Below are 142,792 nucleotides of genomic sequence, written 5' to 3' on the forward strand. Positions count from 1 at the left end.
TACAAACATAAAGATGCCAGGGGGTTTAAGTTGAATAAATAGTTTAAAAAATGGAAAAAATAAACCCAAACAAAACCTTAAGGCATTTCTAAGGCACATTTTTAAGAATCACAGGACTCATACATGGAAACTGAAACATGGAGACTGAACAAGAAAGTTAACAAACACGAATTTTGACAGATACAAGTTAGTTGGCTTTACGCATGCGCAGTAATGCACACCAGCCTTACTCCCGGTTGTGCGTCATCGCCAGGCGACAACAGAGTGCAGCTTCGCGCCAAACAGTTTATGGCTTTCACCTGTTTTCGGACAACTAAACTGACACTAAACTGCGAGAAAGCCTCTTTATAATGGTACGTTACAAATGTAAACTGTTTATTCGCTCGGTCTTCAAGCTGTTTATGAAAACAAAGTGGTGAAATAAAGCTAAAATAGTCCTGTTACCGTGTTGGAGCTGCTCGCTGAGGTTCAAACGCCAGCCAAGTGCGCACTGCTAGCTTAATTAACATGAGAGCTAAAGATGAACAAGCACTCCACAAATAAACTGAGCAATAATTTAGCGAGTAACACTCAAACGAGGAGCACATTAAGATCTTTTTTTTGCTCTTTGTCGTGTAACAGTTGACATGTGCCTGCTGTTTTGTTAAGTTAACGTCACGCAAAGTTAAATGATGCACATTTTCTTGCAAAAAATGACTCTTGAAAGTGAAATCTTCCATTTCTAAAGCATCGATTTTCATCTGTATGGTTAAAGCACAGTGCAGCGCTGTAATCTGCGTGCACAGGCTAAAATATTTGAATTAGGTCAACATATAACATGTTTGTGTGCACACAGGGCATCAGGCGGGTCTTTGCACCGACATCAGGCAGTCCAGTGTTTGTTTACCTCTTTCTCATTGTTGCACACCACTGTTTTTTTATTTTTGTTTGTTTGTCGTCATCATATAAAACAAGATCATCAGAAGGTATCTCTATTGTTGTTAAAAAATTTTATATTGAGCAAGCTGGCGGACGACACCGCTTTATTCAAAGACCTGCGACTGAAGCAACGGATGTATTTGCAAAAGCTTCAGGTCTCTGAATAAAACAAAAAAGAAAAAGCGACTTATTTGTCTTGAAAAGCTGTTAAGTGACCTTCATGAATGATTTTCCTGTCCAAAGTGAAGTTAGCTATTTAAGCACCCTTGTAACCAAAGAACAACAAGACAGATGTACTCTTTATTTTACTTTAATGATTGAAAAAAAGAAGCAGAAAATACATTTAATTGTTGGTTGTAAAGAAATCTTTCCTTAAAGGGGCGTGACTATTTATCCATAGCCAAAGGCATGTCAAGGCTTGTTTATGGTGCATCTTTATTTTTCTATTAAGAATATTGTAATAACTGTAATAGATAAATAAAATGGACCAACTGTTGTTTCATTTCTTTCAGGAAAATCATGTGCACTGCATTAGAAAATGTATATATCATATATAAAAAATGGCTGTCTTGACTTATTCACTTTAAACAACATGTTTAGGAGTGATTGGTTAAAGCATCTCTTGAAAAATGACGGCTTTGTTTTTACCTAAATTGGAGGACTTTCTTTCTATTGGCATGCAATTATTAAAGCTAAAGACGAAAAACCAGTCAACCCATAAATTGAGTAATAATTCAGCAAGGAACACTTCAGCAAGAAACACATTATGATAATTTTTTCGCTCCACATATGCCTGCTGTTTTTTTAAAAGTTAACGTGACATTAAACGATGCACTTTTTCCTGCAAAATTAACATCAGAAAGTGACATCTTCAACCTGTAATCTGAGTGCACATGCAAAACTGTTGTGATTAGATTTAACACATCACATGTTTGTGTGCTCACAGGACATCAGGCGGTTCTTTGCACCGACATCAGGCAAGCCTGCAGTGCAGAAACCAGCTTCAAATGGAACCACTAAAACAGAGGAGAAGAAGAAGAAGAAGAATCCTCTCTCTCCAGACGAGGAAGTGAAAAAGAAAAAGAAAGAGGCCACCAAGGCAAGTCATTTATTTTACCGTCTGCACTCCTTCTTGCAGCGATTGATCTATTTCTTGATCTTATTCATAACGTTTTATTGTGGTTTATATGCTTCAGGTGAAAAGCTACAAACCAGAGGAGAAACGCAGTGACAGTGAGAAAAAACGAAAAAAGCGTGCAGTCATAGAATCAGGTGTGTGTGGTTTTGTGCTCTTTGTTCATTCGCTATTTGAGTCTCTGAGCAAATTGAGGAGTGAGTGGGATTCAGAGTTCCTCTTTTGTCTGTCTGTATTAACCCTTTGGAACCTGGATCGACATCGCTTTTCTTATGCTGAGTTCAGATGCCTTTGACAAGTATTTTCCTGTGAACCCTGAGCAAATTTGTTTGATTTTGTTCCAAAACATGGGGAAAAGGCATTAATCAACTTGGCAAGCAAATATCCTGCAATTTGCAAATAATAAAGAAATAATAAATATTGAATCATAATCTAACGAAATTGCACATATTTATATTTATTAACATATACTTATCCACCAAAAAAAGGCATACGAAATTTAGGAGTGATTGGTTAAAGCATCTCTTGAAAAATGACGGCTTTGTTTTTACCTAAATTGGAGGACTTTCTTTCTATTGGCATGCAATTATTAAAGCTAAAGACGAAAAACCAGTCAACCCATAAATTGAGTAATAATTCAGCAAGGAACACTTCAGCAAGAAACACATTATGATAATTTTTTCGCTCCACATATGCCTGCTGTTTTTTTAAAAGTTAACGTGACATTAAACGATGCACGTTTTCCTGCAAAATTAACATCAGAAAGTGACATCTTCAACCTGTGTAATCTGAGTGCACATGCAAAACTGTTGTGATTAGATTTAACACGTCACATGTTTGTGTGCTCACAGGACATCAGGCGGTTCTTTGCACCGACATCAGGCAAGCCTGCAGTGCAGAAACCAGCTTCAAATGGAACCACTAAAACAGAGGAGAAGAAGAAGAAGAAGAATCCTCTCTCTCCAGACGAGGAAGTGAAAAAGAAAAAGAAAGAGGCCACCAAGGCAAGTCATTTATTTTACCGTCTGCACTCCTTCTTGCAGCGATTGATCTATTTCTTGATCTTATTCATAATGTTTTATTGTGGTTTATATGCTTCAGGTGAAAAGCTACAAACCAGAGGAGAAACGCAGTGACAGTGAGAAAAAACGAAAAAAGCGTGCAGTCATAGAATCAGGTGTGTGTGGTTTTGTGCTCTTTGTTCATTCGCTATTTGAGTCTCTGAGCAAATTGAGGAGTGAGTGGGATTCAGAGTTCCTCTTTTGTCTGTCTGTATTAACCCTTTGGAACCTGGATCGACATCGCTTTTCTTATGCTGAGTTCAGATGCCTTTGACAAGTATTTTCCTGTGAACCCTGAGCAAATTTGTTTGATTTTGTTCCAAAACATGGGGAAAAGGCATTAATCAACTTGGCAAGCAAATATCCTGCAATTTGCAAATAATAAAGAAATAATAAATATAAAATAATAAAAATAAAGAAAATAAAAATATATTCAGTTATTAGCATATATTTATCATCCAAAAAAAGGAAATGACCCCAAACATAATGTGAATATTTTGTATGAACAATTTAAAGAATTGAAATAAGCAATAACTAGAGATTATTTGTGATCATTTCAATTATTATTATTGGATATGTTAACTTTTTACTGCACAGTGGCCAGAAAATGTATCCAAATAGTTTATGTGGATTCTGTAAATACTTTTTTAAAACTCTGAAGTATTGTTACACAAGATTTCCAAGAAGTTATTTTTCAGACATAAAGATGCTTTGCTGTGTGAGAAGAATAAATGCAGGAGTTTTTAATCAGCTTCAATTCCACACGCTCTCCATCCTCCCTGTTTCTCTTCTTCAACTTGTCTTTCTGTCTGTCCAGACTCTGAGGATGAGGAGCCAGTGAGCAAATCAAAGAAATCCCCCAAAGAGAAACAGAAGACGGGCAAAACAGAGCCACCTCCCAAAAAAGATCCTGTGCAGTATGTCTCTGAAACAGGTAATGGCTCTATAGTTTGTCAGCATATTGAGAACGAAACATGGTTGGACGGTGCATTGTGACCTGATATCCATGTAGAGATTGATTTAAACATAATGAAGATAAAAGAAAATAAGTGTCTGTAAACATACCTTTACTCAGGGTTTTCCTGTTCTAGCTATGGCTACTGAATCAGGTCTTTGTAAGTTGAGTCACTTACAACGGAGCATTAGGGCCATGTTAAAGAAAAAATAACAATTTGATTTTGAGAATAAAGTCATAATATAACAGAATTAAGTTGTAATTTAGACAACAAAGTTGTAATACTATGAAAAATAAAGTTGTAATATTTTGAGAATAAAGCTGTAATTTTACAATAAAAAGTCATAATTTTATGAGAAAAAGTCGCAATTTTATGTAACCAAGTTGTTATTTTATAAGAAAAAAAGTTGTAATTTTATGAGAATCAAGTCGTATTTTTTACAAGAAAGGGGATATTTAGTTATTGAAATAAACATATTGTCAGCAAACTTTAAAACAGGTGAGACTACAGGCAGCCTCCGTCCCTACTATCGTGCCATACCACAGACTCATCCTCGTAATATTACTACTATATTCTAATAAAATTACAGCTTTTTTCTTGTAAAACTATGAATTTTTTCTTATTATATTAAGAGTTTATTCTCATAATATTGCTGCTATATCATAATAATTTTCCAGCTATTATATTGTGTAATAATATTACTATTATTAATATTACTACATAATATACTGCTACGACTTTTTAAAATAATATTTCAAATTTATTTAAAGTTTTTTAAAAAAAAAACTCATATGTAGTCAGGTAATCAGTTATCAGTTATGTTGACCACTCACATTTAAAATATATTTTAGGAGTTAAAATGAAAATAAATAGGTTAGAAAGTGCAGTAGGCCATAGTGCATTAATGAGATGTGTCCAGCTTTAAAATGAGGAATGATGTTTTGTTAATATTTTGGAAATGTATTATGATGGAATTTTTCCGGTTGTAGACTCAGACAGCGACAACTTTCAGTCCTTGAAAAAGGCCTCCAACCCCAAGCAGAATGGCTCGGACAGACAGAAGCCAGGAGCCACAGAGGGCCATAAGTCTCCTTTCAGGCCCTCCACCACACAGGGGAAAACTGCTGTGAAGTCTCCTCCTGCGCCCGTCACCCCTAAATCAGCCCCGCCTCCTCAGCCCAAAAAAACTCCCACCTCAGTATTCGATTACTTCGGCAGTGCGTCTGTTCAGCGTTCAGACAAGAAGCTGGTAGCCAGCACCAAACGAAAGGCGGTGAGTATTCATTATGTCCTGTCTCCTCTTCAAACTCTCTTCATGTACTGCTTTTTCATCCAAACCATAAAGATCATGGCTTTCTGAGTTTAACCCACGGAACCCTGCTGCAGCCAGGCTCTTAGGCTGGGACAAAAACAGGACACACACGGGATTACGAAATTATTTATTTATTTTCATCAAAATATTCAAAACAAATAACTGGGTGGAATGTGTAAAGTCAGCAGCGTATGGATTGAATGAGTGCTGGATGGATGTCGTGCTGCAAAAACAACACATAAACAAAAGCCAACTGCAGAGGTGTGTGGGGAGAGCACATCTGCTCGGTTCACACTGTGACATTCTGGGCTGTCCTAGATGACCAGCGTGAAAGAAACATGGCGGCCTCTTTGGTCGTGGCTCTGAAACAGTGGTCCTACATTGCACAGTGAGAGAGGTTCAAGGACGGTTGTTGTCACTGTTGTGCAGTCAGAGACAGCCTGGGATAAATTTCTGACGGTGTCAAAAATTTGGGATGAGAATCTCCCTGTGTGACTGCTGTTACGACCTGCGTTTACTTACCAACCAACAGAAATGCAGCACAAATTCATGCACTGATCAGAACCGCACTGCTAAATGCTAGTAGATGCTAATACTTACTTCAAGCATTCGTTGAAAAATTGGCGTGCCAGGTTGGCCTCTTTTGCCCAGGTACGGCCACGTCCACATTCTCCTCCATGTCCTCGTTTTCAGACTTTTTTCAACACATAGATGGATGACGCACACCGACAGTGTTTTGTTCATGCGTCTGCAGGAGGCTTTAGTTTGTGTCTCATAGTGCTTATTAACCTCCAGCAGGTCTGCAGAAAAAGAATTTAGCCTTTCGTTAACACACTGACTTTGTAGAAACTCTTCTTCTCCTCAGCCGACTCAGGACAGAGATGATCAGATGAGTGATGAGGAAATTGCCAAGCAGCTACAGATGGATGAGGACATGGAGGTAGGCTGATCAGCGTAACAGCCGCTCGTACACTGCTCGAGCAATTACAGCCGACAATGAGTTGGTTAGTCAGCTGACAGAAAATTAACAATTTATCTTATATGATTGTCAACTTAATATCTTTGGAAGATAGGCTGTTGGTTGGATGAACAAGATGTTTGATTATGTCATGTTATGCTTTGGAAAATAAAAATATTTTTTGAATACAATTTTTAACAGTTTATAGACAGAACGATTAATCTGACAAGATAATCTGCAGTTTAATTGATATAAAAGATACGCATTAGTTTTGTCTTTCTTAGTGCGCCTGCTCTAAGAGTATCAGGGCTGGTGCAGTCAAGGAAAACATGTAAAAGTTAAGGCTGAAAAAGGTATGCTTTGCAGGAATTGTTCAGGTCTCTCACATAGTCAAGATTTGTGGCGTCAATTAAAAATTAAATAAAAAATTTAGAAATTAAAAAATGCGGACAAGTATTTATTTTCTATTTTTGGAGCTGGACTGTCATTAGGAGGGCTGTGACGAAATACAGGCAGATGGTAGTTTACAGATAAACTCACCACCACACACTTAGCAGGTCATAAATGATGGTTGACAGGGATTATTGTTTTTATATGTTTGTGTGTTTTGCTTGAGGACACTCATGCTTGTTTACCTTTTAAAAGTTTGTCTCCCAGTCCTGGAAATGCTTTTGAAAATTTAAAGGTTCATTTATTGTCATTCTGTAGATGTTGACACATGAAAAGAACAACATTTGTCACTCAGGCCTGGCAGCGTACAATAAAGTGGCAGTGTTACTAAATAACTTAATAAATAAATAAATAGAACCAGAATAAATAAATAAAACACATTATTATTAATCTTGGAGAATTTCTGACATTGAAATTAATAAAATAAGGTTTGATTAAATCTAAAATGTCCCAGAAGTAACAGAAAATATCACAAAATGTGCTTGTACGTTACAACCAGTGTTTTGTTTTTTTTCTTTTTCTCATAATTCTGTTTTCTTGCTCTGATGTCAATCAGCTGGAGAAGCAGATCCATGAGGACGAGGAGTTTGCCAGAACTCTGGCCCTGCTGGACGAGGAGCCTCAAGCCAAGAAGGTGATTTAAAAAATGAAAAAGAACATAACGGCACATTGTCTTTTGATATCAGTGGTTGTTAAATTTCACTTTGTGTATGTGTCCTCATCCAGGCTCGTAAAAGCTCAGATGAAAACCCAGCCGCTACCACAATCCCCAAAAAGAGCACTGCAGTCTCTGCAGCTGGCAGCAAGAGCAGCCCGTCAAAGACCAACCCAAGGAAAAGCATATCGGAGGACGTGATTAGTCCCTCTCCTAAAAAGTTCCCCACCCCCGTCAAAGCCAGCTCCAAACTGGCCATAATGAAGAAAAAAGAGGAGGAGAGAGACGAGGGGCCAAAGGGCAAAACACCAATTTCACCTGCAAAAATAAAAATCTCTCCCAAAAAGGAGCCGATCGCTTCAGCAAGCATTGATAAGAACCTCACTCCCAAAACAGGCACCACACCAATCACAGTTAAAACTTCTCCCAAGAAACCAGAAATGAGCAAGGTAGTCAGTTAAAATGCATAAAATGCAATGATCAACATTATCTATCAATCAAAACAAAAATAGATGTGAAAATATGGAACGAACAAGTTAAAACCATCTAAACAAATCAAATGTCCTTTTGTCTCCGTCTTATCAGAGCACAAGTACGAGTCCTGACGATGCAGAGAAGAAGAAGATCAACTCTTCGGCGTACAGGAACTACCTCAACAGAGATGGACCGCGAGCCCTGGGCTCCAAGGAAATCCCGCAGGTCACACACACATCAGCCCTCTGAGTGACCGCCATTTTCCCTGAAACTGCCTTCGTCTCGTTCTTCATCGCTGACTGTATGTTGTGTGTGTGTTTTCCAGGGTGAGGAGAACTGTTTGGAGGGCTGTGTGTTTGTGCTGACGGGCGTCTTGGAGTCCATCGAAAGGGATGATGCCAAATCCCTCATCGAGCGCTACGGTGGCAAAGTGACGGGCAACATCAGCAAGAAGACCACGTACCTGGTGCAAGGCAGAGACAGCGGAGTCTCGAAGCTCGAGAAGGTAACCAACCTGATCCAGATTAACAAAGTTGAGACCAATAGAGAACTCCAATTATGAGTCCTAAAAGCTGGAAATGACTCAGCATTTTAGCATGTCTGGTCCTCTTGTCTCTAAGTTGATGGGTTTTTATTTTTTATATTATTATTATTTTATTTTATGGATTTTTGGTTAGGAGCCTTAACACTTAACATGCGCTGCCGTGAAAGTTTGATCAGTAATAAAAAGGGTTACTGTCTTGGTTCAGCTTCAGGGCCAGAGACTGCATGTTTACATCCAGCTTTCTGTTGTATTTTACTGCAAACTAGGTTAGCTGTTAGCCGCCTGTCGTAGCTAATGCAGGCAAAACCCCAGCTGTTGAGGGCGAATTTTTGTGAGTTGCAAAATGCTCCAGAAATACTCCAGCGGCCATAAACGCACAAGTAACGCGCTGTGAATTTTTTTGTGTTTAGTGTGAACATGGCACAAGACTTATTTGAAGTTGTGATGTCACAACTACACTATCCAAAGGTAGAAAGTGCTGCTACAGTGCCGTCACAGTCTTTCCCCGGCTGCAGTGACAGTGCAGAGATGCCGAGAGCATAGATGATGAAAGACCAGTCAGAGATGACGGGGCTTTTTTGGGTGGCGGGCTTAAAGATACAGTTGCTAAAGGGAGTTTTTCAGACAGAGGGCTAACACATAAATTCACACACACAGTATGGGAAAGATAATGTGTTTTGTGAACATCAAAGCATGTAAACATGTTTTATTTGAAAAACCCAAAACACAAGTATGAACTTGAAAATTAGCATAAAATGGGACCTTTGAAACTTAATACAAAGTATAATAGTTATTAAGGAAAAAGTCACAGCACCTATCTTTAAATTATTTGACCCTTTAAAACTGTAAGAGGAGATGCATACCAAGTGTGACTATTCAGCTCATTAAACAGGCAAAATAAGTTCAGTGTCGAGTCAGATCCAACATATTGAAATATGAAAGGTCTATGTGGAAACCAAAGAATAATTTAAGTATTCAAGCAACAGGAGTCTCACTAATTTCAAACTGCTTCTTTCTTGCTTCTCCTCGTATCTGTACGTCAAATAATATAACAGGTTTGTACGATTGTCTATATACTCAGGCGGAGAGTCTTGGTACCAAGATCCTGGATGAGGATGGTCTGTTGGAGCTGATCAGAACCAAACCAGGAAAGAAATCCAAGTATGAGATTGCTGCAGAGGCTGAGGTCAGCACTCACATTTTAACTTAAATAACACTGCTCACAAAAGGAATGCATTTGAATTCAACCCAGAAGTAAAGTCTTTTTTTCAAGTCCAAATCAAAATGAATTTTTCCAGTTTTTTTTTTCATCAGAAATATTTCTGTAGCTGCTTAACAGAGCATATCTGAAACATAGCAGAAGAAACAAACAGTTTAATTTCAGTTGGTCTTTTACTGCCATAATACCATGCAAATTCAGATACATTTTATTTTGAATTAGTCTTAACTATTCTGAGATTAGAACTAATAACTATTAGAACTATTCTTTTTTTAGAACAAATCCTCAAAGACCAGGACTCCCCCCAGCAAGCCATCAAAGAGCACCCCCCAGTCCCAGAAGATCTCTCCCTCCAAGGGTAATTCCAGGTCCCCTCACACACCGAGTCCGTCAAAGACCGGACTGGCACAAGGCCACGCAGCCAGAAACGGAGACGGCGGCACACCTCCTGGGAGAGGGTCAGGTCACACAGCCCGGAGGGGGCTGGGCCTTTCCTCCTCCACTTCTTCATCTTCACCCCCCGGACCATCATCCCCATCAGGAGGGGATGCAAGTCTGCTGTGGGTTGATAAGTACCGCCCCAACTCTCTGAAGACTGTTATTGGCCAGCAGGGAGATCAGAGCTGTGCCAATAAGCTGCTGCGCTGGCTGCAGAACTGGCACAAACACCACAGCGGAGGCACATCCAAACCACCAGGTATCAGACGGCGTATTTCTCTTTGAGCTGTGAGGTATAATGATAAAAGCTAGACAGCAGATCTCAGTTTTTTTCAGTGAATTTTATTTCTGAAAACTGTATCTGTGTCTGAAGAGTGTATGTTTTGTGCTGTTTGTTGCCAGCAGTTGCAAGGTTTGGTAAGTTTGGAGGAGGGAAAGATGATGGATCAGGGTACAAAGCTGCTCTGCTCTCAGGACCTCCAGGTGTGGGGAAGACCACCACAGCTGCCCTGGTCTGTGAGGTCAGTGTGAAAACACACAGTAGGGCTGGGCGATCTGTCTTTAAAATGATATTGCAATATCTTTAGGCTATTATTGCAAGACATGATAAATATCTCTATACTTTTAAGTGTCCTCTAAACCAACGTTCACTTCTAATATACAAAATTACTTAATGAACTGCAGTTACATTAAAGTTAGAGTAGCTGCTGTCATAGAATAAGTTGAATACACTACTGTTATATCAACATTTCATAAAATACGATTGTAATAAAGTGAAATTAAGTACTTTTATCATGAAAATTTGAAAAAGTATTATCAAAATTCACTAAATCGAAGTGGGACCCATGGTGCTTTTATTTTGAAGGACCTGGTTCGCCTCGTAAGTGTTGATGTTTTTGTTGTGGACTTGAAGCTTCGGGTCAAAAGCTGACATTAGTGTTTTCAGACAGTTAAACAGATACTGCGGCGCCTTTAACCGTGAGGATTCATTCACTGTGAGTGAATAACAAACAAACAGCTCTCCAGTTCATTTTTTACTAATATTTGCAGGTCACACTCGTGCTCTGTGGTTGCAAAATGGGACAAAATAGTCACAACTGGAGCTCTGCAAATGGAAAAACACAAAGCCTCACCTGCTCACACTACCACCGCTACCTTCTTGAGTCAGACTGTTACCGCAGCACGGTTAAACTTGATGATTAATTCACTGTAAGCAGGAATCAAACTAACAGCTCTCCACTTAATATATTAATAGTATTTGCAAATCGCAGTCAAGCTCCATGGTGGCAAAATGTGACTAAATAGTCACAGTCTAGAGCTCTGCAACAGCACTTTATTGCGTGTGTGCGCGTGTGTTTGAGAGTGAGAAAGAGAGAAGAGAAAGAGAGAGTGAGGCAGAGAGCGGTAAAAGAGTGAGAGAACCAAAACACCGGTGGCTTATAGAAGCAACATGACAATTTATTTTTGATGTTTACAATATAGTCATTTTGTATATCGCACATGGAACAAGCCGTGATATATTGAGAATATTCGATCCGTCGTCCACGCCTGTACTGTCAGTGCATTACTTTAAAGTATTTCTGCACCTGTGACTCCCAGTTGGTACAAATTATGTCTTAAACTTGAACATTTTGCTTTGATCTGTTTTCGACTCAACCTCTCCACTGTTGTGTGTCGGCCTGCAGGAGTTGGGCTTCAGCTACGTGGAGATGAACGCCAGCTGTACTCGCAGCAAAAACAGTCTGAAAGAAGTCGTCGCAGAGTCACTCAACAACACCAGCATCGAGAACTTCTACAAAGGTGATCCCTCTATTTATTTTGTTTCCCAAGAAAAAGAACTGGAAGGTTTTAGTTTTGAAGCTGCAATAGGAAGTCTGTTGAGTTTGATTTATTTGCATTGAGAAGTAAAAATTGTAAACCTATAGTTTTCTGGGGCTTTTTTTTTTTTTTTTTTTTTAAAAAGGCCACTTTTGATTTATACCCAATGGTATTATACCCGATAGTAATTTATACACAATTAAATTGTGTGTGGTCACATACAGTGCATAAAAAACAAAATAAGAATTTTTAGGAAATGAAATTGATACAAAAGCTAAATGCCGCAATCATTTGGAGGCTGTGATTTCTACAAGAAAAAATATTACTAATAGGGATGTAAATCACTGGTTTCATCACAGTATGATATCGATACTTTAGACAACAATACGATATTTACCAAAATCACACAGTCAGCCACGATATGATTTCAATGATATGATTTAGGAGCCGGCGATCAATATGAAACGATATTATCTGCTCATTTAACACAGAGAGAAGCTGCCACCCCCGTCTTTGCTTTTGGCCAGAAAAGATAAAAAAAATCATCTAAATAATTGGAAATCATTAAAACAGCTTCATTCCCTTTAAAAACACAATATGGAAAAAATGTTTTCATTTTAACTAAAACCATGACCCTTTTCATAAAACTTCAGGGCTGTCTGACTTGAAGACAACTTCTCTCAACATCCTCAAAATGTGGATTAACAGCAAGATCTATAAAAATCAGCTCAATTATAAGTCAAGGACCATAGACAAAACAACTGTGTTTTGTACGTCATGTTTTCCCCCCACATATATCACATGCTAACATTAATAGCATAAGTCTATGGCATTTTACACTGCATAAATTAGCTTAGCAGTAAGGGGACTTTTACACTACTATACTTTCTCTGACTCACCGCTAGTTTAAGTCACCTCATCTCCGACAGAACAGCACGGATGAGTTTCAGCTTACATGCACTATTATTTTAGCCGAACATTTTTGAAACTGAGTAGCTAACGTATCTGCATAAAGTTAGCAAAGTGAGATGCCTGGCAGGGACGTTATGTTTCCTCAGTACGGCTTTTGTTCCACATGACGTGTGCTCCGTCTGTCGAGTAAACAGCATTCTCCTCATCGTCTGTCTGCTGGCTGCTCGCCATCATCTGCCTCACGCTGTGTGACAGTGACATAGAATTTCAAAATAAAGGTGCATCTGAAAGAGGATGACATGGATCAATATTTCCACTTTGCATCAGTGATACAGGATTGTTGCTCTTTTAATCGATATATATCGATGCAAACTGATGAATTGTTGTACCCTTAGTGACTAAATACTGACTGACTTGAATCACAGCACACGTTACATTTACTGTTTTTTAATATGTTGATCAAGCATAGATATAAATAAAAATTTGGGTGAAAACTATGCGATGTGTGTTTTGTAGGCACATCTCAGAAAGTGAGCAGTAAACACGTCCTGATCATGGATGAGATTGATGGCATGGCTGGCAACGAGGACCGTGGAGGAATCCAGGTAAAAACGAACGAACCACATTCAGTCATGTATCCGTGCCTTGACTCTTTTTGCAAGTTGGCATCAGCAGCTGGTCTTTGGCATGAACACACACACACACACATCTGACCTCGGTGCTAAACTTAAGCCCCCTAGAGCAAAAACTGTAGGTGCCAAAAGGTGGGAAAATTTTGATCAGTTAACCTTTGACCGTTTGCCTCCTGCAGGAGATGATCGGCCTGATCAAAAATTCAAAGATTCCCATCATCTGCATGTGCAACGATCGCAACCACCAGAAGATCAGGTCACTGGCCAACTACTGCTTCGATCTGCGCTTCCAGAGGCCACGAGTGGAACAGATCAAGGTACACACACACACACACACACACACACACACACACACACACACACACACACACACACACACACAATGTTTCAGGATACAAGATGCACAGAGATGCTGAATGAATCCAGCTAGTACATGTAAGTGTAGACTTTTTTGGATACTCATAAATGGAGACAGTTGAGACTTTGATACATGCAAACAATAATGCCACACAGCAGCAATAAACGGGAACTTGCCTGTCTGTTTCCTGCTTTTAAACTTAAATGTTAATTAACTTTTCTCGCTCCTTTAAATTTTGTACATTTTTCAGGGAGCCATGATGTCCATCGCTTTCAAGGAGGGAATCAAGATCCCGCCCCCAGCCCTCAACGAAATTATCCTCGCCTCCAACCAGGATGTCCGACAGGTAAAGAGGACAAAGTCTCACGCTGATGTTATGTCTTCACTCGTCACCCTTGGTTATCCGTCTTACCGTGCCGGCTTTTTGTTCTCCAGGTGATCCACAACCTGAGCATGTGGTCGGCCAAAGACAAGGTGATGACGTACGACCAGTGCAAGTCTGACGCAGCCAGCGCCCGCAAGGACATGAAACTGGGGCCGTTTGATGTTTGTAGAAAGGTGTTTGCCTCCGGGGAGGAGACCGCCCACATGAGCCTCATCGATAAGTCCGACCTCTTCTTCCATGACTATTCGCTGGCGCCGCTCTTTGTCCAAGAGAACTACCTGCACGTTCGGCCAAAGGCTGCCGGGTGAGAGAGGCTGTCTGTTTCTACTTGTTTTCAGGCCCTGTGCTAAGCTAAGCTAACTGCCTCTTGGCTAATGTACAAACATGAGTATTGCATAAAGTGTTCTGCTGTTCCTTTAATATTTCTCTATTTTTGTGTCTTTCTTCTCACAGCGGGGACCTCAAGTCCCACCTGATGTTACTCAGCAAGACAGCTGACTCCATCTGTGAAGGAGACCTGGTGGACAGACGGATCCGCTCTGGGCAGAACTGGTCCCTGCTGCCCACTCAGGTAAGACACTCGCACACTGTTACACTCAGAAGCACGCCACACGCTCGCCAAACAAACTTGAGAAGTGAAGGTGGAATCATCAACATGTACAGCAGTCATTTCCTTATCGAACTGCTTTATTAGAGGGACTGCAGGGTCTTAAAAAATATTCAAAGTTTATAAATAAATCAACCACACATAAAGGCCTTTTAAAAAACTTTTTTATTTATTTGTCCATATTGTATGATAACATCACCTGTGCATAAAAGCCCCTCTACGCCCGGCTGTTAAAGAAAGCAGCTAATGAGGAAATGTTTGGATGAGGAGGAGTTTGAATCATGGCTGAGGCTCTTTGAAAATAACTGAGGTGTAACGTTACTGTTCTGTGTGTTAGAAGTAGGGATGCACGATAACATTGGCATGCCGTTTGTATTGGCAGATATAAAATGAAATTTTGGAATTGTCCAACATGCTGATTTCTGCTGATAATTTTTCATTTATTTTGCACAATTTTTCACAATGTGAACATGTACAAAACATTGTAGTATTTTCTTATTTTGTACAATGAATGCACACACACACACACGCACACACACACGCATTGAGAAGCATCATGTTTTGTGTCTCCATCTGCTGTTGGGCCATCACAATCAGAGTATGCGTAATATGATGGTCATTCCACTACAGAAGAGACTTGAAGATCACTAAAACTTGGAGGGGAAAAAAGCTGATATGTCAATATCGGTTACAGGCCAAAATTGGAAAAATCCAATATCGTGCATCCCTGGTTTGAAGGCGATGAGTTCAGTCTCTCGGGATCAACACTACCCAGTCCCACGCATGAATAAGCCACAAAGCTGGCATGGGATGCAGACATCAGGAATCAGATGGATAAAAGTCTGCATACACACAGTTTTAGCCATGAAATCTTTGAAGTCAGAAATATGTAGACACATTCCGTTAATGAGATTAATAAAGATGCACGTCCTGGTTTTCATTAACGTATCTCAATCGTTGTGGAGCTGGATACACTTTTTAATCACACACTAAAATTTGTGACATTTCATATGATACTCTGTGACATACTATATTTTGACTATTTTAAAGATTTATTTTGATATACCAAGATTCAAGCTTGACTTTTTTAATAACTCTTTTTGTCATATTATACCATGACTTTTCAATGTCATACAATGACTTATTTTATGTCATACTGTACAATGATTTATGAGTGACTCTTTTCATCATAGTATACTGACGTTTTAGGTGACTTTCTAATATCATACTATTTTATGACTTTTTAAAAGACTTTTGTCATGCAAGCCTGCGCTTAACTTATTCTTGAAATAACCTAATCCGTGTGCATGTGTGTGCTTGTGTGTGCATGTGTGTGCGTGTGTGTGCTCCTAGGCCATCTATGCCAGTGTGTTACCAGGTGAGCTGATGAGAGGCTACATGAGTCAGTTCCCCACCTTCCCCAGCTGGCTCGGCAAGAACTCCTCCACCAGTAAACATGCCCGCATCGTCCAGGAGCTGGCCTCACACATGGGCTTAAAGTGAGTCGTCCCTGTCTTTGAACTATTACAAGTTCAGTGTTGATATGTGAAGAGGAAAAGGATTGAGAGAAATGACTCACAGGTTCTGTTACTGAAGTAGTTGGAGATTTGAGGGAATAAATGTTTCTTAAAAACGTTAAAAAAAAAAAACAATCACCCAAAATGACATAATATAGTATATAAAAGTATTGTATGTCATTAAAATCAGGCAATTAAAGTAATTGTATAGAATGTCATGAAAATGAGGAAAAAATCATATAATATGTCATGAAAACGTCATAGAAATGTCATAAAAATACAAAATAATCATTGTGTTGTATATCATACATACATCTTTTTAAAAAAAAAGTCATAGTATAGTATGTCAAATGTCATAGTGCAGTTTGTCAAAAATGAAGTAAGTTGTAGTATGTGATTAAAATGCAAAAAAGTAATACTGTACCATATGAACAAAAAGGTCAGTATATTCTGTCATTAAAATGCAGAAAAAAAGTCAAAACATAGTATGTGATTAAAATGCAGAAAAGGGTCAGTATGGAAGTATAGAATGTCATAAAAATCAAAAAACGTCAGGGTATAGCATCCTAAAATGGTAATAAGGATAAAAGGATTGTATGTCATAAAAATCAGAAAAAAAATAGTATATTATGTCTTAAGAATACAAGTATGGTATAGTATTCCATAAAAACAAAAACCCGTCATATTATATTATATCCAAAAGATGAAAAAAAAGTCAGGTTGTACCATGTCTTCAAAATTCAAAATACAACATCATAGTATAGTTTGTCATACAATTGCAAAATAAATCATAGGTTAGTAGGTCCTCCAGATTAGGATAAAAAGTCATTGTACAGTATTTCGTCAGAAACAGCACAAAAATGTCATAGTTTGGCATGTTGTAAAAATATCAAATAAAAGTCACAGTATATTATCTCTTTAAAAGTAGTATTAAATTTCAAAGAACAGAGCGTGTATGGAAAAACACAAGCATGTCCAAAACACAGTATGTCCAAAAAATGTCATAGTATAGCATATCAACAGAAAGCATAAAAAGTGATAGTATAGGATGTTATCAAAAATTGCCAAAAAAGTCATAATATAGAATGTCATCCAATATAGCAAAAGTCATAGTATACAATGAAGTCCAAAATCGTATTAAACAGTCATAGTATAGTATGTTGTGGAAAATAGCATAAAAAAGTTACTCTACAGCATATCATCAAAATTTGCATGAAAGAGTATAGCATGTCATCCAAAATACCATGAAAAATTAATAGTATGACATTTCATCAAAATTTGCATGAAAAGGCAATAGTATAGTACGTTGTCCAAAATGGCATAAAAAAGTTATCAGAAATAGTATAGAAAATTCTTAGTATAATATTACATCCAGCACAAAAAAGTCATAGTATAGTATGTCATCTAAAATAGCATAAAAATGTCATAGTATAGTATGTTGTTCAGAATACCATGAAAAATTCATAGTATAGCATGACATCAAAATTTGCTTGAAATATGTCACCCAAAACTGGATGAAATAAAAAGTCAAAGTATAGTAGGTCTTCTGAAATTGCATTAAAATGTCATAGTATGGGGTGTCGAGTGGATCAAGCTAGCAATCTCCTGTCCCATCTAATAAAGGCAAAAATGCCAAAAAAATAATCTAAAAAAAAATGTCATAGTATGGGATGTTGTCCCAAATACCATGAAAAAGTCATAGTATGGCATGTCTTTCAAAGTAGCATTAAAAAAAGGTATAGAATAGGGTCTAAAATAGACTTAAAAATATTGTATAAAGTATAATGTCTTAAATATGCTAAATAAAACGTCAAAGTACAGTATGTCATCAAGTTACCCTCCCAAAAAAAACAAAAAACATCACACTATGTCAGAACAAAAGTCAAAGTACAGTACAGTATTTAATTTATAAAGTACAAAGTACGATTTGGGGTACAAAATAGTATGAAGAAGCTTTAGTCCAGTATGTCATTGAAAAATGCATTAAACAGTTATTGTCTAGTGTGTTGTCCAAAGTAGCAAAAAAGTCATAGTTTAGTGTGTCATAATAATCAGGAAAAAAATCATAGTAAATGTCGTCTCCTGCAGAACGATGAGCAGCAGACAGGCGGTGAACCTTGACTACCTGCACTACCTGCGGCAGGCGCTGCTCAACCCACTTCAGAGGCACGGAGCGGAGGGCGCCAACGAGGCCGTGCAGCTGCTGGACGACTACCAGCTCATCAAGGAGGACGTGGACAGCATCATGGAGATCAGTGTCTGGGGCGGACAACCGGACCCCTACTCCAAACTGGACTCTAAGGTCAGCAGGAGGTGGGAGGGGGGTGTTTTGTAAACAGTGGTTGATAGTATTAGGAATTATACCAAAGTTAGTTCAGGTCATGAAAATTGGCTGATAGCGTTTCAGAGTATCTCTCACTTTATTTACCTACTAATACCCATAACTGCTCAACGCAGTGCTCAGTACACACAGTAACCAGTACCAGCTGCTCTCTACTGGGAAGTCTAAAGATTCTGACTCCAAGTGATGCTATCAGAAAGACAGCATTGTTCGTCAGCATGACAATATTTGATCAACCTGCCGGTTGTCTTCAAACAGCTGCTTATTAACACTTATTAACCCACTTTAGTTGCTTAATGCTCCAATAAACTTTTCAAAATTAACCTTTTTTTTTTTTTTTTGACTGGTAAGCGAAGCAAATCTAACAGCCGCTTGCCAGCATTCGTCTGGTGATATTTTCAGTCGTGATTATGTCCACCAGCTAGTTGCTAACTGTGTTTGTCTGATGTTTGGTGTTGATCAGAAATTGTAAAATAACTTTTTAGAGTTTTTTCGCTGCACCGTAATGTGCAAATTTAAATAGAGAATACAAAATACACATAAACATGTCAATTTTGAAAAAACTAATTTATCGCAAAAAGTTTTTACGCTCGCATAAGTTAGTATTTAAGGTGATTTGAAAAAGGCATATCTTGCAAAACTGCAAAGTAAACACTTCGCTTTTATGGCTCGCACGATGTGTAACACTGGTTCACAACTAAGTCAGTGACATTCTACAAAACATAACTCGGTATGTGTGGACGGAGGAAGAGACTGAGATCTTAATAACTCTTATACGAGGCAAAGAAATTACGGCGATATTAGATCGGCTTTATTGAGTGGCTGCAATAAAAATAAACATGCCAATGTTTTGGACATCCATCGCCATGGTTACTGGAATGATATCTCAAGAGTCATCTTGCAATTGTGTTTTATTGAAATTTCAAAAATATCGCTTACGTTTTGTGCAAATCTGTAATGGAAACCAGCTAGACACCTTCAGATGCAGCGACTTTATCCTGTTTATGGCTGATCCTTTAATGTCCATCACAGTGAATTCTGACGCCTGTGCTGTGTCTCCGCTCAGGTGAAGGCAGCGTTCACACGGGCCTACAACAAAGAAGTTCACCTGACGCCATATTCCCTGCAAGCGGTGAAGAAGGGCCGACGTGGTGGCGGCGCGGGGGAGTCTGAGCCGGGAGGAGAGGACATTGACAACGAAGAGCAGGAGTCTGAGGACGAGGGCCTCAAAACTGACGCCATGATCAAAGTAAGAGCATTCACACTGAGAAGCGCAAACCCATTAGATTACATGAATACTCCAAAGGCTCTCTTCATATCTCTCTCTGTTCGAACCCTAAGCCTTAGATTTTTGCAATCCTATAAGTTTAGTGCAGCAGCATGGATCTTAACAAATTTAAATACGACATCAAGCTTGACGTGTGCAGACTATACGATGATATCGCCTACTGAATCGCAGGCTACGACCTACGTCCATCAACGTTAACACGCATCAACAAAAATCATCAGTGCGTTATTTATCTGTAGTGGTAGAGAAAAAATGTAAACGAACAAATCGAGCCTTTATGTGTGTTGGGAAAAAACTAGAGAAGAGAATGTGGACGCCATCACGGCTGGAAAAAAAAGCCAACTTGGCACTCCAAATTTGCGAAAAGAGCTGTGTTCGAAACCGTCCCCTTGTTCACACACTCACTATTCACGATGTAGTGTGTATTAAATAGTGCTCTTTATAGGGAATAACCAACGAGATTTCGGACACTACGTTGACATTTTTTTTTCCTTAAATGTGTTGTGCATTGTGGGTATTTTATAGTGCACTATATAGTGGATGACATAAACCGCTGAGAATTCAAATACTACTACAAACTATACAGACACAAACCGGCCCCTATACAGTGCATAGGGGCCGGTTTCAAACACAGTATTAGCATCTATTAGCATTTAGCAGTGTTGTGCTGATCAGTGCGTCATTTCATGCTGCATTTCTGTTGGCTGGTTAGTGGACGCAGGTCGTAACAGCAGTCACACAGTGTGATTCTCACCCCAAATTTATTTCAGATATTTATCCTATGCTGTCTTTGATTGCACAACCGTGACAACGGCCATCCCTGCACCTCTCTCACTGCGTGACGTAGGATCACCGTTTTAGAACCACAACCGGAGATTTCACCACCTTTCTGCCACAATGGTTGTCTTTTGCCTGCGACAGCCCAAATTCACAGTGTATAACAGGCCTAACTGTGTATATGTCACCTGCGTCCTTTTCCTGCAGCAGAAGAAGGCTAAAGTAACCAAGGAGACGAAGAAGGAGAAGAAGGAGGACTCTGGGAAGGACAAAGGCAAGGGGAAAGGCAAAGGCAAGGCCAAGAAATGACCGATGACCAGAGGACAGAAACTCTCCTGGTCTGCCTCCCGCTGCTCTCACAGACTGTAATATTCTGTCTCTGCACTAGCAACGCTCCTTTAACTAGCATCAGAAAGCAATGGACTGGTCTTAACCTCTGCAGGTAACCCACCTCTCCCTCAAACTTTCATTCAACCACGCTAAGAAATGTTTTTCAGATTTTTTTTAACTTCCTGTCATGTTTCCATCAGTGTCTCCATACTGAACAAATGATGGACATTATCTAGTCTACCATTCATTATTATCATGTCTGTCCACCACTGTAGTAACACGTCTCATCAGGAGCGTAGTGAATTTCTTCCATCAGTAGATTGTGGTCCATGTGTTGAGGCTGTAAATAACGTGACTGATGTAAAGGACTGTTACTTTTTGCAACAACACAGAGAAGCTTTAGCTCCACGGTTAGCGCTGATGCTTCTGTAAAATTGCAATTTTGTAAAAACGTTCATGAGGATAAATACAGAAATGTGTCACTCATGAGTGCAGGTGATTGATTGCTTTCTTTTTTTAACACTCTTTTTTAAAAAATGGTTCCTGGGAGATATTTCATATAAGATTTAAAATCAGATATTCATATTCTTAGATAATGTGATGGTCATGGAAATGTTAGATAAGAGGACCTTAAGAATTCTCAATAAAACATGCATTCAACATCTATATTTCTAGGACTTTTGAGGACAATTTTATGAAATGGCAAAAAGCTCCCGAGCAGCTACCAAAAGGATGTTGTGCTGGTGAGATGTTTTGTCTCTGGATCTGGGGCCAAGTTGTGCTGTTTACTTTTGGTTGTGTAGTGTAGAGCATTTTAGTTTTTGACAAAAGGCACAAGAATGATCGTGACACCTCTGAATCACCTTCAGCCACTCTATATTACAATAATGTTCTTTAAAAACAGCATGAACAGAAAATATTTCACCTAAGAATATACACATTGTTCTTTCATTGTCTTTTGATTGATGGCTATTAGGCAACTTTGAAATTCAGTTATTTCTATTAATTTCTCATCATACAAAACTAAAAGCTTAAGATCTATCTAAAATATATATTTGGCATTTTTAACAAATAGAAAATAACTTTTACATTTATAAACATATGATTAGTTGTCATTTCTTCACTGATCCGGGTCATCAGTCTGCAGATATTCCGAACAGTCAGATATCTTCTTTACTTGTTGGACACTCAGAGCTTCAGAGCACATTGGACACACGGCCTCTGTGTCCAACAACCTGGACACACAAACAGTTAAATGTAGATTTGTGAATGTCAAACAAATAACAGAAGTGAATCAATGGTTTGTTTAGTGGGGTAGTTGGAGATTTTGGGCAACGCACTTTCCTCCTTAAATAGAAGAAAAAAAAACATTTTACCAAATAGGACATGAAATTCATAGTTAAGTCTGTCATAATAATCTGGAAAAAATAGTGTGGTATGTCATCCAAGATAGCATTAAAAAATCATCATTGTATATTATGTTGTACAAACCTATAAAAGCTTAGTGAATCGTTAAAAATATCAGGAAAATAATGACATTTTTTCACGAATTTTGGGGACATTCCATGATATGTATTTTTGGATGACGTTTTGGACAACGTACTGTACTATGAGGTTTTTAATGTTTCTTGGGGGACAGACTTTACCATGACGTTTTGGATGATTTTTGGGCGATATATTATATTATGTGGTTTCTGATGATTTTTGGACGACATACTATACTAGCACGTTTCTGATGATTGTTGGACGAAATATTATAATATTTCGATTTGGATTATTTATCCGCGACATACAAAACTACGATGTTTTCGATGACTTTGGCCGACATGCTATACTATGTCACTTTTGATCATTTTTGGAACAACATACTATACTATGACGTTTTTAATGATTTTTGGAACAGGTACTATACTATATTGCTTTGGATCATTTTTGGACGCCATACCATACTATGATGCTTAGGATGATTTTTTCACAACATACTATACTATGATGTCTTTGATCATTTTTGGACGACATACTATACTATGACGTTTTGGATGATTTTTCAGTGACATACTACACTGTGGTTTTTGATCAGTTTTGGACGACAGACTATGCTGTGATGTGTTTGATGATTTTTGGATGACATACTGTATTTTGATGTTTTGGATCATTTTTGGAAAGACATACTATACTAAGACGTTTTTGATGATTTTTGGAAAACATACTATATGATGATGTTTTGATGATTTTTCAGCGACATACTATACTATGACGTTTTTGATTGTTTTTGGACGACACACTACACTGACATTTTTGATGATTTTTGGGCGATATACTATACTATGATGTTTTTGATGATTTTTGGAACAGGTACTATACTATATTGCTTTGGGTCATTTTTGGACGCCATACCGTACTATGATGCTTAGGATGATTTTTTGACAACATACTAGACTATGACATCTGTGATCATTTTTGGACGACATAATATACTATGACGTTTTTGATTGTTTTTGGAAGACATACTATACTATGACGTTTTGTATGATTTTTCAGTGACATACTACACTGTGAGGTTTTTGATCAGTTTTGGACGACAGACTATACTGTGACACCTTTGATGATTTTTGGATGACATATTATACTATATCGCTTTGGATGATTTTTTGGTGACATATTAGTATGACGTTTTTGATCATTTTTGGACCACATACTATACTATGTTGGTTTGGAAGATTTCTGGATGACACTACACTGTAGTTTTGGATGATTTTTCGGCCACATACTATACTATGACGTTTTGGATGATTATTGGGCGACATACTGTACTATGTCACTTTAGATTATTTTTGGACGACATACTATACTATGACGTTTTGGATGATTTTTCAGTGACATACTACACTATGAGGTTTTTTGATCAGTTTTGGACGACAGACTATACTGTGACGCATTTGATGATTTTTGGATGACATACTGTATTTTGATGTTTTGGATCATTTTTGGAAAGACATACTACACTATGACATTTTTGATGATTTTTGGGCGATATACCGTACTATGATGCTTAAGATGATTTTTTGACAACATACTATACTATGACGTCTGTGATCATTTTTGGACGATATACTATACTATGACGTGTTTGATTGTTTTTCTGTGACATACTGTACTATGACGTTTTTTAACATTTTTGGACGACAGACTATACTGTAATATATGACGTTTTTGATTATTTTTGGGCCACATACTATACTATGACGTTTTTGATCATTTTTGGAAAACATACTATACGATGATGTTTTGATAATTTTTGGGCGACATACTATACTATGACGTTTTTTGATGATTTTTGGAACAGGTACTATACTATACTACTTTTGATCGTTTTTGGACGACATTCTATACTATGTCGTCCAAAAATGTTAAAAAATGTCATAGTATAGTATGTCACAGAAAAACGTCAGACTATATTGTAATGTACGACGTTTTTGATGATTTTTGGAAGACATACTATACTATGTTGGTTTGGAAGATTTCTGGATGACATACTACACTGTAGTTTTGGATGATTTTTCAGCCACATACTATACTATGACGTTTCTGATGATTTTTGGCTGACATACTACAAATCGAGCCTTCGCTGTAGCGGTATTTATGTGTGTTGGGAAAAAACTAGAGAAGAGAATGTGGACGCCGTCATGGCTGGAAAAAAAAAGCCAACTTGGCACTCCAAATTTGCGAAAAGAGCTGTGTTCAAAACCATCCTCTTGTGAACACACTCACTATTCACGATGTAGTGTGTATTAAATAGTGCTCTTTATAGGGAATAACCAACGAATTTCGGACACTACGTTCAAATTTTTCCCGCTGCTCTCACAGACTGTAATATTCTGTCTCTGCACTAGCAACGCTCCTTTAACTAGCATCAGAAAGCAATGGACTGGTCTTAACCTCTGCAGGTAACCCACCTCTCCCTCAAACATTTCATTCAACCACGCTAAGAAATGTTTTTCAGATTTTTTTAACTTCCTGTCATGTTTCCATCAGTGTCTCCATACTGAACAAATGATGGACATTATCTAGTCTACCATTCATTATCATGTCTGTCCACCACTGTAGTAACACGTCTCATCAGGAGCGTAGTGAATTTCTTCCATCAGTAGATTGTGGTCCATGTGTTGAGGCTGTAAATAACGTGACTGATGTAAAGGACTGTAAAGGACAACACAGAGAAGCTTTAGCTCCACGGTTAGCGCTGATGCTTCTGTAAAATTGCAATTTTGTAAAAACGTTCATGAGGATAAATACAGAAATGTGTCACTCATGAGTGCAGGTGATTGATTGCTTTCTTTTTTTAACACACTTTTTTTAAAAAATGGTTCCTGGGAGATATTTCATATAAGATTTAAAATCAGATATTCATATTCTTAGATAATGTGATGGTCATGGAAATGTTAGATAAGAGGACCTTAAGAATTCTCAATAAAACATGCATTCAACATCTATATTTCTAGGACTTTTGAGGACAATTTTATGAAATGGCAAAAAGCTCCCGAGCAGCTACCAAAAGGATGTTGTGCTGGTGAGATGTTTTGTCTCTGGATCTGGGGCCAAGTTGTGCTGTTTACTTTTGGTTGTGTAGTGTAGAGCATTTTAGTTTTTGACAAAAGGCACAAGAATGATCGTGACACCTCTGAATCACCTTCAGCCACTCTATATTACAATAATGTTCTTTAAAAACAGCATGAACAGAAAATATTTCACCTAAGAATATACACATTGTTCTTTCATTGTCTTTTGATTGATGGCTATTAGGCAACTTTGAAATTCAGTTATTTCTATTAATTTCTCATCATACAAAACTAAAAGCTTAAGATCTATCTAAAATATATATTTGGCATTTTTAACAAATAGAAAATAACTTTTACATTTATAAACATATGATTGGTTGTCATTTCTTCACTGATCCGGGTCATCAGTCTGCAGATATTCCGAACAGTCAGATATCTTCTTTACTTGTTGGACACTCAGAGCTTCAGAGCACATTGGACACACGGCCTCTGTGTCCAACAACCTGGACACACAAACAGTTAAATGTAGATTTGTGAATGTCAAACAAATAACAGAAGTGAATCAATGGTTTGTTTAGTGGAGTAGTTGGAGATTTTGGGCAACGCACTTTCCTCCTTAAATAGAAGAAAAAAAAACATTTTACCAAATAGGACATGAAATTCATAGTTAAGTCTGTCATAATAATCTGGAAAAAATAGTGTGGTATGTCATCCAAGATAGCATTAAAAAATCATTGTATATTATGTTGTACAAACCTATAAAAGCTTAGTGAATCGTAAAAATATCAGGAAAATAATGACATTTTTTCACGAATTTTGGGGACATTCCATGATATGTATTTTTGGATGACGTTTTGGACAACGTACTGTACTATGAGGTTTTTAATGTTTCTTGGGGGACAGACTTTACCATGACGTTTTGGATGATTTTTGGGCGATATATTATGTGGTTTCTGATGATTTTTGACGACATACTGTACTATGACGTTTTTTTAACATTTTTGGACGACAGACTATACTGTAATATATGACGTTTTTGATGATTTTTCGGCCACATACTATACTATGACGTTTTGGATGATTTTTCAGTGACATACTACACTGAGGTTTTTGATCAGTTTTGGACGACAGACTATACTGTGACACCTTTGATGATTTTTGGATGACATATCCCTTTGGATGATTTTTTGGTGACATATATAGTATGACGTTTTTGATCATTTTTGGACGACATACTATACTATGACATTTTGGATGATTTTTGGACGACGCTATATTAATTGGTTTTTGATGATTTTTGGACGACATACTATACTATGACGTTTTGGATGATTTTTCAGTGACATACCACACTATGAGGATTTTGATCAGTTTTGGAAGACATACTATACTATGTTGGTTTGGAAGATTTCTGGATGACATACTACACTGTAGTTTTGGATGATTTTTTCGGCCACATACTATGACGTTTTGGATGATTATTGGGCGACATACTGTACTATGTCGCTTTGGATGATTTTTGGATGACAGAGTAGACTACGACATTTTTGATCATTTTTGGACGACATACTATACTATGACGTTTTGGATGATTTTTCAGTGACATACCACACTATGAGGATTTTGATCAGTTTTGGACGACAGACTATACTGTGATGCGTTTGATGATTTTTGGATGACATACTGTATTTTGATGTTTTGGATCATTTTTGGAAAGACATACTACACTAAGACATTTTTGATGATTTTTGGAAAAACATACTATACGATGATGTTTTGATAATTTTTCAGCAACATACTATACTATGATGTTTTTGATGATTTTTGGAACAGGTACTATACTATATTGCTTTGGATCATTTTTGGACGCCATACCGTACTATGATGCTTAGGATGATTTTTTTTTGACAACATACTATACTATAACGTCTGTGATCATTTTTGGACGATATACTATACTATGACGTTTTTGATTGTTTTTTGGACGACATAGTATACTATGACGTTTTTGATTGTTTTTCTGTGACATACTATACTATGACGTTTTTTAACATTTTTGGACGACAGACTATACTGTAATATATGACGTTTTTGATGATTTTTCGGCCACATACTATACTATGATGTTTTGGATGATTATTGGGCGACATACTGTACTATGTCGCTTTGGATGATTTTTGGATGACAGACTAGACTATGACGTTTTTGATCATTTTTGGACGACATACTATACTATGACGTTTTGTATGATTTTTCAGTGACATACTACACTGTGAGGTTTTTGATCAGTTTTGGACGACAGACTATACTGTGACACCTTTGATGATTTTTGGATGACATACTATACTATGGCGTTTTTGATCGTTTTTGATCATTTTTGGACAACATACTATACTATGACGTTTTGGATGATTTTTGGACGACATGCTATGCTATGTCACTTTGGATCATTTTTGGAACGACATACTGTACTATGACGTTTTTAATGATTTTTGGAAAACATACTATACAATGATGTTTTGGTGATTTTTCAACAACATACATACTATGACGTTTTGGATCATTTTTGGAACGACATACTATACTATGACGTTTTTGATGATTTTCAGCAACATACTATACTATGACGTTTTGGATGATTTTTGAATGACATACTATACTATGATGTTTTTGATGATTTTTGGATGACATACTGTACTATGTGGATTTTGATTATTTTTGGACGACAGACTATACTATGTCTCTTTGGATGATTTTTGGAAGACATACTATACTATGTTGGTATGGATCATTTTTTGGACGACACACTATACTATGATGTTTTTGTTAATTTTTGGTTGACAGACTATACTGTGAAGTTTTTTATGATTTTTGGATGACATACTATACTATGTCGCCATGGATGATTTTTCAGCTACATACTATACTATGACGTTTTGGATGATTTTTCAGCGACATACCATACTATGTCACTTTGGATCATTTTTGGACAACATACTATACTATGACCTTTTTGATCATTTTTGGATGACACACTATACGGCGAGGTTTTTGATCATTTTTGGACGACATGCTATACTATGTCACTTTGGATGATTTTTGGACGACTTACTATACCATGACATTTTTGATTGTTTTTCTGTGACATACTGTACTATGATGTACTGTACATACTATACTATGACATTTTGGATGATTTTTCGGCGACATACCATACTATGTCACTTTGGATCATTTTTGGACAACATACTATACCATGACCTTTTTGATCATTTTTGGACGACATACTACACTATGACGTTTTGGACGGTTTTTGAATGACATACTATACTACACACTGGTTTTTGATGATTTTTGGACAACACACTATACTATGATATTTTTGATGATTTTTCGGCGATACTATACTATGACGTTTTTGATAATTTTTGGAAGACATACTATACTATGTTGGTTTGGATGATTTTTAAAAAAATCCCAATAGTATTTTTTTTCTGACTTGACGGCACGGTGGCGTCGTGGTTAGCACTGTTGCCTCACAGCAAGAGGGTCCCTGGTTCAAAACCTGGTTGGAACGGGGTTCGGTCCGGGCGGGGACCCTTCTGTGCAGAGTTTGCATGTTCTCTCCATGTCTGCGTGGGTTCTCTCCAGGGTCTCCGGCTTCCTCCCACATGCAGGTTGATTGGTGACTCTAAATTGCCCTTAGGTGTGACTGTGACTGTGAGTGTGACTGGTTGTCTGTCTATATGTGTCAGCCCTGCGACAGACCTGTCCAGGGTGTACCCCACCTTCCGCCTGATGACAGCTGGGATTGGCTCTAGCCCCCCCGCCACCCTTACGAGGACAAGCGGTTACAGAAAATGACTGACTGACTGATGGTGAGTCAGTCAGTCAGCCCACCCCTAGTTTTTTTTACAGTTAAAAAAAGAGGATGAAAATTGATGTATCACTTACAAAATGAACTGCGAGTATAGTGCGGGAAATTCACAATGAGGACACACAGACCAGTCTTCTCTGAGCATGTGACGACCCTGAGAAAATGAAAAAGGTACAGAGATCAAATGTTAAAAATACTAACATAGGTGAAACTATTTAGATCAGTAAGTGTATGAATGATTCAGTGATCCTGTGTTTGTACCGTGGCGATGCAGTAGGGCAGGTTGTTCTTGCAGGAGAGCACAGTAGTTCGTTCTGTGCCAGCTGAAAGCCACAGAAGGGACAAGGAGTAGTTTCCTCCTCCAGTTCCGATGTATCAGGACGTCTGCAATGTATCAAGGCCAAGGATTCAAATGCAATGTAGGGTGGAGTAGGCAAAATTCGGAAAGATGTGGTGAAGTGCGTATGTGTGAAGGAGGAAGTTTGACAGAATAAATGAGAGGAGAGGACATTGTTGTTACTCACCGAACCATAGCCTCAATCTTCTTCCTGTACTTTGGATCAATCTCATTCCGGTACTCTGGTCTCATCAGCATAGCAGCAAAGCTGAAGGCCGAGTTCTTCAGTCCGGCTCGGTGACATTCGATGACTGCCGAAGTCAGAATAGGACGACATCTGCAAACACAAACAAACACTGATGAGACTTCTGTTGGCTTTTTTTTAAAAAACGCTTCATTTCAATTTTGTTTTCCAGTGAATTGGACAGTGGAAAATTCTGTGTGGACTCACGCTCAGGGAACTTGCTGATGTTGTTGCTGACACGAATGAGCATGCGTGCCCCTTTCAGATGATCTCCCCTCTTTACATGAATCTACATAAAAACAGAATTTACAATTCAGGAACACTACACATTTATAAAATGTTAAGGTGGAAAGCCTTTATCATGTAGGACCATGTTCAATAATAGATGGAGCCACCGTGACGTTACCCACTTATTTTTTTTCTGACTCCTGTTTTGAAGCCTTGAATCTGGCATTTTGACCATCACCATCTTGGACATTTGGAGCTAGAGGAGACCATCTTTTAGTGAGAGGGTGGAGATTACCCGAACACTTGCTGCTAGTATGGTTAGCACAATGCATTAACAGCTATGGTTAATTGTGATGATGCTGATGCTAATTTTTGGCTGCTGCCAGCTTGCACTGGTGACGTCATTGGGAGGCAGCATCTGCGCTGTAGTGATCTCTGCGGTGGGAACATTCCTGTCAAAACACCTGTTTGAACAATTGCGAGCAGCCATATTGAACACTGGCATATGGATTGGCTGTCACAGCTGTCAATAATGGCAGTAATCCCCTTTTTGTAGAATTGAATAACTTATTAAAACTGAACTTACCATAAAAACGATCACTTGAACAATCATCAGGGTGATGAGAACTACCTTCAGTTCAGGAAAAATTTACTTTTTGTGTACTTTGAATTTTTAGTTTGGCCTAAGTCACTAACATAGAGGGGCGGGCTTTATGACCTATACACCAGGGGACAATCTAGATTGAAAAGTTACACTTTGGGGAAACTGTCATTTTGTCCATCTTTATATCCGGTCTATGAACAAGCACATTGCAGGTGTGCACTGACCTTGACCAGCAGGTAAGAGTGGAGGATCATGAGATTTGTGGCCATCTCAGCAGGGATTTTTATCTTCTGGGCCTGCAGCTCTGTGTACATGCTGAACAGTACGTCATGGGCGTTGCGATAGTTCCCTGTGAGAGAAAAATGCAAAATAAATGTTCAAAATTTCAGAAACACGATTAACCTACGTGTATGATTACGGTTGGTTAACGCATCATGGCTGACGTTATTGGTACATAGTGTTGAATACGTTTGTACCAGCATTCTGCTCTTCTCTGGCGATGATGATGGCAGTGCGAGCAGCCTCCCTGTACTGCTGCAGCGCCATATACAGACGGAACAGGTACTTTGCATCCTGGAAAGAAGAGGAAAGAAAGGTCAAAAAAGCATCAGAAGTTTGGTCAGCACTCACTGTCACAAGGTCAGATTTACATACATGAAATCGCTGGGTGAAAGTGCTGAAACTGTCATTGAGTTTGCATTCTGTGTGTAATATGCATCTGATTAAACGTAAGATCAGGGACATGGGTAATACACTATTCTTTAAAAAAACCTTTTAAAAAAATGTCTACGATTGTAATTTAACTTCTCATCTCCACCTGATACAATTAAATAAGAAAACTATTATTAAAATAAAATCTAATCAAAGAAATGTTTGCAAAACTAATGCTGAGAGACAAACACATTTTCAAGGAAATAAAAGAGGAAGAGTTGCTGCAGGTTAAGGTAAGGAGGACTTTTTAAGACATTTTTGGAACTGTGTTTAAAACCAATTTAATCTAATAACCAAAATTGAAGGACATTTGTTTTTGCCAAAATATTTATTGTAGCATTAAGCAAAGAAAAACTTAAGTGATCTATGTTAAATGTCGAAAAAAAATCCTTTTTAGAGTGGAACACAAGGAAGACAATGAACCTATTGTATCATCATGAAAGTATCTATTTAGTTTACAGAAAGAAGTGTGGAATATCTGGCATTTCTGGATGATCTTCTGGTCAATTTTGTATTTCTCAGTTCTCAGTTGTATTTCTCATTTCGCTATTTTTATTCGGGACCGGCCCTGTGATAGTCTGGCAACCTGTCCAGGGTGCACCCCGCCTCCTGAGAAAAGTAATTTATTCATCATTCTTTCAGATTTTACAATGATTTTACAATGTCAGATATAAAATGATTCATAAAATCTTTTTAAAGACTTTTGAAAGATTAAGTTACGTCCATTAAATGCCAATGATGGCCTTATTTTTAAATGAATAAAATTCAATGCTTTTTAAGACTTTTTAAGGATTTGCGGAAACCCTAAAGAGATCATGCAAATTTGCACCTTCAGGGAATTTTCCACTAGAACTGACACAAATTGCATGAACCATAAATAGTACTGCAGATTCACAATCAGCCATATTTATTATATCAGATCTGATTTTTTTTTTCTTGTACTATCATATCATAAAGCCCCCGAAAACTGGATTTCAGCAGCGTTTTTCACCACAACAGGAAGTATGACTTAATAAGCAACACTTTGAGTTAAAGGTTAAGAAAATACTGCCATCAGAATCCAAATGTCACTAGATCCTGATTGGTGGATGGAAATACGTGACATCACAGTTTTCCAACGGACCCAAAAAGAGACTAGTGTTTTCCTGTAGGATCCCATTACTCACAGTATGAAGCTGACTGATAAAACAGTTAGGAACATATTTTAGAGAAAAGAACTGCGATGATTAATAACAGGCAAACTGTGCTGGGGGCCTGCAGATCTCTGGGGACAAAGTGCATCTCACAGATTTCAAACACCTCAAAGCGAATGAATCTTACTGGATTAATGTTATTCATGACATTTTTGTGATAAAGAAACTTACATTTATTTAAAGACTTGGACAGGATTAGTTTAAAGCTGTCAGGCATCTTGACATAACTTCTCATTTTGATTGACTCAAGTCAATATATTTATAACATCACTTCTGCCTAAGTTTAGGGTTGAGCTTCTCAAGTTTTAGACAGACGACACACACAAACACCAGACAAGGAGAAGGAGAAACAGCGAGAGGGAGAATGAGTGATGAGTAAAACTGAAGAAACAAAAATGTATAAAAGCATGATGCACTTTTGGATTTATCACAACAAAATCACGTTGCTAGAAAAGTCACATCCACCAAGAGTCAAGAGAGATGGCTGCGGTGTATTGATTACCTTGGGCATACCGTCACTCTCTCCCATCAGGTAATCTATCAGCTGATTGGTCAGAGAACTGTCCTTGGCCTGACCCACCTGAGACACGCACACACGCGCGCGCACGCACACACACACACACACACACACACACACACACACACACACACACACACACACACACACACACACGAACATAAAAAAAAGCACTTTATCATTTGTATATGCACTGGGATGTTCAGTTTGGCCATAGACTGTTTATAGAGATGGATGACATGACGGTTCCCCAAAAGTGAAGCCTCAACATCTTGATCACCCCTGGTGGGGCCTCAGACATGAGCCAAACTAAAAACTCAAAGTACATATAAATAATATAAATAAAATATATTTATAAATATAAATATTTTTTTTTCCCAAAGATGTTTTTTGTCATTTTAGGTAGTTTTTATCACACTGGTGTTTGTTCGAGAGATAGTTTTCCTGATAATATTGGTTTTAATTTGTTTTTTTGTACGCTTTAAAAAGGAGTATTTGACATCATAATTGACAGCTGTGCATGCCAACTGATGTGATCGCGATCAATGGCGCTCCTGGCAATTGCTTGGGATGGTGTCTGGCTGGGAACTCCACTACCAGCTCGCTACTACACTGACTCTGGCCACAAATGACATCACCAGCACAAGACGCCAGTATCAGCACCACTTTTGCATAGCAGAGGTAAGTGTAGATTTTAAATGGTGATTTTTAAGTTATTTTTTAAAAAATCATTTAGTAACTGATTGTACCTTTTAAATGTTATTTCTTTACTCTTTTATGTAAATCTGTATCCTTTATGTTTTTACCTTACTGCCCTGTTAAGCACTTGTGTGCTACACAGATAAAGCTGCCTCGCCTACACTTGCGTCCATCTTTATATACAGTCCATGAGTTTGACACACTCAGCTCTCACCGTCTCTATAGCCATCTCTACAGCCAGGTTGTCTTCAGTGTTGGGACACTTCAGGAAGTGCCTCAGAGCCTGACAGACAAGAAGAAAAAAGAAACTGATTGACTGGATGAACTGGTGGATTAGAGTGAGTCAACATCAGAACATGATGCCTGGAATACAATGCATGCATGAGCAGCGGGTGATGGCAACCTCGCAGAACTGCAGTGTGTTGCAAGCTCGCGGTGTTCACACCGGCAGTGTTGTTGCTGCGATGCTTCTGGAGGGCTGCCTTTTGCTATGAGTACTGTATTTCCACATTTATAAGCACATTTATGAAGTCGTGCAAGCACCTGCATTGTCAACAACATGGTCCTGCAAATCTTTCACAATAATAATGCCTTGTGTCAACAACTGATGGGATACGGTCGAAAGAGACATTGTCAGAGGATTTCTATTTTGAAACAGAAGCGAGTTTGAGTAAAACAGATACAGTTGTATTTCTTCATATTTGTGACACGTAATTAAAACTGTAAAAAAAGATGGTCAATATTATAAAAACACCATTTTCACTGTCATTTCTGCTGACAACTGTACATGGCAGGTGAAAAAAGCCACCATTTGTCAAGCTGTGCCGTGGCTGAGAAGCCACTGAGATGCACCTGACCAGCGCCTCTTACACAGGCAGTGTGGCTGCTCTGACTTGTTACCACAGGCGCCAAAAAAAAAAATCCCAACAGGTTCTGCAACAATACTTTTTATTTTATATGTTTATTTTGTAAAAACAAAACAGCAGAACAACAAGAAAATAGAAACACACTGTGCAGGTGAGATACAAAAAACCCTTGAGCTCTATAAGAGAATCTCACCTCATAATGGATTACAAAAAACCAAATACAGAATCCTAAAAAATCGTCAGTAGCTATTAGAACATGTACATAATGCCTGGAACATGCATGAGAAGAAAAAAAAAAAAAGAAGGGAGTGCTCTTACTCTGCTGTACTGCCCACACTTCTGAAAGAACTTGCCAGCTTGCAGGTGTTTCTTCTCACCCTCAAAGTAGAGAGCAATGCTCTGATAGTCCTCCTGCGTCGCCTCAGGACCTGATGAACACACCGCAACAGTCATCAGTTCAGTGCTTGAAAACACCCCAGCAAATACTACAATCAGATCCATTTAAACTATAAAATCTGTCTTGATGGTGCATGTAAACATTGACACTCAGACTGACCGATGATGTCTGCATAGACCTCCATTTGTCCGTGCTGCTGTGCCAGTTGGAAAGCTTCGTCATTGCATTGGGACAGCACCAGGAAGTGGATGGCCGAGCTGTAGTCGTTCAGCCCCAAAAAGAACCTTAATTTACAAAAATAATATATGTTAAATGTTTATTACACAGCTGGGAAAGAGCAGCAGATGGAGAGAACTGGAGATGTAACAAATGGCCTGAAAATTAATTAGCAATGACGCTTGACTGAGTAATCATTTTAGTCAATTATCAATCAGGGATGCCAACATCTGCTCCTTCCAGCTTCCCAAGCTATGTTGTCTTAAATATCCAGGGTTCCCACAGATTTCCTTGAACACAATTTATAAACTTCTCCATGGACCCATAATAAATTATCTGTGACCATCCACGACATATAACACAAACAGAACTGTATAGTACACTTTACGCCAAATTACATTAGTTAGCCCACTGGTTAGTTAGTTTGAAAAAAGAGTGCGCCAAGCCTTCCAACTACTTAACTTTACTTTTAGAGCAGTTGAAACAAAACAAGAGTGCAACAACTATTTCAGTAAATCTCACAAATGTGAAACAATTTAAGTATTAGTGTGAGCTGGAAAGTTATGGATATGTTATAATCAAGACACATATTATTACTCTATATTATTCACGATTATTCCTCAAACTCTGTACCAAATTTTGTCCTATTTTAACCTGTGTTTTTCTGTGTCTTTCCTGCTCACATGATCGGATGATTTTGGGGATGGTGTAAAATCAGGAAGCGTGAACTTAGTATTTGTTGTGATTGGTGTGTAACAGGTCTCAGCCCCTATTGAAAAATTATAATGGTATATGTGAGGAACAATTTTTGAGCTAATCTCTTTGCAAACTGACTCAGATCTTTGTTAATCTTTGTTAATGTTCAGAAGATCATGCCTCTAAGATGTTTTTATTTTGAGTTAAAAAGTACACCACAAGTGTAACATACGTACTGAAACTCTGCGATTAATGACCCTACATTCTAAACCTAATTGTCACATTATTTTCCTTGTCCAACCTGCCCGGCATTATTCAAATATGGAGGGACAATAGGACCGCGGGGGAAAAAAAGAAGAAACAAAATTGATGGGAAGCAAAATGTCACATATTAGAGCTAAGTTACAAAAAATACCTTTGCCATTATATTACACAATATGTAACGTAATCCACAGAAGATTACTGTGGGAGGTTATTTATTACACATAACAAAATTCCAAGACTTTTCCAAAATTTTCAAGGATTTTACCAATTTTATTACTTTTCTTGGCCTGGAAACAAGATTAAGGCAATCCATGACTTTTCAGGTGTTCCATGACCATGTGAATTACCACTGCAAAATTCAATATGTTTGGGCTGTTGGGTTTTGGACTTTTGGTTGAACACAACATCCACTTGGGAAATTGTGATCTGCATTTTCAAAATGTTTTGACATTTTTACCCTTAATATTCACTTGAAAACTAATCTCGATATGAATCTATAGTTGAAATAATTGTTATTCTCAACACTAGAAACTGGTAAATAAATAAATAGAATTATATTGATAATGTGTCAATGTGATGTGCCCATGAAAAAGTAGACAGTGTAAACAGAAATGTTTATGTTTGGACATGTTTGTTCATTGTTCAGTCAACTGTCACTTATATACTGTCACAGATCAGATTAGATGCACGGGGTGCATGTGTAAAAACATCTAACAAAGCCTCCCCTTTTATTTGGTCACATTCAGTGCGAGTGTAATCACCTTATCGGGAGATCAAGAGACAAAAAGTTGAATAAAATAAATTTTTTTTTTTGGTGACAATAAATGACATGACAATAAATTATGGGTCACATTTAGTCAGTCAAAAAGCACAAAAAAGAAAAGCACCAAACTGTATTAGGTTGTAGTTAATTGTATCCACCTGTGCTTGTGTTTGTCTTACCTTGCAACCATCTTTGCTCCGTCGATGCTCTGTGTCTCCCTGACGATGTGAACAGCCTCCTCAGGGTTGTTCAGGTGGTCCAGCAGCACGCGAATCACGTTGTCCCAGTCTTTAGCGCTCTCATAGGCCCGTGCAGCGTCCTTATACCTGGTGCACACAGAACACATTACATCTGCTTCTTCTTACTGATATCACTATCTACAATGTCACAGACATTCACACTATGAACCTACTTGCCGTCCGCCTCCTTGGCCTTGGCGTACTGCAGGTGGATCTTAGGAGAGGAGACATGTGGGAGAAGCTCTCCAACCTTCGCCCTGAGTATGGAGTAAAGAGGAATTATATAAAGGAGGAGGGAAACCGGCAGGTCTCAGTGTGTTGTTGAGTGTTAGTGCTTGTCTCACCAGTTCTTGCAACGAATGTAGACCGACGCAGCCTTGTCATAATACTGTCCTTTTTCATAGAGCTGAGCAGCTTCAGAGAATTGCTGAAAAGGGAGAGAACATTCAAAAACATTATCTGATGCTCAGATACTCGCGACATGGCGCTGTCTTGCAACATGGCTCTTTAAAAACACACAATATAAAACACATATTCGCATCAGATCCCTATAATCTACCACTAACCTGGGGAATTTACCAAAATACACAGTTCCGATATTGTTTATATATAGTATAAAACATAGTTTAAAAAAAGAAAGAGAGGCTGACTACCTTCATGCTCTCCAGTATGGCTCCACATTCCTTCTTGAGGACTCTGCTTGGGTGCTGAATCGCCTGAGCAGCTCCTCTCCTGATGTCACCCATCCTGATGGACATCCTGGCTACACCAGCTTTACACGCCTCGTCATGCTCCTGGAACTGCACAGCGAGTGGGAAACGAGCAAAGATCAGGGCAGTGGAAAGATAACACATTAAAGGGATACTTTGCTGATTTTCAACCAACTTTGTGTCAAAACAATGTGGGTAGTATGTGCAGACGAGCTGTGGTATACATCTGTCCATCAGAGCAGTGTCTAGATATCCCTCCAACCCGGCAAAAAAAAAAAAGTTTGCTGTCTTTCGGGGCTGCTGCTTGAACTACAGGTTGTACTTCAGCATTTTTGTATTGCTAGCCAACCCTGCCGCCACCCTGTTTCATGAGATACGACACTAAAACCCAACCCCTTCACTTCTGTTTCTGGGGTAGTCCAATGAAAAGAGGGCCTTTCTGTTCACTAAAGAAGGGAAATTTAATTTGCTTTAATTTGTTCTTTTGGAAGGCAAAAAGCCACCATCTTTGAAACAATGGACTCAGGAGTTGATGTCAATGTTAAAACTACAGAAGGTGGGGCGTCAGATGGCTCAGTGGATGAAGCAGGCGCCCCATAAATGAAGGCGATGACCTTGTCGCAGCGGCCGGGGGTTCAATTCCAGCTCATGGCCCATTGCTGCATGTCATCCCTTCTCTCTCCCACTTTCACGCTATCAATTTTCTGTCCTGTTTAATAAAAGGCAAAAATGCCAAAAAAATAATCTTTAAAATAAAAAAAAATTTAAAAAAAAAAAAAAAAACTAGAGGAGGTCAGATACAGTGTACATGAATCACACCAAAGGTTTAATGAAACCTGGTCGCCTTTCTTTAGCTATTTTGAAACCCTGTCGTCAATAATTTGACGCTGTCATATATGAATTGCTTCACTTACTGTATGTACTGAACATGCAAAAGTCAAGAATGGTTACCTCTAAGTGTCTGTTTTTTTCTTTTGTTTTGGCAGATCAGTTTGTGTTGTAAGCGCACAGCTAGTGAGGCCACAGTGTAAACTTATTAGATTTTTCCTTTTCTTTTGGTTGCTAAAAAGTAAACATCTGAGGTGTCTTCTCAGTGTGGTTTCATTTTTTTAAAGTAAAGGGGCAGGGAAAAAAAAATATTGTCATGCTCACAGTTTTAAATTTCTTATACTGTTATCACTGCTGAAAGAATGATTAAATAAGTAAATTGCACTTACTTTATTATTATGGGTCGTGCCTTTTTCGTAGTGTGCAAGAGCATTTACGTAGTCTCCACTACAGACAGAAAGAGAAGTTTAGATACAGTGTAGACAGATCAGGTCTGCTAGATTGTATTTGTGTGTGTATACTTACATAAACTCCAGATGGACAGCATATTCTTTGGATATAAAGGGAATTTGGTCTTCAGCTAAGCTCTTTGCTAACATAAGAGCACTGTCCCAGTGCAACAGGTCTCTCCTCATCTAAAACACACATACACACACACACACACACACAGCCGAAGAAATGAAGTTGAATTTAAGCCTACATTAACGATCTTTGCTTAGACATGAACAGAAAGAATAACGCCAAACCAAACCCATCCTGCAAAAGTCTTAGATGAAATGTAACTAAACCCAAACAATTATTTTCTTTCTTAGGTAAAAACAAAAATAGAAGAACAAACTTAAAACTTTCAGAATAGATCCTAACTTTAAATCTCAAAAGACCTATGTCAGGACACAGGGAAGAGGAGGAGGGGTGGGGTTAGGAGATGGGGCTAAGAGGTTTAAAAATAAAATGTAAGATCAAAATTGAGATGGAGGTTAGAACATTTTGTATGTGTATATGTAGGTATGTGTGTACATGTGATATATGTATATGTATATATGTCGATATGTGTATATTCTTTCTCATTTATTTTCTCTCTAATTCAGTTAATTGAGATTAGGTCATAAAAGGCTCAAGCAATCGGCCTTGCTCTCTTACACACATACACAAACATGCAGACTATTTGCTTTTTAATTGTGCATATGTTTTTACCTCCAGGGCAGCGATTGGGCAGCCAGAGGACAGATACAGGTCCTGGGCCAGGTTGTATTCACCTAGAAACATGGCCAAATGTCCCGCCCGTAAATTCATGTCCTCTATACCCTGGAAAGAGGGAGACAGAGAGAAAAAGAAGACACCAAGGGCAGATGGGTATGTGTGTCAGTATCGTCAGACAGAGACAGCGTCTGTTATCAAGAGGCTGTGACATATGAGCCATGGTAAGTCGTACCTGGATACCCTGCAGAGACAGGACCATGCCAACATTGCCACTCATACGATAGACCTGGATGGCCAGCTCCACCTCCATGTGGACCAGACAGGTTTTTCCTAACTCTTCCCAGTCAGAGTTACTACCCTCAGACTTACACAGCCCCCAGGCATCATGGAACCTGGACAGAATATACACACACACACACACACACACACACACACACACACACACAGAAGAAACCAACATATTACTTATGTTTCCATATTTTTCATACACTGTCTAACAGAGTGCATTTAGTAATTTTACACCTATCACTATTGTTCTATGATATACTACCGTTACCATTATTGCTGTTGCATATCTCCCTCTCTCTTCCTCTTTCTTCCTCTTTCTCTCTCTCTCTCTCTTTCTCTTTCCTTTTTGTCATTATTGCAATTCAATTGTTTTTTTATGACATCTATAGCACGTCCTGGAAGAGGGATTGCTCCTCAGTCACTCTTCCTGAGGTTTCTACCATTTTTTCCTCGTTACAGGTTTTTTTTTGGGGGGGGTCCTTAGACGATATGGGGGTTTAAGGGCAGAGGGATGTCGTATGCTATAGGATCTGCTGAGGGCTCTGTGCTTTGTGATAATGGGCTTTATAAACAAAATTGACTTGACTTGAACTGTAAAACTGGCCTATTAAGTTTGTATGATTGTTTTTAAAATCTAAAATTACACGATATGGATAGAATAATATAAAAAGTTCCTAAAAATAATCAGACCTCTGACCTCTTTAGCATCAGCGCCTGGGCGAGCTGCTGGCTGAGCTCCACCGGTGCATCTGTCGGTGCGCCAGCCGAACTCTTGAGGAAGGAGTGTGTGCTTAGAGCCACCTCACTGGTCTTGCCGCTTGCCGTCTGACATGTCAGCTCCCCGTTGTACAAGAGCAAAGGCTTCTGGGAAAAGAGGAGTGGGGTGCTTCCCACCAACACCACTCGGGGGCCTGAGCAGTCACAGAGAGGAGAGAGGAGGGAGAGAGAGAGAGAGAGAGAGAGAGAGAGAGAGAGAGAGAGAGAGAGAGAGAGAGAGAGAGAGAGAGAGAGTTTTGAATAACTCTACTGTTATTATCTCTCTTTACATTACAGTAAAAGCAGTCCTAGAACCCAATCAAACACACATCAGCATTTGTTCATTCATCCAAATATTGTTTCCGCTATCCTTTTTTATTGACTTATTTCCTTTTCTTTCTCAGAAAATGTCTGTGTGTCTATATATATTTATGGACAGTATACAGTAACAAACAACAATTGGGCCACCTATGCATTATACCTACAGGAGCTTTTATGACATCCCATTCTAAATCCATATGCATTAATATGGAGTTGGTTCCCCCTTTGCAGCTACAACAGCTTCCACTCTTCTGGGAACACTTTCTTCAAAATTTTGCAGTATAGCTGTGGGCATTTTTGCCCATTCATCCACATTGCCGACTGTATGAAACATCTAATTTCAATGATTAAGAGGTGTGGCCCAATACTTTTCTCCATATAAGATAAGATAAGACAAGATAGAACTTTATTAATCCCGAAGGAAATTCTTGTGCCAGATTGCTCCAAAAATACAGTAGCAAAAAGAACACAAAAATAGAGCATCAAATAAGTGAAAATAAAATACAAAGTGTCTAATAATAATGTTTGAAAGTAAATAGTAATATTGCATTTAAATTAATTTAAAAAGTATATATATCATTACTCGCTGCCATTTTGTTAAATTACAGTTTTACTACTACCGCAAATGTTAATAATGACTCAAATACTTTTTGGCCCTAATTAACTCCACAAAGAGGTTTCCCTACAATTATAATTCAGATTTTGTCCATGCACAACTACAGTTAATCTCCCTACTTTCTTTATGTAATTGACCTGTGCCCAGTCCTACCCCCCTGTCTGCATGCCATCCCCATGTCTTGCAAATAATAATAATAATATAAAAAGAGTTCTAGAACCTTGACTTGTGCGTTATACACTGTTAGATAATTTGATTTACTCAGTAAAATGTATGCTATTGCATTCATTGCAAGTCTCTTTAGACTAAGTTAAGTCAAGTCAAGTCAATTTTATTTATAAAGTCCAATACATGGTTTGCCTCAGAAGGCTTTACAGCGTACAACAGTCAGAGAAATTAAAATCAGTGACTATTTCTCTCTGTTTAACATGCTACTGTTTATGTTAGAAAGCATGTGTGTGTGCGTGTGTGTGAGTGAGTGTAATGGTGTGGCGTAACCCTACCGTGTATGGTGGTTTTGTGCAGGGCGTAGGTATAGACCTTGTCATCATCATAAGCTACAAACACTCCTCTGTCAGCATGCCAGTTGTCCCACAGCACTCCTGTGATGGTGGGAGAGAAGTTTGGGAGCTCGAAGCAGGAGTCTGTGGCCTGCAACACGAACACATTTACATTGTTGTTAACACAAACCTTCTACTTTTCTCCTTGTAAAGCACTAAATGTTGCCATCGTCATAAATACATAATGTATGTACTCTAACTCACTGAACAGAACAGGGCCACAAATGTGCTAAAAATGCTCATGATTTTTTATCGCGCTGTGTGAGGGATGATTTAGATATTGTGCGAGTCAAAAAAGGGACCCAGAAAAAAAAAAAAGCTATAGCTTGACGCTTACAGATTTTATATTTCACATTTTTCAGACTTTATTTTAACTATGAAATACATCTTTTCTAACATTGATATTTTATCACGGGATACCTAATAATCTGTTTTTTATCACAGTTCAAAGACCCTCAGGGCTGCACGATTATGGCAAAAATGCTTATAGCGATTATTATATACAATATTGAGATCATGATTATTTCTCAAGATTATTCATCATTTTTAGGGACAAAATAACACATTTAAATAAACAGAGCACTGCTTTCACTTCCATGATATGCTACATTCCTACTAATAAACAAATATTGGCATCAAAATCAAGACTTAAATTAAGGTTCTTCTTCACCTCAATTCAGTGCATCTCTTATGGATACTTATTGGCTGCTGTGTTTTTTTGTTGTGACTGTTGTTTTGTATTATTTTTTATAGCAGTCATGGATGTTGGGTGTCTTAATGCGAGACAAGGACAGGTATTCACTGACGTTACATTAGTGAAGTTATCATAGAGACAGAATGACACTCAGACGTTATTTTTCTTGGCCTTAATGCATTCGTCATACTGCAGATTGTGATGTTTTTACAGGTGGTTTAACAAGTTATTTGTGTTACTTTGCAGCAGAGACACGTCTCATGCCCTCTTTGCATATTATTTATTCTCTCCAACATCAGATAATAATCGTTTGATGACGAATGATTTTCGTTTTGCCCCAGCTGCAGTGGCAACATTCTGGAAAGTGTTTCACAGGCTTCCACTGCAGAGTGCATGTGTAGCAGACAACTTTTTAAAACTAGAGGCTGGCTCGTAGTTATGAGCACTTGATCTGATGTGCAGCGGAGTTTTCTATGAACCGAGCATGCATTTTAAGTCAATATCACAGTAGATCATTGAATTGTGGGCAGCCAAAATCGTGATTGTAGTTAATATTTGATCAGTTGAGTGGATTATACTGTATGTTTAGCTGTATGCATGCATAATTGTGTCAAGCAGCCACATGCACTGACATTTGCAGGGGAGAGCAGGAAGCCGCTGTTCTTGTCGTCGATGAAAACCAGCCGTGTGCCATTTAGGTCCGGGAACACTTTCCTCACGCCCACAGAGTGGCTGTAGCTGCTCAAAGTCTCCCAGTCCTCCACCAAGACGCACACCACATTACCTGACTGACAAACAGATAAAGAGACAGATGGTCACATCTATCAGAAAAAGAGGGGCGGGGATAAAGGGAGGGGAACACGTGGAGTCTGGCTACCATTCATTACATGAGAAGCAGCTACTCTGAAGTGCTCTGTGCTGAGCCTTACATCAGTGCCGTAGTAGAGGAAGTCAGCGGTGAGGGCGTGGCAAAGGATTCGACCTTTTGTGTCATCGTCTGGAAACAACTTCATCTGTTTCTTTTCCTCCTGGTCTTTGCCTTCAATCTACACATACAAACACACAAACTCATAGTATTTACGGTGTAGTACGGTGACGCCTGCTAAATAATCGTTCATGATGACAAAGGGGATGACAAAAACAGAAACAAAGCACTGACTCACCATGTGCAGCTGTACTTTTCCCTCAAACAGCGCCGCTGCGTAGTCTGAGTTAAGGCACATGCTGGCGATTGTCCCCAAATACTCAATGTCCTTCAGCTGATTATATCCTGAGAGACAAACAAAACTGTTTACTGAAGCTTATTCATCCACTCATATATGATTAAAACTAAACTAAACAAATATTTTCGAAAAGTATAGCTTGATTTCACAGTTAACACATCACACTCACACTAACACTAACACTCACACACACACCACACACACACACACACACACACACAACACACACACACACACACACACACACACACACACACACACACACACACACACACCAGGTTCTTGGTCCACCAATGCGTAGAACCAGGCTCTGTTGTTCATTCCCACAGCCACATGGTACGGTCCCATGGCGATGAAAGTAGGCTCTACTTCCACTTCTATGGCCACTGGACTCTCCTGGAAAACACAAAGAGGGATTCAAAGTGGTTTCCAGCAGCTGCAACACTGATGGCTCACTCTTATACACTATATCCCCCCATTTCAATGACGTACTTCTTCTTATAGATCCTTTCTCTTACCAGTCTCTGCCCTGAGCTCACTTATTTCTTGGCCTATGCTGTAAAACTCTCTGAGGCAAAGTGTAATTTGTGATAATGGGCTTTATAAATAAAACTGACTTGACTTGATTAAACACAATTATTTTTGGATCATATGAATGCAATTGCATTGCAGCAACAGTACTACTACTTTTGACTCCTGGAATTTTGGTCAGGGTTTAATATTTCTTACTCTGTTTGCAATTAAATTTGGTGCACAGACCTAAAGATGGACATTTTTGTGAGGCTGTGGGAGAAGTGGGTACTATATGTTCTGACCTTAGCCAGGTTAGAGATGAAGGTGAGACCCTCAAGAGGTCATGGGGCTTTTATTTATTTTACTTTTTTTCTGTCAACAGCTTAGCTGGGTCATTGACATGAATCCGTATGTTTGGTTGTAACTGTTAAGTGTCTGTTTTAGCTATTATAAAAATGTGCATTTGTCACAGGCCTCCTGAGGTTGTATAAATACAGATGACACTGTCTGTATGATTACACCAAAACAATTAAAAACTTAAAAAAACATGCTTGAAATAAAGATTGCAATAAATCAATCAAAAAAAAATATGTGCACAAATAAGGCGTGGGTCAAAGAACAGCTGAGTCTGACTAAGGGCCATTATATGATCATATCTGAAGCACTTGAAATTTTGGTCATGTCCACTGAACTCTGAATGAAAATGTATGTTTTTGTTAATTATATTTAAAGACACAGTGCTTCACATTTTTGTCAATGTTTATGGCAGGGGTCACATCTGTGCAAGGGCCAGACTTTTTAGAAGCAGACACCGTGTGGGTAATCACAGGATTAGGATGGAGTGGGGGATCAGGAACGGCCCGCATTACTCTGCCTCTGATTGGCTCGCACCAACATTCTAACCCTGACAATAACCAATCTCACTCCTCACCTAAACCCAGCCAATCAACCAACGGAGGCAACTATTTCAGCTAATCATAGGGTTAGTAGGGCAGGTCATTCCCTCACTATCCTAGGATTTGAAACTGCATGGGGGTCGAATTACCAAATAATTTAAAAATTTTTTTTGGAATTAACTATTTAGACCCACTCTATCCCATGTTGTATAACATTTAAACTGTTCTAATGCTTTTTTCTTTGTCTGGTGTTTTATAATTTCGTCAAAGTTCCATTTTGAAAAGCGTTACAAAAATAAAGTTCATTTTCATTGCCATTATTATTTTTACGCTGCTGTCTCACTTTTGGACACATCACTACTACTCACTAAAAATAAGCAGAAAGACAGATTAATAACATCTTCAGGTGGAACATATAAGTAAATTATTCCTTATAAAATGATTTCCATCTCCATGTTGGGGGGGTCTGCTTCTATAAAAGAAATAAAAAATACTAATTATCTTAAATACTGGATGGTGTTTTCTTTCCTCTACATTTTCTGACTTGATTACTATGACACGGCCTGATGAGAAGCTTTACAGCCCATATGTGGCCCACGGGCCACCAGTTGTGAATCACTGTTTTATAGCCTTAGAATTTCTGAAAATCTTAAAGTGTGAAAAGAAGTTTATATTATAATATTGCAGTGCATATCAATGTGTGTGTGTGTGTGTGTGTGTGTGTGTGTGTGTGTGCACGCGTGCACGCAAATGTGTGTGTCCTCACCCCCTCCACCTGGTTGGACACAGTGACCTCCAGCAGGGAGGTGAGGTAGGCCAGCCGGGTACCAAAGCTGCTACCCAGGATGGGCAGCTTGGTCAGGAAGACGTGGAGCGTCCCTTTCTGTGTGGAGACGGCCAACAACTGTCCATCGTCTGTCCAGTTCAGCTGGTCCAGCCCTAGAGGAGGACAGTGAGGGGCAGATGAAGGAGAAATGTGCGGTACGTTCGAGGTGGCGTTTTGAGAGTGCAGCTGAAAAAGGGGACTGTCTTACCTTTAGTCTCATCGTCCAGCCGAACTACATTGCTGATGTCTTTGAGCTCAGACAACTCGTGGATCTTTATGCTGCAACAACAAACATCAGGCTTTAGTGTTTTAACTCTCACAAAAAAACAGGATTGGCTGGGTTGTGATTTTTGAAAGCCGGTGCGTACCAGTTGTCCCCGCAGGAGGCAGCCTTGTTCAGCGCTGGTGAGATGGCCACACTGCTGAGACTATCTTTATGGTTGTGAGCCTGATAGAGCTCTTGCCCAATCTCCCTGATGTGAGTGGAAATAACCACAAAGTACCCGTGGGAGAAGCCGATCAGTATGTACCCATCACCGTACCTTTAAAAGACACACAGAGGAAGAGATCGAACTTTAGTACGATCATCTTACTGTCATGATTCAGTTAGTGTGCGCTCGTGTGCAGTACCAGCGGTAGGACACGATGTTTCCATAGTGGCGCTGGAAGGTCAGTTCTATCCGGTTGTCGGGGTCATTGATGTTGAAGAGTATCAGGTATTTCTTGTCCACAGACACACTCACCTGAAGGGTTAATATTTAAAGGAAGGTCAAAATATGTCATCAAGTCAAACTCAAACGATTACTTCCCTACGTAAACTTTAAATATGGACAGTTTTAACAGCCAATGGTGTATGTTTTAGCCTAATATGACAAAAGTAAAGACTTAACTTCAAGACACTAAAATGTGAACATGATGTGAAAAGGTATACAGAAGAATGTGGATAAATCAAGGACAGTGAGAAATCACAGAAACACCAAAAACTTACAGTGCTCTCTCCTTGACCGGACCTTTCATCAGTCTTCATCACTGAAAAGTTAATCTCAGCAGGCTCACCGCGAAGTGTTGTCTGGAAAAAGAACAAAAGGATGAAACAGATCCCTTTTCATGTTTTGCTCTCTTATTCTTCCTCCACTATTTAGTGATACAGTTTTCTTCTGACCTCTTTATCACATATTATATGACCACTGGAAGATCACTTTTAGTCATTTGATTTTTGATTTGATTTGACAATGTTATATATTTTAAGAAAGGAGACATGCGGGGGAAACCCAGAAAACCCTTAAGGGGCTTGACAAGTGGGATTCCCTACAAAGCTATCAGTCAGTAGATAGACTGAAAACATGTTTTATGAGGTCACCATGACCTTGACCTTCTACCACTAAAATCGAAGAATGGACCGGACATACAGACAACCCTAAACAACCTCAGCTATCACTGCGTGGAGGCATAAAAACAGTAACTTTATGTCCCAAAACACAGACGTTGCTGGTCTACTGCTGCCTTGATCTGTTAGTGTAGATAAAGAGATGAAAATATTCCAAATATAGTGTACACTTGAACTAATATTGATTTTTTTTTAGGTTGGTCTTCTTAGGTGGCTTGAATATGTTTTGCGTCAGCAGCAGTGCATTGCTTAGCTTCTGTGCAGGTATATTTAATTCATCAAAGACGCTTGTAAAACAACACAGTAAATATCATCAGCACAGCAGAAATGTCAGGTCAGGCCACTTGTTTAACAATATATCTTACAGTTATGGCTCAAAATGACAACCGAGATAAATTTTTTTAGATTTTGCATATCTCCGCAAATTCAATCAATTGTCAGTTATCTACCCAGAAGTGTTGCTGTTGTGACATTGCTGTGATTACGTGCATCTGTAGTTATACGACACGCCTACTGATGTCATCATGGTTTGCGCTTTAGGTCAAGTACTTTTCTTTTTTACCAGCTGGGAGCCAACATTTTCAGATCACAGCAGTTTATTTTTGGTCAAAGTGCTCCAGAGGCTGCCTGTGTGTTCATGCGTGGACACCTGTCGGATGGTGTCCCCCTCATGATTGCTGATGCTCAGAGTGTTGTCATCACTTCCCAGAGCCAGTAGATTCTGAACACTCCAGCATCCGCAGGTGATCTTCTTGGTGTGTTTACCTGTTGTGTTGGTGGTGGGAAACAAAGAGACAATCGATATAACAGAAGTGACTTAAAACTACTGAAACAAGTATTAGTGCAGTTCTGCTTTGTGTGTGTTACCCAGTATGGGGATCTTGCGTGAGGTCTGCTGATTGTAGATCAACAGGTTTCCTTTGACTGTCCCAACTGCTAACAGAGGGCCCATCTTTGACCACAAGACGAAGGACATCTGATCTCTGTCCAAACAAATGACCACAGGAAAAAAATATTAAAGGTGATTAACAATAACTTCACAGCTACTGTCGTCTAAAAGAAACGACGGCTGCTCTTCTTAAAAAAACACAGGCCGGAGATATGATTAGCGACGCCGACTTCCTCCTCTTTGGAAATGTGATGCATGTTTGTCATACCTCATGCCGCTGTCTATCTGGGATGTTTTATTGACACTGGCATCCCAGAGGTAGATGAAGCTGGATTTTGTGGCTATCACTGCCAAAATGTCCCCATCTTTATCCCAGTCCATCCCCACACAGCGCCTTAGCAGAGCAGGAGAAAGAAGTGTGAAGTTACTGTAAAATACTTTGGAGAAGGAATCTGAACCTTTCTGATAATGCAAAATCTGAACCAAAAATGATGTTCTCACACTTACCCTGGAAGGCTGAGTTCTGCCCACTTGTGTCCATGTCGATCAAATATTTTCACTGAGTTGTCCTGTCTGTATAATTAGAAATATACACATTTTGAGTACTGTGTTGATGTAAATCTTGTACTAAGAAAAGCATATTATTATACAATTTTCTTTGGCTGTTACTCACCCTGCAACAGCGATATAATTACCAAGGGATTTCTGCCACTTATACAGCAGACTAGAACCAGCCCAGGCTTTGTCAGCGAGGACAAAAACGCTCTGTGGAAACAAACATTACTTTTTTTTCTTTTTTTAAAGATTTTTTTGGCTTTTTATTGCCTTTATAAGATAGGAGAGTTGTTGCATGAAAGGGGAAGAGAGAGGGGATGACATGCAGCAAAGGGCTGAGGCTGCACTTGAACCTGCAGCCTCTGTGGTGAGGACACAGCCTCTGTACCTAGGATGCCTGCTCTACCAACTGAGCCACCAGGCACCCCACAAACATTACTTTTTAAGTACGCTTTATTTGTACATAGACATGTTCAAACTTAAAATTAAAGTAGCATTTATATTTTTCTTCAAAAAGTTACAAACTCAACAATAGTTTCTACTCACCGAACCAGAAAGATTACTTAACATTAGCTAGTGGACACTAGGCTCAGCTGCTCTTAATCAAGCCATTCAAAAGCTTTGAAGACACTTTATTTCAGCATTTTTTATAAACCAGGAGCAATATTGTTGTTGATTTGCTGTTCAATAAATAAATGTATAAACTTAAGGTGTAGGTATTAGTGAATGCATTAATTGAACTGTCAATGACATAATTCTTGGATTTTAGATGCTCTGTCTGTCTGTGTGCTTTTGAAGGTCACTCCACCATTTTCATTATTTTATACATTACTTGTTTGTCATCTTGTGTGACTCTGGAGGAGCTTTAAGTCTGAGAAAAAAAATTCACATCTGACATCACTTGATCAATCTGGGTTTGAGTTTGGAGACTGCAAATCTTTTAGCCTGCGTTACAAACTGGGGGCGTGGAGTATGAAAGAATGTGAGCAAGATGTGATGAAAGATACCAGTGTGAGAAGTTAAGGATCCAGTGTTTTTTAAAGGGATTGTTCAGATTTTTTGAAGTGGGTTTGTATGGAGTACTTTATCCACAGTCAATGTATTGCACCCAAAAGATGTCAGTCAGCACACCTGCAGATTTGAGAAGCAGGTTGGAGATGGACATGGAAGCTAAGCAATCTACTAGGGGTCAGCAAAAAAAAAAGAAAGAAAAAAATCAAAATCGGTTTTAATGTATGCAATATTGGGAGTATTTTCACTGCTTCACTTTTCTGTCAGACAGCCTGTTCTGACAGGACAGCCGTTAGCACCTTCTGTTCCCCATCCACTGTATGCTCTTGCTAAAGCGGCAGACTCCATGGAAAAAAACAGTAACTTTTAAAACACTGCTGCTTTACCACTGACCAGTTCAAATTTGGTGTATGCTTAAACATTAATTTTTAGCAGGCTAGAACAGGTTTTGTTGCAGGTCCCCATCCACAGCAGTGGACTGCTTAGCTTCCATGTCAGACTTCAGCCTGCTTCTACAAACTGAAGGCATACTGAGTCACACCTGCTAACACTCTGTCTATGGATAGGTACATCACACAGCCCCACTTCATAAAAATGAACCATCCCTTTAAGTTTGATCCTATAGGGAGTCAAAGTCAAGCTATCTCAGCCTCTCTTCTTCCTCGACATTATAAAAGTGCAATACTAAATCGCCAAATGCCTTTTCTCACATGCAGTTGGTCTGGCCAAGCTTTGTGTACAAACTTTTTCCCACTTTCTTTGATGTCTTTTTGATAGAGTAACTTTATTAATCCCAAAAAGAAGTTCAGGTTTCCAGCAGCTCAGTAACCTGTTGTACAGACATAAATACAGGATAGAGAAAAAAATGATAAAAGAGGTCTAAAATATATAAAGGATATAAAAGAATAAAAGAGCCACTGAATGGGTGTTAAAGTGCAGAGTAAAAAACATGTGGTGTTTATGTTAAAAATAAATTAATGATAATAAAAATATTACTGTTTTTTAAGCCCCAATGCTCAAAAACAACCCAAGTTTGGGAAATGTGTCTTTCTTTAAAACAAAAAAGTTAACAAAGTTAACAAAATAATGTCAACCAGTTAAGAGTAGAACATTTGGTGACAATGATAGCAGCGTGATAGCTTATAAATCTATATGCGTACATGCAACAGTGCCCAGGCTATTTTAGTGTAATGAATGTTATACAGAGTGAAAAAATCTATCCACGTGGTCTGAATCTTTTACTTGCAATTTAGGTCTTTTATGAAGTTGAATTGGGTAAACGAATTTGACCAAAATGCTAAAATATGAGTTATTAAAAACGTCGCAGGGACAAATGACAGAGAGCTCCAACAGCTAACGTCATCTTAATATTGTGGTAAATATAGGCTAACACTTCGACACACCGTATTAGGATTATTTTGGCAATTACTCGCCAAACAACATGCTTTCACGTTGTCTTATTACAATGCATGGTTAGCTGATATGTCGTAACTATCAGATAACAAACCCTGGGTAATGAAAAAAATACGCCTTCGATACTCCTATAAACTTGTCTTTATTAATAGCGAACAAAACAGCCAATTTAGGTGACAAGCTAACGTTACTCCGTGTAAAGTATTCGCTTGGTTTCTAGGTGGTGCCCAATTACGCTAATAGCTACCGTTAGCAAAGAGCTAATTTAGCTCGGTGGCTGAAGCCCGTTCACGTGATACAACTCAACGTCGAGAGCGTAAAACCAGAGCTAATGTTGCTATTTTTAATGCATCCGCTGGTACTTACCTTCATCTCAAAAGTGTTTAATTTTTTAAACTTTCAGTCGATATTTTCTCTTCACAACATCTTCCACACAACTGTTGTATGTATCCCACAATGCATCAGTCAGAAGCTACGGCGATGTCATAGCAACAGCCAATGAGGAGCCTCCAAAGCGGAGCTGAGTGAAAATGACACTGATGTCTTTAACACTTGGTAATTTTCTAAAACATTAGCTATTTTAATTGTAGATTAAGCAATCTTAAAGTCAAAATAACAGTGTCGGTATCAAACACTCATACCGCTCTGCATGCAGAATGCACTTTTTTTTTTTTTTTAAATCAGGCTATAAAAAATATTATATATTAATGTGATTTTCTAATTTCATTGAGTTTATTTATTTATTTATTTATTTCACAATCATCAGTCTTAATTACAAATATTCATTAATTTTCAGAATTTTAATCCTTTAAATGCCATTTTGTTGTCATGATGCCATCATGGTTTTAGATGGAAAAAGAAATAAAAAAATAAGAAACTGAAATGACAGAAAATGTTTTCAAGTCTCCCTGTATTTCCTTCCCTTATGCCTTTTTTCAACAACCTCACGTAAAGTGAGCCTTGAGGTATTATATTGTGTACATAATCTGTGAGTGTGTAACCAGCTGTGTTTGCTGAGGAGATATATATTATATATTATAGTGTCTCAGAGCTCCTGACAAGGTTCTAAACAATAAACAACTGCAATAAACCCAAAGAGCAGATCGTTAATAACAATACAGACATTTATTAGATGTTTTATGAGGTCCGACTCAGCAAATAGTGGAAGTGATCTTTTCTTTTTTTTTCAAAGCAACTTCAGTGAATATATGATCCCATCTGGTGTGTTGGTGCAAATGTAGCCTGTAAACATCCTGCAGGTTGCAATATGGCGATTTTTGAAAAATAGTAAATCTGTAGGAGGCACCCAGTGGCAGTTTCTCATTGCTAGTGATACAGTTTTAGCTTCTAGTGTGATAATTCCATTACATATTGTAGTGCTGTTTCTTTGTTCATACAGACAATCATGGCATGTCAAGCAGTAGGACAGTAACCAGATGTCTCCTGTTTGAGACTTTGTCTGCTGGTTACAGTAGACATGAGCTGCTCACTGTAAGTTAATCAAAATGTTATTTAACCCTCTGAAACCTGGAACGACATCACTTTTCTTGTGCTGCATTCAGACACAAGTATTTTAACCTCTGAACCTTGAGCTAATTGTCTTGATTTTCTATCCAAAACATGCACCAATCATGAGAACTCAGCTGTGTATTTTCCTTATTAAAAAAACCATTCTTTGCTCATCTTTAATCTTTAAAACTTTAAACATCATATACAGCAAGTTCCCTGCAACCTTTTAATATAAAGTCATGTGACAATTTAAAAATAAAAATAGCTACTTGAGGTTTCACAAAGTAAAAGTTCTGTCCATGCTGACAATTCATTTGCAATTTTAAATTAATTCATTATATCAGTGATCATTAAAATAAAATGCCAATACAGATAATTGGCAAAATGCCCAATACTGGCCCCAATAATCGGCCAGGGGAATAATCTGTTGAACCAAGTTGTCATGACTGATACTATCCTGTCTCTTATCATTTCTTTCCCCTTTTATTGTATTGTTGTACTTGATTTCATTTGTCACATTTTCATGTGCAAATTTATTTTAATGTCTTTTATTTATTTTTGAGTTATTTGTTATGTAAGCTGGTGTTTTTGTACTGTCAGTTTATCACTGTGTTGTTTGGATATTTTGATAGAAATTATAATAATAAAATATTCAAAAAACTTAAGTTTTGAATGCAAGAAGATGTGAGTACTTCTACACCTACATGGTATCTAAAACATAAATCCTGTGATTCCACCACAGATCCAGTAGATGGCAGCGGTGCAAAATGTTAGGACTTCATCATTCTCCTGTCACTGTGTTTCTAACATCTGCTCTGTCCCATCTAATCCTCTCTGTTGTCCTGTGAGTAATCACTGATGCCGTTTGAAAGAGAGGAAATACCATCTTCAGCTTCTCTGGCTCCGTACTGAGCAGGCTCACTGTACTTTCCCTCTGTTCATCTGAAATACATCAAGGTCAGCTGCTCCTTCTCTTGTGTGATTCCATTATTGATGAAAGGCAGAGGGAAACACTCTGGTGACACAGCACCTTCTGCGCTTCCTCATATACTGATGGAAAGGGTGACAGCTTATTTCTGTTGTAACCTGGGAGCGGGAACGAAATGCTGGCTGTGTGACACAAATATTCCTCACTGTGCTCCGGCATGCCGAAGCAGAGAGCACCCTGCTGACTCAGATCTCATTAAGATGCACTGAAGGGAGCAGCTGTATGATTTCCAAGCAAAATGGTAAAATTAGAGCAGAGAGAGAGGGTTGGGGGACGGGTGAAAAATGAATTTTGTGAAATGTTTTTTTTTTTTTTTATTGCCAGTGAGACAATAAACCCCAAGTGAGTGGAGTAGACTCACTGCTTTTGCAACCTAGGGTACATTTTTTAAATTGAAGCATTATGCAACCCAATAACAAAAAGGAAATTAAATTAGTATAATGCAGTACGTCTTGTAATCCTGTAATGAAACATGAGAAGTCTGTGATTTACTGAGTGTAATCAAATTCACTGTGTTGAGGTCAAAGCTCATGTTTTTGCAGCTGCAGAGAAAATTTGCTTCTTTTTGCAGTTAATTAATCTGCTCATTACATCAAGTCCCATGAGAAAAGACTTAGGATTCAGCTGTGAAGGAGCCCTGTTGGGATTATACAAGTATGTGAAGGTATTAGAAAGTCCTACTTAAGTGTTAACTATCTTGCGGGACTCGACACTGCAGATTATGGCAGTACTGCAGGACACAACAGTTTCTGTAAATTTCTACTATGGGCTGCCTAATTCCCATTGGACTGCCGTCTATCCCTGCAGGACAGTCTCATTTTGCAGAAAACACTGAATCAGCATCTAAACTTTTATGCTTCACTAATTAAACGAGAAGTCAAGGTGCCACAGATGTACTTTGGTTAACTTTGAGAAGTTCTGTGCTGTGCCTATTTTTAAATAATTATCGCTGCACAAATTAGAAATTTCAGGCATTTGTTGATGTTCAAGGTCCATTTAGTATCTGCTCTGGAGCTTTCACTTTTCGCACAAAATCTCAGCAGACTGACTTTGAAGATGTTCACATTTTAACACCATCTGCTGAGGAAGATTATCTGATGTGATAAAAACTCTTAAAAACAGCTTAATTGACCTTGAGAACCACTATTTTCAGGTTCTAGACTAAAGTAATCAATCTCTATAATATCTTTATATTAATATTATTAGTATAATGTTTTATAAATATGAACTTAATGTGTTGAACACAATGTGATCATACACTTTGTTTCCGAAAAGGTCAGATCAAAACTAAGATTCAACAAACTTAACATCTGTACATCACAAAGTGAAAGTGTTGGTGGAGGAGGGCAAGTTTGCGTTAACACCATCAATGATAATAGACCCCTTAAAGCTGGGGTAGGCAGTTTTATTTTGGGTGTCATTTGGTGATATTCCCACAATGCACTTTGAGTACAGGAATTTAAGCGGGCTGGGAGAAAACTAGGCTTCTGCAGCTCCTCTTGACTCTGTTTTCAAACTTAAGAAAATCTAGTCTGTGACAGAAGCCAATCAAAGGTCATTTCAGAGAGAGGGCGTTCCTATTGGCTGTTCTAAAAATACAGATGTGTGTGCATGTCCCTTTGGTAAAAGTAGGAGGGAAGTAGGAAGTAGTGCACTAGAATAAACAAGTTAATAGCAACGGAGGTTCAAAATGCTCGGGCACATACATAGCACATCAAGCAGTTGGTATATGTCCTTCTCTTGTGGTGTCCTCTCAGATAGTCTTCACCATGCTTTGCTGTTCTGCACAGGGACGATCCAGGCGAGTGGAGAAGTCCTCTGAACACACTGAAACACAGATGAGGAAAACATTGTTGAATAATGCTAGCAGAAGTAGTCTTACACTCACCACAGATTACAACTACAAAGAATATGTCAGTTATCCTTTTCAAAAACTGCATTAGAACATTTTACCCAAACAAAGAGCTCAACATTGGGAAGCCTTGTACATGGTTTAATAAAATAAAAATAAACCATGGAAATAAATCAGGGAAAGGCTTGCAGGAGACAGGGAGCTGACACTCAGGATGAGGGTGCTGTCTCAGTGCAGGAGTCTCAAGCCTTCAATGAATCCTGTGTAGCTCTTAAGCTGAAACAGAGAGGGAGAAAAGGACAGGGGAGAGGGTCAGACATGCCTTTATAAGCCTGGGTGGGAAACTCCTTCGGGAGATGAGGCGTGTTTGTTCCCCAACTTCAGTTATGAAACTTTGTTAGTTGTGTTAAGTTTGCGCTTCTCATAGTGAATTACTCACTTGGAAATTAGCTTTTGCAGTGCTAACCTCAGCATTTGTCTATAGTGTTTCATATGATAGGCCTACAATTATTGATCCTTTTTTAATAATTTGTCTGACTCTGATCCTTTGTCAACCTGCCCTTCCCTGTGTCCAAGCTTTTTCCTTTGTTTAAAAAGGTCTAGGCTACTTCATGGTTCTATGCCGTCACACTACTGTGAATATAAGAGAGTGACTTTAGTACAAAGTGTAAACCACTGCATGTGAATGCATGAATTAGTCAGATCTGCGCTCCAGAGGAGAGCCTTCATCAGGCTGTGTAATATTGCCCTCTACTGGATTTATACGTGTATGAACTGCATTAAACTAGAGCCTTCTGCGTTGTTATAACCCGCTTCGAAATAGTTTCTCCAGCACCCAGTACTCTTATTTTAAGTTACCACTATACAATAACAAGATTACATATATAACAACATAATAAAATATAATATAATACAGTAGTGTAACAATGTCAGTGTTTGGAATAATTCCCCATTAAGCCTTGTAGTTTTATTTTTTAAATGACTTACCCTGTGATCTCATCCAGGTCTTTCAGCTTCCCTCCCTTTATCAACAATGGAAAATCAGCTGAGCTGAAACACAATATAGACAAATAGAGTCAACAGAATCACAAAAACACTGACCCTTAAATTTACATTTCTGTTTACAGTAATGTTTTTGACATTCTGTTTAGATGTCTCAAATATGCACTCTTAATCCACATCAATACTAATATATCACTAAATAGCACTCTGCTATCTTTAACAAAGCTGACATGTAGCTCACATTGAGCTGTAAAATAAATCACACAAGCCTTTTCTCCCCTTTAACTCCTTGATGTTAGATAAAATTATTTAAGAGCAGGACATTTTTAATTAACAGGCTGTTAGCGGCTAACGAAATGTGTTCAGTATATACAGTACAGTGTACTAACGTCAGCTCACTCTGTTAGCATGTCTGTTATTGCTTTGTAAATCTACTAATTTAGTGGCAGATAATCCAATATCATGCTTTAATGCACATGTTAATTTAGCTAAAATATGCTGATAATATCAAAAACCATTCTTTAGACGTCTTACCCTGTTAAAGCCCATCACAAATGGTCTTCTCTGCTGCAATTTAAATGCTTATTATTTCACATTCAGAAGCTGCCCCCCTCCCGAATTAGGTTTATGGGCTTTTGTGTTTATTTTGTATAAACACAACAGACAGTCACAAACCAGATCCCTCCCATCCCACATAATGTTTTTTTCTTGGTAAGAGGAAAACATTTGATACTTTTTCAGATGTCACTATAAAATTCAACTTTATTATATGACAGTAGCTACTCCAACTTTGTTGTAACTGCAGTAATTTTGTATATTAGAAGTGAACGTTGGTTTAGAGGACACTTAAAAGTATAGAGATATTTATCATGTATTGCAATAATAGCCTAAAGATATTGTAATATCATTTTAAAGACATATCGCCCAGCCCTACTGTGTGTTTTCACACTGACCTCACAGACCAGGGCAGCTGTGGTGGTCTTCCCCACACCTGGAGGTCCCGACAGCAGAGCAGCTTTGTACCCTGATCCATCATCTGCCAAACACATCATCAAATAATTCAAATATAAATAAGCAGTTATAGGTGACTAGGTGACGGAATAAAAAATTCTAAAAATGAATGACAAACAATTTTATAAAGTGACCCCCCCCCCCACCAAAAAAGCATGAAATGACCTGAAAAAAATTCTAATAAAAGTAAAAATTATAAAAAAAACACACCTACTTGTACAGTAATACTTACATATATACCTTAACACATACATTTTAAAAATCAGATAAACCTAATTCCTTGACTAGTTAAAAACAGTCATCATCCTCACATAAAGAAGTTTTAAGGTTGAAAAAAAATCTTGTTCCACACTGTTTGACAAACATGTATTCTTAATCATTTTGTTCCGGCTTTTTATTAAAGCTATGTTAATTTTGATTGACATATTAAAACCCCCAAATTCTGTGTCAATAAAAGAGATATCCTTAAAGTCTTCATTATTTAATATACACAATTACCTAAATTCAGCAAATAAAGCTGTGTGAGTTTGAACATTGTTTGCCTGCACAGCATAAATGTAGAATGAGTCGCTGAGGGGCTGCTGGGGTAATTAACCTGCCTGCTAAGTGCAGATGTGTAAATGTGTTCAGCACTGACAGATGTGCAGCTTACCTCAACATTTGGAGGTGAAACGTGGAGTCAGACAGTCCGGCACGTTCTGCCTCCTTCTCCTTCCTGTCAGGCGTAATGGACTCAGGTGCTCTTAAGGCTGAACGACAAGGTCACCGGCGTCGTCCCTCAGCGCCACCGGAAGCCGTTTGTCAGAGCTGGTTATGATTAAAAGCTTCCCCTGCAATAAATAACAGAGTGAATCAGTTGGCTACTGGCTGCTGTCCCAGGGGTTAAAGTATCTGTAAATTGTGAGCATTCCTCTTCCTGATACGCTTGTTTCACCCAACCTGCTGCTGTGTCTGTGGCTGCAGCTTTTAAAGTTAGAGCATCCATACTTAAAAGTAATGAGTCAAATTAACCTCCAGGCCTAGAAATTTAGAGCAGAAAAACCTGCATTAAAAGCACAGAAACCTTTGAACTGCAAATCCATCTCTGGGGCTGCTCTGATGGGGGTGCTGTAAGGGGTAAGAGCCACATATAAAGACACAAATTTACACCATAATGGCATTTATAGTGCGACAAATGGAAACCGCAAAAAACATCTGGAACATAAACATGATTTAGCCGTTACTGTTGAAGTGTTTTTATATTTTACACCTGGAAAGAAAAAAAAAAACCAATAGAAACATCTGTTAAATCATATCTTGACTTTAATGTATAAAAGACCAATAACAGCATGTTACAGCAGCATATATTGTACATACATCATTTCTATTGTAAAAGAGGAGGTGCAATATTCTGGTACAAAAAGAGATGAGCAGCTGTACCATTTCTCAACAATTTTATTACCTCTTCATCTCAATTCATGGTACAAAAAGAAACGCACAATAACACCATAGATTTAGTGTGTCATATACAGCATAATGCAATACATACAGATTTTATTTATGTACATAATATACAGGAGATACACAGTTTGATTTGGAATGTCTGTCGTTATTTTTAACCTCTGACTGAAATCAAACTCTCCGACTACCTCGACATGGTGGAGGTGACACACTTCTGCTGCTCTGATCTAAAGAGAATTACTCTCTAAATAAACAGCGGGCAGGTTTGAAGGGGAAGAAAATAGAATAATGCAGCAGTGCATTAGACTTGAATAAACATTAGCTCGGCTGCGGGGAATCACTAGCCCGCACCAGCTCGGCTTTTTAGATGTCATGCCGGCAAATCTGGGAGGCTTTTCAATCTTCAGCGGCTCCTGGGGCACTTGGCTTTCAGCTGTGTGGTTAAGTGTGTCTTTGCACATGTGTGTGTTTGTGATGCGTCTGTGTGTGTTTGAGGAGTGCATCCTGGGGGCTACATTAGCTCTAGATCTGTCAGTTCAGACAGGATGCCTGCTTTGCCTCTCACTGTCAGGAGGTCTGTACACTTAAAACACGCAAACACGCAAACACACAAACACACACACACACACACACACAGGGGGAAATACACGATTAAGTTTACAGCACAAAATGATGGTGGTGTGTGTCAGTATTGAACCTACAGTCAGCATCTTTGTTTCTTGACATGCAGGTTTACTCAAACAAGCCCCCAAATACGTAGACATGAGGTTGTTTCACAGGATTCATTTCCAGCTAATGTCTCATACTTTGTCTGCGGTGACATCAAATCTAATAACGCTTTGAACTCAACATCAAACAAAACGTCGGCACAGGCTGAATCAACGTTATTAAATTCATGGTCTCATTATATGATCTGTTGTTCATTTTGTCTGGGTTTTCAATTCTGCTGTAAAACGTAGCGGTGCATGTATTTTTGTGTGTGTGTGTGAGTGTGTGTGTGTGAGCAGTGATGAAATGGGAAAATGGGGTTGAAGAGAAAGCAGCAGGGAATTGGAGATGTGGAGAGGAGAAGGGGGAAGATTCTCATTTGAGATAAAAATATAGACCTTACAATCTCTGAACACAGACACAGACACACACACACACACACACACACACACACACACACACACGCACACACACACACACACACACACGAAAAAGCAGGATAAAGGGAGGTCAGACATATCGTTGACACTGTATTAAACCAAGCCTGTAAGTAGCTGACCCTGTGCGCTGTGGGAAAATGAAAGCAAAATTTCCCTACAGGGATCAACAAAGGGCCACGGTTACTGTTAATGTTATTACTGAGGTTATAAACCCAGTAACAGCGCTTAATGGATCTCAATTATCTGAACAAAGACAGAATGACAAAGTGAACAAACTAGGTCCAAACCCAGTATATGGCTGGACCGTGGATGAAATGGTAGAGGGTTGTTACTTATGCTGTGCTCACATTACGAGTGACAGAGCAACAGGCTACAATTAATTTTCAATAAAAGCCAGTGACATGAAGCTACAAACTGACACCCAACACTTGGGTTACTCCCGCTACAAACAAAACTTGAACTGGCCCTAACTTTTGTCAGCACTCCAATGTTAAGGTGAAGTGTAAGTCAATCATATGTTTTTGTTTCAAGCTGTGGTGTTGTGTTATGCAAGAGGGTGACGAAATGTGATGTTTAAATGTTAAAACGGGCTCAGACACAGATTATGAGAAGAGATATGTTTATGACCAAACTTAAGATGACGTGAGGTGCTCTGTGTAAACAGACACACACAAGCCTGTGACCACATCACTATGTTAATGAACGCTTGAGCAACGCTTCCAAGGTGACTCAGCAATAATGTAGGCTAGCTGGTTACACTGTTGCGTTGTTGCTTTTAATGTGAAAACAGCATAATGTCCAATGTCTACTTTCCACCTTCTCCTCATGACGATGGCTCCACCTATTCTTACATTTTAACATGCAATATTTAATAACGTTACTCATAAATTTTAAGGTTTGTTCATCAATCATACTGACGAGGTAATCCTCTTTCCTCTGTCCAAAACTACAATTTTAACCACAGCTGGCTTGTTACCTAGCTAGCTTTCTAATTCCACCATGCGTTTATGCTAATGCCACAGTGGTTACAGAAAATGAGCTACACAAAGGTGTCACTCATCTGGTGATAGCAATGTGCTTTCCTACACTGTGACAAAACTGTGTGGATGAAGACTTATTTTACTCATTTAGTGGCTGGCTAGGTAGCTAGCTTGCTAATTCCACTCTGCTTTTATACTACCGTTAACTACTGTGGTTACAGAAAATTCACCAGACTAAATTTTCATTTCTCTGACAATATGTGCTTTCCTACACTGTATAAGAATGTATGAATGAAGATTTAAGTTTATTAAACTTTACTTATGTAGCAGCTAGCAGGCTAGTTTGCTAATTCCACCATGCTATCATGCTACACTGGCTACAGAAAATAAGAAATACAGAATAATAACACAGGACTGTCAGCGCCTATTCATTTCAAAAGGCCAACTGACGATAAAGAAACGGCAACACTTGCATCATCACTCACTCCAACCAATGGTGTAACTTTATCACTCACTCACTCACGCACAGATGGACTTTCGTTGTATGGGGCTGACCTTGCATAACGCAGTACAGCCAAAAAGAAAAAAGAAAAAAAAAGAAAAGAAAAAGTTGGATAATTTGCTGTAGTTTGTAAAAAAAAAAAAAAAAAAAGCTACAAACTGCACATCACAGTATACCGTGTGCTTCAGATGTGAGCTGATGCAACATGGAAGACATACACACAGAAATATTAGATAAAAGCATGATGGTATGTTTTTGACTGCAAAGAATAAAGAGTGTCACAGTTTCTTACAGTATGGCTGTTCATAAGGTTGTGCTGATTATGTCAAAAGTCTTTCTTTCATCTGTCAGTGGGCGAAAAAGGGAAAGAGGGGAGCATCTTGCCAACTGCAGCACAAAATAATAGGGAATATTTTAAAATAGCATCAATACACGCCATCAGATATTGTTAGGAGAGAAATGATGAGGCACCTCAACAGTTCTGACAATCTCCCTCGGTCTCTTTCACCTTTTGTCAGCAGAAATAGAAGCTGAAAGCAACCATGTAGATTTATGTGTGTGTGTGTGTGTGTGCGTGTGTGTGTGCCACCTTGTCAACGGAACAAAATAATAGAAAAGGAAAAAAAAAAGCTGTGAGACAGGTGTTCTGTCATGCTCAGATAAACACTGCAGATTTGTCTTCATCATGGATGTAGGTTCACTTCTGTATCAGAAGTTATCAGGATCTTGAAATCCAAAAACTTTATCAGAAATCCGACACATTATTGAACGCTACATTAACCGTAAACATTAAAATGAAGGATAGGCAGTCGCTAAATCTGACTTTGCCATAGTGTAAACCCCGAATTTGTTCCATCATCATCAGTCTCACACTTTCTGGCGTCTTTTACGTGCTGGCAGGCAGATGGGTTTCTTGCTGTGACTTCCGTGACAAAGTGGTGACAGAGAGGAGGCTTGCTGTCGGAGCCACATCATGCACAGTCGTCACTGAATGTTTGTGTTTTCACAGTCTGACGGCCACCACACATGCTCCAGCCCTGCCCAGACACAGAGGGGCGACCTGCAAAGACCAAAAAAAAGCACAGGAGTCACAGCTGGACTCTAAAAAGGTGCAGCGATAGATTTACCTGTTACTAATCTAGCCTCTTATACACGCAACCAGCGTGTTTAAAAGTCCTTAAAGCGGCCTTGATCAATATTTTATAATAATGGCTGAAATTTCTATGTGTAAGCTTTTTTTTAAAAATTTTTTTAAAGATTATTTTTTTGGGCTTTTATTGCCTTTACTTGACAGGACAGTGTGAGCGTGAAAGGGGAAACATGCAGCATAGGGCAGAGGCCTGACTCGAACCCGCGGCCACTGCGTCGAGGACACAGCCTCTGTACATGGGGTGCCGCTGTATCCACTGAGCCACCAGGCACCCTGCCATGTGCAATATTTAACAGGTGAACTTTGCAGCTCTCTTAAGCAGGGTACTCCCATGGTTCTCAAATTTAAATTCAAGATTTTTTAAGACTTTTTTTTAATAACACCTAGAATGAAATGCCAACTGCAAGGCCATACTGGCAAAAATGTGAAGGATATAAAGCAAAATCAGAGTCGATTCTTGGCTCTAGAAATGATTTGCCATATACTTGAATTTAATAAAACATTTTAGCGAAAACAACTGATTTATATGTGGTTTATATAACTTAATGGTGAGTCTGTGCTCTAATAAAAGAATAACATTAATAAAAAGATATTAATTTGTTGGATTAAGAGTCACAACCCTTCTCAATGGCCTCACACAGCGCCTTTTGGTCACTACAAAAGCTCCTATTTGAAGTGAAGCTAAGTAAGTGTGAAAGCGTAACCAAAATATTAAACACAATGACTTTACGAAGTGTGTGACTAGAATTAAATTATAAAGCTTTGTATTTGTCACATTAAAGAATCCCAACCCTGCTAAATGGCCTCACATTGTGTCTTTTGGTCACAAAAGTTCCCTTTTGAACAGATGCTGACTCAATAAAAAGTAACAGATGTAGCATGAAGTAGATTAGGATCAGAAAGTGCAGCAATCAGCTCTTGTGTTTCAGTGGTTGTCACTAGAATCAGCTTTACAGAGCGTCTTTACAAGGTTCAACATTTACTTCTCTGGCCTGCAACTTTCATTTTTTTGGTTCAGTCTCACTGCTCTCATAGTTTTGTTTTCTGCCACAGCAGGCAGCTGTTTTCAGTGGAAAAATCTTTGAAAAGCCACTGTACACTACCTGCTCTGCAGCAAACAACTGACAGACTAGAGCTTGGATTCTTTGCGTGAACAGAATTTGGCCTGAACTGACCAGGGTAATTTCTCAAAAGTCCCCCAGGCTTGAATCACTCCAATTTCCCCCCTTTTTTTATTAATGCCAACCTTATAGCCTGTATAGTGTCATGAATAATGTATGGGCTGTGTTGCCATCAACTCGTCCTGACTCATGCCTCTCATTAACGAGGAGAAATATCAGTGAGGATTTTTTCCACTTGTAGTGGTGAAGTTGTATTTTGTGACGCTGGAAGATGTTTAGTGCATCCACTGACATGAGAGGAGCTTTAGACACATATTTCTAGACAGTTGGAGCATTAAATGACTTTAAATAAAATGCTTCCCGTACCCTGTATCCAATGTCTAGAGGTTTTAATCAATATTGTGACTCTGACATTGCTTATAAAAACAAATGGCTGTTAACAAGCAGAACACGGATACAAGTTACCTACATCAAGAATAGTATGCAGTAGTTCAAGAGGTTTTTGAGTAATGACATCAAAACCAAAAATCACAGAGACTTAAAAACTCAAATCTGGGAAAACTGCCAATGAGAGACAGCTTCCATAAATAAAGATTTGTTAGGGTGAACTCATTTTAGTGGTACATAGAGAAATTGTCTTGTGTGTTTTGTGTCAACTGATCAGCTGGTTTTTTTTGGCCTTTAAAAGTAACGAATATAAGCCAATAGCGATCAGCGGCCAATCAATCGGAGCACCTTTATCTGGGGGTGTTTAATTCATAATCCTTGCTTGTCTCTGGCTGCCTAAAGTAGAGATAGTGAGTTAATCGCGTATTTTGCATAGCAGTGGAGCTGCTTAATGCCTAAAAGGGGAAACACTGAATGTTATACAATCCCTATTTAATATGTATATGGCATTTGACAGTTTTGGGCTTTACTGAACTTGCGGAAAAAGCACATGTCGGAGATTGTGTCACAAATGTCTGTTAATGCACTGAGAAGACTTTTGCTTAAAATAAATGGTTTGATATCATTAACAAAATTTTGTTTTACTGTGGAAATTCACATTTTTAATTAGGCGTGGACCCAAAACTGCTGCCATGGTTCAGGCTCAGGCCAAGCTTGGACAGGCTCAGGCCTGATTTTTCAGGGCCACAGTTTGGGACAAGCTGTTGAACACAGTGAAACATTTGTCAGAACCTGATATTCCCATCAGGATTTGGTGGAGACCAAAAACAGAGTGAATAATGGACTTACATTCATTCGGTGGTCAAAAACACGACTCCAAATGAATGATATTGTTGCTCTGCATCTGCCTGATGCTCTAAATGAGCAACTGTTTGCTAACAAGTTTGCCATTTTAGGTTAAAAAGGTGATGTGTCAGTAGCCACACAGAGATGGCGCTATTGGGACGCAACAAAGTCCCCCCTTTACTCCACTCCTGCATTTTTACACAGAGCCAAACAATGGCGGCATCACTACGCTCCAGTGTGTGATTATACACTGCATCACGATATCCTGCAATCAAAAGGGGCATGACAGGTGTGACATTTAACACATGAGCATCTGCCTCTGACAAATAATGTATGCGTCAGCATTGCTTTCTAAACAATAACAAAGGCATAGCATGTCAATCATAATCATTTACCATGTGTTATATGACAGCTGATCTCGTTCTTAGCTCATACAGTAAGGGGCTCCTGAATCTAATTGTTTTCCCAGTTCGTGGACATTTACAGCTGCTTTCTTCTTCTTTGTATTAGCCTCTATGCTAAAAGTTGCTTTTTAAATCTCCTGCGGTGGGTCACACACATTAACACGTTGTCAATCGTCACACTTGTGCCGCCCATGGTCACGTCTTTGCGACTTTATGCTTTACACAGACCTTGTTACAGAACTGTTACTACCTCTGTTCCCTGCTCAGAGGCGAGACCATATCTTATATACAGAGTAGCGAAATGACGATATTCCTCCCTTGAACAGGCAGTGTAAATGCAGCTAGTGTTGTGTTTGCAGCTCCTTTATGCCACCCCAAATGGGTCAAAATTTGTTAATGCAGGTTAACATCTACATTTCTTGGACCACTGGCCAACTCCACCTGCTGATAAACATCATGTGATATGCCGGAAAGCTCCAGAACAACTACTAAATGGACCTGGAGGTGAGAGTGTTTTCCAAATGTTTCCAAGGTAAAGAATAGAATGAATTTTAAAACTCAGTTAACTTGAAGGGAATGCATTTTTATGTTACTGTAGGATATTTTCAACACTGATATTTGGTGTCTAAGCTCTGACCTCATCACTCCCCACAAAGACGCACCGAGTTCAGCACAGCAGGAGGCGGGGAGTGACGATAATCCTTTGGCTCTGAGGGAAGCTTTGTATCTTTTGTAGTTGTCTAGTCCTGTTAGTTCTTGTAGCCACTGCTTCTGCACTGATAGTCAAAGCTGTCTGTCAGTCTCCTCATTTGAAAAACATGAACTAACCACCCATCTTATCGGTCTTAGAAGCAAAACGATTGACAGATTTGTGCTAAAATGAGCAGGAGAAGTGGTGCTACTAGGACAGGACAGATGTGGTTTGGTTTGTTTTTAGTTTCTGACAGTGAACAGAGGACACATTTAACGTCCTCAACATGTCCCCTCACATCTCAGTTAGTCCTCATCCCTTAGTGTTGGTTTCAGCATTTTCATCTGTATCCGCCCATCTACACCCCTCTTGTTCCCAGCATGGTGCATGTCTCGAAAATAGCAGATTTTCAGCGACTTTGGTCGCAAATCCTCTGAGGCTATGCAGGAGATGAGGTATAAACTGAAGTGTGATAGACTTGTGCTGAGTGAGATCGTTCAACTTTGAAAGAAAAAAAAAAATAGTCCCCTCTTTTTCTCCTTCTGCTGCAGTGGCAAGGACAATATTAGCATGAGGAAAACACACATTTACATAACAATGAAAACATGCCAAGATACATAAGGGGGGAGCACGGAGAAGGTCAAACTGTGACTGTGTGTGTTTATATAACAACTTTACTGGTGTACATCATGATTTATTACTTGTTTTCACTGAAATACAGTCAATGTGTCGAGGTAAATACAAGCAAGTGGATACATAGAAATCTGCTGGGTATGTGTATGTATGAGAACAGAGCTCATTACATTGTATGGACTCTTTCCTCCCTAACAAAAATAAACAGCATTTACATGTATGTGTGTGTTTAGGTGTGTACCTGTGTCCACTCGTTTGTCTGAGGGTCGTAGGCTTCTACAGTATTGAGATACACCTGCCCATCATAACCGCCCACAGCATAGAGACGGTCGCCAAGGAGACAAACACCAACAGCATCTCTGCTGATGCTCATGGGGGCAACTGCAGTCCACACATCTGTCTGAGGGTCATACCTGTACACAATCACCACACACACAACATACAGAGTGAGAAATTACATTAAAATACCTGTTTTTTATGGCCATGGCCAACATTTTTGGAAATCAGCTATTTACCTCTTGTCCAAGAGTTAGGTGACAGAATTGATGAATGGCAACAGGTGATTAGCTTAGTTTTGCATAAAGACTGGAAGCAGGGGGGAAACAGCTAGCCTGGCTTTTAAAAAATGCACAATCGGCATCTGTTAAAGCTCATTGAGTAACATGTTGTATTTCGCATAAACCATACACAAACGGAAATTAACAGATGGATAAAATAATTACTTCACAAAACTCACCCTAAAACCATAAAATACAAAATTGTGAATAAGAAATGTTTGCATCTTAGTTAAACAAATGAGATACAATGTGTTAGATTACCTGCCATGTAGAGGTGAACTTAACATGTTTTTAACTTTGAGCAGAGCAAGGCTAACAGTTTCCCTGCTTCCAGTATTGGAAGAACAGTTACGAACAGAACGGACCAATTTTTCTATAAAGAATTGGGGTGGGTGGGTGGCTAAAATCATCAGTAACAATATATATAATATTATATCATTATAGTATACTATATTATAGCAGTACATATCATGATACAGTAACTACTCTGTAAATTCAAGTAAGATATGATTTAAAATAACCATAACCTTTGTTAATGTATCTGCCTTTTTCAATATAGATGGTGTTTTTTTCCCCCCTTTATTTTCTCTATTTTAATTATTTTCAAATTTTATTGTTATTGTTTTTTTGTGTGTCTTTTTTTAAATCTAAGATGTCTTTGAGAATGTGGAGAGCACTGTGCTGTTAAGTTAAAAAAAATCTATTAATAAAAACAACAAAAATTCTTTCAAAAACAAAACTTTAAGGATCCCGAGAACAATAATAATAATAATGCGAAAAGTGAAAATCTAGCCCTGATTTGCTACATAGTCTATTCTGAATACCTCCTGCAGTAAAAACGGTATTGCCAAATCTCTACCAACCCTTCTAAAATAAAAAGCTAAATTATTATAGATGCTATCGTCTAATCAATCAAATTTCATACATGCTGATTTATTACCTAAAAGACATTGAATACAATCTAAATCACCTTAAAAAGACAGCAAAAAAAGGTATGCATTTACATCCCACATTAAATTGAGAATTTTACATTTCATGCACACGCACGCACCCAGTACATAAAGACCCACCTCTCCACACAGTCACTTAGTCGAGATGCGAGGGATGAGGCCGGAGCATCATGACCTCCGATGGCGTACAGGAAGCCATGCCATGTGGCCACACCCACACCTCCACGCCTTTTCGCCATTGGAGCACAACCACTCCACCTGTAGATGGAGGATGTAAACATCAGGAAGAAAAAAAAAGAACACTTTTACACTGTCTCCAACGCTGAGCACAACCTTACAAATGTGCCAAGTGGAAATCTTCCAAAATCTGCACCGTTTTTTTAAAGATTCTTTTCAGGGGACCAATAAGGCCCTTGTCTCTGCCATTCCAGTGGAGACCATAATGACTGTACCTGGTAAACAGAAGCCGTTTAAATGTGGTCTATTCTAACATCCTGAGAGGGTAAGCTGTCTCCTTTGATCTGTGGGTAAATAACCTTAAAGGCACAGAGGCGCTTTACTAGAAAGTGCAGCAGACAGGAAATAAATCAGGAGACGGCAATTAATTCTGGTCAAACGAAGTCCCTTGTCACTGACCTGTTGGTGTGGGGGTCGAAACACTCCACTGAACGCAGGCAGGATGAGCCGTCACGACCTCCTACTGCATACAACCTGAAGGAGACACAAGATCATGTTAACCCTCTGGAACACACACACACACACACAAAACACTTGCCACACAAACACTGCAGACATTTCCGGACTCTGGAAGTCCCTCTTCAATTTAGTGACACTGAAACAGATGGTACGAGTGTGTATTGTGTGAGCTTTTCAGGATTTGGGGACAAAGTGAGGTGAGCAGAATCAATCAGCCAAAACTCTTGTGGGCATCACACCCCGAGCAGTCACTCTGTGTGTGTGTGCGTGTGTGTGTGTGTGTGTGTGTGTGTGTGCGTGCGCGTGTGTCTATAGGCACATAACTATGGCTGTGGAGTTGGGAGGACGAAGAAAAAAGTGCATTAGAACCAGTCAAGCAAGTAATGAGCTCCATCAGGCAAAGAGCCCAGAGAATACACAACACATACAGTACATACACAATCACAAATGCATGCAGCCACACACACACACACACACACACACACACACACACACACACACACACACACACACACACACACACAACTGCTGGGCATGCTTAGCACAAATCAGTTGTTTCTGTATTAATTAGCATCTAAAAAGCCTTCCTCTGTAGCGTCTCTACGAGGCACTGAATAATAACAACAACAGCGCATTATTGCATTTCTAACGTCTGCTGTTGGCTGCAGGAGAACTCTCAGGCAACTGAGGAGATTCAATTCCTAAACTTATCAAATCACACTATTAATATGTGCATTCGTGCACGAGGGACTGTGTGGACTTATGCTGTGTGACTCTTAAGTATCGTCACCTCGTTCCATTACTGTTTGATGTAGCAGAGAATGGTGCAGGAATGCATGGCAGTTATTACATATATTATATATATAACCTCATCTCCGTTACCTTCATCTCCCAAACAGCGGAGTGTAAAGCTCTTAGTATTTTCTCGTTCTACAGTCACAGTCATATTATTTCTCCCCAAGAACATAAAAGAGCTTGGGTGCTTTCTGCAGGACCAAAGCAGTTTGGTGCTGTCTAAACCATGAGCACTAGATTTTGCTTATTAACTGACTATTTCCATGGCATACAGAGGCCAGGCTCCACATGTATAAGTCACCTTCTATAGCTCCATACTGTCAGCCAGGCGAGAACCATAGGGTGAGGGCTATGCTTCATCGTTCCTATATCATCAGTAATAGCTGTATGAGAACAGTGCAAAGCTGCAGCAATAAGCTAGCCTGTGGGATACACACATAACAGGTACGCACGGACGGACCAGTTTACCACAACAAATACGAGTGGTAACCTCTGGGGTGGAAAAATGATGCCAGTGTGATGGTGCCAAATATTGTGGTTCCTCGAGTGGCCACTTGAGGCTGGCTCCGAAAGCGAGTCAGTCCACATAGACCCCCATCTTAAAATGCCCAACTTTACAGCAGAAATAAACATGTTTCCATAGTGATCCAGAAAAAAATCATAACAAAAATCACAGGAATATAATTTTATATCACTTAAAATGTTATTAAGACTTAAAGTTATGCATAGTTAAGAGTGGGGCCACTTTGAGTGACAAGTGGGTGCTGTCTGTTTACAAGTTGCTACCACAGCAACAAAATTGGTTAAGTGACGGTATCATGGCGTAACCCCAGAATATAGCCATAGCTGTCCCTATTTTAGTGTGTTTGCAGTTCAGGAAAGTTAATCTTAACATTTTGGTTGTTGAAAAAGGCTTGTTCAGTGTTTGATTGTACTTAAAGACCCTCTAAAGAGTCAGATATTCAGTTTTTATGGTGAGCAGATTTTGATTTAATGGAAAATTAGCACTAGCAATATCTCATTTAAGAATAGCTATGAAATCAGTGTGCTTATCAAATTAGCAGCTAATGTTAGGGTTAGCTCGACCTTCTTGTCCAAATATGGTGACTACCATAAAATAAATAAATAAATAAATAAAATAAAAATTGAAGATGGCGATCGCCAATATACCAAACTATAGGCTTAAAGTGGGACTCCACAAATCAATAGGTGGGCTACTTCCATTATTTTATACAGTGCATGAACAATCCACAGAGAAGCTTGGACTTCATTTACTGCTCAGGGTGCCAAAGCAAATAGTGATTTGTTGCTATAATAATGCTCTAATTGTGGAATCTTTAACTTGGATATATGTAGATGTGTGTAGCGATATCTAAATGGATTTACTTACTTGCCATTGAGAACAGCTACTCCCACTGTGCTTCTGGGTGTAGCCATACTTGCAACAAAGCTCCACTGGCGAGCTTGGGGGTCCCACCTAGTAAAAAAAAATTAAAAAACTTTTCAGATCTGCACATAATAATACAGGGCTAATCTGAATTTTGAGAAATGTTTCAACAAGTGATGAAACTGACAGCCCAGTTAAGAGATTGTATATTCACAGCCCTACATCTCTCAGCAGTAACATCTCTCTCCAAAGACAGCTCTTGAGTTATTCTAAATAATACAATGATGCTGTCAAAAGTTTGTATTTTAATTATTTTCAACTGAAGAAATAGTCCCCATGAACAGTCATGAATCTGTCAACTCATTGTACTAGCATGGAGATAGGAATATCACAAAACCTGGCTAAATTAAAAAAAAAAAAACCCTCTGCATAGCTAGATAAGATGTACATGAGAAAATGCATTTATTTTTTGTAATGTGTGTGAACTGATCCTTTAAGTGAATTATACATGGAAACATCTGTGTGAAGTATCCTCTTACCTTTCCACTGTGCTGAGGTAGCTCCAGCCATCATGTCCTCCTACTGCGTACATGGGCCCCTCTAGAACAGCTACACCTGCAATACACAACACGATGTGCATGATTGAATCATGGCAACTTACCAAAACACTGTTGGCTGGACAAGCTCATAAAACCACACAGGTTTGGCACACGAGTGTGAGTTTTTACTATGTGTGCATTGTGCAGCTACACCCTGGACATCAGGCGTGCAGAGTTAGCAGCATGTTGACACCTCTGCACTCGAGGGATTTATCTGGCAGAACATCTGTGGTGCCAGATGTGTGTGGATCCCTTCACTCACTCACACACACACACACACACACACGCAAATACACGCAAACATTTATAAAAACACTGGAGCACTGGAGCACCAGCATAGCACGCCTTATCGAATATTGTCATTGTAATAGTGGGCTTGCACAGTGAGTGGGGAGACTGTCCTAAAAACAAGGTGCACAAGTTCAGACTGCTGGAGTACTCTTGAGCATGACACCGGATCACTTACTGTTGAGGCACTGTTGTGTAGCTTAAACCGACCTTTGAGCTCTCTCTGTTAGAAGCCAAGACATTTTATTTTTAGGATCACCATACTCAAAATTGCTGCCCTAATTGACCTTTCTGAGCTCGTATCAGCTTCCCCTGTACTTGTATCACATTCTTATTCAATCACAGGCTCACCTAAGCCATGCCTGTGTGTGGACATGGGAGGCATGACGCTCCACGTCTTGCTGTGCGGGTTGTAACACTCCACAGTGTTGAGGGTCTTCAGTCCATCGCGGCCGCCAACCACATAGAGACGGCCATCAAGGACAGCTACACCAAACTGCAGTCTCCGTCCGCTCATGGTGGCTACCTGCCTCCATGTGTCCCGCCGCAGACAGTACTGCTCGATACTGGTAGCACCTGCAGAAAACAGCAAAACATGTCAAATTAACCCGTGGCCCCTGATGTGCCCTAATTTTGGGCATCTGATGAACCAGACCAGGAAACACCCTCTTGAGACATCAGGTCAAGGTAGGAGTATACCACTTTCATTTACTCCTCTTTTAACCCCTTGAATTTTGGGCAAATTGTCTTGATTTCTTTCAAAAACACGGGAAAAAGGCAGTGAACAACTTAAAAAGAAATTACACAGAATTTAGCAAAAAAAAAAAAAAAGTCAAAAATACCAGAAAATTACATGAAAATTAGCAAAAATAAAACAAAGCAAACACAAAAAAACAAGAAAATTTATTTTTCTAATGAAATGTAATTATTTAAAATTAGCAACTATTATCATTTTAAGTTCTCTGAAAGAAAGATTACACAGCATTTTTAAAAATAAAAATAATTTTCTGAATTGTGAATCTAAATGTCTTGCACTTTGTGGTACATTTGCTTAAAAATTCAAACCAATCATATGTCAAAACAGCTGCTGATTTATTTGATTTTGTTGACTGACCTATTGATTATTGGTTGCAGCTTCATGCCAGATGCTGACCACAAAATGGCAATGTTCCCAGTTTGAGTTTGGCAGAGACCCTTTTTTTCCTGGCTGCTCTCTGAGTATTCATGTGGATGCAACTTGACACACAACACCCACCCACCATTCCAGACTAGGTACACCTCCTCATGGCAATGGCACCTCCCTATGGCAGTGGCCCCTAAAGCAGTATGATAAACCATGCCACACTCCAAGATCGCTCAAGACTCGAGGAATGTGTTTAAGACTTCAAGGTTTCTATCTGGCCTCCAAATTCTCCAGATCCAAACCTGATCAAGCATCCATGGGACGTGCCGGTACCTCAGACATCCTGCACTCATGCCTCCACAGTTCATGCTTCAATCCAGGGTGGTGCTTTGGACTTGGTGAGTCATGGACACAGGACCTCTGGTGATGTCCTGTAGTGTCTGGTACCAGGGCATTGGCAGCAGACCCTTTGAGTCCGATTGGTTTGCGAGACAGGACACCTGCACATCCAACAAATGCCAGACAGAGGTCTCGGGCCATTCCTGAGCAGTTTTCACGGAGTGGGGAGGCACATTGTACTGCTGGGGGGGTACTTATTCAGTAACTATATTTGTTTTGGTGGAGTGCATCAAGTCATGTCCACATGAATGCCAGCACCCAGGTTTCCCAGCAGAGCATTGGACAAAGCGATCAATGTCATTTACTTTACCTGTCAATGTCTCAATGGGCGGGTTTCCATTACAGATTTGTGCAAAACTTAAGCGATATTTTCAAAATGTCAACAAAACACAATTGTGAGATGACTGCGTTTCCACTGAGTGATGTTATGCAACTTCTCCTCTGGCAATAACATTCTAAGAAACATGGATGTTCAAAACATTAGCCGCCTTATTTCTATTGCAGCCACCGCACTAGCCGTCATTATTTCCAATCCAAGGCGATGTAGGCGTGCTATGCGAGCGATAATTTAAAGGCAAGGCCCTTATACATGGAAGCAGCCATGTATGAGGTGATAGTCCACAATTTCATGGAGGAATTGTGGATTAAAAACTTCCTGATGTTTTGAAGACTTATGCATTGCAGTAACACCTCTTTCTGTGCCTGCTGCATCATGCCACCTATGAAAGCCAAAAAAGTGCTCACATTACAGTTTTGCGTAATATGGCTTTTTTAAACTGCCTGAGATACCACCTCATGTGAGCGTAAAAACTTTTGTTGCAATAAACAACACGGCGTATATACATATATACTGAATATAATGTCAGGTTGTATAAGTGGCTGTTCTACCTTTGGTAGCGTCCATGCCCCCTACAGCGAACATGGCCCCAACAGTGGCCTTGCGAGGCCGTGTGCGAGGACTCTGAAGCAGGGGCCGACGCTGGGGCAAGAGGTGATACTTCATCCCTTCCATCAGCAGCCGCTGGCACTCCATACTGTCCCTGAGCAGAGGGTTGGACTCCAGGTCTGCCAAGAACTACACACACAAAAAATACCCAAAACACAAACACGTCATGTGGAAACCCTTTCAAAAAGTAGTTAGGCAAATGCAGAGCATGTGTGTACAGCATGTGTGGGCAAGAGTGGGTCACGATGTTATCACTGATTGTGGAGGTCTAAGGATCGAAAGGAAGCTGTTCTCTCATTGATTGAGAGATTAGATCAGACCAGCAGCCATTAGTGTTCACACACACACACACACACACGCCCGCCCGCTTACAGTCATCATCTGACACACTAGAGGACTAATCTGTCCTCAGCATCTCATCAGCTCTCTAGTCCATACCCTCTAACCTCATCTATGATAACACACACAGACACACACAGACACACACAGACACACACACACAGAGAAAGCCAAGGGCTGCAGCACGAAGCACTTCAATCCACCAGTCTGTTCCTTAAAATACATCCACAGGAAATCACTGCCTGGGAGCGAGGCAGGGTGGTGCGAAGCAAGTTTTCCCTGAAGGCAAGAATTACATGATTTACATTTAGATAGGTGTGTGTTTGCGTGTGTGTGTATGTGTGTTAACAGATGTGAAAGCAGCAGAGGTTCAAGAGGAGTCAGATTTTTTATAAAAGTCATTTGAAGTTTTCAGACTGTGCGTATACCTGCATGTGTGTGTGTGTGTGTGTGTGTGTGTGTGTGTTGGCTGAAGATAAGTCAGTGGGGATGCTCCGACATGGCTGCTGAGATTTAATCACAGAGAACAAGAATAATAAAGGACATCTGATAAAAAGAGGGGAGGAAAAGCAAAATCTTTTTTTTTTTTACTGCCCTCTTTCTTCCCCTCTGCATTGTCTGCCACCACAAAAAGGAAGATTCGGCCCAAATAATTCAATTTGGTGGCTGAATATGAAATCAATTTTCCCAGCCAGACGTGGAGTGTAAAGCAGGCATGGTAAATGGATAAGCAGCTTACACGCCAGGGTGAACCCATGCTTCCATTGCACACAATCACAGAGGGACAAATTAGGGCGAACCCTATTTCGGCATTCTTTTGTGTGTGTGTGTGTGTGTGTGTATCTGTGTGTGAGAGAGATAAAGAAGGACAGAGATAGAAAACGGTGTTTGTCCTCTCCTTCGCTATTTATCCATCACACAGTGAAGGATTGAGTGTGGAGGGCGAGATAAGACTGAATCCTGCAGAGGCCCCACCTTCTCCTCTCTGTCCTCTCTTTACCTCACAGTGGGAAGTGAGAAAGTAGTGCTCCCTCCCTCTCTGTTTCACCATGAACTATGTCCATTTGTTACAAAAGCACATTTTTTATGCTTTACTCCCTTCTCATATCTGTTGAAAGACATACTTGTACTCAAAGCTGAAACTATTAGTCAATTAATTGATCAGCTGATTGACAGACATTTTATGAGCAAATATTTTTTGATTTTGATTTTGGCTGTTTACACGGTAACTGTTCTTGCATGAAACTCTGCAGTTTGGCCTTTTGTTCACACGGCAACTGTGTTTTAGGGCCTGAAAACATAAACTTTTAAAAGCGGGTTTTAGAGTGTAATTTAAAAAAAAAAACAAAAACACAAGCCCTTCTGTTACTGTGTAAACTGGCAATGCAGGGATCCTGTGAGAACGGTGACATCACTGAGTGGTGCTCCTCCCTGGTGTGTTATCACAAAGTCACACCGCCAACTCCTGGCCTGGCATGCATACTACAGCGTTTTCGGTTGTTTTCGGGGATCCCTCTACACGAGGAATGTTCTCACAATGTTATATGAATGCAGATTTTTTTTTTAAATGCAAAGGAAAGACTTTTCTGTTTTTAGTAGGGCCTTTCTTGTCTAAACATGGCCTCTTGTCTAAGTCACCTCATTTTTCATGATTAGGGTTCACATGTGTGAAGTAATGGTTGGACCGCCATGAATTTGGGTTCAGATACCCATGAAACATAGAGAATGATGCGTATTAACTTTGGTGATCCTGACTTTTTGACTCTGTCCCCATCAGCCTCAGCTGTACTTCATGTTTAGTGCTAATTTGCAAATGTTTTTTAGCACGCCAAACTAACTCATTGACATTGTGCGCAAGTTAACATGAGTGTAGACTCTTAGTTTGGTTTGAGCAAAAACACAAAGAATTCACTGGTTCCAGACAGTGTTTGTTTGTCAACAAAAGTTTTGACAATAAGTATTTACTGACATCTTATTTAATGACCTTGATGTTGACATAAATCAAAGAAAAAAACAGCGACAACAAAAACCGGGAAATTTTTGTTCATTATGCCTCAAAGATATGTAGAAGACAGATTCCTCCACAGTTGCTCTTTGTGAGGTTTCTACCTTTTTTCCATTAAAGAGTGTTTCCCTTATCTGCTGTGAGGCTTCGAGGACAGAGGGATGCTGAATGTTGCAATGCCCTCTGAGGCAAATTGCGATTTGTGATATCGAGCCTTACAAAAAAAACTGAATTGAATGAACAAGATGAAGTAGTTGTCTCTGTTTGAGAAGACAGCCTTATGCTGTTAACACACTGTTGAATTGAACAGAGTGGAACCAGCTTACAGTGAACATCTACTCCTAAAAGATGATTTATGATTTCTTACCACTCAAAAACAGACACTAACAAATTTGGGTAACATTTGACTTATTTGGTATAAATTTGACTACTGACTGAAATATGATACCTAAAACCTCAGCGATATCAATAATGTAAAGCAGTAGTGATATAAATAAATGTAGGCGTTCATTTTTACATGATATTAAAGAAGAAGTCAAAAACACATTATTAGACTTGATGACTCAACATTCAGGGTACGCTCGTGCCTTTCTGTGGAATTTTTATTGTCAGGATCAACTAAAACTAAATGGAATTCCACTAACCGAATCTCAACCCCCCAAAAAAGGACTAATATGTGATTTTCAACCGACTATAACTTTTAGCAAGCGACTAAGACTACAACATTTGAAATTCTTGTTAAAATGAACACTGGTTCCAGCCCAGATGAGAAAATTTGCTGCTTTTGTTTGTCTTCTATGTTAGCAAACTGAATATATCTGGGTTTTAAAATTTTTGTCACAAAGGTGAGCAAAAAGAAGCAAGACCTGATAGTTTGTTTTTGTGTTTTGTTTTTTTTAAATGCAATTGTATTCGTAATTGAAAACATTATCAGGTAATTTTAAGACCAATGATTAATCGCTAAAAACAAAAAATCAGCTCTAGGGCTGGGCAATGTATCAATATTACATCGATAACGTGATATGAGACTAAATGTCATCTGAGATTTTGGATATTGTAATATCATAAGTTGTCTGTTCTTGGTTTTAAAGGCTGTATTACAGTAAAGTGATGTAGTTTTCTGAACTCATCAGACTGTTTGGCTGTTCATTAAAAATCTCATTGACTTAATATTTTTGCAATAGCACCAAAAGTCAATCCTACAATATTGTCACAATATCAACATATTTGGATTTTTTTCACATATTGTCCAGCTCTACTTCATCAGATTAATTAACGATTGTTATTAACGAAGACACAACACGCACCTCGGTTTGCTTCACAATGTCAGATTAACAGCGCACACATGCTCCTCTGAGAAGATTAGACCAGGTGTATTTCTGTGTTTGTGTGTGTATGTGTGCGTATGTGTTGAAGGGATTAAAGGTATTAATTTGGTGTACTGACATCCTCTTGATGAGGAATGGCACAGCGGTCTGGATAGAGAGCTGACTAATTGGTTGATGAATATCGATCGGTTGTCTGTGTGAGGTTTTTACATCGTTTTATTGGGATGTCTCAGCTCATGACGTTGCTGAATGTTGATTTATTCATCAGTTTAGCAGTTTGGTGGCGGTGGTGATATACTGTTAAAGGTTGAACAAACACTCAGCTCTCTCTGCTCTGCTGCTTTCTACTGCTTTACCTTTCCCCCATCCATCTTGCTGCCTGATTACATGTTACAGCTACTTGTGATTTCAGCTGACCAGGGCAAAGTCGTATATCTCAGGTGTTCATACTGTGAACCGCATAAGTGCAAACCTGGGAGATGTATAGACGCTGGCAGAGAAGATGAAAAGAAGAAGGGGGGGCCCACAAGGGGAGTTTTATCTACCCAGTTTCTTTATATATAGGGAGGGAAATGACTGATAAGGGAGATGAAGAGAACAGATAATTTAGCTGCAGTTAAGAGCGATATCACACTTAATTAAGGTTTAAAACGGGTGTGTGTGTGCATCCAACGCCCTAGGCACTAACTGAGGTTCTGCCTGGCATATAAACTTCACAGCAGTACCAGTCAAGATACTTTGCTGCACAAGATGGTAAGAGGATAGAGGAGGAGGTACATGCACACACGCAGACACAAATACAGACACGCACACAAACAAGAAACACAAACACACACGTGACAGAGTAATGATTGTTATCTACTGTTAATGGTTATTGTTCCTGTAATTGCCTAAAGAGGATAGAGAGTGAGAGACAGACTGGAGCCAGGCGAAGCGAGCAAAGAAGGGAGGGGGAAAGAGAGCAAGAGACCAATTTGTCCATAGAAGAAGACCAGCAAAGGACTACTAATACAAACTCTTGCCTCATACTTTGTTGTAATTGATAATAAGACACTGACAACTTTGACAAAGCTCCTTCAATATGTTCTTGTATTAGTCTGTGTAATAAGTCTTTTCTTTGCTTCTCAGAAACATACAGATTCATTATTACCGATTTAACTGATTTAAGAGTGAGAGAGAAGAGACAGCAGAGATGAGACATAGGAAAAGATTAAGAGACAGAGAGAGGCATCTGATCATGTAGTGACACTGACAGATATAAAACTCTTTGACAACATTCTACTATTTTATTATGATTATTAATAACAGGGATGTCACAAAACAATATTCCAAATCAGTATCAGTGCCAATACTAACCTTATGAGGGTTTCCCACACATCTATTTGCTTGTGACGGCTGCCAAGATATCAGCATTTGCTGCCACGTATTCATTTTCTATTTTTGGAGATGGACAGCTCAGTCAGAGTACTGTTGGAATTTATATATCGTTCAGCTATAAGAAACACAACACTCTTAGAGAGCAAAGCGCACTCTGGGCACAGACGGACCAGCAGCTGCACCAAGAATGAAACTTCATTCATTAATTCATAGAATGTTCTATTTATTAGAGCACCAGCACTCTCATTTTAGTGTTGTCCATTATATTTAGATGAAACTGGATTTGTTCCCATGGAAACCATGCACTCTGCAGTCCAGCACTGGGTCTAAAAGTTTGCTTTCACTTGCCTCTTCAGCAGCTGATCCTCTAATCTTATGCCTGGGCCACACTGCCTGTGTGAGCAGCGTGGGAAGGCGACCTCACTAAACGGCAGCGGCTCGCATTTGTATGGTGTTCACACAGACAGTGTTACTGCTGTGGTGCTGCTGAAGAGCTGCCTGCTGCTATAAGTACTGTATTTCCACAATAAAAAGATGATACTCCATCTGTTTGTGGAGCTGTGCAAGCCCCTGCATTGTCACTACACAAACACAACACACACATGCTGCTGATGCAGGCAGTGTAGCATGGGTGTAATACATTGATTTGATCTGATCAGCTCTAATCGATCCAAGCACAAACTCCTCGACTGATTAACTGTCCACACTATGATTCAAACTCAACAGACTGCTGCTAAGGAAAGTTATAAAGAGTTCTTCTGCTTTAGGGTTAGGTTATATCACCTGCTGCTAGTTTGGCACACTCTTGACGTCACTACAACTGCATTTTTTGCATTTAGTTTGGACAGATATTTTTCTTATAATTGCTGATGTGGACAAGATTGGTTTGGGGTTTTTTTTAGAATGAGGGAGGGAAAATACTGTTTTAAAAAATAACTGTCTGTGTGGACTAGGCCTCAGTTTTTAGTGCAATAGTAAAGTCTATCCCCTTGTTACTTTACAAAGAAATTGTTCCAATGAGTTTGACACAGTGAGATGTAAAGATTTCAAAACTAGACAAAAGTACTAGTGTTGGATTGAGGTATCAGAAGAGATCATTAAACATGCAATTAAAGATATTGTGGCAAGTTGGGTCAGATAAAACATGTTTAAATGGCTAACTTGATTTTGGCTCTTTGGCACTGGGAGATCTTGGACTGCTCTGATCACATCTTCGCAGAGACATGGTTAACACCTGACATCCCGGATGGACTGACCTTGTGGGGTCCATTTGGACACAAGACTCTGATTCAAGTTCAAAAAATGCACTGCAGGAATTGAACGATGCCATCTGCAGCAACATCACCGAGCAACTGGGTGGAATCTTCATAGAAGCTGCTGATTTTAATTAACTCAACCTTCAACTCCAAAGATGTAGTAGGTCAAGGATCAAGGATCAAGGAAAATGTAATTTCGTTTTTTAAACTTTGTTAAAAAAATGACCAATAAATCCACCTTCTACCTTCAAACAGTTGTTTATTTATCCAGCAGTTACAGAGTCATACTTTGTTATGTATCTGTCCATCTGATGAATGCATGTCCAATATTAACTTTCTTTAAGCTCTGTTTTTGGTCTCTACCAACTTCTGAAGGAGAAAAATCTGTCTTTTTAATTATTAAATGCTCCTTATTGTTCACTGTCTAGTCTCTAACTTTGTCTGCTGTTTATTTGGTGCAGGTAGTGGCTTAAAATGAGGCTATGACAGTAATGACAGTGACCCAAAATGGCATGTCGTGGCTGGACATCTGAAAGAGATAAAACTCACTACAAATCTCAATAAAGCTGCAGATCTGGGGAATAATTCTCTGTAGGTTTATCAGTACCAGCAATTCCTTTCACACGGTTTTCATTCAACGTTATTTGACACAATATTATTATTAAAAATACCGATAATAGTCCCTCCTAGTAAGTCAGTTGCTGTATGTTATGTTAGAGTTCTTTGCATTTCTCACCTGTGGCTGCAGCAGTGGCAGTCGAATGTGGGCCAGCAGCAAAGGTAGCTGACGCTGTCGTGTGGCGGCATCATGACGGACCCACGTCAACAAAGAGGTTACCACGGTTTCCTCGTCTGGCACGTTTACGTCATCGGACGTGAGCAGCCTCTCCATCTCCTCCACTGGGAGCAACAGGAACTCCTGGCCTCCTACCACCTCTAAAAAGTGTTCCTGGTGGACAGAGAGATGAAATGATTATCAGAGAACAGAAAGAGAGAGTCAGATTAGTTCCAAAGGATGGATGAAAAATGCATTGCAGATCAAAAAAGGAATGGAAAAAGGAAAAAACAATAAGAAGATATGAGTGGAGAGAGGAAAGGGATCAGAGGGTTGGAGGGAGACAAGAAGAGAGAGAGAAAAAGGAAGGAAATGAGGGCTTGAGAAAGGTCAGAGGAAGATGAATAAAAAGCTGGAGGAAAAAAAGGCTCTGCATTAATAAAGGCTGGAAAGAATCCGCCGTATTAAATGAAAAGCTTGCTCTAGAAGTACAGAGCAGGGCTGTAACTAATTATCTTTTTCATTATTGACCACTTCTATTTTATTTTTATTAATTTACTCAGTTATTGGTCTGGTCTATATAATGTCACAAAACAGTTGGTGCATTCGTTTGTGTTTGTGTTTACCATGTTCATGACATCAGTCCATATGAACGACCCCCTCATGTGGTATTTACAACCTTGCAAGTGGAAATTTTCTGGAAGCTCCAAGTTCACAAGTTGTGACATGTTAGCTTTAGCTTTCAGCAACAGTGCAGGCCATGGACTCTAATTTTTCAGTGGATGGTATGTTCATATATGGTAACTTTAGTCTTATAGAGTTGGTAATGGCATTTTTATAATATATCTGAGAAAAATGTTGAATCTCAATGGTCTAATGTTTTTCCTCTGACCCTGCCTTTTCATTACCTGCATTATGTGACTCCCTAGCTTGTTAAACTGTTTGCCTTGGTGGCCTCTAGACACCGATAGCAGCATCCATGTTGCCATTGCCTAGCAGCGGTGCTCTCACAACTTAACCGATTGAACGCCAAGCATGTTGTGTACACGGTTTCCCATGTCATTACTACGAGCTCATGAGTTCCATTTGAACATAGCAGGTGACACTTTGTAAGACATAGGAGCTTCTTTCACACTGCCTGTCGAGGCAGGAATATTGTGCAAATATTCTGCCACGTTGTTCTATTTAAAAAGTAAGATCATAGAATGGGAGGGACAGAGTTGTCTCGACTTTGGTCCAGCACAGAAGGTAGTAACAGCACCGTAATGTTGTCTGTTCAGAGGGGACAGCTGGCAGGACAGGGCCGAAGACGTGACTGGTGTGACATTTTGACGGTGTACTATGTGTGTGACCCAATAAGAGAGATTTAAAAAGCAGCTAGTTGCACTTAGTCACCAACTCAAAGAAGAGTTGCATTATGCTGCTGTTGTTTGGGTCTGTGTAAAAATGCAAAGGTAGCACAAAGAAGGGACTTTGTTGCAGCTCCATCGAGCAATTTTTAGGTATAAAGGCTATAGTTAATTATACAACAGTTAGTTACAACCAAGCAATTTGATTGATCGAGAGGCATTCCATGAGTGCTGATACAGGAGTACAACATCCTTAACTTTTAAGTCTGCATGTATCACTCGGCTTCACGGCCGTTCAAAATCCGTTAATTAGTGTGGCAGTGAAAGTGGGATATGTTTTAAGAGTGGGATATGTTTATAGCATGGTGTAAGCACAGGTTCAAACAGCTAGTTGGCACATTTCACGTAGCTGTCAGGTTGACGGAGGGGAGAGAGAGAGAGAAAGGAGAGAGAGGAGTGAGGAGAGGAGGGCGAGCAAGAAAGGAAGGGGATTTTGAAGTGTGTCTTGAGCTGACTGTACATATTGGAGTTACTAAAAGTTATGAGGAAGCCCAGGAGGGGGCAGCTGTGATGGACGGGTTTCGGTAAACCGCCGTTCACTTGGAGTAAACCAGCTGTTGAAAGATGTTGCAAGGATGTGCAATGAGACAGGGACACACTCATCTGACACTATCCACAGCCTGAGACACACCGACAACGACACTGACACCGACTCCAACACACAAACACACACACTCTCTGATACGGGACATGAGGTGAAGGAGATCACAGCAGTGAGAGGACACACACTGCAGCGATGATCTGTCTGATCAAACTAACTCATCTGAATCTCACAGCATCTGTTAACAGACTGATTTCACTGAAAACACAAAGATAAATGTTCATGATACTAAGCAGCTGCTCTGTGCAGAACATGAAGACTGAGCTAACACAGATTAGCAAACAGCGTGCAGGAAAAAGTTTATGTGTTGCTAGGCAACAGCTGTAACGTCCAGCGGTTGCAGAACTATTTGTGTTGGCGGTGCCAAAAAAATCATTAATTAAACAAACAAATCATAATCTGTTGTCGCTTCTTGGTATTAACAAATAAAAGATGCTAGTAGAACAGTTGTATAAAAGCAATATCACACTCGAGGTCGTGTGTTGTGCTGTATATCATCACGGCTGTGATTATCTTCGGCACTTGGCCTGCAGCCTCGTACCAACGACTGAATCAGAGTCTTGAGCACAACATCACTCCCTCTCGTGTGATATTGCTTAATTATCTTTGAAGAAAATCCTTGCAATAGAAAGCTGGAACCAGAGAAAGTCTTCAACAATTCATCAAAACAAGATGGACCTTAATTTTCACACAATTAGCTGGATGAATCAACTATATGTTTCAGTTCTAGCAGCAACTGAATTTGGATGTGGTAGAAAAGATACTAGTGGCCAGAAAACAAACATGTCTCAGGGTTAGCCCACAGTATGCCTGCTTTTTAAATAATTAATTCATTTGTTTAGAGGGACAAAATATCTGTGGGAATAAGAAAAGGGGAAGAAATGAGTAAATGTGACCTGATTCCTACATAAAAAAACATTTAAACTTAAAAGAAAAAAAGAAAAACAGTCTAGGCTTCTCTCCACATAGCCTACTGTTTAGCTCTCACACACTGGCTGTAATAATCCTGTGAGCTGGGTATGTGTGTGAATACAGACGCATTCACACCCAGATAAAGACACCTTTATGACATAATTGCCACAGATTAAAGTTGAACAATAATCCACTTAGAGAAAGGAAGAAAGAGAGGAACAGTGACAGAGGCAGACACACAGAGGGAGGCCAGGTGAAAAAAAGGCATGTTAAGACAGCAGAGAACAAGAAAAGAGAAAGAATAATCAAGTCGATGGAGGAGCTATTTCAGTCACCATAGCAACCCTGTGCTGAAAACAGCCATTGTGGCGATAATGGTGTGTGGTTGCGTCGTGAATGAGGAACCAGTTTGTTACTAAGAATAACTGTTGGCTAGAAAATGACCAAAGTCTGACCAGGGAAAATAGATAGAGGTAGAAAGAGACAGCTGTAAAACAGAGAGGTGAAAGAAGCCGTTTTTTGCAAAATATCGGCGGTCGTCTACCTCAAACTACATAGCAGCTGTTTTATTAATTTCTCATGGTGGCTCTACAGTCTCTGGAGGTATGGAAATAAATTGGCTGTGTCATGTGTACCCACCATGGTGTAGGCGTGAGCGGCCCTCTGCAGGTCATTGCAGCCCTGAGCGTCGGCGTAGGAGCGGATACCCAGACAGTTGGAGGGGTGGAGCTGCTTCATGAGGAACGAGCAGCAGGCCTGAACCACTGAAGACAACTGCAGTAGGCACGAGGCTGACAGCAGAGACTCAATGGTGTCCTCCCTCAACTCGAGACGGCCTGGGAGATAAAGAGAGGAGTCGCAGGAGGAGGAAGACGGCGAGATGGCAAGAAAGACATTACAGAGGGACTTTAAAGTGTCTAAGATTTATTATTTAAAAGGTTTCGAGATCAAGAGTAATACTGCCTTTAGCTCAAGCAACTGGTCATGAAAGTCACTTTTTTTTTGACTGAGACAAAAAATCTTTTTATTCGGCACGAAAAACATGATGGTGGCTGAAGATAGCTAGCCATTCACCCTCAATCAGATTTTTCTTTTTTTTACCTTAACTGAATACTTCACCACCAAAATAACGTTTGTATATCAAGTACTAATCCCATGTTAGGTTGAACTTGTGAAAAGAAAGTTTTCTCACATGCCTCCAGTGAACGAAGAACCCAAAAATGGGAGAAAATTCTTGAGTTGTAGTCATAAGCGTCCATATTTAACAACAGCAAAACCATATCAAAACATCCATTTACTCTCACACAACTCGTGCAGTATGATCAAAGCCTCATTTATCCAGTCTTTACTTCCCCAACACACAGCCCTTTTAGACTTTAGTGCTTTAAAAAATGGTTCTGATTTGACGAAGTTGCACAATCACACAGACAAACTACCAATTGAGGCAGGGTTGGACCAACAGCTCCTGTGTTTAGCCAAGTTAAATTATTGTTTTTCTCAATGGATTCTGGTTTTGAAAAGGGCATATACACATTTCACTTAGTTCAGTTTCCCTTCAGAAAGGGCTCTCTATTTGGGAAGCACTGAGCATACAACTGGATAAATGAGACTTGGATTATACTACACAAGCTGTGTGAGAGTTTGTAAAAGGAGATTTTGATATATTGACTTGAATTTATCAAGAATCAACATCACTTTTTTTTTTTTAAGTCTTCTTTCACCCTGGACAAAGTTTTCTTCCAGAAATCAATCTAACATAAGATGTGTAACTGATAAAAAAAAAGGTCCTTTGGAAGGTTGAGTATTCCTTTCAATCCCAAATCAAAACCTACTACCCACCCATGCATGCATTCACTTTCCAACTGTTTCACTATTTCTGAGGAAGAGATTACAAATGTGTATACATGCAAAACAATAGCCGGATTTCAAATGTCCGTTACCGATGGAATTACCGTGGTCATCCCAAAAAAATATTAAGAACCATGTGACCCAAACTAATGCAGTAGTGTAAACCCAGATAACCCCAAACCATCAGTTTAGCTGAGACTAACATATGCATAGCATATGTTAGTCTCAGCTACATTATAGTTCCTCATATCCGAGTCTGGATTGCACATTGACTTTTAGCAATAACAATGTTATTGATAGGTTGATGGGAACAATGTGTTATTCAGCCTCTCAAACAACAATAACAACAACCTACAAACTCTCTCTGTTGCACTCAGCCAATATGTTCTTGGTGAAAATGCTAATATTGAAAAATGAATCACAAATTTATTTTTAAATCTGAGTAACTTCTTAAAAAATCATGGTATGTGATGTTTGCCTGGCAGTATGTATTAATCTACTTCTCATAATGGCCATCGGTGTGTTTGAATACCTGTGTATGCATACTGCACGAGGACCCACAATGCATCAGGGTCCACTCCCTCCATCTTCACCTCGTCCTGCTTGGCCTCCCTCACATCGCTGGTAAACATTGCTGCAAAGTAGTCCGACACAGATGAGAGGACCAATCTGTGAGGGGAGAGAGTGTCAGGCATCAGTCAGAGAGGACGGGCAGCTGTTATGGAGGAACGGAGTGCTGTGACCTTGCTGACAGGGAAAAGATGCAGAACAGAGAGGCCTGGGAATGATGACACAGCAAAAATGATGCACGACATTATCATCCCGTAAATACATCACAGTGTAGATACACATGGGAGTCACATTAAAGGCATCAGTATGCTCCAACTGAAGTGCTTGTTGAAAGATTAAATCATGTCTGAAACCACCTTCCCTCACACCTCTGAGCATCAGAACTGGAGTCATGCCCACTTCACGCAATGATTGGCCAGCTGTGTAGAGGTGAGAATGTAAGCAGGGCTTGAATTTTCCTTTTATACCTTTTTTCTTCTAAAGTTAGGGGGTGGATGCAGTTTTTTTTAAAACGCAGAAAAGCCTGACAAAACATAGGTGATCTGTTTTTTTTTTCTGTTGTCACCAGGTCAATGTCTGTGACGTTGAATGTAATGCACCAAGAAAAAGCATACTTGCCTGCAGCAAAGTGGCATACATGGCTCTGCTCTACTGGCAAAGGTAAAGGAGTCTATAGTCTATTTTTAGCATATTTTGATACATATTCCTTTGTTCTGAAGCTGCTGATTGACAGAATTTTGCATATTCAATTTACTATAATATTCATCATATTTAATATGACTACAATAAATATTCATTAATTTTTCAGTAAACTGTATTCTGCTCAGGGTGGAAAACCACCTGAAGCAACATTTTACATGAGGTAGGCTACTCACTGTTAAAAGTTTTTCCTAAAAGCTGTCAGCTCTTAGCCTTCACAAGTGCATCAAGGTTTGGTATTGGGTGCCATTAGGCAAAGTCATTCCATTAGCTGGACTGGGCCTTTTGGCGGGCCAGCTCTGGTCTGCGGTCTGAATGTTTGAAACCCCTGGTTTATGGAAAGTCTATGGCTGCTTGACTTAACATCCCAACAGATTTTCATTTTCTACTGTGACCAACTCACAATCACCTAAAAATGTAAAGTCTGCACCACCAATTAGGGAGGGGGGCGCCTTTGAACTGTAGGCTTATGAGGTGGGAGTGGAGCATTATAAGTGTTGTGAGCTGGAGAGTACACCAAAGGTGTCAAATTTCAAGCTAAAATAAGTAACCACAACAGGCAAGTTAGACCAAGAGAAACATCTTGTCACGTAGGTCTGTGGGTTTTAGAGTATAACACTGTGGACTTCACACCATCCTGCTGGAGGAAACACCGACAGTTTCCACTCATTTATACAAGACTGAGTTTTATTTTTACTTACCTAACTGCTACTTTACATTGCTTGATAGAAATAGATTGAGACTTTCAGACCTGTTAATGTTTTTGGCAACATTTTAACGAGTCAGTTTTATACCTGAATAATCACCAACCTTTTATCTCTCCGAACAATTATCAGAGAGCAAGTGTGCTGAAAAAGAGAAGGTAAATGGACTGTAATTATTACTGCGATAAACAGAGAAATGTATGTATGGGCCCCAGACAGGATTAAAATCACTCATTAATGCATGTTATATTAAAATTCCCTGATTTCTCCTGGAAAAATCAATCCCCTCCAAATAGTACTATCACTCCTCTCTCTGAAGGGACGTGATTAGAGGTAGAAGAAAAAAAAACTGTGCAAACAACAGGCTGGCATGAGCCTGAGGCATCTCCAGATGTTTGTACATAGCGAGCATATTGAGGATAAAGAGCTCAGATGTTTAAACGCTTGATAGTCAAACTGCGATGGAACAAGCTTTCCCTCAACAGCAGCTAATATCTAATATACATTTTAATAACATTTGGGAGACTGATTTAAACTGACTTATTTACTTAGGATTACCTATCTTTGAAGCCAGAGCCACATTAGAAAATAAATGATGTGAAACTAAACTGATATTTGTGAAAAAATATTGAAGACTTGTGCATACACAGATGCCTTAAGGGCCCAGAGCTTCCCTCAGAATAACACACTTAAACAATGCGTTTACACACCTCTTGGCTTTTTACAAGGTTGCTATCTGAAGCAAATGATTGTCTTAGAATACTGAGAATCTGATAAATTTTACAGTTGACAAGGTGAGGCAAAAGGGCAAGACAAAATATCAAATGGCCATGCTGCCTGAAGGTCAGTTCTGTACTGTGGTTTCACTTATACAGTCTATATAAACTATGTTTCCTCATTACCTCCATCAAGGAGGCTATGTTTTCGTTTTTTAATTTGTTGGTTTGTCAGCAGGATTATGAAAAAAAAAGCTACTGGCACGATTTTCATGAAACTTGGTAGAAGGGTCTAGAATGGACCAAGGAAGAACCAGTTTTGGAGTGGATCCAAATTACAGGATGAATGCACAACTCATTTATTACTTCTTTTTTTGCCATTGTGAGATAGGGCATTTGGCCTTGGGGGAAATCTGCATTTTCCAAGTGCCCAGAGTGCCCTTTAAGTTTCATGCTGTCACTCTCTACAGATGTTTTTGGTGCCTGACTTTCCCATGTAGAAAGTAGAACCACAGTCTCACAGTAGTATGCCTCTGCAAACCAGTCAAGCCAGAATGACAGTTTACATCTATGTCTGTCCAGACTTATGAGTAGCCATGACAATGCTTTAAATATGGATGTTGTTGCAAAGAAGCTACAAATCTTAAATGTGAATGCTTTACACACATCTATGATCTATACAATCAGCAACATCTCAAGGCAGGCACCCAAGACTAGTGTCACCATTTCAGTATCTGAACAAATGTCTCCCCTTCTGTTCCTGAGATATGACAAAGAGCAGAAAAGTCTTGTTTTTTTTTCAGAATGTTATTATGTCACAGTGAAGTTGACCTTTGACCTTTTGGATATAAAATGTCATCACTTCATGATTTTATCCTAATAATTATTTGTCTGAAATGTTGACAGTGACCTTGAACTTTGACCACAAAAGTCCAATTAGTTCCAAGTTGAGTCCAAATGGAAGTTTGTGCCATCTTATAAGAAACTCCCTCAAGGTGTTCTTGAGAGAGCGTGTTCACTAGAATGAGACAAACACAGGCACAAGATCACAGCAACCTTGACCTTTGACCCCAAAAATGTAAACAGTTGACTCTTGAGTTCAAGTGAACATTTGTGCCAAATTTGAAGAAATTCCCTCAAGGTGTTATTGAGATATAGAGTTCCAAGAGAATAAGACAGACAAGTTCACAGTGACTTTGACCTTTGACTGCCAAATTCTCATCACTTCATCCTTGAGTCTAAGTAGACATTGGTGCCAAATCTGGAGAAATTCCTGGTAGTTGTTTTTTATGTAAATGTAATGTAATGTAATGTAATGTAATGTAATGTAATGTAATGTACGTTTATAAGAATGGGATGGACAGAAAGGACGATCCGAAAACATGATGCCTCCAGCCATGGCATAAAAATTATTTTTGTGTTCTCTACGTCTTTCCATTTTTTACATGGCTTGGTATTTCAAAAACCAAAAAATTGTTTAAGTGCGCGCACAAAACAATATAAAAGAAAACACAACCCCAGCCAGATCAAGTACTGACATGCACTATAAAAGATATGCCAATTCCTGCAGTGGCAGAGGAAATTATTCAATTCACTGCATGTGTCAATCAGAGCAGCTGAGCTCATGAGAAAGAGAGAAAGAAAGAGACGGGAATATGCTTAATGCAAGGTCAATGCAAAATTTAAAATCGAGAGAGTCTGAGAGAGAAGATATGTGGCATACCCGGGAGCAAGCCAGGGGAAGGACGCAAAGGAATTATTATAAGGTCATTTGTAAAAAAGACAGTTAATTAATTCCCAGCCGCAACAATCCATTACCCTTTCATGTCACTGTGAAGTTTAACACACACACACAGACACACACAGTCTGACATCAAGGTATTAAAAAAGAGCCAGTTAGTGCTTGTTATTGAACTATTTTGTGAGCAGTACTTTTCCGTCTTTGCTCTTGGAGATGTCTTTGTAAACGAGGCCCTGACAGTTAAAAATGGTTATATGTGTGTTCTACATTTTCTGCTGATTATCTGCTCCCACTGATGGGTGTTCATCGTGATTTCATGGCAAAAAGATGTGTGTGTGTGTGTGTGTGTGTGTGTGTGTGTGTGTGTGTGTGATGCACATGTGTAAATTCTCATTACTGAGTGTGACACTGTGACCATGACAGATAGCCTGCCCTGAAGCAGAGAGCAGTGTGTGTGTGTGTGTGTGTATGTGTGTTTTACAGACTAAAGATGTCAAAGTACACTATAGTCAGCAGGAAGTTGCTCTGCCAGTATCCCAGCTGGGTATCTCTTTCTTATCGCCCGCTCTCTGACACACACTCACACACAGACACACAGACACACAGACACACACACACGCAGTATTTTTACTCCTAAATTTTTCATGTGGGTCTCTGTCTGACTCGCTGTGAGCGACACAGGCTATATACAGTACCTGGTTATTTACAAAAATGCACCTAGCAGAAGACAGAGACATGGCAGGCGGTGTGTCAGTCAGTAATGGAAAGAGCACAGAGAAGACAAAATGCCAGAGTGAAGAGAGCAGGAAACAGACGAGTTGGACTCAGGAAAGGAGGGCATGCTGGAAACTGAACACTGTGTCTGTTTGTGTTTGAGTGTGGATGTGCTGCTCGCTGCAGAAACACAGCAATGGAAAACAACAGGAGAGACTTCCTCAACTATTAGCTCTTTTCTCCATACATATTTAAAAATATAATTAATTGAGAAGTACCTTTTTTTGTAATGCTAATGGTGTGGCTCTGGGGACGGCAATATGCCAATCGCTTCTGTCCAGACTAAAATATCTCAATAATATTGGAGGGATTGGCATGAAATTTCCAACAACCATTCAAGTTTCCCAGAGGATGTGCCCCAATGACTTTGGTGACCCCCTGACTTTTGCTTTAACACCACCAGTGAGCAAAGTTTCCATTATTCAGTGAAATCTCTCAACAAATATTGTATGGATTACCATGCACCCCTCAGCAATGGGAAACTTTTTTCACTTCCTGTCACCGTGGCAGGCAAGTTTTGTTTTTCTAAGTAAGGGATATCATTTAAATCATTAATTCTTGTAGAGAATGATGCCATTCAATATTTTATATATTTACACAAAAGACTACATGCATGGTAATGTCCAGTGTTCGAATTACATTTTGGTTTTTAGGAGAGCCCTATTTTTTTGTGTTTGGGAGGTGCTAAAGCACTGTACATATGCAAGCGCATACACAAGCACGCCTGCCTTCATTCAAATTTTGGAGCTTCACAACTTTACTGCTAGTTTCTCGTATATTATCTTATCCGAACACCAACAACTGTCTGCTTTGAGCATGTCCAGCATCGCTCTCTCTCCTTCTCTCATCCACCCACACTACGTATGTGCTGAGCTATTCCTTCATACAAATTTGATAGGCGAGGCACCTGGTGAAGCTGATGCACTAATAAGTGGGTGTCTGTATGTGTGCCAACTTTTTTATTGATGGTTATTGGTTAAAATAAGGTGAATATCCACTGTCAATCCAAACAGGTACAGCCAATATGCTTTTATATAGCAGTTGCTAACTGTGCCTTTCAGTTGAGCTTTTTCCCTGGCTGCCAAAACGGATGACGGCCTGACGACGGTGCCATTCAGGAGGGGTCTAAGTGCCATTGCTTGGCATAAATTATTGATTTGTACAATTGTCCAACTTTGTTTAAGTTTATTCCAGTTTTCCCTGTTAAAGAGATAGTTGAACCAAAGAATAAAAATTAAGTCATTTTCTCTTAACCCTTAGTTTATACTCCACAAAAAAACTGCTGGAGTTTCACAGGGAAAAGGCATTGCAACTCATCTTCCAAGAATTTAACATTAAAATAAATTAACTTATAACAATAATAACAACAACAACAACAACAATAATAATAAACCACAAAATGTCCCCATTTGCTCGTCTGAAGTAATCCAAGTGTCTTGAAGCCCCAACATGCCAAGTTGTTTTGAAAAAACATAACTGGCGCCATGTTTTTAGCCTTGTTGTAGCTTGTCGCCTTTAGCTCCTATTGTGGAGGTCACGTTCATGTGACTTCATCTGACTTTCTATTGGTATGAGGGTGAGTAGATAATGACAGAGTTTTCATTTTTGGGTGAACTACCCTTTAGCTTTAATCATAACAATGTGGAAAGTATGTGTAAACGAAACTGTGTTAAACTTTGATATGCAGTATTGGGCTTTATATTGAGTTGACTTTGTTTTACGTCCAAACACATACAAAGTTAATGAAACCCCCCTCAACCTCAGCTGAACCTCAGCCAATTAGCAAATATTAGCTAAACTTAGATGGTGAACATGGTAAACATTAGATTTGCTAAACATCAACATATTGGCATTGTCATTTTGAGCATGTGCTCAAGAGTAGCTGACAATATTTTGCACCATGTTCAATATCTATAAATATGACCATGTCATGACTATTCTTTTTTTTTCCCACAGAGAACAGTATTTTGGTCAGGTGGGAGGAAGCCTTTTGCAGCAGTGTTTTACATGAAGGAGCCTACTCACTGTTAAACTTGCTCCTGACATCTCTTAACCTTCAAAAGTGCATCAATACTAGGTGTGCAAAGTCTGCTGCTAGCATAGCTGTAGACTCTTTATTCGTCTTGTTGCTCTAAAAACAGACAAGGACCATAGTATGCACATAATGGGCCCTGGATGAATACCTATTGATCTACACCGGTGCACAGAAGTTTCAGAGCTAAAGGTATATTATTAACTCAAATCTGTAGAGGTAGCACTCGTACAGAGGTGTCCACTTGGGGGTACAGAAATAGCTGTGCAAGATAATATATTTGTATAGGGCACTGCCCCAGAGACAAATGGTATAATCGTGCTCTACTTTTTTAAAGTACATATAGAGCTTGAGTTTTGCTCAAAGTGCGCTGCTTGCAACAAACTCCACAAGAGATCTGCAGCACTACACGGTACAAGTGGCCTATTCAGCATGTGCTTTTGTTTGTGTGCACATGTAAGACAGAGACAGAGAGAGAGAGAAAGAAGGTGTAGCTTTTGTTCCCAGAAAAGCATTTTTATCCTACACATACAATAAATCAATTGCAAACAAAACACCCACTTTCAAACATCTTACACCCACCCTCTTGCTAGTACACACACTCAACACACATACACACAACTTCACACACACTCTTCTCACATACACCATTAGGATTCTCATACAGCAGGGTCTTTTGTTTGTCACCATCTGTGCCTGGAGGACTAAATCAAATGAGGCAGAGGAGGAAGGCAGGGAGAGAAAAGGAGGCTTTCTGCTGGTGGAGGGCTGCTCTTCTGTCTCATCCTGGTGCAGATGGACCCTGCTGCTGCACCCGTGGCCCCATGCCCGGAGAGCAACAGCGACAGAGAGACGGAGAGGGGGCCAGGAGGTGGGTGACAGGCACGTGTGTGTGAGACTGAATGTGTGATGCATGATTCAGAGGCTCAGTGTGGAACAGAGGGACTACAAAAATAAAGGGACTTTTATGAGCATGACTGTGGTTCTGCTATGTGTAAAAGACTCTTTCCAAACAATACCCTGTATGCAGTATGTGTCTGTGTGTGTGTGTGTGTGTTTGTGTGTGTTGAATGAGAGTGTATGCTTCTGCATGTATGTACAAGTTAGATTTAGGGCTGCAACTAACAAGGAAGCAATTACTGTTCCAATCAATCGATTGATTGTTTTGCCCATATGAATAGTGAGAAATGACTAACTTTTCATATCACAGTCTTCAAGTTGCTAGTTTTGTCCAACCAACAGTCCAAAATGAAGATATACAATATGCATGATACGACAGAGAAATATATCAAAGAAGCTGAAACAAACAGATTTTTGGCATACATCAAATTGTATTAATTTATTAACTAATTGATTCATTGACTAACTCTTTCAGATCTAGATGGATATGTTTCCTGGCATATCTGCCTTTTTGTACATTTCAGACTGTGTTTGTGTGCATGTAAGTGTTTGTATGTTAACATTTACAATCTGTATGCTTCACAAAGTGCCAAGCAACATTAAGAAAGTGGCAGAAATTAACATTCACCCCAAAGAATTACAACATTTTTTCTATATGATATCATAGAAAACTGGCACTTTTACAATTGCATGCCTGGCTTTTATCCCAAAATAATCAGTTGTCATCTAATCTTTTATTCTTCTACTGAACTTTTTCACTCTAATAAAGATTTATCATGTATAGAGCTAAAATATGAAGCTGAATAGTTGAGAAAATAAGCTTATTACAATTTGGATAAATCAATGTATGTAATAAGTCAGTTAACAACCATAAATGGCAAACACTGAATGGTTGCAGCTCTTCTAATGCGTGGATTTGATGCTTTTCTCTGTTTTACGGAAGTTTTACAACAAGGTCCTCGGCTCGAGTGGTATGTAATTTTTCATACCATCCTGAAATATGTACGGGGTGTACTGTATATGACAGTATAAGTGTGCTACTGACGTTCAGCTTTTCAAAATAATAAATTCACAATAGAAACTTGTAAACTGTTGAGCAAAGTATTATTCTCACACCTATTTTCCTTATGAAGTGTAGAAATACAACCATACATCTTTTGAATACAACTTTCTCTCGGTCACAGAAGACTGACAGGGCTAATTCATTGTAAAACAATTCATTCAAACTTGACAGAAACTAAATTAAACTCACCCAAACAGCCTTGGTTACTCTTGCTAGAAATCTAGTAAGGAAGTCCACTGTTCAAACTATCACCCGCTCCAGTTTGATTAAAATACAGTAAATCCTTAATTCACCAAGTTAGATGTAAAAAAAACATGCCGTTATTCCCACAATCCTTCTGCAGTTGCTGGCTGCTGGCTGTTTTACAGTCTTATGACTTCTCCCTCTACCACTAGGTGTTTGGTGTCATTCAGTCCCTAAGGGGTTAATCACAATCAAAAACAAAACTAATCAATAATGATAATGCCCATTATCTGCAGCCCTTATGACGGACATCTATCCAACATCACCATACTCACTGCATGTCTGGGTAATATTTTAGTGTGTCTTTGCTCCTACCTGTGTGCAGGTATCCGCCTGTCTCCAGCCACCAGTATGACATCACACAGCTGCCGGGACCTCAGGTAGCCCTCCATCTTGCGGAAGGTGATGTCGGCGTGGGACAGGGCAGTGAACATGCACTCCTCCGGACATGCGCATGGCTCAAGCGACACGCAAGAGGACAGTGTAGCGCTGCTGTTAGACGTCCTGCACACGCACAGACAGGCACAAAGAGAAGGAGACAGAAGCTTTGAGGGCAGGTGTTGGTGCTGATTGTCTTTTGTTCGAGCCGACAAGACAGATGTGTGAAGAGAGCTACACCAGCTGCTCCATGTCATCAGTGTGCCATCTTTTTCTGCATCCAATTCCCTCACACGTATTTGCTCACTCCTTCACTTCTCAACAGGGTTACTGTATGTCGCCAGAAGCAGACAAAAGCTCTTTAATGGTCCAATTACTAGAAGTAAATGGCCAGATAAATTTAGCCCACTTAAAAGAGAAGCTGCCAATTAAATAGCTGTGGGAGCTGAGCCCATAGGATGTTCAGTAATTTACTCTGCTCCCTAATGGCAACCAGTTTTCTTGTATCTACACTAACAACGAGAAATGAAGCAGGATTTTGGGCCGGGATGGCGTCAACATTCGTTATTCACTGGTGGAAGTGTTGCAGCCCAGGGCGGTTATGTCTTATTCTTCCAGTCTGAGCTGATGAGGTGTGATTGTGTGAGTAGGTGTGTGCATGTGTGTCCATCAAAGATAAGCACCAAGGTATAGCTACCCTGTGAATTATCAGCAATCATTGCTCCCAAACCAGCATTTAATTTATGAGAGCCACGGCTGTACTTCCATTTTTAATTTAGCAGCAGAAGTGGCAGGACAGGCCCTACAGCACAAAGAGATACCAAATGAACTGATTCTCTGAGGATGATATCATTCCATCTCCACAGTTAAAGAGAAATCACACGCTTTTAGAGACATGGAAGTGTGTGTCTGTGTGTGTGTGTGTGTGTGTGTGTGTGTGTGTGTGTGTGTGTGTATGTTTGCTGCACATCAAACTGTCCGAAATCAAAATTTTCCACACGAATATTCTCTCAGCAGCTAACACAGAGAAACCATGAAGGAAATTCTGGGAAGGCCCCCTTTAAATGCCAGTTTTATTACATGATGTCACTGTTTTTATGAAGAAAAAATATATAATACATGATAAGGGGCCTGGAGGATTTATTTAAATCAAAGTCTTGGATATGTCAAAGATTAGCAACAACACTGATATTGATGCATTAATAGTTTTTTGTGCAGGGTCAGATTTAAAATTTAGGAACCATTAAAGCCATTAAAGACAAAAATGTTGTTTTTGGTAGTTCCAAGCATTCATAAAAAGCTTTGAAAAATAAGATTAAATCTTACTTTACACTACCCAGCTGAAAAATGAAGCCAATGCGGTGGTGCCAAAAAATGCAGTTCCTCAGATGGCCATTTGAGGCTGGTTCTAAGACCAAGTCAATCCCCACGAGTAAGAGGTGGGTGCTGTCCGCTGACCACTGCGACAACATTAGTTGGTAGCGTTAGCATAGCGTATGCCCAGGTTTACACAGTACAGGTGCAGCTGTAGCTGTTGCTACTTCAGTGTGTTTTCAGCTCAAGAAAGTTAATGGTAACATGTTGATTGCCTAAAAAGTCTTGTCAGTGTTTGGTGGTAAAAAAAAAAAGACCCTCTGAGAAGTCAGATATTCAGTTTTTCTGGTAAGTACATTTTGTTTTCATTATTTTTAGACTGAATTTTGCTAACAAAAATTTGAATTAGCATTATTATAATTAATAAAAGCTGTAAATGAATTGTCCTAACCAAGCTATTGGCTAGTATTAGGGTTATTTCCACTTTCTCGTCCAAATATGGTCACTTCTAGCTCTAAAATTTACCCCTGGATTAGCCCACTGCTTTTTAACTTCATAGACAAGCCGTCATGTGTTAAACACCCTCAAGCAGGTAACCCTATCGTAATGGAGACGCAAATCCCTGCTGTGCACGGTGACACTGGAGTCAAACTAAGTCAAGCCAAGCCAGCACATGTGTATGGACCATGGACTGTATATAAAGATGGACAACATGACAGTTTCCCCAAAGTGTAACTTTTCAATCGAGATTGCTCCCTGGTGTCTGTCTACAGTGCAGGTAAGAAAGCCCATCCCTCCATGTTAGTGAATAGGAACACAGGCCAAACTAAAAACTCAAAGTACACACCAAACACATTTTTCCCAAAGATGTTTTCTGTCACTGAAGGTAGCTCTCATCACCCTGATGTTCATTCAAGTAAAAGTTTTTATGATGAGTTTGGTTTTAATGAATAATTCAACTCTACAAAAAGGGGATTTTCTGCCATTATTGACAGCTGTGACAACCAATTCATGCCCTCGCATTCAATGGGGTTGCTTGCGATTGGTCAAACGATATTTTGGCGGGAACTCCCCCGCTGTGATATCGCTACTGTGTATTCCTATTCTCAATGATATCACCATTGCACCTAGTCTATGTACACTACCTGCACAGCACTGGATGTCAGACAGAAAAGCAAGCAACTATCTCATGAACACAGTAAAGCATTTAGCAACTAAGAAACCTGATATTTCTCCCAGTTGGTGAAAACCAAAACCATTGGGCTATAAACTCTAGGTAATCATGGAGAAGCACAACTCCACATGAACGCTTATGTTTCTTTGTGTTTACAGTATGTGTTGTGTTTACTTCTTTCTGCTGCCCCCGAGTTACCATGAAAATCAGCTATTGCCGGTTTAAAGCATTCTGAGGCCAATTTGTGATTTGGGGCTTTAGAAATGAAATTGACTTGACCTGAATTTTTACAACAATCTCAGACACAGCCAAGAAAAGTTATGAGAAAACAATGGCGTACATGGCATTCACGCTCACATTCAGGTTTGTGTGTGAGCAGCTGCCGATGTGCTATAGCAGGAGTCCTCTTCCCTCCGTCCTTTACTCTTTTCTACGCGTCGTCACTTTTATATCTCTAGCTAATCTCATCCATCACTCACTTCATCCTACCTCATCCCATCATCCCAACATCCATCTCTGCCTCAGTTTTCTCTCTTCCCTATCCCAATCTAACCCTCCAGGGAGGCTTTTTGGCTGGCTTTCCTGCCCTCTTGTGTGTGTGTATATGTGTGTGTGTGTGTGTGTATGTGTGTGTGTGTGTGTGTGTGTATGTAGACGAATGGCGTGGCTAAATACTGCCAGAGGAGACGGCTTTGAAGTGGGGGAACGCTGCCTTCCAGTCCCCTTAATTAAGCCTGGCAGGCACTCAACATTGACAGAGAGAGAAACAGAGAGAGAGAGAGAGAGAGAGAGAGAGAGAGAGAGAGAGAGAGAGGGGAGAAAGAGAGAGTGTGTTTGGGGCGAATCAACACCATGCAGCCGGATTTTTTAAACCCCTGCACCAGGCAAGGACACACACCACTGTCATTCAGTGTCTCTCTCCCTGCCTCCCTCTCTTTCTCTCACACACACATTTGCAAGCACACTCCCTGGTGATTAACTATCTAGCCTGATTAGCCAGTAGGCTAACGGCTAATGCAAATGAAACTTGGTTGTGCAAGACGATATATGATCATACAGCCACGGTGCCTGCCTGGTCACATGTTACAGCCCCTCCGTGACACACATACAAATGCTTTTATTTCTCAACACATTAGAAAGGGAGTAGAATGAGAGGGCAAATGAATGGACAAGGGTGAGCAGACATAAACATAGGGTGGAGGGAGAGAGAGTGAGTAAGGGAGGCACACCAGGATTAAAGGGGGGGTGCTGGGTGGGGTGAGAAAGTAAAAGGGAGGGTGAGATCAGTGGATTCAAGCCGAGCCTTCAGCCACTTTGGGATTCAGTGCGCGTCCCCTTCCCATGATCCCACTTGGGATTCCGCCACTCGCGTTCTTGGAGTATCATACTGTACACAGGAGCTCTCAGAGGGAGGGGATGAAATGCATACAGAAAAACACACAAATCACAAAACATACATTCACAAAGCTGCACATGTGAGCTGCACTCTTGAGTTGGTATGGCAACCATAACGTGTGCAGGGACATGACTACATCCATGCACAATACAAATTCAGTTCAGGTTCACATCATAATGCCGCCTTTGCTTGTGCAGATGAGGCTAGTATGTATGTGTGTGCATCACTATTAAGCACAAGTAATTTTCTGTGTAAGCTCTGCCAGACTCCCTTGATCACTGAAGATATGACATCAAGCCTTGCATAACAATAGATATTTTTAAAACCATATTTACTTCTCTTGCACAGAAATGTACAAATTTGTGGTTAAAACACACAGGTAGTACAATAAAAGTGTATCAGACAATCGATTTTTAAAAATTACATCAGCTCTTGCTCTCGCTGAAAGCTTTTTTTAAGTGCACGTGTCCTATGAATCATGTATATTTCCTGATGCGTGCCTTGGGAGCACGGAGCATGATGGGAGGCTTTCAGATGCATCATTATGGCAGTATAGTAAACACACACACACACACACACACACACACACACACACACACACACACACACAAACACACACACAAACAGACACACACACACGCTCCTGTCTGAATTCCTCCTTTTACTTAATCATATTTACAGCTGCATCATAATAAAAACATAACTCTGGGAGAGGAGCTACATTGCCCTAATTGCTTTGTTTTGCTGTCTCCATGGCAACTATTAATTTTTTCCACACCACAACAGCTGGATGGACTGCCACACCAATGCAACACACACTCCATCATGCATGTACACTCATACATACAGAGCAGTGAGGACTGGGAGTAAAAGAGAATGTGTCGCTGAAGACAAAACAATATAAATGTCAAGTGCAGTATGTTGCTGCATGCAGAGCCCCGGAGTCATATTGTTAATTTGACTCTGAAAATCCCGCATTCATGTCTGTGTCTTCAGACAAAGGCTGGTTGGCTGAACCTCATTAGGAGGTAGAGGGCAAAAATCAGTGGACCACATGCTGTCCCAAAGGTACTCAGCCATCATTTTCTCTGAGCCCTCTCCCTGACTATCTGTATGTAGTGAGCAGTCCTCCACTGCTGCACACTGTCTGACCAGCCTCCTACTTAGTGAATCCACCCATTTACTCTTGCTTTTTTAACATATCATAGGTGTGGATTTCGGGGAGGACTTTGGGGACACATCCCCCTCGATGTTTAAAATGTGAACCCCCGAGAAAGAAATTGTACCCCCCAATATAAACATTAAAGTTTTAGAGGACTTTTATTTTGAGATAATCAAAGACATTTACACTGGGGATGGGCATGAGTACTCAGGTAGTGGAGTATTCGTTTGGACAGCAGAATTTGTTCAACGCATCGAGTACTCACCGTCACCCCTCCCACATGTGAACATGACTTAATTTTTTTTTTTATGTACAAGTAAAATGTTATTTTTATTTAGTGTTGTGTGCAGTGTATTGATTCGCTCACTGCCACTGTCCCAATCTCTCTCTCTCTGTTTCTGTTTGTCAATTTTATTACTGCAACTGAAGTGTGACCTCCGCACCGCAGAGCAATTGGTGAGAGTCCGCCTGCACACACACTGACAGGGCTTACTGTTAGCATCAGACAGCTTAGTTATTAATTGGTGCAAGGACAGAGTCGAGCATTTTCGGTGCTGGTGAATTTGTTGAGACTGTTAAACAGCTTGGTGTCGCTGTGCTGCGCTGTGCCCGGCCCAAACCGCAACCAAAACTGCAGCTAGCCGTTCCGCAACGCACATGCAGGCAGTAGAAATCCAGCTTTAGTGTTGTGTTTAACCTGTTATGTTAATGACATCAACAGAAAGATTGCAGATTGTTCTTATGTTTACTTTGAATTAGGGATGCACCATGTTGTATTTTTGCCAATATCTGATTTACAAATATTTTACAACTCATTTTGTCCAATAGCTGATGCCGAGGCTGATTTATGCACGTGCTTTTTCTCCCTAATTGCAGTGAACATCGATTCTCTACTGTAGTGGAATTAACATATTATGCCTACTCTTACTGTGTTGGCCCACTGGTGGCAGATGCAGACATAATATACAATGCTTTGCAAAATTTACACATTCCCTAGGCCTAGGGTTACATGTAAAACATGCCATATTTATTCTTAGGTCACAAATTTTAAATAAAGCTGTGAAAAGAATCCCACTGTGACAGGCTTAGATGATGCTCCCCCTACAATAATCCTGACATTAGCCTAAACTAGGGCAAATTTCACCCATTTTGAATAATTAAAGTCACATAAATAAAATGTCATCTTATAGGCTTGTCATATTAGCAGAAAAGTTCATTTTGGCTGTTACATGTTGATAGCAATGACATGCCAACATTATCATTCTTTGACTGTGTGGTTTAATAGGCTGGTCGTTCAATAAATAAAATTAAAACTGTACTTGTTTCCCACTGTCAGCTGATACACGCCTATTCTTACACTAGATTTTTCCTTTTTCATGTATTTGAGTTCTCTACAATAGTCTAATGCTAGTTCTCAAATATGGTAGTTACTTAACACTATGAAACATGAGGAAATTAATTTATTTCAAACATTGGGAAGAAGGCACTTAACAAGGAATAGCCCCTTAAACTTGCAGGAAATTAGTTTAAAAAAATAAACTTACAAAAAAGTAACAAGAAAATTACATGAAAATATGCCCAAAAAAAGAAAAGTAAAAAGGGACAAGAAAGTGTTTTATATATATATATATATATATTTATATATATGTTGCTTTAAAGTACTGTATGCAATAATAAGTCATACAAATACAGTTTTCTGGACTTTTCTTTACCCAGAAATTTTTCAAAAGAATTCAAACCGGGTTTTGTAGATTTAAATGCTTGTGAAAGGCATCTGAATGCAGAAGAACAAAACTGATGTTGTTTCGGGTTCTAAAGGGTTAAAATGCACATCCATAATTTACACCAGAAATTAATGCAGAAAAGACACAAAATGTTGCATTAAAGTACAGTATGCAGGCTGTATGCTTGCTATATCAGTCTATTCAGTGGAAGCATATTCAAAGTTTCCAGCTGCCAGTAATGATGATATAACAGTATTGTGACGTTAATGTCAGTTAACTTGAAATGTGTGTGATGACTTGTTTGCCATTTATCATGATAAAGCTGAATGATTCACACTTTTCTGTTTCACTAACTGTAGATAGCTTAGCCGGTGTGGAGGCTCCTCACTTGCCCTTTTAAAGTTTTTAGGAGTGAGTTTTGTGAATCTCACCGACTTCATTCTGTGCAAGTTTTGCCCTCTAACTTGAGTTTCACCGTCAAGGTCCCGACACAAACATTAAACCGCTGAGTGCTGTCTCTCCTACCTGCAGGAGCTGGAGTCAGTTTCCGGGTGGCTGTTGTCCTCGGTGCCCGCCGCTGCTGGTGCCGCCGCCTCCTCCTCCACCCCGACATGAGCGGGTGGCTCGGGTACCAGCTGGGGCACCGGGGCCTCGCTGGGGGGCTCCATGCTTGTCGCCGGACGGGAACGACGATGAGGTGGCGGGGAGACCCACGACAGCGCCGCGGCGGGGCTCCTGCACTCCGGCTGGCTGAAGGAGCGGGGGCAGGAGCTCCCCGTTGCTCCAGCTGCCGCTCCCCCCGGTCCGCCCCGACTCCCCGGCGGATCAGCAAACTTTCTGTTGGTGCTGTTACAAAGGTTAGAGCCGGCGCTGCCGCTGGCAACCAAACCGCTGCTGTGACCCCCGGCGGTGGGGTTTGCGCCGGCTGAATTCGAGTTGCTACAGCCGCTAACTGAAGGTCCGTCTCCGGAACTGCCGCCCGTCCTCCTCCCAGCGAAGTAGTCTCCGAGCGGCGGGGAGTGAGGGGGAGGGACCGCGGGGTGACCGAACCACCTCCATCGGATCCTGAGTATCTGCTTCACATCGAACTCCTTCCGCGAGGAAGAGCCCGAGCCGCTACTCGACATTCCAGGGCTCGACACAAGGAAATGGCGGGGGAGAGCCCGTGCCGCTCTGCCGTTAAAGCTGTACACTGTGCTGCACGCGCGTATCTCCTGGCAACCGCACGCCCGTTAACCGCGACTGGATGTAGTGAGCGGAATATAGCGGAGTATATGGACAGACACAGAGAGAGAGAGAGAGAGAGAGAGAGAGAGAGAGAGAGAGAGAGAGAGGGAGGTCTACATAGAGTTTTCACGTCAGTGCCAAAGCTTTTTCATGCACAAACCAAACCACAAACATTTACCAAAAGGACAAATTAATGTCACATTTCTGCCAGTGCCGCCCACAGGCATTTTGTAGCAGAGAGGAAGGATCATTATTGTTATTATCATCATCATCATCATCATCATTATTCAACAGGCCATACAGTCAATCAATAAAAGTAGAGGGAACCCACCCCTCAATCTGTCTGGAAACAGTATACAGGTTTAAGGGCAAGAGATTTCTCTTTGTGAGTGAATATGCCTGCCACAAATATTTGAAGTCCATAGTCTTTTCTCCAAAAACAGTCCAACATGTAATCAGGTTTGCAATGAACCAATAAATGTTTGCATTTTTGCATAAAAATAGTGATTATAAAATAATTACTAATTAACTCTTTTTTAAAATATTGTTTGACTCAGCATTATTGCCAAATATTTTGATAACTGATTAACTGCCATGTTATCGAATACATTCAAACAAACATTCTCTGGTTCCAGCTTCTCCAATTTGAGGAGCTTTTCTATTTCATACCGTAATGAAAGGAGTATTATGCTATGTATTATGTTTTATGACTCTGCACCAATAATAGCCAAGGCAGAACGCATTATGGTTTTGGATTGTCTGTACACCCATCTGGCACATTTTTGTGAAAGCCATATCTCAAGAATACCATTTCTTAAAATTTAGCACAAACATTCACTAAACAATAAGCTGATTACATTTTGGTGGTCATAACTCAAAGGTCAAGGTCCCTGTGACCTAATCTGTCACATCCTTGTAAACTCCTATGAGGGATTGTTTTTGCTGAAATTTGGCACAAACATTCAAGTAGAGTTCAAGAATGAGCTGATTAGATTTTGGTGGTCAAAGCTCAAGATCACAGTGACAATGAAATTGTCTCATTCTTGTGAACACAATGTCTCAAGAGCACCTTAGAGAAATTCCTCCAGATTTGGCACAAACATTTGAGAGGACTCAATAATGAGCTGATTAGAATTTGGTGTTCAAAGGTCAAGGTAACTCTGGCCTTGCATCTAAATTTGTTCTCACAACTATTATGGGCATTCACCTTATAAAAAGTACCTCCCCGTGAGATAAACCATTAAATTTAAAGGTTATTTTTATGTTTTTGGTTGAGGTTCTTGTTAGGGTTGAGATAAGTTTCATAGCAGTTTTAGTAAAGGTTGGGAGGCTGTTCTCATAAATGGTTCTTACATTTTCCTGCAAAAAGTAATGCCCCCACAGTCATACATAACCATATATTTTAAAAGGCTGTGATCATGTGACCAATGTGCTAATGGGAGTAAACAAGGAAGCAGTCCCAATTGGTTTGGTAACAAGGTAGGTTGGGGTGGTGGATGGGTCACAAAAGTCCAGACATTGCCCCAAGACTTTCGCCTGGAGACGCAGGAACAAAACCATGTGAACTTTGAGTCATTTTAGGGAACCATATTTCTTTCTCTAACTCTAACCATAGAAACTTTTTTTTCTAGACCTAACCTCTAGGACTTATGTAACAGTACATTAAGGACGTGACCTCGTTGTTGGGGCACTACTTTGTATGATATCATAGGAACTGGTGTGCTTGCATTTTCATAGGTTATCATACAACCTGCACTGCGAGAATATGTTATTAGGATACAGTCTCCTGGTAATAAATGAATGCAATGTCCTCCTAAAAAAAAGCATGTCTTTGTAACTGCATGTGCATATATGCCAGAGTGAGTGAACACTGAGGTTTGTGAGGTTGCAGCAATCATTACATGCTAATCAAAGACTCTGAAAAGCAATGAGGCGCTGGACACATCCTTTTTATCATCCTCATTTCCACCCTGTCTGGCTGTCTTCACTCACTCCTCCCAACACCTTTCTCTCTGTGTGACTCAGTCTGTCTTATTGCCTCTTCACAATCACACTGTGTTTAGGAACCTGCCTGCAATAAGCTGACGTGCCGATTTTGTTGTGGAGCAGATATTGAAAACAGAAAATAGCCAGCATTGCTTTGAAATCACCACAGTGGGGGACCTGAGTGTCCTTGAAAATGAAATTGCTGTGTGCACACACACACACACACACACACACACACACACACACACACACACACACACACACACACACACACACCTTATTCCCCTCTCCCTGTTTCTCCACCAGCCATTTGCTCTTCTCCACCCATCACAACACTTCCTTCCTGTCTACCTTTCCTTCTCCTCCGTCTCTTCCCTCCATCTGCAATGCAGCAGCTATTCATAGACAGTAATGATCAGCGGGAGCAGGGTCCTAGGGGAGCCATCTCCATCCAGAAGCCCAGGGCACCCTGCAGCAGATCAGCCAGCCAGAGCCTTCCTCACCTTCCCCAGTAACCCCAGGACGACGACAGGATATGCCAGAGCCATGGAGCTGGAACACAGTTTGTTCTGGATGGAGTTCCACCAACAGGAGTGGAGGGATGCTTTAGGAGCCCCACTCCAGCAAAAATCAATAAGTCAAACAGCCGAGGTCAGTTTGTGAATTACACAAACGGGAGATGTGTTAGTCATAAATGGCCCTGCAGAATAACAGCCAGGCCCAGAGACTCCATTTATTCTATGAATAATTGACTGAACATAGCAGATGAATACAGATGATTTAACTTTTACCGCTTTTGTTTGCCAGATTCTGAGAAACACAGTGCTTTTCTTTAGTTTCAGGATACACTGACAACTAAGTGCAGGACCACCCTGCTGCTCCATCAGATCAATACTACGAGTCAATGCACACACAGGCCGAGTCTGCAAGACGGCAAGAAAACAAGCAGCGGTATCACTAAGGCAAAGAAATAACGAAGGGTCAGAGCAGGAAGAATATTTCACACATCAAGCTGTTCTGAATCTATTTATTTTTATATACCCCGACTGATTGAACTGACCAAACTTTTTTGTGTAGGTCAATGCAGAAGTTAACTTCACCCTGGTTCCCTCGTCAAAAATCCTTTGAGATTTTTCAATTGGGTTTTGGATTACTGCAAAAAATAAGCTCTGTGGCCAACAAATGTTTATGTTACTTACACTTTTTGTTAAGCAAGGTAATGTTCACATTATAAAAGTTTCAAAGTTCATGAGTGGGGTATGTATTTTATGTCGTGTTAACCACAGACCTTATCTTAGTTAATTTTTCTGATACGTTTGTTTTAAGTAGTTATTTGATCCTTTAAGTGGGGGTTTGAGATCATGATTGACAGCTGTGTGTGCTAATTGGTATGCTTGCAATCACTGACTCTGCTCATGATTGGTTGGACGTATGTATGCGCGGGAAGTTGATATTGAGGAGACAACTAGGGTGCAGACAAATGACGTCACCAGCGCAAGATGGCAGCTGCCATATACAGGATATTTCGGCTTCAAATTTGTTCAGTGGGAGTAAGTGGAGACGTTGTCCATCCAGCCTATGTGTCCAACAACAGCATGTGCAGAAAGAGTCACATGGTCTTCCTCCTACAGAGCTCTTAACACAACTCTAAAAAGAACTAAGAGAGAGCCAGAGAGTAAACCAATGCATTTCTGAAACACTCACGATGGAAATGCCGTTGTGTTACTGGGGGACGCTGGGAATGAGGCACTGAGGGGGAATGAAGCTGAGCAATGACGGGCCAGTCAGCTCTGGTCTCCTCCAGTTGGATCTAATCATTGGTCACTTGGCGGGAGCCTCCTTGAGCCGCCTACTGTTATTGGTCTCCTGGCTGTGGTAGTTCAAGGCTATCACTCAAAACTCTCCGGCACAGCTTTACGGCTCCACAGCACTCAGAACACACACGCAGACATAAACACAGACACACACCCAAGGATATGACACCATGAAATGCCATTCACACACACTTCACACTCGATAATCATCCTTTTTATGTGCATTCACACATGCAAGCATGCATGCACACAAGCACAAACACACACACACATATGGCATGCAATCCCAGTTATGCACACTTTGTGCTCTATAAGCTTTCAACTACACACTCATGCAAATACAGAGGCAAATAAAATCAGGTAGCAGTCATCTGGGGAGAGCTGTCGTAAAAACATTTTATGGGGCCAGAAAGTGAAACATTATCTGTCTGGCCCGTCTGTGATGATCAGCTCATCTCTCATGACTGATGTTCATCCTCCAATGGCCTTCTTCCAGTCTCTCTGCGTCTTTCGTTCCTCTCTCTCTGCCTCCTTTCTGTCTTCTTCCCCTTCCCTACACCGTGCTCAGTTTTGAAACCTTTTCCTCCTTCCTTTCCTCCCCAACCACACTCCTCGATTTTCTCCCCAATCTCCTCCCCAACCTCAATTTCCTGCTCCCCATCCCCGCTTTCACAATGTGACAGTGACACACAAGGGAATGTGTGTGTTTGTGTGTTCTTGTAATGGTGGGACTGTGGCTGTGATTCCCTGAGGTGGAGACCTGCAGGAACAAGCCATTGCTCTACACAGACTCACAGGCGTACACACATCATGACCAGTGTGCAAATGCCCGCATATGCCCACACACATACACCTACAGACAGACACAAACACACACAAACACACACACACTGCTCTGGAAAATATGGGCTATATATTCACTATAGATACTGCATGCATACAAACAAAAACACAAGGACACTTTTTCATTCAAATCACGGCCCCCACATCACACACAAACAAATAAGCACACACACACATGCGCTTATACACACTCTCACACTGCCTGTTTCCGTTGTGTAATAGCAATGTTGGTTGGTACTATAGCTGCAGGCAAGTCCGTCCTTGAGACTCAGAGAAGGCTCAGACTGGCCAAGCAAATAATTACCTCTCCACATCGAAACGCCGGCTCCTCCCAACATATTAAGGCGAAAGAGAGAGAGAGAGTGTGTGTGTTTGTGTGGGGGGGTGCGCGCACGTGTTTGTGTGTGACTGCAATTAAATTGATCTGGCGGCACAATATTCAATGTGATTGAAAAGAAAATTAATTTCACATGGTCAAGGAGGCTTGCAGGGTGGGAGGAGACCCAAGGTTTGAGCATGTGTTTTTTAGTGTGTGTATGTATACTTGTATGTCTATCAATGTGAGGACCAAGTTGAGCCTTTTTTTTTGGCAGTAAGGACAATTTTACAAAAATTGGACATTTTGTGGGGGAACTTCAAAGGGCAGTTTGGTTCCGATGCAGTTTAAAGGTTTAAGTTAGAATTAGGTTTAGGTTCAGTTTAAGGTAAGGGTTTGGGTTAGGCATTTATTTGTGATGTTTAAAAGAGTATTCCACTGATTTAGCATTGCACTCTTGTAACAACACTCACAATGTACAAATAAAACAGGCTGAAATCCAATGCTGCACAACCCGATATAGTCTTTTCTATTCCATGCATTCTTCTGCCTTGTTGAAATCCGGTGCCTGCATTACACACAATGCAACTCAACTGCCAACAGTTTTGGTACATCCAATTTGCACTGGGAAGTCACACCTTCCAAGTTCCCAATCTGGAATTTCAACTGGAACATCCCTAGTCTGATTTCCACCTCAGAAAGTTGGAGGAACGCAGAACCCAAACCCAGAAATCCAAGATGGCTGCTCCTCACATGAATAGTAGCGCAAGCTGTATTAGTATAATGTAATTAGCACTTCTGTCCAGTTTGTGTCTCATTCTAACAGTCATACACACAGTCCAATTTCTATCTGTGGACATGTTGCTAGGGTATTTTTATGCATAAAATGAAAATGCATCAACTGGTATTGCTAACAATGGTACAAATCAGACACAACGAGCTCACTCACAATTAAACTTTTTGAGACTGGGTGCTGAATCGTCATAGTGGATATCAATGCAGTCAAAATCACAACATTACTCTAGTAATAGCATTTTTTTTTTTATTATTGCCATATGGATGTTTTGGGCCAGATGATGTGTGTACATTCAGTAATAACATGTTATCATCCAATGTGCATGATATACTGGAATGTGGTCAACTCGGGTGTGGCATCACTCTCAGCTCTAATGTTACATGGAATGCCGCTAGTGTGGCCTTGAGCCACAGGCCTCAATAGCACTGAATGTTGTAGTAAGCTGTAGTGTTTATTAGCACTTTGTCTTATTTGTGTCTCATTAAAACAGTGGTACATACAGAACTGTCCAATGTCTATCTGTCAGCATGATGCTATGGTGATTGTTTGCACAAAATGCAGCGTTATGTGTTGTAATCAACTGGTATTGCTAGTGATGGCTAACCTGGCTTGAATTGGTATTGCAAACAATTTCTTAGTTTTCCAACTTGTTGCATTGGAACTTGGTCAATTAGCATGTGAATTCATTCCCAATGTAGCCTCCAGCCACTGGCCTCAAGCAGAGCTGAGGAGCGGGCTACAGAGGTCTCCCGAACTCACCTGCCTCTAACTTTGCATCAACACTTTTTGAAATTTTCAAACTTGAATTCTTCAGACCGCATGGATGCTTTTTTTTTGAGGCAATTAAGCAGAATTTGCAAGCTCCCTCTGGAGTTACAAAAGGCTCAATAAAACTTTTTTCAAACTTACAGTAGTAGTACTCCCACAGACTGGTAAAGAGACTTTGCTGTATAAAATCAATGAAGCTCTCCTTTCAGGTTGGCGTTGGGTTCGAGGGAATGCATTATGTTAATGAGCATCCCCACAAGTATGGACGTACTGCGTGAGTGTGTCTAATGTGGATAAAAGGCAGACCACCTTAGGCTGGTAATTTCCCTCTTATCCTCCATCACGCCAGTCAATAGCTGAACCACACAGATCAAGGACACATTCTCTGTGGTCTGTGTGTGAGCGTGTGTGTGTGTGTGTGTGTGTGTGTGTGTGAGTTTGTGTGTGTATTGGACTCTATCTGCATTCAGGGAGTGTGTGTTTTAGATCCAGACGGACTATGCTGTCCCAGTTTCCCGAGAAGGAACTAATAGGAGAGATGAAAGAACGATAGAAACTCGACATCAGTCCATCAGCAAATTCTAGATTTCTCACTTTGCTTCTCCTCCCCACCCTCCCCCTTTTCATCATGTGTCATCAGACAGAAAACTACGCAGTAAAGTTCACAACGAGGATTCAATCTCGCTACAATCAGAGCGAACTGCGCCTTCTGCCCGCTGATCTGTGGAGCGGCTCATCCATTTCTTTAATGCCCCCCGTTTCTTTTCTGCTCCTCTTTTGATCACATCCTGTAATAACCTCCTCTTGTCCATTTACTAATTTCCTCCTCCACTTCTCTCCCATCCATTACCCTTGTTCTCTCATTTCTTTCGCTATCCTCCCCCCTTCAACATCTACTGTTTGAAAAAGACCTGCGTTAATTAGGTGTGTCTTGCGACTTGGGTTTTGAGCGCCGATACGGGAGATAGTAATGAGTGGGAGGAAACAGAAGAGAGACAGACAGAGAGAGAATGAGGCAGAGAGACGGGAAGTCAAAGCCTGTGTGATCCCGGAGATGGGGGAACAGAGCAGCCAAGGATCAAAACACCCAAACTGCCCACAATTACATCTATGCCGCGCCCTGACTGAGGGAGGCACATGCACACTTTTCTATCTGATCTCATATTGGAGCAGAAACCTTCCATCTTGCTCGCTCTGCACTGAGACTTTGACACACTTTTTACTGCCATGTTTTATTCAACACAAACGCAGAGAGAAAAATATGTTATTGAATGTGCATGAGTGTGTGGTTGAAAATATGTGTGTTGTATGGAAAGCATTTTGCTACGAGGTCTGGGAGGCAGAAAAAAGTGCATGCACGTGCGTGCACACACACACGCACGCACACACACACACGCACACACACACATACACTCACTCATATGCACACAAGGCTTTTTGGACTGCCCAAGTGTGAACCAAACTGTCCAATTACTTTGATCCATGCCTGTTGCTGTGGGAAGAGAAAATAGTTTCTCCATTTTTGCCTTAAAGCACATTACCTGGGTACACACACACACACACACACACACACACACACACACAAATACAACATAATGGCTATGGTCTGGCACGCTAGCTCTGCTTCCCCTAATTGCCCGAGTGGAGAAAAAGCAGGGAGGGAGAATGGAGGATGCAAACTGCCAAATTTAACCACATTTGTCTAGCTGTGCATCTGTTTAGCAACCCCAGAGCATGAAGAGGAGGAGGATGATGGGAGCAGTTGCAGCGGAAAAGCAATGGCTTCTGGCTCTCATCCCGTCTAATCAAACTCCGTGTTATATCACCCAAGCACAACCCCATGTACACATCTTTTGTGAGCAGAGGCAGCCGTCGATCTGACGGTTCCCGACATTTGGCCTTGTTGTATGCACCTGTTCAACTCTGACATTTAATTCTCCTGCTGCAGGACAAACGGAAGTTTACGAGCAGATGTTATGAGATTATATGACCCCTGACAAATCACACTGCGCCCTCCAGCAGCAGCAGCAGCAAATAGAACAATGGAGCCCATCCAACAATATCCATGCAATATGAAGACCACGCTCAAACAGTTATCCCTCTTGATCCTCAAAATACAAAGTACAAATTTAGATATTGTACTGCTGAAGAATAAACAGCCTTATTGTCATGATTAGAGCCCATCTAAAATGTAGCCGCGAGCCTCCTCACTAGTACTGAGAGGAGAGATAAAAAAATCTCCTCTGCAGCTTTATCTTTCACCAGCGAAATATCAAATTGATTTTAATATTCTGAGGCACTCGAAAGGTGAATTATTTAAAAGCCCTTTAATATCTCATGGCTATTTAGTCAGTTAAAAACATGCCTACGCGTTTCAGCCATTAAGGCCTTCACCAGAGCAAGTACCCTTGTACCCCAGGGTAAGTACCCTTGAACCCTTGCCCTTTTTAAGGCTTTTGCGGCTGTAATGCGTAGGCATGTTTTTAACTGCTACAACGACTAAATAACCATATCAGATTAAGGCCTTTTAAATCATTACCACCTAGAGTGCTTCATATTTCTGCAACAATTCTAAACCAGTTGGATCCCAAAACTGAAGAGCACCATGTGGACACAATTTTCACATCTGAGCAGCACTCCAATCATGCTATTTTGTAACTGACTGTAATATTATTTTATTTGTTCATAAAGCATTTCATTGATTTGCAAAAGCTTACAGCTCTGATTTCTTCGACTGGTCCCCCTTAAACATCTGATCAGTTCCTCTTTGCCATCCCTGGTGCTCAGTCAGAGATGATCGAGCCTTTTCTACCCATTGCTGTTCCCAGACTGAAACTTCCCCCTTCTTTGCCATGTCTTCTTCATCTATTGTCATTTTAACATTTTTAAACCAAATCATCAGATCTATCTTTTTGATATTGCTGTTAAAAGTCACCACAACTTCAAATCTCACTTTTTTTAAATCAATTTAATGTATTAATTTTCAGCACTGTGTATGCGTGCTCTTTAAGCACATTTAATTGACTCAATGAGCAAAAGCAGGTGAGTGTGTATTTTTCATGGCCAATATCATACAATAACTGCCCTCACTGTTACATCTATAGTGGGTAACTTTTATAGAATAACCTTTTTCATTTATCTGCCGAAACTGTCACTTTATCCACACAGCAGTACATGGGACAAATTATCTGTGAAAAATCCTCTGCCATTAGCGCTTTTAATGGCATTATGCCACATGAACGACACAACCAATCAAAGCTGACAAGTCTCCAGCTGTCAACGTCTACTCCTGAACTGTGGTCGAACTGGCCAACATCTTCTCATCTCAAGTCATCACATGTTGCTGCTTTGCAGCAGACTTCCACGTCTACATATTACCCTCTAGGTATCCTTGTGCGTCTGCTGTTGATGTTCAGGATGGCGCTACCATCATGTTAAAACAAGCACATGATGGGATGACACTGCACATGTTTATTATTTTACGCAACACAAACATGTGGCAACCAATGCAAAGCACATGCTGCGATGGATAGTTAGGATTAGGCAACAAGAGCATGAAGGGTTACGTTTAGGTAGAAGAGGCACATGGTAAAATGTAGAAAAGAAACCCATCACATTCATATGTGAAGTGAACACCGGACTCCTGCATGAAGAGTTTGCTCCACCTATTCATGGCCCCTAACACCCGCTCAATAGATTCTCCATGCTCCTAATATTATGCAGTACCGCCAGCATGTCAGCCTGACGCCACCCAGTGGCATATCATACGGACGCAACAAGTTAAATCCAACTGCATTCTCAACTGATGCCAAACGCCCGCGTATCATGCAGCCGCTGCAGGAGTTGTTTGGCCATCCACTGGTGTATACTAACACCAAGACTGATTCTGTCCAGCTGTGTTCTCAGCTGACGCCGTCCAGTGGTGCATCATGTGGACGTGATAGATGGCTTTTGGCATACAGCTAGTGTCAACAGCCTGACTGTTTAACTAGGCAGCGCTAATTAAATATGAATCAAGACTATTACTGCATTGTCTATTTCTTGCCTTAAATGTTTTCAGAAACATATTTCAGTGTACTGTTTGGCTTTAAAATGAAAAAGTTGGTCTGGCAGTGGGCGATGCAAACTTTTTCATTTTATAGCTAAAAAATACACTAACATATGTTTCTGAAAACATTTGATGGAGGCAATACAGTAACAATCTTGATTCCTATTTGATCAGAGTTGCTCAGTTTGACCTCTGTTCACGAGCAGTGATTGACATGGTTGAGAGCTGTGTCAGAGACTCCTTGGCTCTGATTGGTTGTTTCCGGTGTGCTGCAGTAAATTCTAGAAAATGTCATTAGAAGCAATTGAAATACATGGACGGACATGATTTTTTTTTCCACAGACTGCTGCATCATATATAATACTTTGTCGATGCTGTGACAGCCTTCTGCAAATATGTCTATCTATTTATATATTTTTAAAATCGATTTTCATGAAGGTTTTGGTCATCTAATGAACGAAGGTCCAATAACTAATCTCTTTTCTGGCTGTTAAATAGTCTGTCTGCTGTTTGGTGCTGGGCAGGAAGAGTACAGTGGTTTGTTTAGCAGAGCTTTTTCACTGAAGACAGCAGTTTGGGTGGTGAGAGTGAACCAATATAGTTAGCTCTCAGTGGGTTTATCAGTATGAATGGCCCCTTTCACATCAAGCATAGTCATTTGATCCACTGATAATATGAACAAATTAAATGAAACAGCTTTAAAAGACCAAAGTCATAACCAGGAGAAGAGAAAGTCAGAAGATTAAGCTAGCTGCCATCAGCACAAAGAGACGGTGCAATTACAGTATACTTTATGGAGGAACAGTCAGTCAAGTGTTATGCTAAATAGATGCTGCTAGATTCAAAGGAGCAACAGATAAAAAAAAGTACACTAATAACCAACCCACTTATTTTTAGTAGTCAGAATGTCTCACAGCGAGAATCCCATATTTACATAAATTACACCTCTGTGTGCAAAATGACATAAACGATCACCTAATCCTCCGGTTTGTGCATGTGTGTGAGTTCACACATGCACAGGCCGGAGTTGTTTGCCGCCGCCGCTGAAATCGCTGAGGCATGAAGTTTGCAGCTGGAGGAGATAATACACATCCTGAATTATTGATGGACATGAAAACAACTCCATGTTTCCTCTCTGCTCTTTTTTTGTCTGTTGGTAACTGTCTGTCTTCCTTGTTCTCTCTTCCTTTCTCTCCACCCTCAAGCTTTTGGCAGTTTAACAGCTCCCTAATGATACTCAACTGGTCTCTCTGTGGTTTAGTTTGCAAGCACATACACCCACTGTAACACACACACACACACACACACACACACACACACACACACACACACACACACACACACACCAGCAAATAGTCTCTTTTCATAGGTTGAAAGCAGGTGTGTGTGTTTGCTCCGGCATGATGCACTCAGGTCTTTGCAGGGCAGGTGGCAGGTGGAGGAGAGCAAAGCGCTTGCTGTGCAATTCATCAGCGCTCCCCCTCTCTGTCTGTCTCTAATGCTCCATAGCTCCCTTTCCTATTTCCCTTCTGACATTCTTTCTCCATTTCTGTCCATCTCCACAAACCACATTTGTCTGTGTTATTTTCCCTTTCTGCCTTTTTTTTCCCCGTGCGCTGCAGTGCCTTCATTATCCTGTTCTCTCTCCTCCTAAATGGGCTGAGTGTTGAGGGAGGAGAGGAAGTAGAAAACACAAGGAAGAGAGATGGAAAAGAGAGAGAGAGGGAGAGGGGGCATTTACGGCCAAATAAAGAGCAGACCTTAATAATTTACTCTGCCACAAGCCAGTCACAGCCCGGCGTTCCCACAGAAATGAGAGAGAGAGTCATGAGTGAGACGTAGGGGAAAAGACAGAGAGATGTTGGTACCATCCGTCCCAAGAAAGAGTATGTGAGGTGTTAAAAGTACTGTGAAATGTAAAAAAAAAAAAAAAAGAAGAACTGAGGCATCCATAAAGTAAAAATGAACAAGAATTTTACAAATTAAATTTAATATCAGAGATCTGTGGCAAAGCAGTGGATTCTTCCTCCTTACATCTCAGAGTTTCTCTGAAAAGGGTGAATTATTTATAATTTGATGGACAACTTGATTTAGAGGTCAGAGACTTTGCAATGTGCCAGAATATTTTGCTCAGGAAGTCAATTTATACAGCTGCCGAGAGAGCAGAACACACTGCAAGTTAAAGCAGCAGTTATTGATTTTTTCAACAGCTGGTGGCAGCAAAAGAAGCTATAAACACAACACTGACAAATTATCACTTTATAATAGGGAATTCAATCAAGTTTTATTTTCAATTAAGACTTTGGCTTCCAACGATTATTAAAACAATCTAGTCGAGATGATTACTGTGCCGCATTCCATTTCACATTGAAGGCAGCTGTGGCTCAGAGGTAGAGCAGGTCGCCCTCTCATGAGAAGGTTGGCAATATAAACATAACAAAGTATCCTTAGGCAAGACACTGAACCCAAAACAGCTTCTGATGGCTCTTCCATCAGTGTGTGAATGTTTAAAAACAGAGTAGTAGGTGGCACCTTGTACGGTAGCCTCTGCCGACAGTAAATGTGTGACTGTGACTCATAATGTGAAAGCACTTAAGCACTATACAAGTGCAGGTCCATTTCTTGTTTATTAATTTGTCTTGTGTTATAGTATACATCCAGTGAATCTCTTTCCTTTATAGCTCAGCTAGGCTATGGCATTTTTAGTTTACCTCAAGTTCACCCTTTTTAGTTGAATTATATCCATAGTTAGGAAAATCCCCCAAAAATCCCCAAATGGTGAGTTTCACATATAATTACAAAATTCGGTACACTCATGTATTATGCCTAGACGTGCAAAAAAAGCCTCTTGGAACCACCCAACAAGGTTGATGCAAGGTTGATGCAACAAGGCTGATGCGGGCAGGATCTCCACCGCACGTCATCAAATGTTCACAGCAGAAATCAACCACAAGAAATTAACAAATGATTTATAACTAACACTGGATATAAGCCAGAAACGGCACGTTGGCTACAGTGCTGCAGGTCGTCCATAGAACACATTCCAGTCATGTTTTGACAGACAACAAGAACAGTCAATGATAATAAGAATAGTGCTGCGGTAAACCAAATGCAGTGAACGACTTTGACTCTATAATACAGCTGAGTGTTTGACAACCGAGTCGTATGTGCTTCCACAGCGTTTCATTTTCACAGATCAAACAGCTGATGGTCCGACAGAAGCGCAGTGAGACAGACAAACAGAGCGGAGCTTCACAGCACAAAAGTGTCTGAAACAGCCAAATCTGCAGAGGTGGAAAGTGCCTCCTTTAGACATCTACAGACTACTTTGAGTTAGTTTCAGGTTTAGTCAGACTTTGGATGGAATTATTTAGAAACAGCAGGACTCATTGATCCGTGTCTCATCCAGCCGCTCGCACTGAGCGCTCATTATTGTTACCAGGGGCAGATGTAATGTTTTGGGGGCCTGGGGCCACAAGCACATTACCTTATTTTCACCCTTTCTCTGACTGGGAATGTTGGCAAGCTGTTGGTAGCTATAGGAGAAGTAGTCCTACTCAATAGTTGTTTTTTCCTGAGTAAAATGATTAACAGCCCAGACGTTTCACAAAAGGTTCACAGAAGTTCAAGTCAGAGTCCTGCAGTCAAGAGAGGCTGGCCTATTATCAGCACAATGTGCTTAAATTTGTTTGTTTGTTTAATATTGAGCTTTTAATTTTTATATAATGCTGGAAAGTTTAATAACTAAAAAACAAATCACAAAAAATGAAAAGCAAAAAGCAAAATAATCGTTCATTAATAGTAATCGAAGTAAAATGTTCAATTAATGGTGATATTGATTTTAGGTATGAGGTTTGGACCTTTGCTGTGAGGATATTTAAAAACTAGACCTCTTTGACTTTTAGTTGAATAGGTCCGCAAGTTGGTGATGCCTGTTCTACAGTATAATTGTCATGTTCAATGTCTGACAGAAAATCTTCATATCTTATATGACATACTCCACCTATCAGAGTGACCTACTCCCCTACTTTCTTTCTATATCTACATTCATAAATGGAGGCTTGCAATGTCCTTAACCATAATGGACACATGTCTCAGCCCAAACATTAAGCTAACCTTAATTTCAATAATTTAATTTAATTTTAATTTCCCAATGGAGACAGACACCAATTTGTGGTAAAGGCAGCCGATTGAGAACACCAGCTTTTTTTTTTTCTTAATTAGACAAGCCATCCTCAATGAGTTAAAACTTTACCTCTAAGTGTGACACACACCTGCACAGAGATTCTACTGTATTCTCTGGTCCACTCTGCTCTAGAGTGAAAGAAATAGATAGTGCCTGAGAGGCATTTTTAGTCTTTGGATGAGGCAGCGCTCTATCCCGCAAGCTCTCAGATTGGATGGCCTGAGGAAGTCACCTTCACCCCCCCCCCCCCCTCCCGATCATTGATCCATAAACCTACGAGACAACGGAGGGACACGGAGGGAATAGAACAGGGATATACACAGAGAGAAATCCAATGACAGAGGTGAAAGAGGAGAATTAAAAGGTGATCAATTAATATTACGAACAATTCTGGCTGCTTCTGGACCTGAATGTCAGCCCAATTTCAAAATAATCACGGCCCACAAGTCACAATCTTTAAGTAATTAGTTAGACAGTCGACACTCAATCGATTCTGGATCAATTCCTCCCTAAGTGTGTGTGTGTGTGAAAGTTATGCCTATGTTGGCCGTTCTGAAGAAGACAGAAAAGAGACAGAGATAGACAAGAAAAGGAGCAGCCATCATAACACGGCCCTCCCCCTTCACACTTACAAGATCAAAAATGAGTGTATTGTTAATTACAAGTCAGTATTATCACAACTGTATAACCAGTTTGCCATCATAAACAAATAAATGCATTATTTGTGGCAAAGTCTCTTAATGCTTCAGAAATTTCAGATTTAAAAAGCAAAAGCCTCTTTCTACATATATATTTTGCAATAACATCCATCACACAGAAAAAAAACATAGTAGACAATTAACTGACTATAGGCTGAAAATTACTGACAAGGACAGAGCAGAAGCAGATGATCGTTAGACTGTAACAATTGTTACCCCACAGTATTTAAAATTAAATAGCAGAATACTAAAATCAAAACAGAAAAATTCTTGTTTATTCCAAACTAGGTCTGGTCATCTTGATGAATGGGTCATGTTTATCTCCACCCCTCACCTCCACTGCAAGGTCTTGGAAAACACAGACTCAAGCAAAACAATCCAAATGCTTTCCAAATAAATCTCAGTTTTACATAAGTTACTTCAAACACTTGAGACTGACTAGAAACCCACAGAAATGAACACCCTGAAATACCTAATACTGCAATCTACTGTATATGGATCTAAGGGGCAAATTACCACTAACCAAACAGCTGCCTGTTAATTGGAACACACTGATTCGTTTACATGTGTGAGGCTGTGCTGCTGTCGATAAATCATATGTGCGTGCTAAAAGGTGGCAAATGAGAAAATGTTTGTTTATATTATTGTCCTCCAAGGAAATTTAATATAAGTGCAAAGGGTGGTTATTCCGTAGACTACTACAGGAATGAGTCATTTAGCTTTGATGGCTGCCTCTATTTAGATCAGAATATATGAGGAAATATACAAATTAACTGGAGAATGAAAGACAAAGAAAGGAAGCAGAGGAGTGTCCTGAAAGACATGAGTTTTTTTGGGAAGCTTTTGGAGGCTCTCACTGTTTGCTTCAATACACTTGTTTGGCATGACTCATTGTCAAAATGATTAAGATTATATGAATTTAATTGTTCCTTTAAAGACTAATTCAAGGGGACTTATAATGCTCATTTGAAGGTTTGTATTTGTATTTTGTGTTACTACCAGAATATGTTTACATTCTTTAATGTTCAAACTACATATCCCGCTATGCGACTGTATGTCTCAGTGCACCAGTCAATTTGCACATACAGTTTACATCCTTGTCTGTGAAAACATGGATGCTTCACACACAGGCCATCTCTACAACCACCATAGTTTCAAGGTGGTTCCTGTGGGTTCTTGAGTGATAGCCAAAAGCCTGTTTTATGAGGTCACCATGACCTTAACCTTTGATCTTCGGCCATCAGATTCTAATCAGTTCATTCTAGAGTCAAAATGGATGTTTGTGCCAAATTTGAGAAACCTCCGCCAGGGCCATCTTAAGATAATGTATTCAAAAAAATGAGAAGGATGCAAGGTCACAGTGACCTTGACATTTGACCACCAAATTGAGTCAAAATAAACATTTGTGCCAAATTTGAAGAGATTCCCACAAGGTGTTCTTGAGATATCACGTTCACAAGAATGGGATGGACGGACGTAACAAATATGACTTCACGTGCAGCAATAACTCACTTTGTAATTGATTATACATGAAGATGTGATTTCCCTTACGTAAAGTGATGTAATCCTACCTTGACCATACCTAGTCAAACTGAATCCAATTTGATGTACAACTACAACTTCTGACTATGTCACATAATGCCATTGGGCCCAAAAAGACTTTTTCCCATAGACTAACATAGGAAAAAAATAAACGTCTGTAATTTAGTGAATACTTTTTTGAGCGTCCCAGCCCCTGCAAAATGACTCTCTACACTATCACGGTTGGAGCCTTTCAGTTAGCAAACAATTCAAAAGTCTAAAAGAGACACACAATTTAATTATTTTATCCCCATTCAGGTTAAGCATAGGCACTTGGCAAACCAAGTGTTTATGCTCTATGGGCCCAATAATTTAGTAGATCTATGCAATTTTACTACTGGGAAGACAAACTCTTTCGGCTTCATGCACCACTGAGCAACCTTGGTCCTGCCTTCAACACTGTATCCAGTTCTATTTATACAGATAACACTGTTATTGCAGCCGAGAAAGGTCACTGTAAAGGAATACAGAAGTCCTTCTAACAGTGAAAAATCACCAAGAAAAGCTTCAAAACACAACCACACATGTTTAAGTCCACAATTGAGGACAAATTAACGACATCGGCAAGCAACATTACATGTTTCCCTGATGATAGCACGTAGCTACATGTAGCAGAGTATATAATGTAAAAACTTAAGTGGCGTGCCTGGAGCAGATGAGCATATAAAGAGCTTGCTTTGAAAGTAAGAGAAAGAAAACACACAAACAAAAAAACAAAAAAGCTCTGTCGGAAACAGAGAATTCAGAACAGTATGGAGCCTGATGTTTTTGCTCAAAAGATTACTTTTACACACATTTAATATGAATATCCCTCATTGTAACATTATATAGCCTATGTATGACAGAAAATAAGGAAAAGCACAAAAGGTCTACATGCAGTTTAAAGTTATTACTGTGCTTACTGTGGGTCACTTCCATTTAAATCCCAAAAAAACTGTGGCCCATCTGCCTTCCAACATCCACAAGTGAGTTTGTGGCCAAGCGCAGGATAAAAGGAACGTGGCTTTTAGTAGACTACAGAAATTAGAGGGCGTGTTAACAATGAGAAGGAGAGGATGAACAGGCAGGAGACCTTGTCGGTAATTACTGGAGGATGGGGGAGCATTTAGAGGACGCTGACGCTGCAGCTTATCAACTCATAACTGGCCATCAGTACTTCATATTTTAGCACGAGGGAGCTTTTATCATGCATCTGGTTTATTGAAAGAGTGAGAGAATGACTGAAATCATCGGATGATAGAAGAGCATTTAGGCTGTGTGTGTGTGTGTGTGCGGGTGTGTATGTGTGTCCGAAGAGAGTCTGGAGATGGGTGATAAAATGTTAATCAAACAGTAATGGCTTGATGGTTCTCGCTGATGTATGATTATAATTATAGATGCCAAAAACGATTACAATTACCAATACAGAATTAACCTGCCTCCTCTTAATGATAATACATTTCTTTTGTCTGAAGCACAAAACACAGTTTCATAGAAAATGCAAAAAAGCCAATGTCACTGAAATGTCACATCTACCAGCTGGCTTTCTCCCAAAACATCTGCTTGCTCCTTTTCTCCCAAACTCATGAATAACATTATCCTAAAATAAAATTCCTAAAATAACATTTGCTCTCATGCATGAGAAAGTGTGTTTGTGTGTTCTGCTTTCTATTATAACATTAGAAAGAAGGCTCATTTTTATTCTTATTGAACAAGCTGCTGTACAAGACGTGACGGGAATAGTCTGCTCCAAAAATACAACACAGTTTACAAACAGGCAGAGAAAGATGTTGTGTTCATCTTTTATCGAGCTCGTACGGTAAACCGTAAGCTTCAAAAGCTCTGCAAATAGCACGGCCATCAGAGCACAAATAATGCATAGAAACCTCCACAAAACCAGAAACAAGGCAGACACACTCAGAGAGTGCCGCACATCATCTTTACCCTCCTTATGCACTAACAGGGACTACATTTACATGCACATATTCTGTATATCCATTATTATTCAGAATATAAAAATATTTCAAATTTGATGCAGGTCATGTGAACAATATATTCCTTATGGGTGTTCACAATTAGATCTTACTCTAAATGTAGCATTTTTCTGTCTAAGACATATGGATGTGCTTATATTATTCTGGTTTCAGGTTTCAGGCATCTCAATTGTGATTTTGTACTGCAGTTTGTGACACACTCTTGCCAGTTTACGGTCAGCTCTATGCATTGTGTACAAACTAGCCAAAAGTTTGCAAGGCTAAGGTAGAGACAAAACATGCCCAGAAACATATGTCTCTTGGATACTACCAGGATTTTGAATGCACCTGGCTGTAAATGCAGTTATTTCTCGTACAAAAAAAAAAAAAAAAAAAAAATCAAACAAACAAGACAAAATGCTGCAATGTCTCTGGAAAAAAAAAATCAACCCTTTCCAGGCACTACCCTCAGTGTAACCCCAGTGATTAAAAAAAAACCCAAACATCTGTGGTTGCTAAAAAGCTGCCGTAAACAAAGCAATGCCTTATTAAAAAAATAATTTAGTTGTCTGCAATTTGACTGTCTTTAACAGTCAAGACATCCAGTGTCCATTCCAAATCCTGCAAAGTCAGCTCATATACTATGTGTAAAACATTTTAACATACATAAACAACTCATAAATGTAACATATTTGTGGTTTGCAGAAATGTAAAATGCCAACATTTTCTTGGTTGGACTGTTTTACTAATATCAGTAATCAAAAAGCAAGCCTTCTGGATGACTATAGAGAAAAACAAACAGCACTGAATGGTTCTGACTTCTTTGTGCTCTGAATACAAAAGGCTGAATTTCTTTCTTGAGTCTGAAATAAAAAGGAAATACTGTTATCACTCCTGCGGGATCACTCCAAAGACTTTTGGACTGATAATTTAAACGAGAGATTGATTGTGTGGTCTTACCAACTGATATGGGTATATAATGTGTCTATTTATCATGCATTTTATAGAGCTTTTATGTGTGTGTTTTTACTGTTTTTATTGTTTTTATGATGCAGTTTTATTGCAACCCTGCTTGCAAGCCTGCTTTTCCTTTCAGGACAATAAAAGTTGATGGTGTGAGTTGCAACCAATAAAGCACTTCAAAGTGTAAAGTGCTTGTGTTAAGTTATATCAATATAAACAGGATTCTGAGACCTTCCAACAGACTTTGGACTTTCATTTCAATTTCAATATAAAGTTTGTAGAACTACTGAAATTGTACATTAGAGATCAGTATTTTTTACCCAGCAGCCACCCTGCGTGCAGAGGCTGAACCGCTCATTTGTTCAGCTGACAGGCTTGAAAAAAGGTGCAATCGGAGCACATTGATTTTTCCTCATGTTAAAAAGCTTTTATTGACATGGCATTTTCTCCCCAGAAAAGGTTACAGCAGAGGAGAGCAGGGAGGGAGGGAGGAGGTGAAACATGAAGGGATACAAAAGAGATGCAGCCCCATGATGGCTCTGCACTTCCTGTAAATTCAACCCACTTTAGCTCACTTTAGTGTTTCTTTTGAAGTACTGGCTCTCCAAACGCATTCGCATTCACACACACACACACACACACACACACACACACACACACACACACACACACACACACACACACACACACACACACACACAAAAGATGTGGCTGACTCTTAAAACCTTGAAACTCTGAAAGAGACAGCAGGAGAGGCCCCTCCGTATTTCTTTGGTCGACAAAACAGTGAGGAGGGGACGAGACAAAGCGTCGAGGACATACTGTATTCAGAGCACATACGGCTAATATAAAGCACAGTGATTCAGACAGACAGGCAGGGAGATGGACAGACAGAATTATTAGAGCCACAAGGAGGATGAGTCTGGAAACCTTTATCACCTTTAAAGGTTCGCTCATAACGATAATCTCTTTGTGAAACATCGTCATTTCTCCATAAAGAGTCATAAAGCTTCACAGTGGCTTCGTCTCTGGAGAGCCAGATGACGCCTTACTGCTGACACAGCACTTAATCACCAGGCTCTCCCTCCACCTCCTCCTCCTCCTTTTACTTGTTTTTAATGGAAAGACATGCTCACTACTCTTAGCTTGTGTTTCCTCACTGTTTGTCTCTCCCTTAGCCTGTTTGCCATCATTTTAAACACAGTCAATACAACATTAATGAGTATACCATTCGCTTTATGTAAACATGCATATTTTTATCAGAAAAGTGTGACAAAGGAGAGAATGAAACCTGCCATAACTGAATTTTTTGGTCATTTGGGGGCAGCAGAAAGATAGTGAGCACTAGTGTGGTAGCATACTTGAAAAGTATCACGGTACCCAGCTGTTAAAAACAATACAATACCACCTTTTATTAATACCCATACTTTATGAATGACAGCGTTTTAAAAAGAGCCGTGTTTCTCCGCTTGCTATAGTGAGGCTGTGTGTGTGTGTGTGTGTGTGTGTGTGTGTGTGTGTGTGTGTGTGTGTGTGTGTGTGTGTGTGTGTGTGTGTGTGTGTGTGTGTGTGTGTGAGTGAGTGCGTGCTGTTCAGGCTCTGCTTTCACTCCCTGCAGGCGCAGGGTGTGTGTGGGTGTGTGCTGTTCCGAGCTGTGCTGGTTCTCCCAACATTGTGGGTGCCAAACATGTGTTTGGTGTCACGGTGAGATGCCACAGTAAGAGCGAGAGTCGTGGTTGCGCAAGTTTCAGATGCTTGTCTTGCTGACCGTGCACAACTTGTTGACAAAGCAGACGCTCGGAGCGAAAATAATATTTTTCGACCCCACAAACAGCAAAAAGCACATGTGTAAAAGATCAAAGCATCCAAAGCATCCAAAGCATCTCAGCGACGGACACATTTGACTTGATTAATGAATTCAAAGAGCCACAGGTTGGTTACCAAATGTGATAAATAACATGATTACATGCTCCCATACGTACACACAGAGCGGAGACCTCCGTTCATAAGGAGGCGATTGTATAGTTTGTGTTGAGTCTACTTTAGTGCACCGCTGTAGTGTGCAGGCTGATAATCCTGGGTTTGAGCTTTTAGAGCCTGATCACGAAGTGACAGACTTACGCTTACTGTCATTTGTGTGTATTGTTTTTATAGGCTATCAAACTGAATTATTGAAATATTGAAACTAACATTAGCATCATTTGTATATCTCCACCCCACAAGGTACACAAACACATGCCAGCAAAATGTGCAACAACCCAGTTGAGGCAGCCTTACCTTCCAGCTGTGTTTGAAATCAACACAAAGTGTGAAAAATATTTTAAAAATTTTAAACAGCAGTAGCTGAGTTAATCTTTTTTGATCGGGTGTCCATAATTCATTCAATAAATCCCCTCAGTAATTACATTATTGCACCCTCTTTCTAGCAGTTTAAATAGAGCACTTTGTTGACTTTGCAAGACAAGAAAAAACTGATGGCTTACTGCCAGATTTCACTTAAAAGTTAATTTATACAAATTAATGTTAATACATTTATAATAAAACAGCTCAAGTGTAGTGTACATACCTATCTTCCGCTGTCCCCTTTTAAAGCCCTTCATTTCTGTATTGTCAGGACTGTCATCTTATACTGTATAGTATTTCATTACTTTTCCTGCTGTTTGTGGTATCGTTTCAGTATCGGTATCGAGATATTTTGGGCAGGTATCATATCTAAGTCAGAATTTTGGTATCCTGACAACACTACCTGATTGACAGCTGTGTTAGAGGCACCTCAGCTCTGATTGGCTGTTTTCCATCAGCCGTGGTAAAGTCTAGCAAATGCCATCAAAAGCACTACAAAGAGGAGGGACATGACTTTTTCACAGACTGTTTGTCTCATGTACTACTGTGTGTACATAGTGTCAGTTTTAGCAAATATAACTAAAAGTTATTGTCATAAAAGTAACCAACTATAGCTTTAAAGATTGATAAGTTACTTTTATTATTGATTTAAATATTTATTGTTGATTATTGATTGTTGTTTAAGACTGTTCTTGATTAATTGTGAGTGGGTCTTTTAATCAGTTAATCATCATCAATAATAGTTTTAGCACTAAAAAAGCGCCTCATCATCAGATGTGCAAAGAACTACAAATTCATAGCTAAAAATAGGGATACAAAGATAAGGGTGTTGTCACAACAGCTCCCTCAGTTGCGTTTATTTTTGGTCATTTTATCTTCTTGGCCTCCATCTAGCCACATCCACTTCCCCATGGCGCTGCGTCTCGACTAAACTTCACCTGTCTGAAGAACTGAGTCTCATAACCTTGAAAATGTCAGGTACTATATATTCAATAGCCACAGATGTCTAATTAAGGAAGAGGCATTAAATTGTTTCAGGATTTGTTGAATACCATAACCGCAGTCCATTTGTCCACTTTTTGGTTAGTGTAAGCTTTTAACAGATAAGTAAATCTATAAACCAAGCATATTCTGCCGTAAGTTGATAAAGTGAGAAACCAGAAAAAAAACGAAGTATTTAAGGGACAGTGTGCAAGTTTAAAGTTTCATCACTTTTCCTGTGTTTTAGGTTTTTGTTGTGGTATTGTTTCAGTGTTGGTATCGAAATATTTTGGCCAGGTATCGTATCGAAGTCAGAATTTTGATATTGTGACAACAGTGCCATAGATGAGGGGCCGCTTCCCATGTAGATATAAACAGCTCACTCCAAGTTAACAAAAACAGGATTCTTATTTTCAGGGGATTAAACACTGAAGAAACTTATACTTGTTATCTAATATTACATTTTTACAGACATGTCTCCTTAAAGCCTACACAATGGACCTTTAAAAAGCTGGAATCAAGAATTTGATTTTCTTTTTTTAATTTCTCCAACCGATTAGTTGACTATCAAATTAGTTTAAGTTGATGATAAATTCAATAGTTGACAATTAATTGATTAATAGATTAATCATTGCAGTTTTTAATTGCAGAAACTGGGTGATTCATTAACTGTCTCAAAGAGCTAGTTTAGTCCCGCAGATACTCCAACCTGATTGGCAGGCCATTATTAAGAGAGACAGAGGCTGATGTGTGTTCATATCAGGAAATGTAGAAGCATTTTCTGTAACGCTGTCAGTACATATACCAGCACCCTTTTTTTCTCCAGTCAGTTGCCAGATTGGCAGTGTTGCTCGGTGCCCTGCTTTCCAGCCAACTGAACCTTGAACCTGCAACCTGAACCCTTAACCCTGAAACCAGTGCATGCCCGTAAGCTGAATTTATCAATAAATCCCAGAAATCTTCCTATCTGCTTTCTCTTGTTGCCTTGTACTCAACAGCCTTACTGATGAACTTTGATAGCAAGAGAGAGGAGAACATAAACAGAGAAAACAAATATATTCAGTGAAAGACATGTCAGACAGAAATGAAATGAGATGAAAATGCAGAAATAACAGCAGAGGATACAGCAACAAATAGAAAAGTAACAGAAGGGGAGAGTGTGGAAAGTTTGGTGGAAAAATTTACGTGAGATGGATATCCAGCTTTCAGCACACACACTGGAAAATATGAGTAGCTTTAAGCTTGGGGGAGTGTTTGAGAGACGAATAGAAAGAGAGCAAGCCAGAATCAATACAGCTTTGGGGATACAGCAGATTAAGATGTACTGTAACTCTCAGATCATACAGCACACAGAGAGAGGGGAGGAAACAAAGTCACAGAGCTGAGATTGGAGTTGAGAGAAGAAGAATGGAGGTAAATTTGCTCTATTGAAAAAAATGACTCCACTGTGGACAGAGAGAGAAGACGGGTTTGAATGAGATTGAATCAATTTAACCTAAAATGAAAACTGATTGGCCAATTTCATTCCTCTCCTCTCTCCAATCTTCGAGTAAAGCCACAGTGACCGTGCGGGGAACAAAGAGCTCTCTCATCCTGACACCGACCTTTCTGTGTCCGTTTCCATGGCAGCTTTTCCTTCGCTGTTGCAGTCAAAACTGTTTGATTGGCGAGCCAAAGGAGACAGCGGCTTTGATTGGCTGACTCCGAGGTGGGCGGAACAGGGAGACAGCAGTAAAATGCGGTCCTCTGTCCTTCATCATCTTTCTTATCCTCCTCTTCCTCCCCCTCCTCAGGTGGGTGGAGGTGTAAGAAGCTTTGATTATTGCGGCCGTACAAGGTGAGATTCAGGGTCTCTTCATCTCTGAGTTGAAGCTCCACTGACACCTCCAGATGCACTTCTGCAGCTGTGAAGGGACAGAAAGATGAATGTGTGTGTGATGTTGAAGCTCAGAAAGCTAGCAAGTGCAGCCTTGAGCATAAATTAGCGTAATTACCAGTTCTTTTGATCATCTCAAAGGTTTTAGGAGTCTTTAACAGTGCTTAGAGCTAATGCTAATGTCAGCATGCTAAAACATTTTGATATTCATTAGGTTAAATGCTCACTATGTTCCTAAACTTAGCATGCTAAAATTAGCTAATTAGCAATACTGCATGAGGCTCTGTAATATTTCCTAAAAATTAAAATCTCAAATCTACTTATGGAACATTATTAGGTTTATCGTTTAGCATTTGAAATAATTCAGCCCAAAATAATTACACCCCAAAGATGTCTAATCACCCTTTGTGTGCTGAGAAACAAACACTAAAGTTTTTTTTATAGACAGCCTCATTAATGTTCACAACCTGTAGCTATACAACTCTAAAGTGAGATTCAGCAGCGTAATATATGAAATGTTCAGTAAATGCATCTGACACATTAAAAAGCAATTAACAGCTGTAGCCTGCTGTATTTACCAACCTCTTACTCCAAATTAGTGTTGTGTCTTTTGGGGACATTTCTTTCAAAAGAGCAAATGTTTTGGGCAAACAAACTCAACTGAATCACTTCCTGAAAAAAATTCCTTCATTTCTCAGTTCACCTGAGCTCTCAGTCAGTTGCTAGTGAACGTGCATGGACTCATTGTGAGAGACTGCATTTTAAGTTTGATCACACCACATAGTACACAGTGAATGTGAGGCCTGAAAGTCATTGAGTCGCTCAGGCTCACCCCTCTCCCTCTTATGTCTTGAAGTCTCGAAAGTATAATCAGATATTTCATTTAATGATCAGGTGTCAAAAAATATGTATGCTGTACATAAAAGGCTAGGACTTCAGCTTTTAATTAGCAATGGCCATCTCAAACTAAATTCTCTGTTCTCGGTTCAGTAGTAGCAGAACTGGAATTTCATCCATGTTCAGTCCAATCAGTGGGATTGCACACAGTCCAATCTCTGGTCAAGCACTAAATGATTAAGAAATCATTGAATGAACCAATGAACACATCTTTTTAATTGAGAACTGCTTTGCCCATTACTTCTTCAAATAATGAAAGCCCTTATCTACTTTATGTACCTTATGTAGAAATGTAGACGTAGGATTCATCCTCTTGGAACCCAGCTCATTCTCATTCCCAGGTTGTCAAATACAGACTCATTGTCACACCCCTTGGCTTGTGATACTGACATCAAAAAGCACCCTGTAATGCCAGGCTTTCAACTAACTACAGTAAAAACCCATCTGCAACATTACTATAAAAGCATTGGACGTAGTATCAAGAGCAAGAAAATCTGCATGGGGAGGTGTGGATATGGATGCGTCAAACAACCAAAGGACTTTAACCCAGGAGGCCACAGTTTGCGTCCCGAACGAAAACGAAAGCAAATATTGTTTAAACATAACATGCAATTTATGTAGGGTAGTTACCCACTGATGTCACTGACCTGTACTTTTGTGAAAAAGATACTTATTCTAACCCAAAACATGGTCTTGTTCTAAACATAGCCAAATAGCTTTGTTTCCTAAACAGAAGTCACATAACCCTGTCTGTCGATATCAGACGCCATGGGACATGGTAAACCATCAGTATTTGAAAACCTGGGAATGAAAACCAGTTGTGGAACCACAAATGTCTTTATAAAATATCGTAGCAATCCATTCAGTAGTTGTTGAGCTATTTCAGTGTAGACTGAAGTGATGGATAACATCCCCATAGCTGCATGGCTAAAAGCAACAAAATTTCATCTTAAAAACTTTGTAATACCTGAAGATGAGATGTTGCTGTGTAATTCTGCCATGTCCATATCTGTCTCACACATGAACCAGCTCTTTGCTGGGTCTTCATCTGCTCTCCTGGAGTCTGACTCATGATCTGTTGTGTTGCGTTGATGCTCTTGAGTGCAGTCCTGCTCCCACTTATCACCTTTTGAGGTCTGTAAAGGGACACACATATCCTTTCTCCTAATTTCAGCATCCCCAAGCTTCCCATTTCCCCCCTTCTTCATCTGATTCCCTCGCTCACAGGGTCGGTAGGGAAGGCAGAGGAAGTTCACTTTTAACACTGCAAGGAGAAAGAGAGTGAACAACAGAAAATTCTGAACGATTTCTCGGAGGGAGCAGGCTAAGAGCGGGGAAAAAAACCCCGCAAAGTGCTCTCAAGTCAGAAATCAGAGCAAGATCTCAAAATGGAAGCTATTGCCTCCAGTTTTTATCTGACACACAAAGAGACAGGAAGGGCACAGACAGAAAGCAAAGCCATTGAAGGCAAACACGTGCACAAGTACAAAGGCTAAAGCAAGCTGCTCTCAATAAGAGAAACAGGCCTTTCAAGGCAACACAACATGGAAACATTTTCAAAGCAGCTGTCAGTCATCTAGCGTTGTACGGAGCTATATTTAGGAGTGAGAAAGAAAAAAGAGCTTGAATCAGACTGAGTCTACATGCAGGAAGAAACAGGACAAAATGACTAAACAAAAAAAAGTTTACTCCTTTTTTAAAGGTAGACATTTGATATAAGGTTTGAACTAATCTAGGAAAATTGAGACATAACAAATAGTTCTTTTTATGGAAGAACTGGTTGCGAAACGACAGTGAAGCATGTTATTTTTAAAAAGTGGATAAGCCTCCACCCGATGTTTTGGACGACCCACCTTTGTATAATGTGAAGAATTCTGGGAGGCAGATGATAAATGCGAGGATCACGAGAATGAGGAGTTTAGCGAGGGCTACTCTCGTCATGGTTGCACCATCAGATCACACTTTCATCCTTTTTTTTCACGTGGCTCTTCATGACTTGTGGCTCGTGGTTTCTGCTTCCTTTCTTGAGTTTTAAACAAGCACATTCATTCAACACCCAACAACAGAGCAGCTTTTGGCAGAGTCTGAGAGCTCTAATATATATTGCTCATAATTCTTGCGCTGGCAGGCGGCAACGCAACAAGACACATGTACACAATACTTCACTTCCTATTACACTTCCTGTCTTTTTCTCAGAAAGAGTGAGAAATGGAGAGCTGTAGATACAACAAAAAGTTCCCATCAGGAGAATGTAAGTAGAAATGTGTGTGTGCTGTGTGTGTTGTGTCAGGTGTGGATGATAGACTGATAGATAGATGACTGATCATGTTTTGTATTTGTGGGCTGTTTATCCATAAAGAGAGATCCGTTTTTGGTTTATTTCTCTTTGTGTAGAACAGGGGAAGAAACAAAGAGATGTATCTTTATACCTGTACTTGAAAAAACAAGGCAGTCCAGAATCATCTGTTGTCGATTGTACTTACAGTTTCAGTTGCTGATGTTAAAAAGTGGAGAGAAACACTCCTTTACTGCAGCCAGGTACCACCATTATGTGTTTTTTTTCATAGTTCTGACATATTATCTCATAATTTTGAGTTAATATTGTGTAATTGTGACTAAGAGTGATGACTTAGGCTCAATCTCAACACACCCCTTAGCCCTTCCCCCTCGATTTTCCACGTTCACATCTAGGAGAAGGATGTTCCCATTCTTAAAGATTCTAGAGGGTTTATTGTCATTCCAAAACATGAGGTTCATGAAAGGGAACAAAACTAAGTAAAACTGAGTCCTGGTAAAAACAGCAATGAAGTGGACACTAGACTCTAAAAAAAAGTACAAATTTTATAGTGCAAGAGTATCAATAAATAAGTATAAATAAGTATTATTGAAACAGAGGGTTAGGGCTACATGGCCCTCCAAACATGTTTTCAGAGGCACGCTTCAAACCAAATGTTATGAGTAATCATCAGCAAGATTGTTGTACAATTAACAATGAAAATACCACAAATGTATTTCCTTCATTAATAAAAACTGAAAAATTATATCAACCATCACATTACATTAGGTAATGTTGTTGACTGTGTTATGGCTAACATTACATAGTTATTGTTGATTTCTGCATAACAGTCCAGCATTTAAACATATTTCCAAGTCACATCTACCCTGTGGTGACATATGACGCTTGAGGCTGGCTCCAAGAGCGAGTAAATCTGCAAAAACCTCCATGTTAAAATTTTAAACTTTATTGCAGGAAAAAAACCTTACAGTCTGGTATAAAAAATGGTTTTGGTCTCTTTTGCTAATTTTAATTCATTGTAACGCTAAATTAAGGGTGGGGCTGCTTGAGCAACAGCCTGTCTGTGAGTCATCGCCAATGGTCGCTGCAGTTTGTGAGTCAGATCCACTCCTCCACAGTGCCAACCTTTTTTCCAAATATGGTCGCTCATGGCTCCAAAAAAACAAGATGGCAAAGGCTGAAATGCCAGTCTCAAGGCTTTAGAATGCCAGTCCACAAACCAATGGGTGACATCATGTTAGCCAAGTCCATTATTTATACAGTCTATGTCAAATATCAGTGCAGACTGGTAGATGAGAAGCATGGGTTGCAAACGCCTACAGAGCACTGCCTGTTGTCTAGTAATAAAGCAGTGTCCTTTTTTAATTTAATAACTTATTTGATCGATTGATAGCATGAAACTTAATCTCTGACCAAATCGCCAATGTCCTGACAACTGCAAAGGGATGCTTATAACCCAGAAATCACAGGAGGAGACCAGGTTATTCTGAGTTTCTGGCAACCCTCATCACATCTGTGATGGCGTTCCAAGGGGCAAGGTGGCACTCAAAAACCAGAGGGAGGGTAGAAAAAAAGCTGATGCTCATGACAGATGACATCTCAGAATGTTGACATTTCTCTTAATTCGAGATAGAGATACAAATATGAGATACTACGTAATAATTATAAAATATTACATTATAATTTTAGGTAAGTTGTGAGAAGGTTTCTCATAACGTTGAGGTTTTCTCACAAAGTTTGATTTTGCTCACCTTTATGAGATAAGTCAGTTTCCCATAATTATGATATTGTATCTCATAATTATAGTATTTTAAAATTTATAATAAGGTCATAATTAAAAGATTATTTGTCATAATGATGAAATAAGTCTGCGATAGTCTGGCGACCTGTCCAGGGTGTACCCTTCCTTCCGCCCGATGACAGCAGGGATTTGCTCCAGCCCCCCTGCGACCCTTGCGAGGAGCGGGGGTGGGCTTGATTCTCGAGCGGTTATGGACAGTGAATGAATGAAATAAGTATCATTAAGACACATAATGATGAGAACATTTCTCATACATTTCTCAAAATTATGAGTTTGTTTCACACAATAATGTCATGATTGTAAGAAGGATTATCATGACTAACTACTAAATCACAGATATCACATCTCATAATTATAAGATCCAAAGTCATCATTATAAAGTATATGAGATAATAATGAATTAGTAGTGCTTTTTTTGCAGTTGCAGAAATGGCTTTCCACAGACCTGAGGCCAGCTGCCGCTCCTTTAATTAACTTTGCCACACAGCAGAGAGCTGATAGGTGTTTCTGTTGCTGCTGTAGATGAAATTACCTTTCTATTGATCTTTTTTCATTTCACTCTCCTGAAGAAATATGTCTTTTTTTCCTTTGTACTGTTTGACTCCATTTCTGTTGGGTGTTGAGTGTAGCCCAGATTTTTCGGTTGGGTTCCTGAGAGCCACTTATCTTGGCAGACCTGGGACAGCAACACAAATACACACATATACACACAGTCTCAGATAAACACACGCATTCTCAAACACACAAACCCAGTGATGAGGTTGGCTGGCAGGTGCAGCCTTATCTCCACTCCACAGCGGCTTGTCTCTCTCAGGGCTCAGTCTGCAGCTTAGAACGGGATGGAAGCAGCCAAAAGTAAAAAAGAAAAATCACTTTCTGTCCTTTTATGTTCAGTCAGAGCTGCTTGACACTTAAAGCATTTCCAAATACTTTAAGTGCAAGACCGAAATGTATTTACCACCATACTACCTGTGATTGTTGACAGAGTTTGGGCATATGCATTAGATGGTTTGTTGCGTGCGTGCATGTGCGTGCATGTGCATACGCAGAGTTACTTCTGTCAGTGTCTACAATGCTGAAGTTTCCTTGAGCAATACATTACCTCCCTCTTACTAAAGTTCAGTGGAAGCTGTTTATAGTATTTCTGACCATGCATTCAAGCCAAAAAAATTTGTAAGTGTATTTTTCAAATAGTTTGAAATAATTAGAGAAAGAAAAAGTGTGGAAAAAAGTGGACAGTTGATACACCTTCACATGATTTAAAAAATAATTTATATTTATATTTACTAAGGTTTAAATGGGGCACCTTTGTCAAGCATTCTGCATTTCTGCATTCCAGAGTAAAGGAATTTTGATCTACAACTTGGTTGAAATGGTAAATCGATTCAGTTGTTAGAATATTTATCTGCAACTATTTTGACAAATGCCAAACATATGCTAATGAAAATGCATATTCCACTATTATTCCGGTTTAGATGCTTAAAAATAAAAGCTCTGTGCTGGAAATTCACCGTACTTGAATATAAAGTGTGTTGTTGTTTTTTTTTTTTTTTACAAACTTGACGTGTTCACGAGTCACTTGCTGTCCATTCAGAATAAAGCTGCATCCCACTTTTGGACCGTGATCCACCAGTTGGGAACCACTGCCGTAACACATTCATCACCTCAAAAAAGGAAAAGTAGAATGGCGGTTGCTTATGTCAGGATTTTTTTCTACCGATAGTGGACTTGTTCGACTTTGCGGACACAAACTCTATTTTATTCCTTAAGCCATCTGCATGAAAAGGTTGGTCAGGTATTTGCACATATCCAAAAATCTTTTAATATTCAAATCCTTAATGTTGAAAAGTAGATGTGTTATCGCTCTTCTTTAAGGCATGCATCTCTACCCCAGCCTTATAAACTGTTAGCTAACTGGTTTGTGTACAATGTATGCCTGACATTGTACAGAGCTGACCATAAAGAAAAAAGACACCATGTCTCACAAACTGCAGTAAAAACCCCAGTTGAAGGACATATTCTGAATCTGCTGCATACGTGTCCAAAGAATGCTCTTAAAACCCAAACAATACCGGCATATCCCACATCTTAATCTCAAAACGCTACATTCCGATTAAGGCCTCAATTGCATTATCCAATTTGCGATTTACATGAATCATACTTGAAATATTGTCATTAGAGCTGCAACAACGAATTGACAAAATTGATTATAATCGATTATCAAATGTGTTGGCAACGAATAACATTAGGAGTTTGTTGTGTCGCACGATTATTACATCTCTCGCTGTGTCACAGGACTGTTTACGTCGCATGCAGATGGGAGAAGCCGGTGTTTTGAAGAGGCATGGCTGCAGCACAGAGAACGTTTCGTACGAAAACTTCAAAAGTTTGGGAGCAGTTCACGTTATGCAAAACAAGGAATTGTGTTAGCTGCAAAATATGCAAAAGTGACACACGACGGTTATAATGCAGAATCTAAAATGAAAGCGAAAGTGAGGAGGAGGAGAGCTTAACGACGGGTAAATCTCGACAAAAAACGACATATGTTCAGTTTTAAAGTAAGGAAACGAAACGGTATGTTGTAAAGGCTTTAGCATTTAGATTTTGAATTGTTTCATATTTGATTTTGTAGTTATTTATAATTTAAAATTATTTTGATAGCTTAGGGATGTTAAAGCAACTGCCTGTTTATGCACTTTTAGCACTATCAGTGATAATCTGTTTTTGAACGAAGTGATGGGAGAAAAAAATGCTCATTTGATTATTATTTCTGTTTTTATTTTTTTAAATCCAATTCATTGATTAACTGAAAAATTAAGCGACCGCTTAATCGAATATCAAAATAATCGTTAGTTGCAGCCCTAATTGTCATATTCGGATTAAGACTGGAATATTAGTGTGCTTATAAATGTGCTCATTGTTTCATGCAATCATACCATATAAAGACACCGCAGTGGTTAGACCTCGGATTCCCATCTGAAAAAGGTTTTGTATGTCTCCCTCCAATTCTGGAGAAATTAATGTGACCTGCTAATCAGTATGACTTTATCTACATTTTTGGACGGTTGATGAAACCCTTCAGCAAAATATATCAAAAAGATAGAAAAACAGAGTTTTTATCCTTCTTTATAAAGAGCTTTTATGTCACAGCTCCACACAGATGGAAGCTGAGAGTTGGAAGATAACAGAGGAGGGTGAAATGCCTGATCAAATCAGTCTTTATTGGCTCTAGTGGAGTGAAATTGAAGTGTTCCACATTTTTCAGGGGACCAGATGGAAACCCCTCCAGGATCCTCGAGCCTCCTTGAAACCTGCTTCAAAAGCCACAGGTATGGACTCACTCTTCTTTACTCTCGGTGTGTGTGATTAGTAAACTGCTGTGATTCTGCTGTGTTCACTGACGGACCAGCACAGCCAGGAAAATAAAACCTACTTTTAGTCTCGCACAGCATGAGCCGAACTTTCAATCTGACACTCTGACACATCTAACAAATCATAAATGAGGTTGACCGAGTGGAAGCGCGAGCAGATGGATTAGAAAGATGTAAATTTGAGACCCGACTGAAGATGCCTGCAGAGAGTCGGGCCCTAAGAGAAAAGCCAGGTGTTCAAACGCTCTGGTTTCAGCATGTAACAACCCCTATTTTATTGCTTTTCCAGCAGGATGAACCAAGCATGGAGATGTCAGTTGGAGTCTGCCAGACCAGTCAGAGAGGGATAAAGTAGTTGATCTTCCCTCAGGGGCAAAGTTTCCCCTTGAATAACACCTTGGTCCTAATTAAGCTATCACCAAACTAATTGCCAGATTTTCCTGCAATTATTTACTTTCTTGCAAAGAGTCGAGATGAAAAATTGGTGGCACTTTTATTTCTGCACTTTCCATTGGAGCCAGACGATTAGCTTAGCATCAGAGCCAACTTGATGACTTTCTCACTATTTTCTTTCTAGATTTAGCGACTCTGCAGACTGTCTTGTCCTCTTCTTGACTTTATTTCTAAAACAGCAACCAGCGAAAAATTTAGTAACTTGTTCAGACCATCAGGGAAGAAGAGATAAATACACTTAAATACACTTATTTCCATGATGCTCCTAATTAGCTACTCCTTTAAATTTTCTGTAGATATCGTCCCTCTGGTGATGAATCCTAATGTTTTGGTAATGGCTTTTCCTCTAGTGCTACTGTCTGCCTACATTTTTCATTGTATACAAGAAATATTAAAATCTGTAGCATTAAATTTAAACTCACAGGTTAAATATTTTGATTTGACCAAATGACCTTTACTCTGGCACAACGTCAGGAGAAACTTTACATTTTTAGCCGCTCTGCTAGAATGACTCCAAAATTGTCATTATGTTGTTAACTGGGTCCAATACTTTTATAGGCTGTAATGAACTCTGCCACCTCCAGAGATCACTGGCACATCTTCAGCCTTGTTTATAGCAATTTTCCACTTTTGGCATACCTTCAGACCATTTAATCATTTGACTTAATCAAACAAGTGATTTGCTCAGTAATAGCCTGTTCTGTAGTGCTCTGTCACACAGAGGTAACAGTTTACATCTATCACTTTTAAAACTGCAGTCAGAAGCTCTAACGATGTACACAACAGTGGCGTACAAATGCTGACTGGCTGAAAGTGTGTGTGTGTGTGTGTGTGTGTGTGTGTGTGTGTGTGTGTGTAAGAGAGACAGAAGTCAGGTGTCCTTCTCAGCACTTAACTTTTCTTCAAGACCCAGTAATTTGCTGAATATTTTGAACATTAAGCATAAATCCAGTCAGACACGCTGACAGTCTGCAGTCGGCGTCACCTCAGACTGAAATCACCTGAGAGATACTGTATGTGGGCTATTTCTGGAGCTCTGCATTACTGCAGAATCTGATGTAGAGAGTGTAGAGACTGAGTGTAACAGCATGATGAGATTAGGGATTTAGGTAGACGAGAGGATATTCAACAACAGGCTACGCTCCGCAGGCTCAGCGCGGGTTATGGTTGTATTTCAGGCATTAGATGTTATATATTTGATCCTTCTCATCGGGTCCTCGATGAGATGTCTGAATTTAATCCCTGGATCTGCTTTATATGGACACAGAGATGTTCTTATATAGGCTAAAGCATCAATAGCTGCAGTGATTTGAAATTCTCTTTCATCCTTTGCATCATTTGTGTTGAGAGAAAAGAGGTGAAGCAGGTTTGTTTTGATTTTTAATGCAGTTTGTTCTTTGTGTGATCCAAAGTCATTGTTGGCTTTAACTGCATTTTTGTTTGTTTTTGTAGCCAGAAGATGCTCTACAGGAAGAGTTAGAGGCTCTTTTTGGCCCAGTTGTGAAATCTTCAATGAGGTGTGATGCTTGTTTGTTTTCTGAGATATAATTAGAGATCAAATATAATTCTTTAGGTTTCCTTCCTTTCATATGTTGTTTTGCAACTGAGGTTTTCTTTTATGGCATATTTTCTGGTCCCATTTTCATCACGTGTGGTCAGTCTTTTACTTATTAAAGCTGGGGCAGGCGGTTTCATTTTGGGGTCATCGGTCAAAAATCCCATCATAAACTTTGAGCATATTGATGTTCAAGTGGACTGAGAGAAAATAGACTCCTGCACTTCCTCCCTCTTGAATCTGTTTTCAGGCTTTAGAAAATCTACCCCATTAGAAGAGACTTTCTGCAATCACAGGTCGTTTCAGAAAGAGGGTGTCCCTATTGGCTGTTCTACATATGCAGATGAACATGTAAGTTCCTTCAGTGAAAGTCCAATTCAATGGCGTAGATTCCTGCAGAGAAAGTTGCTATTCTTGCGTTGGCAACAACTGCTTAGACTGCAAAGCAACCCCAGAAAAAGGAAGAGGCACCTCTAGAGAATGGCCCAGAGGTTGACAACAGGGATAAGACCCTCATTTGTGGTTGAGGAAACAAAGAGAGATTAATAATAGTACCGGAGACTCCAAGAAGACTTAATAAATCAGTGTACTGGAAACACTGGGATACTGTGTAAATCGTGCGTATGCCTGTGGTTATCTGGTGGGAGGGGCTTAGGACTGAGAAGAGAGAGCTGCAGGAAGAGGGTGCATTTTCAAATTTGGACTTTTTTTCTACTCCACATTTCTAGGATGCCCAACTTTAAATTATAGATTGGAGTGAATACATTTCTAAAATTTTAGTGGCTAGGAGTTTCCAGAACCACACAGAAGTCCCCTTTCAAAACACATTAGTTTGTGTGTTAGTTATTTTGTTACTCTGGTACACGCTGTCTGCTGTGACCTGTCTGTCTTGTTTTTCTTTTGTTATTTGTGACACTGCATGGGCGAGCAAACTAGTTTCCCCTCTGGGATGTAATGAAGTCATATAATGCAATCTAAACTTGTTCAGCTCACATTGCATTTTAGATTTTGCATCAGTCACAAAGCTGAATGGAAATTCAGCATGCTAATGAGACAAGGAAAATATCACTCCAGATCCCCTTCTGCTTACATCTTCATACATTAACTGTGTCAAACTTTCATCTTTGCCTCTCATCTCTTTGTCTAACACCTCAGGAGAAAGCAGGCTGTCTCACCTCTGGCAACGTTTTAGCCAAGCGGGAATGGCAGTATTGTTTGGTGGGTTAACTACTTTGGTACATACTAAAATTTCTCAAAAACAGTTAGAGGCATTTACATTGAAATTTTTTCTGACATTCATGGTCTCCAGAAGATAAATCTACTGATTGCTAGTGTGGTTGTAGACTGCTAAGAACCCAGATATAATCAAGTTTGTGTATGAGCGCTGAGGTTCATTCTTACCAGCATTATATAACTAACTAATGCAAGCTCAAAAAGCAACGTAATAGCTCTCAGAGCTTCTGATCTTTAACCTCATCTCACCTCTGGTGATATGGTTGTATATGGGGTTAAGTTCGGACACAGTCTCTGTTCAAAGATGGTCTCAGGTGGGATGAGAATGCCGTCCTTGATCTTTCTTTGAGCGCCCACAGTTTGATGCTGTGACAGCTTGTGTTGTTGGTTTACTATGTTCATTTAGTCTCTCCTTCGGGGTCCTCAAAATTTCAAATTTCCAACTGCATATGCACCTACATGTTGATTTGGTTACACATGCAGATATTGGTAGGGGAAATCTAGCCTACTGTGTGCAAAAAGTTTTGAACATGAGCAGGAATCTTGCTCAAACGCATCAGCTATGAAAGTCTGGGGGGTTATAGATGAATTAAAATGAATGAATTTATCTTTGACATAGTTGCCACATGTATGTTTAGAAAGGATATTTTCCCAAATAAAAGGCACAAAAGAGTAAAGTAAGTAAGAGTAAATCCCACCCATGTGTATGTTCACTCAAAACAAATAACATAAATAAATTAGAAAAGATGATCGAGGAGAATAAATATCTTAAAGCAATACAGA

General features: G+C 39.7%; 4 protein-coding genes and 1 long non-coding RNA gene across 7 annotated transcripts; 1 reads left to right on the forward strand and 4 right to left on the reverse strand.

Annotated features, from left to right (window-relative positions):
* The first annotated feature begins 258 nt into the window (after nucleotides 1-258).
* On the forward strand, nucleotides 259-21,344 carry rfc1 (replication factor C (activator 1) 1). 3 transcript variants are annotated; one of them, XM_042484936.1, is made up of 23 exons: nucleotides 259-353; nucleotides 1,865-2,017; nucleotides 2,115-2,190; nucleotides 3,932-4,048; nucleotides 5,060-5,343; nucleotides 6,248-6,322; nucleotides 7,347-7,424; nucleotides 7,517-7,894; nucleotides 8,031-8,144; nucleotides 8,245-8,424; nucleotides 9,545-9,649; nucleotides 9,959-10,379; nucleotides 10,523-10,641; nucleotides 11,806-11,920; nucleotides 13,367-13,455; nucleotides 13,662-13,799; nucleotides 14,091-14,186; nucleotides 14,276-14,529; nucleotides 14,679-14,796; nucleotides 16,186-16,331; nucleotides 18,438-18,651; nucleotides 19,757-19,939; nucleotides 20,963-21,344. In XM_042484936.1, the coding sequence occupies exons 1-23, from the start codon at nucleotides 351-353 to the stop codon at nucleotides 21,062-21,064; spliced, it is 3,558 nt and encodes a 1,185-aa protein (XP_042340870.1). In that variant the 5' UTR covers nucleotides 259-350; the 3' UTR covers nucleotides 21,065-21,344. The 3 variants fall into 3 exon arrangements, with proteins under 3 accessions (XP_042340870.1, XP_042340871.1, XP_042340872.1); XM_042484937.1 differs by having other exon boundaries at nucleotides 10,526-10,641; XM_042484938.1 differs by lacking the exon at nucleotides 6,248-6,322.
* Nucleotides 21,345-25,791: 4,447 nt separating this feature from the next.
* Nucleotides 25,792-52,632, reverse strand: LOC121941927 (WD repeat-containing protein 19-like). Its single transcript, XM_042484939.1, is given in 37 exon segments — nucleotides 25,792-26,147; nucleotides 29,599-29,675; nucleotides 29,783-29,820; nucleotides 29,823-29,905; nucleotides 30,046-30,195; nucleotides 30,306-30,391; nucleotides 31,159-31,283; nucleotides 31,411-31,507; nucleotides 33,341-33,418; nucleotides 34,269-34,337; nucleotides 35,239-35,348; nucleotides 35,477-35,601; nucleotides 37,436-37,582; nucleotides 37,669-37,752; nucleotides 37,840-37,922; nucleotides 38,149-38,295; nucleotides 39,423-39,480; nucleotides 39,559-39,668; nucleotides 40,228-40,338; nucleotides 40,466-40,625; nucleotides 41,219-41,432; nucleotides 42,718-42,865; nucleotides 44,101-44,256; nucleotides 44,398-44,514; nucleotides 44,632-44,738; nucleotides 44,967-45,087; nucleotides 46,867-47,039; nucleotides 47,135-47,205; nucleotides 47,295-47,468; nucleotides 47,557-47,669; nucleotides 47,915-47,995; nucleotides 48,963-49,078; nucleotides 49,181-49,296; nucleotides 49,471-49,596; nucleotides 49,710-49,775; nucleotides 49,876-49,967; nucleotides 52,548-52,632. Coding segments are annotated over 37 exon segments (4,050 nt in total). The 5' UTR covers nucleotides 52,554-52,632; the 3' UTR covers nucleotides 25,792-26,032.
* Nucleotides 52,633-56,750: 4,118 nt separating this feature from the next.
* LOC121941913 lies at nucleotides 56,751-58,571 on the reverse strand. Its single transcript, XR_006105783.1, has 3 exons — nucleotides 58,486-58,571; nucleotides 57,518-57,580; nucleotides 56,751-56,806 (listed from the first exon to the last, which is right to left on the reverse strand). It is a non-coding gene; the product is annotated as an uncharacterized LOC121941913 (long non-coding RNA).
* A 4,612-nt stretch (nucleotides 58,572-63,183) lies between these two features.
* On the reverse strand, nucleotides 63,184-105,152 carry klhl5 (kelch-like family member 5). The gene is made up of 13 exons (XM_042484941.1): nucleotides 104,551-105,152; nucleotides 97,193-97,381; nucleotides 87,968-88,104; nucleotides 86,227-86,423; nucleotides 82,627-82,839; nucleotides 75,528-75,714; nucleotides 73,469-73,693; nucleotides 72,770-72,845; nucleotides 72,234-72,320; nucleotides 69,989-70,063; nucleotides 69,473-69,610; nucleotides 68,087-68,258; nucleotides 63,184-63,673 (listed from the first exon to the last, which is right to left on the reverse strand). Exons 1-13 carry the CDS (start codon nucleotides 105,150-105,152, stop codon nucleotides 63,617-63,619), a joined length of 2,355 nt encoding a protein of 784 aa, XP_042340875.1. The 3' UTR covers nucleotides 63,184-63,616.
* A 24,896-nt stretch (nucleotides 105,153-130,048) lies between these two features.
* On the reverse strand, nucleotides 130,049-133,457 carry si:dkey-192k22.2. Its single transcript, XM_042485074.1, has 3 exons — nucleotides 133,154-133,457; nucleotides 132,268-132,564; nucleotides 130,049-130,431 (listed from the first exon to the last, which is right to left on the reverse strand). Exons 1-3 carry the CDS (start codon nucleotides 133,239-133,241, stop codon nucleotides 130,049-130,051), a joined length of 768 nt encoding a protein of 255 aa, XP_042341008.1. The 5' UTR covers nucleotides 133,242-133,457.
* Between the last annotated feature and the right edge of the window lie 9,335 nt (nucleotides 133,458-142,792).

The sequence above is a fragment of the Plectropomus leopardus genome, chromosome 4 (assembly GCF_008729295.1).
Source record: "Plectropomus leopardus isolate mb chromosome 4, YSFRI_Pleo_2.0, whole genome shotgun sequence".
Classification (NCBI taxonomy): Eukaryota; Metazoa; Chordata; class Actinopteri; order Perciformes; family Serranidae; genus Plectropomus; species Plectropomus leopardus.

Bases quoted from the DNA above. Each gene is read 5' to 3' on its own strand.
- rfc1 (XM_042484936.1), top strand. The intron at 11,921-13,366 runs GTGATCCCTCTA...TGTGTTTTGTAG, and splicing joins CATCGAGAACTTCTACAAAG to GCACATCTCAGAAAGTGAGC. The intron at 13,456-13,661 runs GTAAAAACGAAC...TGCCTCCTGCAG, and splicing joins AGGACCGTGGAGGAATCCAG to GAGATGATCGGCCTGATCAA.
- klhl5 (XM_042484941.1), bottom strand. From the start codon at position 105,152: ATGTCGAGTAGCGGCTCGGGCTCTTCCTCGCGGAAGGAGTTCGATGTG. The intron at 73,694-75,527 runs GTAGAACAGCCA...TGTTTTCTGCAG, and splicing joins GGGCATGGACGCTACCAAAG to GTGCTACCAGTATCGAGCAG. The intron at 72,321-72,769 runs GTAAGAGGATAC...TTTTTTTACTAG, and splicing joins TACCTCAGCACAGTGGAAAG to GTGGGACCCCCAAGCTCGCC.
- si:dkey-192k22.2 (XM_042485074.1), bottom strand. From the start codon at position 133,241: ATGACGAGAGTAGCCCTCGCTAAACTCCTCATTCTCGTGATCCTCGCA. The intron at 132,565-133,153 runs GTGGGTCGTCCA...TTCTCCTTGCAG, and splicing joins ATTCTTCACATTATACAAAG to TGTTAAAAGTGAACTTCCTC. The intron at 130,432-132,267 runs GTATTACAAAGT...GTCCCTTCACAG, and splicing joins CAGCAACATCTCATCTTCAG to CTGCAGAAGTGCATCTGGAG.